General features: G+C 43.6%; 5 protein-coding genes and 1 non-coding gene across 11 annotated transcripts; 3 read left to right on the forward strand and 3 right to left on the reverse strand.

Annotated features, from left to right (window-relative positions):
• The first annotated feature begins 3,828 nt into the window (after window positions 1–3,828).
• LIMD1 (LIM domain containing 1) lies at window positions 3,829–36,718 on the forward strand. 3 transcript variants are annotated; one of them, XR_013182269.1, is made up of 8 exons: window positions 3,829–5,142; window positions 14,875–14,976; window positions 26,048–26,115; window positions 27,095–27,157; window positions 27,908–27,971; window positions 28,510–28,640; window positions 29,779–29,830; window positions 30,520–30,587. XR_013182269.1 is itself a non-coding variant. In XM_054645135.2 (8 exons), the coding sequence occupies exons 1-8, from the start codon at window positions 3,984–3,986 to the stop codon at window positions 31,684–31,686; spliced, it is 1,782 nt and encodes a 593-aa protein (XP_054501110.1). In that variant the 5' UTR covers window positions 3,829–3,983; the 3' UTR covers window positions 31,687–36,718. The 3 variants fall into 3 exon arrangements, 2 of the variants coding, with proteins under 2 accessions (XP_054501110.1, XP_077034348.1); XM_054645135.2 differs by lacking the exon at window positions 27,908–27,971 and adding an exon at window positions 31,549–36,718 and having other exon boundaries at window positions 30,520–30,588; XM_077178233.1 differs by lacking the exons at window positions 29,779–29,830; window positions 30,520–30,587 and having other exon boundaries at window positions 28,510–29,744.
• An 853-nt stretch (window positions 36,719–37,571) lies between these two features.
• TRNAR-ACG (transfer RNA arginine (anticodon ACG)) lies at window positions 37,572–37,644 on the reverse strand. Its single transcript has one exon. It is a non-coding gene; the product is annotated as a tRNA-Arg (tRNA).
• Window positions 37,645–37,750: 106 nt separating this feature from the next.
• On the forward strand, window positions 37,751–67,223 carry SACM1L (SAC1 like phosphatidylinositide phosphatase). The gene is made up of 20 exons (XM_054634761.2): window positions 37,751–37,963; window positions 45,863–45,960; window positions 47,565–47,639; window positions 49,537–49,664; window positions 50,658–50,807; window positions 52,069–52,128; window positions 53,710–53,743; window positions 56,396–56,497; window positions 57,244–57,329; window positions 57,530–57,616; window positions 58,052–58,120; window positions 58,209–58,288; window positions 59,778–59,876; window positions 62,397–62,535; window positions 62,764–62,833; window positions 62,924–62,996; window positions 63,440–63,533; window positions 63,618–63,710; window positions 64,391–64,448; window positions 65,130–67,223. Exons 1-20 carry the CDS (start codon window positions 37,905–37,907, stop codon window positions 65,264–65,266), a joined length of 1,791 nt encoding a protein of 596 aa, XP_054490736.1. The 5' UTR covers window positions 37,751–37,904; the 3' UTR covers window positions 65,267–67,223.
• Window positions 67,224–67,997: 774 nt separating this feature from the next.
• Window positions 67,998–74,284, forward strand: SNRPD1 (small nuclear ribonucleoprotein D1 polypeptide). Its single transcript, XM_054643717.2, has 4 exons — window positions 67,998–68,160; window positions 68,704–68,780; window positions 71,199–71,390; window positions 73,618–74,284. Exons 1-4 carry the CDS (start codon window positions 68,147–68,149, stop codon window positions 73,692–73,694), a joined length of 360 nt encoding a protein of 119 aa, XP_054499692.1. The 5' UTR covers window positions 67,998–68,146; the 3' UTR covers window positions 73,695–74,284.
• A 211-nt stretch (window positions 74,285–74,495) lies between these two features.
• SLC6A20 (solute carrier family 6 member 20) lies at window positions 74,496–93,675 on the reverse strand. 3 transcript variants are annotated; one of them, XM_077178244.1, is made up of 11 exons: window positions 91,470–93,675; window positions 83,227–83,367; window positions 82,413–82,504; window positions 81,497–81,724; window positions 80,420–80,530; window positions 79,808–80,049; window positions 78,773–78,935; window positions 78,277–78,481; window positions 77,351–77,510; window positions 76,168–76,333; window positions 74,496–75,244 (listed from the first exon to the last, which is right to left on the reverse strand). In XM_077178244.1, the coding sequence occupies exons 1-11, from the start codon at window positions 91,471–91,473 to the stop codon at window positions 75,095–75,097; spliced, it is 1,662 nt and encodes a 553-aa protein (XP_077034359.1). In that variant the 5' UTR covers window positions 91,474–93,675; the 3' UTR covers window positions 74,496–75,094. The 3 variants fall into 3 exon arrangements, with proteins under 3 accessions (XP_077034359.1, XP_077034362.1, XP_054499660.1); XM_077178247.1 differs by having other exon boundaries at window positions 91,294–93,675; XM_054643685.2 differs by having other exon boundaries at window positions 87,422–93,675.
• Window positions 93,676–93,812: 137 nt separating this feature from the next.
• On the reverse strand, window positions 93,813–105,302 carry LZTFL1 (leucine zipper transcription factor like 1). 2 transcript variants are annotated; one of them, XM_077178262.1, is made up of 10 exons: window positions 105,198–105,302; window positions 102,525–102,649; window positions 101,876–102,070; window positions 101,308–101,368; window positions 100,391–100,459; window positions 98,943–99,008; window positions 98,729–98,806; window positions 95,923–96,081; window positions 95,333–95,436; window positions 93,813–94,779 (listed from the first exon to the last, which is right to left on the reverse strand). In XM_077178262.1, exons 1-10 carry the CDS (start codon window positions 105,198–105,200, stop codon window positions 94,761–94,763), a joined length of 879 nt encoding a protein of 292 aa, XP_077034377.1. In that variant the 5' UTR covers window positions 105,201–105,302; the 3' UTR covers window positions 93,813–94,760. The 2 variants fall into 2 exon arrangements, with proteins under 2 accessions (XP_077034377.1, XP_054491656.1); XM_054635681.2 differs by having other exon boundaries at window positions 95,923–96,096.
• Window positions 105,303–110,606: the final 5,304 nt, after the last annotated feature.

Consider the following 110,606-nt stretch of genomic DNA (forward strand, 5'->3'; position numbering starts at 1 on the left):
GCGCTGCTGTGCCCAGCACGCCCACCGAGGTGGAGCCAAAAGCTGGGAACACCACTCGGGGCTGCTTCTCCCTAGATCACTGCCCCCCTCCACCCCACGGGCAGCTCAGATTGCCACGTGGAGCGGGGCTGAGTTACAAGCTGTCAGCATTATTTTGCATGAATAAATGCAGTGTGTAAGCCTTGCCCACAGGAACAAAAACAGATTAAATGAGCAATGTTTTGGTTTTTTTGTGTTTTTTTTCTTCAAGGGGTAGGGTTTAGAATAAGTTAATTCAAATTGGCACATAGACTTTGGTCCTGTGCTACAACAGCAATCGTGGACCCCTTAATTTCTTAATAGGCGTGGGCTGTAAAAGTCACAGGAACTATAAACATGTGGGACATCTAATCACAGCAGAAGGGTCTGCAAGTCAGTGTAGTATTACATCTCCAGTCTAGTAGAAAGTTCAAGTTAATCATCTGCTCACTCAAGAATACCCCTAGCCCATATCTCACAGAAAGAAAAAATCCGAGCAGGAAACTTCAAAGGTATTTTGCTGCCTAATGTTCACTGAAAGCGTTGCAAATTCAGCTCCAAAATGCCTTTGAATCGCTTGGCGGTGATCCCCCCTGGAAGGCGCTCGCCATCAAAGTGTCTGCTCATGCATGCGGAGCCTGGAAGGAGGCCAAGCCCAGAGCGAGGGGTTCCCTATCCAAAGGGCTTCAGCAGCCTTTTCCACGTAAGCATTGTTCTGCAGACAGCTGATTTGATCCTCTGGCATAGGAAGGAAATGTACTTTACATAGCTGGTGAAGGTCAGCAGCATCCAGAGCGGCCATTTGGCAAGAAGACTGCTTCCCCCACTCCTTCCCTCTGCAAAGGGGTGAGCTCCTGCAGGTCGGACTGTAAAAGGACTTACAGATGTTAGATAAAAAGTAACAGCAGAAAATGTGTGCATGACCCTAAAAAAGAAAGAAAGAAAGAAATACACGATCTGATGGAAGTTAGATTCTTCCTTGGTTTGTGTGTTGAAAGCTGAAAATAGAGACATCTAATCCCAAATCCTTCTGCTCCACCAAACAGTTTGTTTTTTAGAGGGATGGAAGAGCCTCATCTCAGTGTCTTGGAATAAAAAAAAACTCCAATAGACACAAGTCTGAGTCTCTGATGTGCTGGATAGGAGCATGGCCTCCCCTGATTAACTTCACATCCTTTGGGGAGAAGGAGGCAAGAAGGTGCATGATGTGTAATTTCCTTTCCAAGTGCTCTTTGTCCACGTTGCATTATTCCTCCAGTGAGTAAAGCGGTGCTGGGGCTCACGCTCCCATCCTTATCTACCTGATGCTCTGTTTCCTTTCTGTCATTCTCCATACAAATCTGAACTCAATATGTGCTTCAGTACCAACTTTGTTGTTACTTACAGTTTTAACATTGAAGCTTGCCCTTTTTCATACTGAAAGCTAAGCATCTCAGCTAAGCCCATCTCCAAAAGCATCCTGAAGCCAGCGATGAGGAGGAAGTGTCCCATGCCTCAGTCACTTGCTGTGGTTCTCCTGGTCAGCCCAGGGTGTTGCCAAAAACAGACTTCCAGGAACCATTTCTGTGGATGCTCTTTAGACACTGAAACTGTTTTGGCTTTCATTGCCCCAGCTGAGCTTTGCCTCAAACTTGACAGTTTTGGTCAAGACCCACAAAAGAGGTAGTCACTCTCCCTCTGGGTAACTGGTGGCCTGAGCCTACACCTACCTGGCATGAAGCAGCTCATGGGGGCCACTGTGGCCTCTTCCAGCCACAAAAATAGGAGGCAAACCCCTTCCACTCCAGCCAAAAGAGCCCTGGCACAGGCAAGGGTTTGCTGTCTTTGCACGATAGACATGCAGATGGACATCCTGAACTTGTGGGGCTTGTGCAAAGTGGGGTTTAGCCCCCAGGGACCCAGCTTCTCCCAAAGTGAAAGAGGGCTTGTGGGGATCAGCTTGAGAGAGCTGTGAGACCCCCTCCTTCCCTCATCCCCACAGCAGAGGAGAGCTTGGAAAGGTCTGTCAGATGGGATTGCTTGATAGTTGGGATGTTTCCCTGATATTGTGAAAAGCTCCAGCATTATCAATCTCTTTAAAAAGTGGCAGGCCATGGTTAGTAGCAATATATGCTGTGGTGCCACTTCTCCAGATCCTGAGGACTGGGGGAGCTCTACTGCTTTGCCCTGTGCTGGGATTCCCATCTGCCTGTCTTCCCTAGAAACCATAAACCCCCTTATCTAAAGCTGTGCTATGGCTTGGCTAATTTCTGTGAGTCCAAAGTTCATCATTTATCAGCTCAAGCTCCAGCCTAAGTCTGTTGCTGCAGGGACGAGCCTCCAGCCTCTCAGTCCCTCTCAGAGCCTTTTCAGAGACACAGAAGCAGTTCCAAGGTTGTCCTGAAAGAAGACAAGGCACCTTTTCCAGGGGCTCACAGTGCCATCATTTTTAAGCACATTGGGCTGAATCTCACAGGAAGAGGCAGGATATTTTAGGTCTGGCCTCAGTTGCTCAGGAGGTTTTGTTGTTTTTGGTTTTTTTTTTTTACTTCTGACATGTTTTGATCACAGCCCAATTCATTATTATTAAAGGCAGAGAATTTCCACATTCCTTAACATTTGGCCCTCCCTCCTGGAGCCTGGGGGAGAATTACAATAACAAGTTATGGGAATGCCGGACACGTGCCTGGGCCCGCAGGATCAACAGCACCAGTAAGTTTAGTGAGAGGTACCACAGCTCCCAGCCAACCAGCCTCTCCCATGAGCCCAGCAGAGTTCCCACTGCAGCCCTCCAACCTCTGGGCAGCCCCAGGCTGTGTTTTGCGGTGAAAATTTTGCAACTGGCCCAGGCTGACAGAGGAGGGAAGCTGGGATGTAAAGTGTAGATTCACATGGGTAAGTATTTAGTAATAGGCATGAAGTGTCCCGATCACATTGGGGCACCCCAAATGCAGTTTTATACACAGCTCCTATACCCTTTAAGCATTTGGGAACAGCATGATTTGCCCAGTCCCTATGTATCTCACATATGCTACTGAATTCCCAAGCAACAATAATTTTAACATGTCATGATCCATCTTTCCTGATCTAAATGTCTCTGGAGGTGGTCTTGCTGCAGTTACATGTATGATGCTGGATAATGGGGTGGGGGTTCCCAAAGGTGTCCGGAAGGCTGGGATGCTGATGTTATTTTGGGCATCCAGAGGTATCCTTTATTCTTCAGGCAAGGGGTCATCTTCCTGCGATGATCCGGGGTCCTTTAGTCATGCATACTTAAGCGTGACTATCCAGCACAGAATGTCTATCTACACCGAGAAAATTCTATCTATCTATCCACGTCTATCTACACCAAGAAAATTCATACCATTTCCTACTATACAGACGAATTGCCCCAATAGTTATGGAATGAAATTTTTCTCGCAGTTTTTCATAGGGGAGTAGGGCTGTTGGCTTTTTTTCTTCCTCGACGGGTGTCTGTGATTTTTCGCAAGGCTTCTTCAGGAAGGTTTCCAGGCTGCAGGGTGAAAAAGAGGAATATTACCCAGCGGGGAGACGAGGCAAAACCACCTTCCTTGCATCATCCGGGTGACTTTAACCACCGTGCGCAGCCCCTTTCCCATCTCCGCTGCCTGAGCCGAACCCTTCCCGAGCCCGTTCGGACACCGCGGCTCCGCAACCGCACGCGACCTTTCCGCACGGACCGCGCGCGCGCCCACCACGGCGCGGGAGCGAGCAGCGCGCGCTGGGCGGGTGGGCGTGGCTTGGGGCGCGGTCAGCGGGGACGGTCGGGGCGTGTTCACTGTGGCCACGCCCCCTCCCCGCGCCCGCAGCCACGCCCCCGGAGGGGACGGGCGCGGCGGGAGCGCGGCGGGACGGAGCGGCTGCTGCTGCCCGCGTTGCCTTGATCCCGGCGGGAAGGAGAAGAGGAGGAGGAGGAACAAGAAGAAGAAGAAGAAAGCGGGGATCTTCCCGCTAAGCCGGGCAAGATGGACAAGTACGACGATCTGGGTCTGGAAGCCAGCAAGTTCATCGAGGACCTCAACATGTACGAGGCCTCCAAGGACGGTCTCTTTCGGGTGGACAAAGCTGCCGGCAACAACCCCGAGTTCGAGGAGACCAGGCGGGTGTTCGCCACCAAGATGGCCAAGATCCACCTCCAGCAGCAGCAGCAGCAGCAGCAACAGGAGGAGATGCTGATGGCCGCGATGAACGGAGGGGCTGCCGCCTTCCACCCGCCCCGTCCCAGCCCGCCGGTGGCGCGGGGTTCGAAGCCGCCCCCCGCCGCCGAGGGGCCGCGAGCGAGGCCCTGCGAGGGAGGGGAGCGCGGCTTCGGAGAGAGCGGCGCACGTGCCGAGGCCCCGGGGAGCCAGGCCGGGCGCCGGGGCTGGGAAGCGGAGCCCGACAGGATCCCCCGAGTGGGGGGCTCACAGCCTGGCGGGGGGCGCGGGGAGCAGCAGGCTGGGAGCCCCGGCGACCCCCAGCCCTGCCGCGGCGGGCAGGAGAACGGCGGCGAGGGCAGGCGAGGTGTCGGGGGCCGTGACCCGATGCCAGCCGCACAGAGGTCCTCCTTCTCAAACGCCGGGACCCCCTCGGCACCGTCGGTGGGGCCAGAGGAGCCCCCGCCACAGCAGAGGTCCTCATCCTTCTCGGCACCCTCCGCGCAGCCCACTCGGGGGTTTTCAGGCTCCGCTGAGCCCTGCGGTCCCAAAGGCGGAGGAGATGGCAGCCAGCCGTGGTACCAGGGTGTCTCGCTGTCCTTCCCGCCAGGCTCCGCACCTGCTGCTCCCAGTGTGGAATACCAGCACGCCGCTGCCTACCCCGGCCCAGGCGGTCACTTCGTGGCCCACGGTCAGAACCACAGGCCTGCCAGCGGCAGCGGGAACCCTGAGGCGGGCTCCTCACGCCTGGCCTCCCGAGGGATGGTGGCTCCCAATGCCCAGCAGATGCTTTTCCCGGAGGGCGTGAGCGGGCCACGGTCAGACTCTGGGCACCTGGATGGCTCCAGCACAGCAAAGGTGAAGCTGCCCTGCCAGACCCTCCTTCCGCAGCCTGAGCAAGGGCCATCGGCGGCTGAGCTGAAGCTGGAGGCGCTGACCCAGCGCCTGGAGCAGGAGATGGATGCTCGGCCAAAGGCCGATTACTTCGGTAAGGAGGCAGTCCGCCCGTCGGCACGAGGAGGGCTCCTTGCAAAGTGTCACGGCAGGGTTCAGACCTGCAGGATTGCATTTGCCTGTACATCTGCTTGGTTGTGCTCCGTCAGTTGCCCAGAGCAGGTTTTTTTTTTTTAACTTTTATTTATCACAGGGATTAGACGCTCTTCCTCCTGCGACACCTTTTTCTTTAATCCTACCTCTCTTAATTTTAAAGCAAAGGTAGTTTAGCATCATTGAGGGGGGCAGCTCTGGAAAGAAACTGGAGCAGCGTATTTTGAAGTGCCCTTCATTGCCAGCAGGGAGGCATTTAACTTTTCTTGCCAATGCTCCTGGTTCTGTGTCTTACAAGGATGCGTCCCGATCACGTGTGGGTGGGAAGGCAGCCATCCAGCCTGCGGAGGAGTCGTGCCTGCATAGGCTCCTGTCATGGAGAAGGGCAGAGAGAAGTAGCTTGGAGATGGGGATTGCGGTGGTTTCCCAAAGTTGCCAGGATTTCCCTCTGCCCTCAGGTGCTGGTTCCCATCAGCAGTGAAATGATTGGTGCATCCTGAAGATGGCAGAACAAGCAGTAGGCACGTTCTTCCCTAAATATGGGGTCTGTGACAAGTCCAGACCACCACCAGAGGTTATCACTGCCACTTGGCAGTGGAAAGGAGCCACTTACATGCCAGGACTCCCGATGAGAATATTGAATGTCCTCCTGGATTAAATTGATTTGCTATCCCAGGATGGAGGGAGGTCAGGGTCGAATTGCGTGTTTCCGTTCCCTGCTGTGCCACTTCGCAATTTAACAGCAGATAAGATAGCTCAGCTTTTGGGAGAGGGAAACCCAGAGTGAGTTGCTGGGAAGGCTGGAGACTCCATGGTTAACTTAAGAAACGATGGAAGCAGGCCAGGTGTATGGATATTCCTCATGATTGTAGACTTGCAGTCACAGAAGTAGAACAGGGACAGATTAAACTCTTCAGCCTGGTGCTGAGGAAGTGTTTGCATTTCAGCCTGCACAGGTACTGTTGCACAGGGTCCTGTCTGCTGGAGTCGGTGGGCGGCTCCATGGTGGTCTGAGCCGCACAAGAGCTTCACACCGAGCTTTGGGGGTGTAGCTGGGGGGACCACCGAGCGCTCAGCTGCAGATTGCATAACTAAATGTGTTTCTTGGCAGCAGGCAGGGGGACTTGCCCGCAGAGGGCTGTGCTGGGGTTGTTTATCTTGGTATCCGAGACGGGATTAAGCCCTGTGGCAGGGCAGGAGCATTTTTTATCCTGTCGCAGAAAAGTGATGTGTTCAGCTGCTCTGCTCACAGCGTTTTGGCCTGGAAACAAGTTTTGTCACTTTCCGTCCCCTGCAGGAAGCGCACGGTTTGAATGAGCACATGGAGCCTCCTTGGGGGGGGCTGAATGCCGTGACCAGGAGCTGATAACGGGGATGGGGTCGGGACAGCAGGCTCCTCGGAGGTGGTGCTCGAAAATGGGAGTGTTTTTCTGGAGGTGACATTCAGCTCCACTGGAGAGGTGTCAGGGGTCTCTCCAACAGACCCTGCTGTGTCTGCTCCTCGCGGTGTGTGTAAACTGGCTGGATCATACCTCATCCGAAATGTGCCTGGGGATGGCTCAGGAGGCAGAGGAACCCAGCTAGATTACTTTTACAGTTTTGTCACAAAATAAGGATGCAAGGCAGGAGGAGGCTTTTGTCCCGTGGGAGATTTATAGTGAAGCAGGAGTATTTTTGGCAGCATGGAGAGCCCGGCTGGTCAGGTGGCTGAGTGAGCCCCAGGGAGGGAGGAAACACGGAGGCTGCCTGATCCCCAGTGAGGTGTTCTGACATCCTCCTGCCTCCTGAGATTTTGCACCAGGATGTGATGTCTGAGAAATATGGGAAGGAGGAGAGTGAGATGAAAAAAAGAAATTATGCAGCCTTGGCAGAGGGAAAAGTAAAGTTTTTTGGAGCTTCAGTTCAGCAGGCAAAGGTTCAGCAGATCTGCCCTGCTGAAGACCAAGGAACAGGAAGGAACAAGTATCAAGGTATTTTAATTCTGGGCCTCCTCCTCCCCCTCTCTTTCTCACTTTTATTTTCATTTTTTGCAGTTACCTTACTTCCTTTGAAGGAACAAAGGACACAGCTGGCCTTCTCAACTATTTTTTGCTGTGCCCTACTCTCAAGCTACCAAACTTTAGGATGTAAAAGAAACACTTTTATGCAATAGTGATAAAAAGGATCAATAGTTTGTTTTGTTGCAGACTTCTTCCCCAGTGAAAGGAAGTCTGTTGCAGCAGTTTTGAAGTTCATCAGAGCCAGGAAATGAAACCAGGACTAAAGTACAAATGACCAAAGTATTTTATAAAAAATATTTTCAGTTCTCCTAATTTTGTGTGCTGTTTTTGTAACAAGGGGGTGTTTTTGAAGATGGATCTGTCTGTCAGGTTAACATACTGTCCTTCAGTCTGTCTCAGTCAGGACCAAATGTTTATAAAAAACAATTAATTCTGATCACAGTAAAGGAGCTGCTTTCTCCTTCACTATGTGAAAATGTATGCTTGTATGTGAAAGCCTAGAAAAGGATAAGCCAGGGACTAGGTAAAATACAGGTAGGATGCTGTGCTGAGGAGCAGCAGTCTGGTTATCTGTCAGCACCAACTTGCTGTGCAAAATGCTTTTGTCTGCTCAGAGTAGGTATAATAAGTGAAAGGAAAGAAATACACAAAGCCAAGAATTTGCTCTGGGTTTTTTTTTCCTTTTGTTTTTTTGGAAGTAGTGACCTATGTGTGAGCTGCATGGGCTGTGCATGTCTCTGGAGGAATTTCAGTTCTCCAAGAGGGCTTTTGATGTGCTGATTTGATTTATGTGGGCTGTCAAGGAGGACATAGGAAGTCTCAGGTATCACCCGGTCTTTTGCTTGGGGAAGGAAAAGCTGAAGTTGCTCAGAGAGCAACCGGTTGCTTTCTAGAGAAACTGGTTCCCGTGAGAGAGACTGGTTCCCATAAAGCAGAGAAGGGCCCCCATGTCCCTGGGAGGTGTCACTGGAAGCCAGCTTAGGATGTATTTATGTTTTGGTGTATTATTTCCAGAGAACATTCAGGAGTGAGGAGCCCAAATCCCACTGATTTCCCATGGAGTTGCTTTGGGTGCATCAGCCTTCATCTCCTCTTGGTGACAAGAGATTAAATAGGAATGATCAGGGGAGCTGCAAATCCTTTGGTAGCACCACCCAAATGTTTAGGGGTAGGTGAAGCCACACCATCCCAAAGGCTGAAGGTGCCTGATGAGTTTTCAGGTGAGAGAGATGCACAACCAAGCCAAGCATCTGCCTGCACTGCCTGGCAGTGACTCGGTACAGGAGGGGCCTGGCTGAAGTGTGCTGGGGTCTGCAGGGAGGTTTGACTGCTTGTCTTAGCATGCAGTGCCTTGGTCTGCAGGCATAGATGGATGCTTCTAGAGGTGTAACATGTAGCATCACGTTTTTAACAGTGCTTTTTTCATACAGCTAGATGGAAATCTCCACCTGATGAGGATTATCTACACCCTTACCAAGAGCTTTTTATAAAACCATTTTTATGAATGGTTTTCGTGTTATAAATATTTGTTAGCTGTTGTATTCTGGCTTTCTTGTTATTTACAGCAGAGCTGATAAGCTGTGGGTGATTTAGGAGGGCCCTGGGCATCTTGTTTTGCAGTGAAAAGCTGGGATGCTTCCCAGCAGTCAGGCAGAGAATATCTCCTAGCACAGTCTGCAGATTTTTTTTCCCCTTGGCATAAGCAGAGCAGTAGCTGAGCCGCTGAGCCCTGTGGAGAGCTGGGAGCCCAGCACCTTTGAATGGGTGTGAGCAGCTCAAAGGCCAGCAGTGCTCTTTGGAAGTGTAGTGCACAGTGAAATTAGTGTTTTACCACTACTGGAACCACAATTCATTTAACTTTGGGGCTGTACACACCCGGGGACTTTACTGAACCCTGCTGATGGTGGGGCACCAGGACACTTTGTGTGCAGCAAAGGTAGTCTCAGGGCTGACAAGTGGAGAATTTCTGATTAAAATGAAAGTTCCTCTGAGTCTGTTTTGTCTGTGGGTGATGATGACAATGCCATTTCCACCGGGAATGAGCAGAGGCATCCTTTACCACCTTCTCCCGGGAGAGTACCAAAGCTGAAAGGGGACACCCGCCTGCAGCAGAGAGGAGGGGGAGGCAGGGAGAGACAGGTCCTGGTGGAAGAAGGAAAGCCAGAAGGATCACAGCACTTGGAGTAGTGGGTGTGTACAGATTGCAAAGCTTATCTCAGTGCAAGAAACCAAACAAACAAGTATTGGCCTGGAATATGGCTCTTCAAGATTACAGCAGTATGTGCTTCTCCTCCCTTCCTCTTGGGAGCTCAGCTGGGTTTGCAAGCTAAGGAAAAATCTACCAAAAGGAAAGAAAAAGCAAAGAGTTGAGGCAGAGGAGCAATCAGTGTGTCAGCCAGAATACAGTAAGAGTGGGACTGAAAGAAATAAGGAGCCTCATTCATGTGGAATGGGAGTTATCATAATCTCTGATGCCACTGTAAGGTACTTAAAATGTCACTGACGTGAGTTTGATGGCATTTTCGTCCTTCACTGGCAGTGTGTTCGTGAAGGTCTGCAGCAAAGTTGGGGGTCAAGAATGTGGCATGAAAAAGGGAGCAGAAAACTTGTGTTTACTAACTCTGTGGTTCTCTGGGCAGGGGAGTACCTGTCCATCTTTGTACAGACAACCCAGTCCCTCTGTGATGAATAAAACCAATCTGCCAGGTTTCGAGGCACTCAGTCTCACTCAGGCCTCCAAATCTCCTTGAAACCACCTCTCAGCAAGAGTTACTGCTCAGTAGTGGATAAGCAGCATAGCAAGGCATGCAATGTGTGTAATTTAGAGTTTGATGTAGGAATTACTTGGGTAAAGGTGAGCCATAGGAAGGTGGGTGGGTTCAAGTTCCAGAGAAATTCTAAAGTAAAACCAGGAGAACTGAGCATCACACCGTGTACGACAGGGTGAAGGCTTTTCTCAGCAGACAGTCTTTGAAACACGTGTGTGCAAGTGGAGGGCTTGGTTCTCCTGGGATAAATAGGTGGGTTGGAGACACAGCAGCTGCACCTGCACAGGGTCCTCCCTGTCAGAGTGAGTGTCAAGCAGAATTCTGATGGGGAGGACCCTTGTGAAGATACAACTTCTGCCAAGAGGAATCGGGATCTGCTGTGTGCATGTGTGGACAGATGGGAATGATGTTACCAGAGGGGATAGTTGTTCTTCTAAGTTCAGCTGAGGGTTCTTCAGCATAAATCCAGCCTCCTGTAAATAAGGGGCAAAAACCAGTTGCATCTGATGGAGAAGAGTCAGTCCGATTGCGGAAATGTGGCTTGCACAGAGTATGTGGAAGGAGTAGGACAGACTTGCTGGCTCTGGATTAGCCAGATAAGCAGACCCACACCACCAGAATCATCCTGCCCCTGCATTCCTCTTACCTGGGACCAAATTGACATGGCAAAGAAATGTCACCACTGAAAAAACTGTCATATTTGGCTGCTCAAAATGAAGTGACAGTATTAGTAAGCCCAACCAAGAGCACGTGTAGGAAAGGTTGGCTGTGCTGTGTGTTGCTGAGAAGGGAGGTGAGGGTAGAGGTGAAGGCTGCTGAAAAGAAGAGGGATGCTGTTGGAAGAACTGTGGTCTTGGTCTGTAGGTTGATGTTGTCTGAAATGTGGAAATAAGTCTTGGTCCCAGAAAACACTGCTGTTCAGCATGGCTTGTGTTGAATTTATAGCGAGTGGGATACAGTAAGTAACTAAACTCCTTCTGGTGAGTGTGAAATAGCAACACTTGGAGGAAAAAATGCCTCCAGGGGCTTTGAGTCGGGTGGTAAATGGAAATTCACTTGTTGAATTTTGAGGGTGGGACTGACATTTGAGCACCGGGTTCACTTCCATTTCTCACAGCCCTTGAGGTCTGCGTCCAACCTCTTGTATCATGTGAGCCAAGGCTGTTCCTGGTGAGAGCCCTCCTGGTCTGCAGTGCTGAGATGGAGAGTGGCAAGTGCTGGGAAGTGGCTTCCAGGGCATGTTTTTGGTCCCAGCTCTGTTCCAAAGGTCCCTTTGTTCAGACTCTCAGCTGCAGCGCGGGCGCTTGCTCGCTGCGTGATGCGAAAGGGAACAGAGATTTCTTTGTTGTCCAGGGACGGCTGCCCTGCCGGCAGAAATTGAACTGAAATCAGCAATTTCCATCCCTTTTCCTTCCCAAATCTGGCTGCCATTCTGCCTGTGCGCTCAGGCATGAATTTAGTGGTGCTGTGCATGTGTGGTTTGTCATCCTGGTGGTAAAAGGGAAACCTGTCATTTCTTCTTAATAAATAACCTTGTCTAAGGTTAAAAATCATAATTTCAGAGGGGATGTCTGCTGCAATTGGTACTTGGATAAACACTTGTTAGGAGCTGCAAAGTTACTGAGCGCAGGAATCAGGGATCTTGCTGAACTGTGGCTGCTTAGGATCCCTCTGCTTCACGTTGAGGACAGAAGTTTTTGCTAAAAGCCACTCCATGCCAAGAAAATTACCCAGAACTGCTGACTAGTGTCAGTGGCATGTGGGGCTGGAGTGATGCTGCTGACATTTTAACACCAGCAGCAAGCACAGTCAGCACTGTTTCGGGAAATAGCTGTCGGAGCTGGCATGGAGCAGGGCGTGGAGCCCGTTCTGCAGCAGGATGGGCTTGGAGGTGGCCCCGGTTGCGCTGGCTGCCGTCAGCACACGTGCTGCCGAGCTCAGCGACTGGCTGCCATCAGCAGCAGCTTTTGCCTTGCTTTTGCCTTGCTTTTGCCTTGCTTTTGCCTTGCTTAGCCCAAGCCAAAGGATCAGGATCATTGTGACAGCAGGGAGTGAATGGGGGAAAAAAAAGTGGAAAGGAAAAATCAATACAAAAAAGGAAAAATCAATAAAAATCACTTCCCCCACCCACCCTTTCAGGCCAGGTGTGCTGAGTGTCAGAGATGAAGGCTCAAGTATGTTGGTTCAAATGTTTCGGAGTATTATATCTGGAAAGAACAAAGACTTATTTAGAGAGTAATTTCACTTGCTACTGAGATTTAATAGGTTTTCAAGTAAGATCTAGCAGATACATGTAAGAATATAAACTAGATTCAGATGTGCCATAATGTCATTTTTCAATTGTCAACCTTGGCACAGGATATGTATGAATATTTATAGCATATCTGGTTATGACGTCGTTGAATAATTTAGCACATTACAGTTTTTACAGAACACATTGTCAAAGTATTTTAAAAGCCCTTTCATTCTATGACTTTATTTCCCATTTTTTAGGGGCCTAAATATTGAAAGAAGTGGGGCAAAGGGTTAATCAGGGCATGAAATGGAGCATGGACTGAAAGGAAGGTCGAAGAGTGGTTGGGAAGGTTGAGGGGTGGGAGGTGGAGGAAGATTGTGGTACAGATGTGAGAGCCCTGACAGCTCCTGCAGGATCTGTCCTGTTGGGAAGCCAGAGGGCAGTGCCTGTGCTCTGAAGCATAATGGGATAGACAGGAGATGGCAGAGGCAATTTCTGCCCTCCATAGGGTTTGCCCTAGCCTACTTAATAGTGGCTTATGCCTGCCAACATCTTTACTGGGCATTGTGCCTGCACTCAGCGGCTGTGCCTTCTGCCTCCTGCTTCTTCTTGCTGCTCATCCACAGTCAGTGTCACCCGGCTGCTTTGTGGAAAGGAGGAAATCGGAGCATGCTGGTGAGATTTTCTGGAGCAGCCACTCATTGGCACGGAGAAGGGGAAAATGCAGCACTTGCAGTGCAATAAATACCTTGGGTCTGTGGAAAGCCTGGTGGGTGTCGTGGAAAATTGGCAGGTTTTCTGCTCTCTAAACTTTCTGCTTGACATTGGTGTACTCAAGAGGGAATTTTGAGTCATTAGCTCTTGTGTCAGATCATTGCACAGAAATTCAGGCTGCTGCTGAATGTGTGCATTTCTGGGAGAACACATCCATTTAAGAAGCCAATTTTTTCTTATCTTTGCCTTGACTTTTTTTTTTAATCCTTTTTCTAATGCCTGTACGATTTATCTTTCTTAAAATGTTTCTTTCAATAAATGAGATAAACCTGCTCAATTCGAAAAAAGCCAGAAAGTTTTGCTTGCTTGGTGCCAGCCTGAGTGCTGGGGTGGGCCCACAGCCAAGTGAGCATTTCATTCGTGTAGGATTTGGACAAACAAAGTAACTAATTATTCTTTGCAGCCTTCTCTTCAGGTTTGTGTCAGTGTGGACTCTGGCTCTGAGTGCAGTGGGGCTTGGCACAGCACTAGGACAGTTTTCAGCGTGCTGGTTGGATGCATGCAGGCAGCTGCAGCACTGAGAGCCAGGTCTGCTCTGCAAAAACCTGGGAAAACCAAGTGTCTGCTTTTCAGCAGCCATGTGTGTGCTACTGCAAGGGACTCCTGAGTGGTTTTATCCCTGTAGTGTGGAAACTGACCTCCAGGGCTATTGGCTGCAGGAAGAAATTCTTACTCACCCTGGCAGTGCAAGCCTGGTGCTGCCAGAATTGAGTTACTTTTCAGCGCTGTTGTAAGCACAACGGACTTCTTCCCAACTTTCTCCAGACTTTTTCAATTACTCTGGAGCTTGCAGTGTCCCAAAAGAAGTGAAATTTTGTTTACCATCCTCCACATAACTAAGGATCTCTAGCAAGATGATGTTGTTCCTCCTCCTGGGCCAGTAGGAGTGAGGTGTGACTCACAGTCCCTTGACCAGGGATTTTAAGAGCCAGGATTAATAGGTCTGGGTAATGGTGAAAGTTGAAGCCACATTAGAGTCACTACAGACCAGAGACAGGAACACATAATCTGTTTTTCCTTCACACTGCCCCTTATTCATTTATTTGCTTAAACAGAGATCCAAGTTCCTCAGTTAGCGGTAGTTAAAGGGTGGTGCTGCTTTAAAAACAGCCTGTCACAATTGCAGGGCAATGCCTGAAGTGAGTAAAATGGCTGGATGTTCCATTTCCTTGTTAAGAGAGGTAGGTGTCAGGTAGTCTGGCTCTGTTTTATTGGGGAACCATTAGGGCCTTCAGCAGGCACAACTGGGATCTGAAATGGATGATTTAAAGGAGGTAAGTAAACAGCTGTGTTTTCCTCACATCAGTTGTGACCAACAAGCTTATCTTATACAATAATTGCCAGAAACTATTGTCTATGAAGAGCTCTGAGCACCCCTTACTGATACTCACTGCTTTTGTGAGGGTCCTTAAGGGTCCTTAAGCAGGTTTAGATGTATATAAAGGTTGTCAGGAAGGATGGGGGAAGGAAAGGAAGGAAGGAAGGAAAGGAAGGAAGGAAGGAAGGAAGGAAGGAAGGAAGGAAGGAAGGAAGGAAGGAAGGAAGGAAGGAAGGAAGGAAGGAAGGAAGGAAGGAAGGAAGGAAGGAAGGAAGGAAGGAAGGAAGGAAGGAAGGAAGGAAGGAAGGAAGGAAGGAAGGAAGGAAGGAAGGAACTGTTCTTGTGCAGTTTATTTTTTTGCAAAAGTCTTTCACTGTGGAGGTTTGGTGACTGTCATGTCCTGTTAACAGCACCTCTCAGGGCAGGTCACAGTGATGTCACCTACGTGTTGTGGCTTCAGTGAACTGCATGGTCCTAAGCTGCTCAGCCACCATGACGAGCTAAACATGTTGTCACCCAACCAGTGTCCCCAGGCACCCTGTTGGGTCCCACTTGTGACTTCTCTTCTCTCCCCCAGGTACCTGCGTGAAGTGCAGCAAGGGCGTGTATGGAGCAAACCAAGCTTGCCAAGCCATGGGCAACCTCTACCATGACAGCTGCTTCACCTGTGGAGCCTGCAGTGAGTATCCCTGGCCTGGTCTGATCCCTGAGTATCCCTGGTGCCAGGCCCTGCAGCAAACTCTTCAGGCTTAACATTGTTCTGGTGTAAAGGGGGGAGAAAAGAAAGTAGTTAATAAACTATCTCCCAGCTGGAGTCTGCTGCAGCTCTATGACTTGGTGGTGGTGGTGCTTGCTGTTTGTTTTTGAATGGATTGTTGCAAGGCATGTAGAAATGATATTTTGGATTGTGCCAGGCTTCTGCCTTCTGGTATGGGGGATGGTTGTTTTCATTCCTCTGCCTCTCGGTTATAGCCACATTTTCTTACAAGAGTGTTTTTTCAAAGTGGCAGTGAAAATGCCTTAGCTGGCATGTTTTTTGTCTCAGCAGGCTTTACTTTTCAGATGGAGCTGCTGCAGGATAAATCCAGTGGCAGTGTTTTCGCTGTGTACATTATCTTTTACTTGCTAAAATCATTTTGTACCTCTGAAATTCTTCCAGTTAAAGCATGTAAGTGCATGAATGTCCCAGGTTACACATCTTGCTTGCTTTTTCTCCAGGGAGATGCAGCCATGCCCTGAGATAAGGGGCATGTCTCTGCCAGCTTGGTTTATGGTTTTTCCAGGGAGGGAACTGGTTACTCTGCAAAGGTATCAGCCTGGGAGCAGTGATGATGAGCCCTATGAAATCTACCCAAGAAGCAGAGTTAATAGTTCAGCTGGCCCTGCTGAACTCCCTGTGGGGCACTTTGTCAGACCCACATCTGGAGGTGAGGTGTACAGCAATGTATGGATCCTCCTGAGCAGCTTTTCCAGGAGAAAAAATCCTCCTTGGATTTTCCAGGAGGTCTGTGATGGAGCTGGAATGAAGAACTGGCCAGTTGATTTTAAACTGTGGCTGTGTTTGTAAGACAGTGGTTTTTCTGTTTTGTTGTGTTTAACTCCAGCAGTAGTAGCATATTTTTAGAAGTGTAGCTGTATATGTGGTGTCAGAAAAAATAATAATCTTCTGCTGCTTTTGTATATATGAGTTTGGTTTTCCCAGATGAGACTGAGGGTTTTTCCTCCTGAGTTGTATTTAGAGTTATAAACTCATCAGGACTGCATGTGTTTTATTTGGAACTGTAAAGTTGGAATAAATATAGAAAGATGTGTGTGCTTTTTAATAATAGCTGAGCCTTGAACTATGCCTATTTCCCAGCTGTCCTACACCAGCTGCCCTGCCTCACCTATGTTTTTAGTAGAGTATTTCACCATCATCTGACTGAAAATAGGAAAACTGAAAAGAGAAACTGGTTTTTGCATGTAGTGGCAGTTTCCTAGAGGCTCAGAAGTCAGCTGCTCACTCTTCTGTCCTTTCTTAGACATTAATTTGAAATTAATTTGTCTTCTCCCATGGAGAGGTTTCCTGGCTGCAGCCAAGGCTTTGCTTCAGTTACCTCTCACCCTCTAGGGCGAGGCAGTCTCTGAACTGCCCTTGCACCCAAAGATCCTGTTAAAAATAATCCAGCAGCAGGTTTGAGCTGTCTTAAATTTCTAAAATTACTACCATGCAACTGGTGCTTTAGAAAGAAACACTTTTGATCCTCCTTTTAAAATGAATTTTACAATCTTTATTTGGAGACCAGTGCTGGAAAAGTAGTTGTGGTTGCAGAGGTATCCGTGGTTACGTCTGTTTGTTTGTCTGTGTTTGGTTAAAAATTAACTTAATCCCATTTCTAATGAGATGGGTTGGTGAGGGTTGAAAGAATAGCTATTTGCTGCTTATTTTAAAAGTCAACCCTTTCCAAACGTTTCCAGTGCAAGATGAAAAGGTGTAGATGTCAGGTGAGACTTAGAAAGGTGGAAAGAAGCCAAGTTTAGCAAAATGAAGCCCATTTTCTCTCTTACCCAGGCTGTAACTGAGAAATGTGCTGACTAGATGTGCTGGGGCAAAGGGTTTCAAACTGAAAGTAAAATTAAAAAACAAGACTAGTGAAAATTTATGGGAGGTGGGGAAAGAAAGGGGTGTGGGAGCAATAATGATATTTCCCTCCGTAGAAAAGACTGTATTAAAAACAAGATAGAAAAGGGGAATGCAAGTCATGGGCATATAAGTGAGAGCCTAATTCAGCTTGTTATATTTAGGAGAGTAGTCATGGAAGATAAAATTCTTCCCATTGTGGCAGTGGCCATACTAAAATGGAAACTGGAGGCAGTGGCAGCTGGCAGGATGGCATGGATGGATGGAGGGGAAGGTGTGTGGTGGCATGGGATTCCCAGCACTCCAAAAAGAGTGGTGCCAGAGGGTAGTGGGTGTTTTCCCTCATGTGCACAGACCTCTACAAGCAGCAAGGTTTGCAAGAAACCCTTCAGTGCAGGGGGTGGTTTCCTGCACTGCCCCTGCTCACTTGCTCCAGGGCTTTGTGGCCTTACCTGCTCTGGGCTGACTTTGAGCTTCATCAAACCTCTGCATTGTGGCTGCCTGGGGAGGTACAGGACATCCTGCCCTGCACTCAGGGAGGAAACCCACTCGAGAGGAATCCCACCTTTTGTAACCCAAAGTAATCTCCCAGCCCCACAGACCATCAGTTGCTGTGGGGACAAAGGGCACACACGCTGTCGTTCATTCAAAGAGGACACGTGCCCCTCTGCAGGCTTTCTGTCACCTGTGTCGCTGCAGGAAATGTGATGAGGCCATTTCTGTCTGACAGAAAAATAAATACTTACTTGGTGTTGTCTTTCTAGTTGCAAAGCACATCTTGAGCAGCCTGTGTGGAAATTCTGGTTTCTAGTTGAAAAGTAAGTAGTGCTTTTAAGGTCAAGTGGAGTTCATCTTGGACACCATCCAGCACAAACTTGACTTTGAGAAGTCAAGGTTGCCCCTGATTTCAGTCTTAAAATTTCTTCTCTGGTGGAACACTGAATATCCTCCACTCCAATAAATAAAATAGACAAAATTACCTATTAAGGTAAAGCGTATCGTCCTCCAGATATTTATAACCACTGTCCTGCTGTTTTCATTTGAGCAAGGATTTCTAATTTTGCTCCTCGCTGGATTTGTGTCCAAATCTGCATTGGTTTTCCCAACACAGAAAATCAAGAGTGTCTAAGGAGCAAGGGTTTAGGTGGGGGGGTGATACCCCATATAGTGCCAAATTTCCTTCACCCTCAGCTTCCCAATACATATGTTCAGAGATAAATGATAGAGCAGTTTGTTGAACAGGGCTGTGCATACACTACAGGGTTCAGTTGGCAGGAAAAAAATGTACTGTCTTATCTGAGCCAGTGGCATGTAATGCAGAAAATTTGGCTTAGAGGTCAAAACAACAGATTTAGAATTATTACTTTGGCAGAAATGTCTCGTTTATCTTCTTGTTTGTTACAGGGCAGAGGCACAAACAAGGCAGTCTTTTGCAGAGAGGGAGAGGAAAAAAGCTTCAAGCTCTTTCTGCAGGATTAGTAATATATGATATTTGCTTTACAGGAGGGCTATGAAAGTAGGTTAAAAAAAAAAAAGCCTCCAAATGCCTTGAGCTGTTTCCTGCAATCTCAAGGTGTCTGTTTCCGCCTTGGGGTTTGGGGGTTTTTTTGCAGCCTGTTGGGCAAAAAGTTGTAGCTATCAAATGGTTTGTTACACATTAACCATTTAAATTAAATCACTAATTTATGCCGCCTCAGAGGTATAAAAAGATAGGTGTGTCTCCAGATGTTGATATTTACAATTTAGGTAGTAAAGAGACCTTACAAATTATATACTTTTAGCTAAACTGTATCACTCTAACCTTCTGTGTTAAGTTTTAGTGTTTTCTCTTGGATTCAGCCAGGCTTGTATCCAAATGCCACAGGTTGCCTGGAAAACAGACCTTTTTGCTCAGCTGGAAGTGTAGTTTAGAGCAGAAGAGTCTTGCACTTGAACCACTTGGTCCTCAAGAGGAAGTCTGAAAGCTAAAAAAGTGCAAGGGAAATGTTGGAGATGGCTGGGAAGGAAATCAGTAAACGAGGAAGGAAGTCAGAAAGAAAGAACTGATTGCAAGGTGATTTGAAAGGAGTGTTTGATGGTGAACTACAACACGAGGGCCAAAGTGAGGACCAGATTTTGACTCCTTACTGCAAAGAGTTGGAAGCCTTGCATAGATTACAGAAAATGGTTGCATAGATTACAGAAAAAAAGGTTGGAAACCTTTACTAGATTACAGAATTTAGTCTTTGACATGTCAATATCACTTCATTCCTTTATTTTTCTTTTCTATTTTTGCAAGCTCAGATTAATGTTGATGTCAGTGCAGGGGTTAACAGACTGCTGTTCCAGTGACAGACTTTGAAATCACACAGGCTGGCTGCCTCTTGCCACCCTCTGGCTGTATATATTTTATATTTAATATTTCACAACATAGTTGTGTTTAGAGGTATCAAGGGTCATTTACTACACTAGGTAGCTAAGCTATCAAAGCAGATTTTTCTGCAAGCATAACCCTCTGCTTGGGCTAATTAATCTTGCTGCAGTGATTATGAAGCATGGCTACTTAGAGCAATGCAGCTCTTGGTGTCTTTGGGCTAATTATGTTGAATAAACATGTCCTCTATTGGTATTTAACTCCTAGAAAAAGAAGGCCATGGTTTTTATTGGCACAGTTAAATCACTTTACAAGCAGAAAGTCACCTTTTTCTGCCCATGTGACTTAATCCCAGACAGCAGGATAGTAAGCCTTGCCAAGTGGTTTCTCCAAGGCCACACGTATGTGTATGGTTGTCGTCAGATGCAGAAACTGCCATCTCTTCTGATGGAGGCAGAACTTAGTGCCAATAATTGGATAAAAACCCACCACACCAATCAACTTGAGAAATGGGCAAATCTTCAGAGTGGAGAGTGCAAAGCATTGCCAGTAATCTACCCTCAGCATCCCTTCAGTAAAATTATCACACCAGAGTCTGCATAGTAAACAATAAGATTTTTTAGCAAAAATAATGTCAGAAAAGATTCAGGTGTGCTTGGATTTACAGTTTAGGGGACAGGTAATTCATCAGTATATTTTTCTGCTTCAGTCTAAATGGCTACTATGTTCTTGCTGACTTTTTGTCTTCAGTCTCAGCTCACGGGTGAAAAATCCTATTGTTTGTCACAAGAAGTGCTTCCTATAGATGAGAAAAGCCAGGACAGCTTTTACAGTAAGGTGACAGTACTTGTTCCTCTCCTGACCAGATTTCAGGGCAGTAGTGATATGAGGCCTGAGCTGGAGGGCCTTTGGCATGGATCAGGTGTCCTCAGTAGATATCCTTGAGGGAAAGGTGAAGATGTTCAGCTCCACAAGGGGATGGATGCAATCAGGGATTTACCAGTGTAATAGTGGTTTCAGTCAATTGCAAGTGCTGGCTGAAAGTCTGAAATCATTAGGACAATGTGAGGAGGAAAAAAAGGTTGAAATCTTCTGTGGAATAAATTGCTAGTCTTTCTAGTCTTTCTATTTTATAATGTTGTCTTCAAAGTACTGTTTTCTGTAAAGAACGGGCATAGGATTAATGTAAAGATTTTAGTGGTTTTCTTACAATGTTTTAATGATACTGTGACTAATTTTCTGACTAGTGTCTCAGTAAGTAATGAGGCCCTTTCCATAACCAGAGAAATTTAAAAATTACTTTCTCATGTCGTTTCAACATGCAGTTAATTCATCGAGGTCAAAGAGATTGCCTCCCCCTCCTTCCTCCTTTGAGGCTCTGTGAGTTTCAATGAGTCACTGGGTGACAGGGTGGGAGGCCAGCTCTTGACAGCCACCTGGTTTTGGTGCCTTTTGGGGAGCTGGGCAGCCATCTCCAGAGTGATGCAGAGTGGCTGAGCACTGGGATTAAAACCAGTTCCTGAGCAGGGACTGTCTGGATCAAAAGTGCTGCTTTGTCCCAAGGTGACTGTATTTTACCTCTGAATTTTGATACTTCTAGGGGTTTTCCCTAAAATGAAGAACTCATGAATATCTTGCTGCGGTTTGCCTGATGGCAAAGGAGAGGTGTTGCTCAGTTGTGTGGGGTGCTGTGGTTTTGCAGTGTTTCTGGCTGGGGATCCATTTCCACCCTCACCTGTGGTTGTGTTGCTATTAGAGGCAGCTGACCTTTCTGACATGTGCATGTTTTTGGCTTTCAGGCATCAGATCATTTCCTGAGAGTTTTGAAGAATAAAGCAACACTTTTTAATAGCAAAAAACTGCCACCAAGTCTTTTGCTGGAGCTTGTTTGGTTTTTCCCTACTGCCTCAAATGTATGGTGAAAGCACGGAGCATACAACTGTGTAGTTGAGAGAGACTGAACATCTTTCATGGTAATGGAGTTACTGTGTCACAGCACAGTTTCTCTTGCAGATATCCTATCCTCCTGCCCATGGTTTCAGCAAGACTTTGGTCTGTCCTGGGCTATCTGCCATTTGCCTGATTTGGAGGATGTACAGCCATTGAAGTGACCCTTTCATGCAGGCTCAGTTCTAGGGCTGATTGGAAATATTGACGCTTCTTTGTCAGGCTGAGTACTGCATCCAGCTTTAATGGTGGCCAAGAGAAATGAGACAGATGTCAGAAATGAAGCAGAGCTGTCTGATGCCTGACCTTGTCTGCTGCACATGGTGGGACACCATGCTGCCTGTGAGCAGAGTGTCCACGTAGGGCTTCCAAAACACACGTGCATTGGCTGAATTTAACGTGCCATCAGTAATCACATATCCAAATTTATTTTACAGCTGTGGTACTTGAAAAAGCACTGGTTTTTGTAATGGCAGAGGCCCAGGGCTGTCAGTGTGGAAGGGACCCAGGAGAAGCTGCCAGTCAGCAGTGATTTTTGCCCATCTGCTGTGCAGATACCACGGGGAGTTGTATGGTGCTTAGATAAGTGATAAGTGAAGTCTGCACACTGCCTCTCCAGCAATGCAGCAATCCTGCTTGTGTATCTCCAAAGAGCCCTGGGATCCAGACATGGCCCTGTTCCATTGTATGCATTGACAAGCTATCTCTTGTCTTTGAACATGGGTTTGTGACCCCATTGTTTTTAATAAATAATGGAAAAGCAACTTCAAAAGAGAAAGTTAAGTCCAAATCCCCAGCAAGCAAATCATGCATCTCCCAGGATCCTCCTTGCCAGGGACATTTCAAGTCCCTGGTTAAACTCTCTCTGAGTGGTCTTCAAAAGGAGAGTGCCATCATTTGAGAAAATAGTAGACAAAAGCACTGGCATCCTGGGAGTGCAGCCTGATGGTATGCCTATTATCAGCTGCTAAGCAAAGTGTGTTTATTTTAGCACAAAGGCACTAGTGACTAAGCTTGAAATATTTTGAAATTGGTGCTGAAATGACCTCGAGGTCATCCTGAAGGTCCCACAGCTAAACAGACTAGACAGACATGTGAGGGATGAGCAGTACATAAAAGCTCAGGGCTCAAACTTCCTGTCAAAAGATGAACAAGATACCTTGTAAAAAAAGTGAAGACAGTAAAGTTGAAATGCCAAAAAAATTTAATTGTCTGAATCTTTTCAGGTGTGAGATTAGCTAAATTCAGGGTGAAGCAAAAGTGAAATGCAGTCAGGAGCCAGCAGTATAAGACATGTAGTAAAACAATTGATCTTGAAAGCAGCAAACCACACCTTATATATTCCTGGGTTTGTCAGAGGATATTTCATCATGATACATGTTGAAAGTAGGCAGTTATCAATATGTGATTCGTCACATGCCATTTAACTTCTCAATCCTTATTTTTGGTGAAAGTAAAACTGCATCTCCATGCTCAGATGAAACCTGTGCCAGCCTCTGCAGGCACAGTCAGAAGCATTGCTTGTGAGAGGGCCTGGTTTAGTTCAAGGCACTGTACCATGGCAGGGAGCTCAGTGCAGGGACAGAAGTCACTGCCACCCTGCTCTGCACTGTGGGGCAGTCCCAGTGCTGTTCCTTTTACTGCTGTGGCTGCAGCAAAAACATGCATTTCCCAGCTCCACTGGGACAGTCCCCAGCGCAGCCTTGGAAGCGAGCTTTTCCTGCATCTTGCCTTCCCAATTGTATGATGAGAAAATGCTTCCTCATCTCAAAGAGACACTGGAGAAGTCCGTCCCAGAAGTGCACAGGGAGAAGTTGAGAGCAGCAGGGAAGACATGGGCTGTGTTTGCATGAACCACTCCCACAGTGGCTGCAGGAGCACCTGGTTACTCATGGGTTTTGCTGATTTCCTTTTACAATTCTGCCAGGAGCCTAAAGAAAGTAATGGAGAGCTAAAAATAGTTAAAATGCTTACCTCTTCCCTAACAAAAGTAATTAAATCATCCCTGTCCTGTCACAAAGTGCTCTTGGTGTCAGCAACTCTTCAGGGACTCACATAATGCCAATGGGCAAATTATAAATCCTTTACAAAGGATTTATCCCTCTGCTGAATGAGCTTACAGCAGAAGCCCAGACATAGCATGCTGGCTGTGGCACCTTCACTGAAAGTCTGTTGCCATCAATCTTAACCTGCTAATGTCACCGTGTTAAAAATACACTGGGTGCAGAATGGCTGGTAAATGCTTTTTTTGTCACCATGGAAGAATGGCATTGTGGCAGTGATCCAAACCTCATCCCTTCTGTTGGAATGTCTGCTGCTCATGCACCAGGCCTTCATCCAAAGAAATGTTTCTCTTTGCATGGCCCCATTGTGTATGTTTTTCCTCACCACTGTCAGCTTGTCTTTAAGGAGACACATTGCATGCAGGTGGAAAGTCACTTGGGCACCTGCCCGTTGCACTGAACTGGAGCCCTTGCTACCATGTAATTTAAAACCAAAGTTAAATGGTTTTGTTTGTTTTTCATTTTTGGGAATGCCAAATCCCAGTGTTGGAGTGCCAAATCCCAGTGTTGCATTTCAATCAGTGGAAGATTTTCAGGAGTACTTCTTGCTGCATTAGGCTTGTTGTTAGCTTGCTTAGGACCACCCTTGACAAAGGTGATGGAAATCTCAGGTATTCCCATGCCTCTCCTGTCCCTCCTCAGAAACTGTGACTCTAGAGTAGCTGGTGAGCATGCCAGGCTTACCTGTGGACAGGCAGACACACAGGTGAGGTTATCATGCAAATACACCCCCTGGGTTATAAATCACAAAGATTACATGTACCACATTAGATACTTTCTATTTTGAACTCTGGGTCCTGTTTCGGTTCCAGCAACCTTGGCAACAGAGGGCAGATGAGAACAATCAACAAAGTGGGACACTTTCAGGATGGTCAGAATTTCTTCCATGCCCTATCCAATGTCTGCATTGATGCAAGGATGGGCTGGTGCCCTGGGTCATCTCTGACCTTCAGGTTACATGGTTGTCCCCTAACAGGGATTTGAAGAGAATGGGGGACAGTGACAGTGATGGGGCCATGTGCTTTTGGCTTCTACACTGCTCCAGTAAACACAGAGCTGAGCAATGCCCATAGTTTAACCACAAAGTTCCTGCACATTCAGACACGGGCTTGTTCCTTGAGAAAACACACTGCCTTGTCCTCCACCTGCCCTGCTGCCTGGGACTTGGACTGGGCACTAAGGGCTGCTGATGAAATGCTGGTCTGGCTCAATTCATTGGCAAAACTTTGGAGCTTCCCTGGAGCATCGTGATTTTGGTAGGTGCTCCACTGGGACAGTTCCCAGTGCAGCCTGGGGAAGTGAGCTTTTCCTGCATCTTGCCTTCCCAATTGTATGATGAGAAGGTGCTTTCTTACCTCGAAGAGACACTGGGAGCAGTCCATCCCAAAAGTGGGCAGGGAGAAGCTGAGAGCAGCAGAGGAAGAAATTGGCAGCAGGAGTTGTTTCCCAGCCTGAGGGTGCCCTCTGGCGTATGCAGAAAACTGTAACACTTGTTTCTTGAAAATCCACTTGTTTCTTGGGTTTACTTGGCTTCCTCCTTTCCCTAAAGCCTTGCAGCCAGCGTGGTTCTTCACTGAAGGCTGCCAGGTAGGTGCATACCATAAGGTGACCCCCAGTCCAGTCCCGTGTGATGTTCACATCTATACACCCAGCAGCTGACAATCACTTTTTAAATTATGCTGGCCACATCCAGCATGTCAAGCAGGAGGCTTCTGGGCCCCAGTGTCTCAGACCCCATTTCCTTCCAGCAAGGTAGGTGCCTGGTAGGTGTCCAAAACCAGCCTGCAGCAGCTCCTGCTCCAGCTGTGCCCAGGCTGTGCTGCTCCCCCTGCCCCGGGCTCTGTCTCTTGGCACGCGCTTGGGGCTCCAGTGCAGAACCATTCCAGTGCCAGGCTTGCATTTCAAACCCTGGGCTCAGTAGGGAAACCAGGCTGCAAAGAGGTAGGAGCAGCTTTTTATAAACAAACAAAACCTAGCCCTTTTTTCTTGTGAGAAGTTTAGGAGTGGTGGCAGTGTGAGCAAACATTGCCATGATCACATGGAACTGAAAGCAGACGGTGAAAGGGAGGCATAAACATGAAAGCTGAAGTAAATACAAATCCTCTCCATATGTGGAGTCCTTTCTTGGAAAAACATTGTCATCTTGTCTTGATTATGACATTTGGATTTTTTTTTTTAAAAGTTTCAAAGCATTTTGTTGGCAGCTGCAGTAACAAATGTGCTGGTAGGTAGCAGAGAAGCTTGTTGAGTGCTCTGATGTTGCACTCTGCTGGGGCAGAGCGAGTGTTCAGGTATTGCAGTGCCTTGTCTGGCAGCTGCTGCTCATAACAAAGCAGTAAGGTTGTGACATTTTGAGGAATTAAGTGTAGGTCACTCTCTGTATGCCCTTTCTTCTTTCCTCCTTGCTCCTTTCCTTGGGTGTTTTCCAGCATGAGTCAGTGCATCCTCCCTCGCTCTTCCCAGGGTTACAACACATGGTAATCTGCCAGGAGATGTTCCAGGCTTGCAAAGCTCCTACTTCCTACCCAAAGGTGGGACTTTTGTCCAGATCCACCAACTGGCATTCATCAGCAATCACCAGTGGAAGAGAATTTGGCATGCTGGAATCTGGGAAGACCCATGCTGGGATTAGGTGCTCTCTTCCACCTGTGTGACATCTGTCCTTGGATGTCTTCATTGTTGTTTGCTTCTCAGCAGCCAGGTTTTGAACACATTTTCTCCTTGCTCTCTTCTGATCTTTTTCTTCTCTCTGTGTTTTTTTCCTTAGGTCGAAAGCTGAGAGGAAAAGCCTTTTATTTTGTCAATGGAAAGGTGTTCTGTGAAGAAGATTTCCTGGTAAGCACTCAGTTGACTCTTGTGATGAGACCTAATGGATATCTTAATGGATATCTTTCTGTTGCCCTCAATGGATTTTGTGTGAGTGTACCTAAGAATGAAGCAAACCCCCAGACCTTTTTTTTTATCTGCACCCCTCTCCTTGGCTGGTGCAGATAAAAATCCATATACCCTTCTTCCCCTGAGTCCTGGTAGATGAAGCCATCCTTGAGGCTTGAAAAAGTTGTATTTGCTTACTTATTGATGAATCCTAGTGATTTCTGTCAGAGAGAGGTAGGGTCACCTTTGTTCTCCTCAGTATATTCTACATAGGATGAAAATTAAAGAATTAAATGCACCTAAAATATGTCATTTTCCAAGTGTGCATTTCCTTCATTCAGACAGATGATGTGCTGTGCCCAAGGTGCATGTCATGGACATGACAGACAGTCCCTTATCAATAGATCTCAGGAAAAACAGCAAAAAAGTTGTAGTGGGCCAGACTTGATTGCTATCCTACCAGGGAGCTGGAACAATACCACTGACCTTATAGAACCTTCAACAGAATTATAACCATATAGCCAAAGAAAAATTTGGCTTTCCAGGCCTATATATACAGATACTGCAACATAAGTATGTGATAAACACAAATAGGTTCTTGTCTTGGAGATTCATGTGGTCAAATAAGCATGTAAATAAGTCTTATTAGTAACTGCCTCATTTGCATGTGCATTTATGATATTTATTTTTATACTTTAAATTAAAGTTAAATTTTCAACTTGGAAGTAACAGGAACTTGTACTCTTTCTAAACCTGAGCACTCAGAAACACATCCACACTTTTATATAACGAAAAAAGCATTGGAAAATTTCGTTTTTCTGTCTAAGGAGCACAGAAAAAGGACCAATAACAAATATGCAAATAACTCTCCACAGTACCCTGTTGTTTATGCTTGAGTGGCCTTGTGAAATTTTAAGTGAATTCTTTTCTGTCCTTGCAGTATTCTGGTTTCCAGCAGTCGGCTGACAGGTGTTTCATTTGTGGTCATTTGATAATGGACATGGTAAGTGATAATTGCTTCAGGAGAAAAAGCTCCCACAGCTTTATACAAGAATGCATCAAAAGAAAAATATATTAATATCCAGCACTGTCTGTTATCATCTGGTAGTTTGCCTAGTGGGAGCCTGGTATCAGAAGGAAAATCCACGGAGCCTTTTGTTGATTTTTTCAAGGAAGTGAATCTGGCACCCCAGTGTACATCATGCAGAGACACTGCTCTGCCTGTTTTCAGTGGGTGTTGAAAAGCAGAGCCTCGAGGTCTTTCATCCCTTTTTTGGACTTCTTTGGACAGTGTATTTGTAATCCAGTTGATGCTTCCTGCTCAGCAGTATCGTGGCTCTGCAGTGCTCCCTTGCTGTGAGGCATCAGTGCAACTCTCTCAGCCTCTCTTTCCTGCAGTCAAGCTGTGGCTTCCCATGTATTCTGCATTAAATCACTTTCTCGTTGTTTTTTGTGGGTACTGATACTCTGTGGAGCAGGTTTGACCCAAGGTGTGTGATCCAGACCTCAGTTTAGATGTGTGAAGCAGGATTAGCCTGCAGCAGGTACCATCCATTCCAGATGTGCATGGGGTGGGGAACACTCAGGGGGTCAGCATTCAGTTATAGGAAGTTCAGAGGGAGACTGGTATAGCTGGTGGTGTAAGACTACAGCTGAGGCAAAGGAATTAGAAATTTCTGGTTGACGGCATGCCTCCCAACATTTTCTAATGCTTATCATTAATTATCTTTGTTTGCCTGCTTACACTGGAAAGCATTACAATTGGAACTTCCTACTCAGAAGTCTGATCCTTCTACTGATGGACCATGGTATTCCAGGTAGTGAATTGCAGCTGTTGAGTTCAACACAGTCTGTGCTGTGTTTCCATAGTCTGTGCTAATTAGAAAGCCAGGCAAGCGAGTACAAAGCCCTTCAATATGTAAGGAATTATGAAAACCCAGCAATAATACTAGTTTTGACTTCTTGTGGAGAGTATAAAAGTGTATTTCCTTTGTTAGGCTGACACATCTTGCCTTGTGATCTTGCTAAGTATTCTCTACTTGTTGACTTCAGAAATTATTTTATTTCTTTTAAATTCTGTCACTTCTAGCCTTTGTCATGCTAAACACCTTGACTGAGTCTCTAAATTGTTTTCATACCCATGCTAATAATTAATATCCGTAGAGCCAGGTGCTGTATATTGATTCCAGCTGCCCTTTCCATCCTTGTTAACTGATTTTTCAGATGAAACGGGGGAAAAAAGACACAGCCCGGCTGATGAGTATGCAGCATTATCTGGTGTAAAGCTGTGTGTTTGCTATTTTCACCTTTATTGGCTCTTCATGTGCATTTTTCCTTTCTCTTGCTCTGTTGCAGATCCTGCAGGCTCTAGGGAAATCATATCATCCGGGCTGCTTCCGATGCGTCATCTGCAACGAGTGTCTGGATGGTGTGCCGTTCACTGTAGACTCTGAAAACAAAATCTACTGTGTCAGGGATTACCACAAGTAAGGGCAAAATAAACAGCAGTGATCTTCCAAGCAGCAAGCCTCTAATTTAGCTTTTCAGCTAGTTAGGAGTGCAGATTGGTAAAATAGAGACAGGGTTAGAAGTTTTGAGGATGGGGCTAGATCCTAGAAATTCCTCCTCTCTCCTCTTATCCAGCTGTTGACCCTTGTGTAACTCTGATGAAGCTAAATAACCTCTGGGTTTCTCAGAGGTTCTCTGCCCCTTCTGCAAAGCAGAGAGAGTGAGAAATAATGCTCCTGAAGTGTTCAGTGATGTACAAAATCAGTGCTTTAAGGTAAGCCTGTGAATGCCTGTGGAAATCAATGTGATTTACTTTTTTAGTAGTTGAAGGGCTGAATTTGACTTTTAAAGAACTGCCACTGAATATGCAAAGCAAAACTTTTAGCCACTTCTAAATTAAACAACTGATAAATCCACTTTAAAAATCACTTCTTATTTAGACAGTAAAATAAAATGGGTGTGCTCTTGGCTGGTAGTTATGGTATTAGAGCTGCACACATTTTGTGTGTCCTTCTGGCTTGCTTTGGTCCTTGCTCCATTTTCTGAGCAGGGAGGTATTAAGTGTTGCTCAGGCAGCCCTTGGAACTCTTCTGTGTTGTGCCAAGACTAGAGTTGTTACAATCCTGTTGCCAAGATTAGTGCCCTTGTATGCCGTCACTATTTGGAAATAATTAATATTTCCTTGCAATTTAATTTAATTAATTATTGTGTTATAAGGCCTTAAGAAGCTGTGCAGTCATGTGGTATTTTCTCAGAATTTTTCTGCCCAGAGGCTGCCACTTCTTTTAATGTATTTTTCCGGGGAGAAGTCCTGCTCAGTTCCTCCTCATTTTCTCTTCCAAATCTCTCAGTAGCAGCCAAGAATTTTATAGGGAAATTTTGTATTTTTTCTGGCACTAAGTATAAGATACAAGGTCTCTTTTTGCCTGATTGAGCAACGTGTGCCAAGCATTACTTAAAATAAATGCTAAAATGAATTTATGATCTCAGGATGCAAAGCTTTCCTGTGGATAAGTAATTTACAGCTGCAACTTTTCATGTTATCACTGAGAAAATACAGACCTCTCTTTTTATGTTGATCCATAACTTGCCTTCAATTTTTCATTGCTCTTCCAGAGTTTTAGCTCCAAAGTGTGCAGCGTGTGGACTTCCCATTCTGCCCTCCGAGGTGAGAGCCTTTTATTCCATATCCCTTTGTGGGAGGAGTGTCAGGCCTTGTTCTCTTTCACACTTGACTATGTGTCAAAACAAATGTGCTTGTGGATGGGGAGAGATGGTTGCTTCCTCCAGAATGCAACCCTTTGGTCTAAGCTCATGCACTGTTCTTGAGATGTGACCCTTCTTTTGTTCACTGGTGAAGCTTATTCCTCCTCTGCCAGGCTGCTTTTTTCATCTCCTGCAGGATCATGCTGCTGCTAGTTTTGTGTTCAGGAGAATTTTCCTTTATGTCAATAGATGCTGGTGGTATTCATGAATGTCCTCTGTGTGACCACTCTGGGACTAATACATTTTAATACTTGGAGATGAATCTTAGGCAAAAGTAATTTACAATGCTGAAAAATGTGATCTATTGAAATTACAAAGTCATTTATTTGTGATTTCTGATAGATGTTACTGTTAAACAGAGAACATTTTTATACTTCTGGTATCACATTTTAGAGGATATCTGCAGTCAGGCAATGAGGAAGCTTTACTGTAAAAATAAATGCAAGTGGCAAGATTTATTTGTGGTCTCCAACCAGCTGCCCAAATGCATTTCCTCAACATTCATTTTGTTGCAGGAAGCAATCTACAGAGTGCATGTGTCTGATCCTGCTGTAATCCTTTGTAATTTCTGCTTTGCTCCAATGCTCACAGGGGTCTGATGAGACCATTCGGGTTGTGTCCATGGACAAGGATTACCATGTGGAATGTTATCACTGCGAGGTAGGTCAGCAGCTTTCTCAGGGCGTGGGCACTTCATAGTCATAACTGCTATTGTTTTTAAGATGGAAATAAATCTCCTGCCTTACAGCAGCAGTAGCTGAGCAATTCAAACCTTGCAGTGTGAGACCCTTTCTGTCAGTGACCAAGAAGTTTCCACATTGAGGACAAAAGTTTTTGCAGCAATGGGTTTCAGTTCTAATTTCATTTGTCATCTTTAAAGTTACAAGCAACAAGTTAATTGTTGCTTTTCAAAATTGGCAGTTTGTTTGTTAATGCAGGAAACATGGTGACTTAGTAAGGTCTATTGCTGCCTTCCAGAAGCCTCCAGCTCCAGATCACATCAGTGTATCTGATTTCCAAGTCAGATTGCTGAAAAATGCTAAGGTGGTGACTGATCCTGTGGGGTGTAAGTTACCTTCACTCTCATGGGAAATGAATGTGTCTTTAAGAAAGGATATGGCTGCACAAGAAAAAATTCCTGGAGATGCTAGCTCTTAAAAACCATTTAGTCTGTGCAGGGCTTCTCAGAAAGCTGCCTTACTTCTGCATTGAGAATTAAAATATATAGTTGTTTTTTCTCACTGCTTATAGTGCAGTGAATAGAGGCCCTGACTCCACAATCTGATTTCACATCAGTACAACTGTAATGTGAAGAGGTGAATCTTACCTGACAGTGTAAGGAGACACAAGCATATTTCAAATACAGAGGGTTGCACTGTACCACAAGATAAAGCTTATTCAATAAAACTGCTTTAAGCAAATTTGTACAAGGCTGCCCATCAAAATGCCTGCATCAGATGCTTTTCTTCTTGTGGTACATGCTGGACCTATTGGGAAGGAGCTGTTGGCTGGGTATTGTCTGTCCTTGTCACAAAATTCTGGCTTTCCTAGAAGCCAGACCCCAGCTGACACTGGGAGATGAGCACAAGCTCTAATAATTTGCACGGCCTCTCTTTGCAGGACTGTGGGATGGAGCTGAACGACGAAGACGGGCATCGCTGCTACCCACTGGATGAACATTTGCTTTGTCACTCCTGTCACCTGAAGCACATAGAGAATGGCACAACCCCAGCAGCTGCCTACCAGCACCACTACTAGTCACTGTGGCCAGCGTTGGAAAGCTGGGACAGAAGAGTTGTTACATGATCCCCCTCTCCCCAGCTTCAGCTGATTTCCTGTGCATGTTTTTTGCCAGTCAGCAATGTTCCTGTCAAAGGATATGAGAGATTTTTGCTGGATTCACCAAGTTTGTATGCTTGTGGGTTTCAGCTGCATCAAACCATGTCTACTTGACCAAGAATGTGGCATGTCACCTAAACTGATCAGTTTACTTTTACATGTCTTTTTCTGCTGCCTGGAGATTCCTCTGGGCTCATTCTGGAAGATTCTTCAGTGAAAGCACAATTTTCTCTCGTGCCTATGAACTCAGATCGTGCCATGCACAATTAAAAAGCCAGAGGCTGGCTTGCCTGCCTGCCTGCTGGGGACATCCCATCAGTCTACTGTTTCCTGAAAGCACATTTCACCAGGTTCTCTGAAGGACACCAACCTATTAGTACCAGCTTTTTAGACACTCTCTGTTTTTACTAATTCTTTAGGAAAACAAAAGAAAGGAGTCTATGCAAAATGGCACACTCAGACCTTTCAGTTAATTCCCTGAACTCCAGTATCAAGTTTGGCTGTAAGAGTACTAACTGTCCAAGCACAAACCAGGCAATGCTGTCTGGCAACTGAAGGCAAACATCCCATTTCAAACAGAACAAAAAACTGGAACAAGCTAGGCTAAGCTACTGCAATGACTTGGGGCCCAGGCTTGTGTGTCAGCATGACACACAGGGGCCAGTCTGCTGTGTCAGAGTCTGAATAGTGGATCATATTTGGAAAGGAAAGGTCGGGATGCTGAAAGTGTGGACATGGGGGAAATCCTCCCTCATTCTTGCTTGCAGAGCTCACTTTGGAAAAAAGCTCTCCATACATAGACAGTTGCCTGAGTTTTCCAGTTTGTCCTCACAGCTCAGCCCTCAGCCTGGCTATTCCTTTTCATGGTGTTTACCCAGCACAAAGCCATTTCACAGTGGTGCTTATTCAGAATTTGGGGAATGAACTTGGGATTGTTATGAAGGCTTTGTCACGCAGGGATTTAGAGCCCAGCTCCACAACCTGAACTCAGATGAGTATGTTGGCAAAAACAGATTTGCTCCTATGAATAATAACAGCTTATCTGAGCAAGGGGTTAGAGAGCTTGACCCTTACTTTCCGTTCTGCTGAGAAAGCAGGAAGGCAAATTGTTTCTTTTCTTGACCCTCCCACTCCCCCGCTCCCTTCTTTTTCTGATAGGTGTGCCTGCAGTGCATGTTCTGTCCCTACCAAAGCTGTGCAGCCCCTCATGTACTGGTACTTTTGTTTAACAAAAAGTTCTTAATTTAAAGCCTCAGATGCAGTTGGGGTTAAATCCTCATGTATCTGTGCTGAAGATGTAAATTTGGTTCTGACTGGCAAAGGATGGGATGACATTCTTAAAGAACTTTTCAGTGTGGAAACAACAATAAATTAGCTGAGCTGTGGCAGTGAGACTCCCAAAATGTTCCCATGCTGAAAAGCCATTACAGTTCAACCAAACCTCTTTTCCAATAGCAGGGATGTAGCTTGAACTTCACTTGATGTAGTCAGACAGCAACATGTACCCATCTGGAGCAGCACAGGTGTCAGGTAACAGCAAGTTGTCTGTCTCTGCCTGTGCTAGTAAATCATCTTCCCGTGGCTGAAATGTGAAACTGCCCCAGCCTCAGAGCTTGGTGGGTCTGGCCTGGAGTCTCATGGTGCCATCTGACCATCCAGCCCTCTGCCCCATCCAGCTGCAAGTGCCTCTGCCTGTTTCCACTGCTCTTCAGGATGGGAATGGCAGCTTGGGGCTGGAGGCTGGTCCTGCCTGGGAGCCATCCAGAGCTTTGGTGTAGCTTGGGACATGAATCCCTTCAGTGAGTGACTGAAAACTCAAGGGAGGGCACTTTAGCACTGTGAAATATATCTTCTGAGAGTTTTACCTATGATTTTAGAGGAGGTAAAATTGACCCCAAATATGTGAGCCCTCCTAGAGCCTTAAATTTAGCCTCCAAATGCTGGTTAGGAAAGGGATGGGAGCTGTAAGCAGTGCTGCATCCAAGCAGGATGGATCGAGGGCAGCAACAGCCAGGGCAGATCCCATAGTGCTCTCCCCGCAGTGCATCCCATCAGCTTGTGTGCTGCAGCACAGCTAGGCTGGAGCAGGGAGGGGGTGTTCCAGCTGTGACTGTGATCTCAGGACTGTCTGAAGGGACTGAGGTGGAAAATAACACCAGCTCACAATCCCTAGTAAATAATTCAAATAGTCCTGGGCAGGTGGTTCTGTGCCCTGGGCTGCTTTTGGCAGTGAAAGCAACGAGATACCAAAGTGGTTTTTTGAAGTGAGCTGGAAACACCAGCCTTGGTCATCTGTTGCTGCCTCTGAAAGACCAGCTGCTATGTAGTTCATGCTTTTGCTACCTCTTGATTTTTTAGATCAAGCCCTTGTGCACATTTTTTTGCCTTCATTTTGTAAAGATCTGAAAACACTAGTGGGACTGGTATTTCATTTTTAAACTGCAGTTTAAACTTCTGTCTCAGCCTTGGAGCCTTCCCCAAAACCTTAATATAAGCAGGAGAGAAAGGAGTGGGGACAAGGATAATTTTCCTTCATGGAAAGCCTCAAGGGCAGCAGTTTGTGGCAAGATGTCTTGCAGGAGTCCTCTTTGCATCACCAGAGAGTTTGGCCTCTGCTCCCACACAGTGTCTTCTTACTCCTGTCAGCCATCCTGTATCCCTCAGCACTGGGGAAATGAAGGCTGCCCTACTTCCAGTTTTAAGGTCCCCTATAAATTATTAAATGCTAACACTCTCCGGTATTTACAAAGAGCTGGAAGTGACAGTGTGAAGCTCTTGAAAAAAGGAGCCTGTGAGCTTGTGGTTTTGAAGCTAAAGCATCTACTGCACTGCCCTGCACCCCTGTGTGTGCTAACTTGCACTGCTTCTATCTCTGGGAGTTTGAATTCCTTTAAGCTCAGAATTATTTCTCCCAGGCTGTGAGTGTCTGAGTCCCTGTTGATTTTCCCCAGCTCTGCAGCTGCCTGACAGTGGGTCTGGCACAGGGGGAGGCAGGGGCATCCTGCACAGAGGGGAACCTTCTCCTCCTCCCGACCCTCCACCAGGCATCTGTGGAGCTGCAAGCCCTCCCTGCCTGCCTTCAGGCAGCTCCCCCAAAGGGAGAAATAGCTCTGGAGCTGGAGGTGTGACACTTTGTGTCCTCTTCAGAAGAATTTCAAAGAGCATGTTAAATTCCACCTATCTCCTGGCTGATACACATTGGGTTTTGCTGTTCACATGAATCTTGTTGCCTTTTAATTTATTAAGAAGCTATGAAAACGTGCTATGAGAAGTTAGTCTTGGTTCCTCCCCCAGCAAGTTCTTCTGACTGGCTTTAAAGTAAGGGACCCTTGGAAGTCCCATTGTGCTGTTAATGAGTAACTCTCATGCAAATAGTTATTCAAGTGAATTCCCTGAAGCCTGCTTTCAGGAATCAGAGCTTAAAAGATTTTTTCATTCAGATCATGATGTTAAATTTCTATTGCTTAAAACACAGAAACTCATTTAAATAAGGATTTTTGCATAAGAGCCGAGGGAAAGCCCCAGCTACAGAAGCAGCAGACATTTTTGTGTAATTTAAAGTGTAAGAAGCACCTGTGATCAAAGTGATTTGGGAAACTGCCCTGATGTTAAAACACAGGGAACAGCAGTTTCTAACACTCTGGTAAGGAGCATTTGAAAAGATCTGTGGTTCTTCAGTTTCTGAATTTCATTTGGGGGCTTTTAAAACATTTTCCCAGTCTTTCAAGATTTAAATGCTCTTTTTTTTTTTTTTGGTAGATCTTTTTACTACGAAGTGAATAGCTGCTTAGTCTGTAAATGATGGAGTTTATGGAGTTTCATCAGCAATCAGGTGTGATGTGGCAGCCTTGAAAGGGGGAAACTGAGCTTCCAAGAACTGGCATGGGTCTGGCTGGCCATTCCAAAGAAAGGATTATCTTTTTTTTTGGAAAAAAAGAATCCCAAGTGGGCCTTGACCACTTGCTATGTGCTCACTTTTGGGGTGGTGTGTGCAGCTGTGTCCATGCACATGATGTGTGGCAGGTGCTGCCCATGGCACACCTGCCTTTCACACCTCTGTGCCCACGCCAAGTGCTTGTAGGTGCCTTTTAAGCAATTTTCTGTTCATGAATGTAACGCCAAGTTGACCCAGGCCTCATCACTGGGGAGTACCCCTGGAGTCAGTACCTGCAGGCAGGGAAGGGCCATGACCAGATACACTTCCCTTTCCCCCATCCTGTGAGTGCCACTGGGAGAAGCTGGGAAGGGCTTTGCATCTCTCATCATGGCACAGCATTTGTTCATTTTCCTTTTCCATTTCTGAGTCCTGCTGCTCGCTGGCTGCAGTGGCTCTGGCTGTCCTCACTGAAGCTGACTGGGCAGACATCTTCCTGTCACAAGCCCAGAGAGAGCTTGGAACTGCTCTCCCACCCTTTTCCTAAGAGAAGCAAAGCTTTCCTGAGCAATAAAAATCCTTCCCCTGCTTTCTTCCAGGGCAGCCAGAAGTTGGTATGGCAATGCATCTGCAACCCACTCAGACACGGCAGGAGATGGGAAGAAAATGTCCCCACGTGCAAATCCATGGCAGAGAGTTGAGGCAGGGATGCCCTGTGGCCCTGGTGGAGGGATGACAGGGCTGCAGTTGCCAGCCCAACCCTCCTCCCCACGCAGCAGGTCTGCAGAGCAGGGCCAGCAGGGACCCAGGCACACCCCCAGGCTCTGCCTTTCTGCATCCAGAAAGCAAATCCAGAGCCTGCCTAACGATACTGAATGGTACTAGTTATTTTATGTTTCCTTCAAAGCTCGGCTCCAGGAGAGAGTATTTTAAGATTTGTGCTGGTGTAACTAACCTTAGCCTCCTGTGAACACAGCCCTCTTTTTTTCTGTGCTATTAAGTATTTATAAAGAATGGAGACCGGTAGCCACTGGCCTTTTGTGATTTCAGTGATTAAAGACAGTATCTTAAGCAACACTCAGAGTCATGTCTTTCCTAAACTTACAATGACTGTCATTGCCCAGAGTCCATACTGGGGGCAGTTATGCTGTGGAATGATGGTTTCCCAACCTCTTCCTTACTCCTGTCCTCCCACCTCAGTGGCTGAGGGTGGAGAGAACCACCTCAGTGGGGTTCACTGGGAATTTCCAGTCCTTTGCAGGCTGCTGGTATTTACTGCAGCTCCTTTGGAGGCTGTCCTGCTCTGGCATCCTGGGGAGGCCCAGGTCCCAGGCTGAGGGTGTGGGGAGGGATGTGCTGCATGTGGGAGCAGGCTCTGACCCCAGCATGGGAGTCTCCTTTGCAGCATCGGTGGGCATGGGTTCCTTGAGGGTTTTGGGTAGTGTTCCCATGTTCCCATGGTGCCCCTGCTATCAGCTACCAGATGCCTCAGACCCAAAGACTGGATGTTGGCCAAGCAGCACCACAGCAGCTTGGAGGTGTCAGCTAAAATGAAGCAAATACATAGGAATAGCTAATTATAGTTCCCCATCCTTGGGGCAAGAAGCTGCCCAAACCTGGGGACACCCAGAGAGCTAGATCCAGTGGGCCAGGAGGTGCCCCAGGTTTGGTCTTTGCCAAACCCCATAGTCTGCAGGATCAGGAAGGGTGGCCAGGTGGACAGCAGCTGTCCCTGAGCTGGGGGGGCTGCCAAGGGCAGGAAGCCCTGTAACACCACCCAACCCTGGGAGGTTTGGAGACTCCCACATTGAGGGCAAAGATGTGGCAGCGGTGGGCATATAAGAAGTGGGGGAACCTGTAGGCAGCATCCTCAGCTGAAAGCAGAAAAGAAAAAAAATATTACTACCACAAGGAGTGAAAAAGGAGCAGCCGAGCCAGCCAGGAGTCGAACCTAGAATCTTCTGATCCGTAGTCAGACGCGTTATCCATTGCGCCACTGGCCCTGCTCGAAAGCGGAGGCTGCCCCCGCATACTTCAGCATAATTCTCTGGCGCTGCCTCAGCCAATGGCGGCGCCGGCGAGCCCGCTCGGCCCCGCCCTCCCCTGCCATAGGCGGCGCCCCGCCCTGGGCTCGCCAGCGCGCCCGCGGAGGTTTGTCCCGAGCGGGGCCCCGTCGCTCCGGCCCAGGGACGCGTCAGTCGGGCAGGGAGGGAGCGGCCGGGTCGGAGCGGAGCCCGCGGCCGGGGACAGCCCGAGGGGACGGATGGCGACGGCGGCACCGGTGGGAACCACGGCAGCGGCGGCCTACGCCAGCCTGAAGCTGTGAGTGACCCGCTGGGACGGGGGTGGCGCGGCTCTGGCACCTGCCGAAGAGGAGGGAAAGGGAAGGGAGGAGCCGCCGGTGGAGCGACGGTCACCCGTCCCCTGCTGTCCCCTGCCCTCCCCCGGCCTGTCCTCTGCCCTTGCTGCCCATCTCGGCCCCCTCGCTTCCCCGGGTGATCGCGAAGGGCTTGGCCTGAAGTGGTGGCTGCGTGCGGGCGGAGGACGGCGAGGGAGGACTTTGGCCGCGGACGCGGCTCCCCTGTCGCCGTCCATCCCACGGCGCTGCGGGCGGGCGGCTCCCGTGTCTGTCTGTCTCGCTGCCCTCCCGCGTGTCCCGGAGGTCAATGCCTGCGGGGCTTCCCTTGCCGTGAGCAGCCTGCGCTGTTCGCTGCTTGTGGCGACTCCCTCTCTGGAGCCATCCCAAACCCACCTGGCCGCGTTCCTGTGTCACCTGCTCCGGGTGACCGTGCCTTGGCAGGGGCGTCGGGCCAGGTGATCTCCGGAGATGCCTCCGGCCCTGACAGCTCTGGGATTCTGCCTTCCTGCTGCCGAGGGGCTCGGGCACTGCTGTCAGGCTGTGGGTGTGCCGCGCCGCTTGCCAGCAGAAGGTTCCCTAGGCGTGCTTGTCCATCGCTCTCTCGTCACACAAATCTGCTTTTTTTGTGGTGTGCGATGGTTTGGATGCCAGTCGATGACTAAACTTTGAGGGCTTTGAACTTTCGGGACTCTCCTGTGCAGTGCCGGCTGTGACTTTTCCAGATAAATTCTTCTAACTACCCAGTGTAATTTTATTATTAAAATAAAATTTTTTTTAGGGGAGACTGTAACCCTTTGAACGTGTGTGTATGCCAGATGTTTGTTTGCTGCCTTTAATACAGCAGCAGAAGTTGCATAACCGAAAGCAGTGCAAAATTAACGCTGCAAGAGGCATCTCCATTATAAACCTTCACACTGGTTCAAACTCCCGAGGATATTGCTCTGAGCATGAGACTCTTCATGACTGTCTGAAGCCAAAAGTGAAGTGTCTTTGTGTGTCCTAAAGGCATTCCCAGGCTTTTGACCTCTAAACAGTAGCTGGAAACTCCATGATTGAGTTACCGATGCCATTTTCAGGCAGCAATATCTGAAAGTGACTCTTAAGCCTGATTTAACTGTACTTTATGCTCTGTTAAGTTTCATTTGACAGTCATCTTTTGAATTCAGAGTAAACAGATCTTTTGGAGATCTGTATAAACAGTTTGCCATAATGCTGTTATGTGTTTCACCAGGCTTCTTATTTTGGTTAGGTAGGTATGTGAGGGTACACCGACCCTGGAGATAATTGAGTATTGCTGAAGAGTAACATCATCAGTGATAGCAGAAAGACTTTACTTGGCAGAAAGCTTTCTTTTTTTTTTTCTTTTTTTTTTTCTCTTGTCACCTTAGCAGTATTTGTCTTTCTTTACGCTGATCTTGTGATCTTTTTGGCTGCAGAGGAGCAAAGGTGGGTTGTGTGAGTAGCAGTTGTGTGACTTGTGTGCCCAGTTGTTCTTACTGAGGATTCTTTCAAGTAAAAAGCACTTTTCTGGATACAGGCCAGTAAAGAATTCTCTCATTCAAAGTTTAATCTTAGCTAAAAGTAAGCTTTGATCTTTTTAGAACAAGGCTGTCTCAGATGTAGTTTAACATGAGTTTTTTCATCAATATGAAAACAGAATTGTTTTGTGCTCTGAAAAATGAGCTTATTTTCTTGTCATTACACCAAGTTGTGATAATGGCTGCAGCCTTGCTACCAACCATTTGAAGATAAGGGCCATCACTTGTGTGATGAGTCAAACCTACCAGCTTGTCAAGGTCAAAGGAGAATGTTCTCATGAAAAATCCAGGCTAGACTTCAGTTTGGGGATTTAGTGGTGGCACTGTTTGGGTTTGGATTTTTGACTGATTACTCACTCTCAAGATGATAAGGTCAGATTCTGCAGCTGTACCTTTTCTGGGTAGTCTGCCGGCACTGTATGGAGCTTCCCTGATTGCCATGCTCTTCAGGGTCCTGTTCTGTACATCCAGCCACAGGTTCTAGCTCTCAAAACAAACCTCTTGTATTCTCCACCTTATCAAAAGCAGTGGCTCACACCCTTTGTGCTTTGACCAGTGTCATCAGTCAAGTTCAGGTGGTAACAGTGAAAGTGCTGATGTTTGGCATTTGTGCTGCTTGTGGAACTTCCTGAGTTACAGCAACAGTTATTGGGAAAACTATGAACCTGAAAACTGCTATCCACAGTTGTCACCTCTGACATTGCTATATTTAATTAACTTCTTCTGGTAGCCTCAGGAATAAATTGTAAAATTCAAACAGGTATTGCATCCACAACTGGCAATGGAGTTGCTAGTCTGGTTAATATATAAAACTGATTGTTAAAGGTGTCTGCAGAATAGAGAAAATTCTGACTGTTGTTTTGGCTCAGTTAAAATAACTTTTTTCCTCTTTATGCTTGGAAGAAGGCTTACCTTGCTGATAGCCTTCTCAGTATCCTGTGGGTCCATGACCCTAGCTGTGTGTCAGATTTAACTCCTCCTGCCCATAGTTATGTTGCCTCACATGCTTTGTGAAAGTACTTGTTGGTCTTTGGTAGCCACTGCACTTGAACACAGTGACCTCCACTCGTGTATGTGTTTGGGGGAAGTCTGAAAGGGCATTTGGGTTTGAAGAACACTTATAGAAAGGGATTTTTAGCTATTCTTTCTTCCTTCTCCATCTAAGTAGCTGTCATGGTAAAGCTCAGGGATGTTGGTTGAGCAGGACATTAACTTATACAGTAAATTATTTTCATCTAGAGTGAAACTTCAGTAGAAACAGACACTATGTAGCCTTTAATACGTCTTTTCTTTTTAAATGGTATTTCCATTAGGTTTCTAAACCCTGGGGTTTTTCTCCCTGCAACAACTACTGCTGTATGGGAGATGTTCCAATTCCTTGAGCTGTTTCTGCTCAAGGAGTAATATTTATGGGAGACATATAATTAGCACACCTGCTCACCTAGAAAATCTGGAATCTCTGGAGTGCTGAAACCACCAGTGTGTTCGCTCTGTTACTTAACATACTGTTGGGACTCTGCATAAACTAACATCTTGTATCTCACTGCAGAGCAGTTTGCTGTGCTCAAGATCCTAAATGCATCTCTGTGCAGTACAGGGTGTGCTTCTGGGTTGCTTTATTACGGTATTCAGAGGCTGACATCAAAGAGTTTCCTGCATTAGGGCAATGTTAAGTATTTATGGTGAAATAATCAATTACTGAAGTAAGGATTTGGCTGTTGAGGCCTAGAAGGCTTAAGTGATATTGAGTGAAGTACTATCTTTAGTGGCCATTAGAGCATGCTGGGTCCTCTTTCATGCTGTATCTGAGCACAGGACTATTCCTGTGTGTAAGATCAGCCTAATTAAAATGTGGGATGCAACTGTGCATCATCTGTATGATACACAGTGCTGCTTTATAGTGTAACTAAGGAAGCGAAACTTCACAACAAATACATAAACAAAAGAAATGCTATCTCACAACTGTAAATGAGTCTGACTTTACATTTGATGTAAGCAGGCAGTGGTTTGTTCTTTTTTTGTTCTGTTTTTTTAATGTTTCTGTTATGTTAGGAATCAATACTTTTTCCCTGCAACTTTGAATTGTAGGAATGAATCTACTGAGTTGCATTATCTCTTGCATCAATCTACATAGTTTCAGTTGCAGCAGACTATCAAAATGAAATTCAAGTCACCTTCAGTAATATTTGAAATGGGAATTTGGTTATTGCAGTTCTTCAATACTTCCTCTCTTGAGTAATGTGAGTTATAGTAAAAATGTAAAATATTTGTGCTTATCGCATCCTTTCTTCTTTAGCAGTACTGAGAAATAGTTCATTATAATGGTGGTCAGTTTTCCTTTAATTAAAAAAAAAGGAAATAGAAGGACTCAAATCTTGTGAAGATTTGACATGCTGTTAAGTTCTAAGGGAAGCAAGATGGTGATGAAGCAAGGTGGTGAGAGCTCTTGATGTATTGTATGATTCTAGACAGCAGTGACAGTGTAGCTGAGGAGAAGGCAGGCTCCACTGTCACATATGAAGTTTATACAAGACCAGAATGTGGCTGGGTGTATGAAAACCAGTTCATAACTACAGACACTGTGGGCTTCTATGAAATACTGCTTTCCTGATTGTTATTTTTTTATACAATACTGTCACTTGGACTTTCATCTGTCCTTATTTCATTAAAAAAATAGAATTAATATGCAGTTTCTTTCTTCACCATTTACTATCTCCCTGTCAGATGATCAAAATTAGCATGTGTGCTGTCTAAACTTGTGATAGACGTACAGGCTTGCTGGTGAGCAGAGTTTGGAGATGAACCTATTCTTGCATGCAATGTTCATCAGTTTCCTTTCTGAAAGACAAGTGAGAGGAAATCATCTTGACTCTAACAATTTTACGACAGAAAAATTCATTTAAGTGTGAATGAGACTACTAGCTAGTTCTGGTAATAGGTGAAGTTGGAAATCACCACTCGGGCTGGAACTGCTTGGAGTCTTGGCCTCTTCCTCAACTATATTTTAGGAAATGTTGAACTTCTTGCACAAATGAGGCAAGGATTAAGTGAATCATCTTTCTGTTGAAGATTTTGTAGAGCACTAATTATCCCACTTCTTCTGAAGCACAAATTCAGTATTTTGCAGGGCCTTAGGCTTTCCAGATTGTGTTGCACAGCTTTATTTAAGGCAGTTTTTAAAGGTGACCTCAAGAGTGTAGTATTTGTTCAGGTTCTGTCAACTTTGTAGATTGGTAACTTCATTTCCTCTTACCCCTGATTCCCCTCTCACTCAAGAGTCAACATTTCTGTTTCAGACTGCTGCAAGATGCTGAAGCCTTTTTGGTCCATTGAGCTGAAAGCAGGGGTGACTTGCCTTACATTCTCCATGACACTTTTGTCACCAAATTTGGTCCTGGAGAGAACCATGGGAAGAGGACTTTGAATAAATGTGAAACATAAATTTCTAGTTTTGCTTAAACTATAGACATTGTGTAAAAGGAAATGAAGATGATAAAGTTGTTAAAAGCAATGGTAGTGGTAGGAAATAACTTGGTCTAGGATTTATTTGAGAGAGAGAAATACTGGGATGTGATCTAGCAAAGCAGGACATATGACACACATGGAGAGACCAGCATGATTTGCAGTGGCAGCCCTAACTCTCTCTGTTTTCTTTTCAGTTTGGGGATATTGAGGTAAAAGACTTCTTGTTCTTCAGGGAGAAATTGTTATTCTTGCATGTGATAAAGAAAACATTTGTAATATGACAATTATTTGAAATTTGTAAGCTTCTCAGTTGGTTAAAAACAGGCTTTAACCAATATGCATGTGAATCTCTGTTCTGAGACTGTAGTAGTGTCATGGCTATGTTGCACTTTATAATGTAAGGAGCAGCTTTTAAAAATATTATCATGGATGGAAATGCTTTTTGTGCTCTGTACAGTCAGTGTAGATGTCTTGTCTGTGTTGTGCTCTTCATACAGAGTATTCAAAAACTGAAACTGCAGTTCTCAACACTTTGTTTATGACCTGATAAGTTAATGTGTTTTTTCAACTTATTTTGCTTGAAATGCTCAGATGAGTAAGAGTCCATAAGCATCTGTGTTAATGACACAACAGATCCAATATTAAACTTCATTGAGTCTCTTCCCAATTGTTGTTTTAGCTGGAATCTTGTGTGTCAGCTGACATCCCAGAGAAAGATGAGCATTCAACTAAAGCTGCAGCATTCTCTTGTGGAAATAATGTGTCCTGCTGCCTCCTGCCAGTTAGCAGTAGGTTTCTGACTGCATCTTAAATGGTACATCCTCTTTTCTTTTTAGATTCTTTAACAAAGTGAGGGTTTGTAGATGGCTTTAAGCTTGTCTTGCCCCTGTTCTATCTGTGTAAGCTTCTTTGCTTTTTGCCATGAAGACAGCTCCCATTATTGCTGTGAAACTCCCCTAAAGAGCTGGGGGTGCATGTGCACTTCATCAAAAACAGAAGCAATGGAGGTAAAATAGGTGTTTTAAGGCTTCAGTGTTCAGTGAACTGCATGTTTATATTTCTTACTCTGATGGTTTTATTTTCAAAGATTAAGCATTTAATATGTGTACGTGAAAGATTTAAGGACGCTGATTTACAAAGGAAATACTGTAGATATGTTTCCCATTTTAGGACCCATAGACTATAATGAAATTAAATTATCTAATGAATGAACGCATTGCTTTACAGTTGGTTGTATTATGTTGTTTGGTGGATTTTTTCAGTTCAGTATTTGCTTTCCTCAAACCTCCAACATGGGTATTATTAGCACCCTGTTCTAACTAGCATCACCCTGCTCTGTTGTGGTGCTCCAAGGGCTGCAGATGGATCTCTGCTCTGCCATGGACCTCCCTGGGCTGCAGAGGGACAGCTTTGCCTCACTGGCCTTCACCAGGGGCTGCAGGGGAATCTCTGCTCCAGCTCCTGGAGCACCTTCTGCCCCTTGTTCTGCACTGACCTTGGTGTCTGCAGGGTTGTTCCTGTCACATGTTCTTTCTCTTCTCTCCTGCTGCTTGGTTGTGGTGAGCATTTTCCCCTCCTTAAATATGTTATCCCAGAAGTGCTGCCACTGTCACTGATGGGTTGGTGTTGGCCAGCAGTGGGTCTGTCTTGGAGCTGGCTGAGATTGGCTCTGTCAGACACAGGAGGCTTCCAGCAGCTTCTCACAGGAGCCAGTTCTGTAGTGGCCCCCCTCACCCTGCTACCAAAACCTGGCCATCAGACTCCTCTGATCTAAATTAGGATTCTAATTCAGCTTTCTGAAGGATTAAAAAAATAAAAGATGCGTAGAAATGCAAGATCTATTTAGGGAGAAGGAGCCTAAAAATACCTACCCGGTTACCAGAACAAGAATTTTAAAACTCTGACCCCATGTCTTGTCAAGCCTTACAGTGATTTTTCTTAGTTTAAGAGTCAAGAACAATAGTTTAAGAGTGTTTGGGGTGTTTTGTTTGTTTCCTGAGCATTTCCTGTGTACGGCTACAAGCCACTTCTGCATAACCCTCCTATCAATGCACAGTATAACATGTCTAGCTTCTTGCAAGTACCACAATGGGAGTGTCTTTAAGGAGCACTTCTAAAAACTGTTTATGACTAGCATTAGGTTTTGTGCTGGTTTTGGGGGGAAGGAAGGGAAAGATGGCAATGAGGTGTGAACAGGAAGTCGATGTGTGACTTGTCTGTCTGGTGCAGGGGTACATGTTAATGCCATGTGTGTTATGTAGACCTGGCTAACTCATCTGGGAAATGGTAGTGTTCAGACTCCTGCTTCAATAAATTAGTGTGCCACTTGAACTTTTCCATTTCTTCTGTGTTGTTTCCAGTGGATTCTTGCAATACTTACAACACTAACGTGAAACAGGTGTGTTTGCAATTTTGTACATTGCGTTTCTGTTTATTAGACTTGCATTAGGGATGTGGTCTGATCTGTTAGGAAGGTTTTGGTTTAAAAACTTCTGATATTTGTGTTGGGTTTTGGCTTATCAGATATGGTTCAAGTTTACAGGAATCAGAATGGACCACTACGTACACAAATTTACTTTCATGTCTTTACATAATAGTAATCAAAAAGGATTAAGATTGTTGAGCAGGCTGTGAATTTTGCAATAATTGATGAGCTGGACTTGCTTTTTTTTTTTTTTTTGCTTTTTTGCGCACTGGCAGCATCAGTGGCTGTTGGGGAGCAATCCAGTGAGAATTTTGTTATTTTGCAGCTGAAATAAGGTGTAAAAATGATTGCTCTGTCTTCAGGTGATGAAGAATAAACAAACCCAAAGTAAGTTCTGCTAAACGAATTCTTTTTTCCTCTCTCTTCCCTTTAAGGCATATAACGCCAGAGAAATTCTATGTGGAAGCCTGTGATGATGGAGCAGATGATGTACTTGCCATTGACAGAGTCTCCACAGAAGTCACTCTTACAGGTGACTCTCCTCACCAGTACTTCTCAATACAGTCTTCTCTGTCCTTTTTGTCTGTTTTGCTCTAGGAGTCCAAGAAGATCTTCACGACATTACTGAGATAATACTGACATAATTGTTTTTACTTTGTTACTGTTTAAACCAATGCTTTGCATTCTGTTCTGCAGAGCTTTGTTTCAAATGCCTTTTGGCTGCGGGTTTAATGCTGAGGGTTCCCAGGGTGATAGTGCTTGCCTGTTCTTTGGTAAGACTGTCCATCACAACAGGGGAAGCTGACTCATCCAGGCTGGTTGGGGTTGGTGCTAGAAGTTCAAGATCAAACAGGGAAAGGATTGAACACTGGCATTCTTCAGCTTTTGCAAATTGTCCCAGTGCTGTCTTTTATATAAAACTGAAACCTGACTTTTCATAAAGTCTCCAGAAAGAGCAACAGTAAAAAACTTCTTACTAGAAATTTTCATTCTGCATTGTAAATCCAGATTCAAATGTCAGTGGGAAGAGTCTTAAGCCTGTTGACGCCTTGAAAATTTTAGTTACATTTTTAAAAGAGTATGAAACAAAGAACTTTGATTAAATAACAGTAAAATGAAGGCACTGGGTGACTTTCCTTTTGATACTTCAGGAGTTTGGTAACACAGTATTACTGATCTCCAAACAGACAGAAATGCTACAGTAATAGTAATATAAAAGCAGTCATTGTCTCTCTTTTATAAGGCTTCTTTTATATTTCATGTAAGAGCAGTGTGCCCATCCCACTGATACTTTTGGTATCATAGTAAATTATTTCAATTTCTCCTTCAAAACTGTCCCTTTGAAACTGTCAAGATAGTTATCCCAAGTCTTTTGTCAGTCTACATCTCTCTTACTGCTGCTCTTTTATCAGATGAACCTGCAAGGTGTTTAAAGCAAAAGAAGATTCCAGAATTACCTTTCTCAGTTTTCTGAGTTCTGGGAAAATGCTTCATTCTCTGGGATGGTTTGAGTTTCTTTCAATTTCTCTAAAATCCCTTCTGTTGTTTTAGAAATGTAGATAGATTAAACTTACACATGGTAAGACTTTTAATTGAGATTTGGATACTTTTTGGCTCTCTTGGTGTATTGTTTGGAATACTGTGTCCCTTGCCACATGTATGCTGCTGTTTGTAGTTTTGCAGAGACAGCTTAGGTCTTCTGAGACAGAAATTGACTAGGGCTCAGAAGATGCAAACAGACCTGGGAGGCACAAGCACTTGTGGTTTGGTTATCCTTCATGTCTTGATGGCTTCAAAACAAAGCTTCTGGAAGCTGGCAGGACAATACATTATTGAGGAATCTACTTGCTATGCTATCATGAAAATAAGCTTGAATTTATTTAATGGAATGACTACTTTGATTAAACATGAGAAATTGGTTAGAAGGTGGGTTAGAATCCCAGATCCTCCTCCATCAGGCTTTGAAATTCTGATGCTTTGTTTCTTATACTTAAATATATTTATATACTTATAAATATACTGTAGCAAAACTTGATTTGACAAGGAGGGCTGGAGAAACCTTGTTCTAATTGTGTTCCAATACAGTCATGAAAGAAGCAGTCTGAAATTCTGATGTTATTTTCTTCTGCTTTTCAGTTAAAAAAGATGTTCCCCCTTCAGCTGTTACAAGGCCTATATTTGGTATTTTGGGAACAATCCGATTGGTGGCAGGTAAGGAGAGCAGAACTCTGCTCTTTAAAAATACTTAGACAAAATAGATTACTGAAGAAGCTTTAAAGGCAAAAATAGTATTTGCAAATATCTGAGGATGCACTTTCATCAGTATGATAGGCTTTCCATGTGGCCTCTAGAGGATGGAGGCATCCACATCTTCTTTATCATGAATGTGTGTGTAACTCTTAAAACAGGAGGTGCTCTAAAGGTAGGGTTAACTGGTAGTTGTTTGAGTTATAAGGAATGCATTTCAAATGAGTGCAAAGAAGCTCATCTGCTTATTCTTTGTAACTATTTTAATCTGAGCTGCAGGATTTGATGCAACAGTCAAGTGTTGTGTTGTGAAGCTTGATCAATAATCATGGTACACAAATAGCTGAGAGTGACTGGAGGATAGACAAGTAGATGCAGCTGTTCAAGTAATGATTGTGTTGCAGCTGCCCTACAAATACAAAGAAAATCCAGCATGAAAAGGGCAAGGGCAGACTGGAACAATTCTAAGTTCAGAGAGTTCCAGGATAATATAAGAATAAGTTGTCCAGTTTTTCTAAGTGTCTCGGTGGTCAGGTCTAAGCAGCCAGTGTCATGAATACACCTGATTCATAAAGTGTAAGCTTTTGGGAGAGTAAGCATTGCTGCTCCAACAGTCCTTTTTGTAGAATTTGGTAGAGTTTGAGACTGAAATACTCTGAAAAATGATGTAATAAGCAGTATACATACTGAATAAAATCCCCATATGTAGAAGGGATTAAAGATCACTCACTGCAGTATTCCCAACTGAGGCAAAGGGTCATTGTGTTGAATACAGTGACTTCTACAGGATCTTAAAACTGCTGAATTTTCTATGCTCATCTTCTAAAGAATTGTGGTCTTGCAGACTAAGAGCAATGTAATGGATACATGTGTCCTAGGGACTCCACGAGTGCTGACTGTTTAAAAACTGAACTGCCCCAAAGGGGAATTGTCATCACTTACAGGCTTGGTAGCGATTACTTTTCATCTGCCTGAATATTAAATAAAATATAGAATATGTTAAGTCTCTTAAAAGCTTGGGGTTTTTTCATTCTGTCCCCCAGAGCTTTGCACTGAGCGTTAGCATACAGCTGTCAAAGTAAAGATGTTTTTAGTTAAATTAAATGTTCAGCTAAGTGTTATTAGGCAGTTCACTGCTGTGAGCTGTAAAACTGACCCTGTGTCTACCAATGCAGCATCTTTAACAAATATAAATATTCTTTGCCTATTGCAGTATTAAGAGTAAAATTTTTCTTCAAAAACAAGGTGATACTAAAATATGCTGTGCTTAGAAATATGGTTGTGTTGTGTTCACCAGCAAGTGTAAATTAATTGCTCTGAGTGAACTGTCCATGATTATGGGTGGGTTTTTTGCTTCATGCAGTCAGGGAAACAGCACACTTCCTGGCTTAAATGATAAAAGAACCCCAAATCTTTGTACAGTTTTGAATCTGTTAGGAGTAATATTTTTTCATGATAAGTTGAATAGTCTTTTTTGCTTTTGAAGCATACTTCCTTTCATACATTTTGGGCTTACTCTGTGCTTTTCAAACCACATTTAAGAGCATTGGCCTCTTTCTGAGTTGGCAAACCTGAAGATTTTCAGACTGTCACTGATCAGAAGTAAGAGTAGGTGACACTTTATGTTGTCTGCTTTTTTTAAAGTTCCTTAAACTTAGTGAGCAGCTCAAGATCTCTGAGCATAGAGAAGTGGGTAGCTTAGAAAGTACATTTTGCTTTTGCTCCAGCCCTGTGTGTTTTGCTACACTTAAGAACACAAAGTCCTGTTGGTTTCAGTTTTCTGTTATGGGTATAGGCTGCTTTTCTTAATACATGCAGTTTTTTGGGGTTTTTTTTTAACTTTGTTCTTTCTGATTTACAGGCACATATCTTATTGTAATAACAAAAAAGAAAAAAGTAGGTGAGATTTTTGGTCATGCAATCTGGAAAGCAACAGACTTTGACATCCTCTCCTACAAAAAGACCATGCTGCACTTAACTGATATTCAGGTAGGTACGTTGATTAGGGGAGTGTGGAGCCTGCCTTTTGCAGCTTTCTCAAAATTATCTGATTTTGTGGATTCCCACATGAGGAAGCTATGAATTCTTTTTTTTTAAGAAGCTCTTTGAACAATACCTCTTTTCTGATTTGTTCACGTTACTAGAATGGCTTTAATATTTGGGTTTGGATGTATATAAAATCAAGGTGATAAAAAGTATATAAAATTCAAGGTGATAAACTCACATGGTGCAATTTAGAATATCATTGCAGTTTATGGATGTGCATTTTTGCTTCTATTAAATGGTACACCCTTCCTAATGCTTCTGTTAAGTCTTTCTCAGAGGTTTACTCTTCTGACAGCCCTTACAATAAACTGCATAGCTGTCACCTTATCTGTCTTGCTTTCTTTATGGAATTGTTTATTACATAGTTACTCAGTAGGGAAAATTTGACTTTTACCTTTTTGAGGGAGAGATAGGTGGAAGATTTTTTTAAAACAGGTGTGTAGTGGATTGATAAAGAGCAGGTCAGGGTATCTAACCAATGGAGCTGGAAGGGAATTTGATGCTTTTTCAGGAAAGGAATGAGGTTGAACCAGAACATAGATTATAACTTTTCTTTTGTCTTACCATCTTGTTTTTTGGGGTTTTTTTTTGACTGAATAGTTTTCAGGGAAACTAACAGCTTCCCTTTTGCTTGGAAATTGTTAGGGTTCGTTTCATATCAGTAGCTATTTGCCTCACAGGAATACTGTTCTCTGCTCTCTACTGTTGTTGCAGAATTTGGTTGCAGTGTGCTAGCTGCAAGTTACCAGTGAGCTGGTATCAGAATTGCACTGTCATGCTTTCCTTCTTGTGTGGTAATCTCTGGATGATGTCATGTATTGCTAGAGCACTAGCAAAATTCATCTCATCACTTCAAAAAGTAGTGGTAGCTTACAAGAGTAAAATATTTTGATAGCAGTATTTGACAGCTCTTTTGTTCTTTCCTCATCTCAACAGTTGCAGGACAATAAAGTATTTTTATCAATGCTTAACCATGTCTTGAGCGTGGACGGGTTTTACTTCTCAACAACCTACGACCTAACACACACCCTGCAGCGGCTGGCCAACACAAGTCCAGAGTTCCAGGAAATGAGCCTTCTAGAGAGGGTAAGCATTTGAGTCTGCTTCGTGTCTGTGTCTTGCAAATTGTCAGTCAGTTTGATGCAGATGATGTTTAAATGATGCTGGTGTTTTATCCAAGCTGTTAGGGGTTGTGTCTGAACACACTGGTCCACACAAGTCTCGTAGCTTGTGAGCAGCACAGCGTTCTAGGGATCTGTTCTGATCTCCTGTCACACTTCCAGATCAGCAGTTGGAAGTACTTCCTAAAGTGTACTTTAAACTGATTTTGAAAAATCCAAAAGAAATTAAATTTTGCCTCTCATATTGAACACTTCTAATTACAAGAAGGAGCTAAGTATTTTGGGCAATTGAGAGAAAGCAAATAATTCCTTTGAGCGGGGGGAAGGAATCCAAAGTGGAATAAGTTGTACTTGTGTTCATATTCTTTTCCAGAGTAACTTGGGATAGACCTGCAGGTTTTATGGCTGTCAGTCTTGGGATGTTGTATTCTTTCTAAAGTATTCCAATTCTTTGTGTGAAGCGTGAATTTAGTATGCTGTTTTTGTCTTAAAGAAAGCAGCCAAATGCAATTTGAACTTGAAATTTTCTTGTGTATGTATTGATGGGGTTTTGGTTTGGTTTGGTTTTTTAATATTGGAAAAACTACTTACATTTGGGGATTGTTTTGCATCATCAAAGGCTGCTTGGGCAGTGCTCTTGCCAGGGAGAGCAAGGAAACAAAAGGATTGGTTTGCCTTAAAATTGTGTCACTTCAGAAGGTTGTTTAAAAGGCAAAGTACAGTAATAAACATCAGTTACAAGTAAATTCAGATATCATATGGTTAATAATTTCATATGCCCATGACTGCAGTATAATGGCTTATCAAAAGGACAATGGCAATTTTGAACATGTCCAGTTTTCCTCTGCAAGAGAAGTCTGGTTTGTGTTTGGAGTGTGGGTGTTTTTGTTTGATATTTGTGTTTGTTTTTTATAACAGTACTGGTAGAAGGAAACAACCACGGTGTAGGGCACCACTGCATTATGTTCTGCAGCTCAGTTTTCAGTGGTTTAGAAGTGTCATGCAACACCCTTAAGATAGCTAAAAGAATAGGTCTCTCCAATCTTTATTTAGATTTCTAGTTGAGGATATGAAGGCTACTGATGAAAGAAGGGAACGTCATCTCCATTTGTACCCGTTCACGTAAATTTACATGATGCTGTGGATGCTATGATACTGCCTTTATGTTGAATTAAACAGAACTTACAGTCTCTAAAAGCATCTTGGCTTTTTTTTTTTTGCTGCAGGCAGATCCACGGTTTGTATGGAATGGACACCTTCTGAGAGAATTTATTGCTCAACCAGAGGTAAACACTTAGTAATGATTCTGTTAATAGGGAACAAATATACTTTTGCTATAGGTATGCAACATCTTTTTGTGATTCTGTCTCTTTCAGACAGCCAGAATCTAGTATAACATGGCTAATCATCGTCTAGTTTAGCACAGTGAGTCTTCTGCTTTCAAACTTCCAACTTTATTAATGCCCTCAGTAGTACTTCTAGAAAGCTACTTTTTTGGAAGTGTCAGTATTTGAAAATACTGTGCTGTGAAGATAGCTGCTCATATAAACCAAAGGGGAAGTTACACTGCACAGTGTATGCTTTTCAAGTTTTTGAAGTTTAGCTACTTATTTATCTTTGGGTATAACCAAGGTCCAGTTCATCACTTTTTTCCTAAGACTGTCTCACATCATTCTCTATAAATGCAGTTTAAATTCCATTTTGCTAGTGAACAGATCATAAAGCTGGTAATTGAGAGTAAGACTGACAATTTAGATTCTTCCAGTTTATTTCAAATGAAGTGTAACCCTTGAATTCACTTAGTCCAGCAAATACAAGTGCATGACCATGAGCCACAGCTGTGGCACCTTAATGGCCAGACTGTCTAAGCTCCTTCCTGCCAGAGACCTCCTCTGTCTGTTAAACTCCTTGGATTGCCTGCACTCCAGCAGCCTCCTCTCTCCACCAGTGCTTTGCATTTATCAAAGCAAGTGACGCACGGCTTCTATTTCTGCCTCGGTAACCTGTGGAGATGTGCTGGTACATTAGACAGCACTGTTCCAAAAGGCTGGATTGTGCCCTGCTTCTGGAATGTGGAGATACCAATTAGAGAAGGGCTGTTGTACATATTCCAGGGGCATATTACTGGGTCTAAAGTTTGCATAGTGCTATGCAAATAAAGCTTGGGAAATGAGAGAGAAGCTGTGGTGGGAACAGCAAAGGAAAATCAAGTGTGGCTGGCTAGTGAAAACAGACCTAGGGGGCAAAGCACAGAAGCTGAAAAGAGAGATAACTGGTATTTTTAGGCCACGCTTCCCCTCACATTGATTACAGGTGAAGGTGACTTGATGCAGGAACAGTTTTAGGTAATGTTAAGTGTGGAATTTCTGACTTCTAGTATTGAACTTCGAAGTTTTCTTGGAAGATGGAATGGCAAGATAGGAAAAACCCTGGAACAAGCATTTTGAGCATTTATCACATAAAAATAAGTCTTACTGAAGGCTTCTGTAACTACTGTCTCTGCATATGTCCTTCTGTGGAGATAAAGCAAACACACCATGTCAAAGGATTTTCAGCAAGTATTGCTTTATATCTGGTATGTTTGTAGGAGAATAAATGCCGTGTATAGGGAGGACAAAGCAGCTTGCTTTTTGTCCAGGCTGCTTAATTAGGATTAGACTTTTACTTTTTTCTTCCTGCTGATAAGTATTGCATATGTTTCTGCTTTCCCTGAACTTCTTTTCTCAGAAAGGAATGTTTCACCCTAAACAAAAAGTAAATGATATAAAGTATATGAAATTACCACAAAATCCTTGAGCAAAGCAAAATCCCTCACCTTTTTTGGCTACTAGTGTTTAATATTTTTCACATGTATTTGTGTTTTTCAGATCCATAGGTTTGCTACACCAGTGATGCATGGATGTATCCTTTTGTTCTGTAAAACTGTGTACTGGAAATGGGTGGTCCAGTAACAAAATGGCTGCTGTGAGGCTGTTCTGTTGTTACACTGGCAATTATAACATAGAGCACATTGTCACAAATAAGTTATAGTTTGCTCATATATGGGTGTTACATATTGTTTGATAGTCTACTCCTGTGTTAACTCCCTGGAATATTCTGCTGTATGGGTTTAATGTATTTGATTTTACAGTCTTGGTTTGCATAACAGTCAATAGGAAGGTTAAGATTAATATGGCAGATGCTCTCCCACCAGCTTTAGTACTTTTTTATCGTGCTATAAGGATGCATTTAATTTAGATACAAAATAAGGGAGGACAGTTTTGACTTGAAGGAGTGCTTATGGATGTTGATGACTAAAAGGAAAAATTCTGCTGAAGGCTCCTGGGATGCTTTTCCTGGGCAGCTGCTTTTTCTGCACCAACACTTTGGGAAACAGCCTTTTTAGTAAAGCAGTCATGAGTTTATTTTTGAGAAGGGATCAATGCTGCAAGGAAGCTGAATGCTTTCTGGAGGCAGTGTGTGATAAGCAGTAAGTCCCAGGTAGTTGTTCCTGGACTGACAGTATGAAAAAGACTGGCAAGACTGGACGGAGCAACTCATGCCAGGTTCTGCTCTGTTCATCCATTGCAAAGGCCCCTCAGGTGTGTGCAGGGAATAGTTTCCAGATGGAATCAGTTGATCTGATAGGACTGTCAGCAGCTGGAAGATCTCCAGTACTTTCCTGTGACTTCATTTAATGGAAAATGTTGTGGGAGTAGGCAGAGAGACAAAGGAAAGATAGCAAAAGGGAGACATTGAAACACCCTAATCCTTATCCTGCTGGTTCTGGGTAAATTGCAATTAACAACTGACAGACTGCAATTAACACCTTCCTCGAGCCTGTTTTTCACTGTATAAAAATTAGCATAAGTAATATTTGTTTAAAATAGAATTACAGCAAAACCTTAGACAACTCAGGAATTGGAAGAAATGGGATTTCTAGCAGTAAAAATGCTAGGAAGACTCCACAGCAGAATTGTTACAGTGCCACTAGCAGATAGTTCAATAATATCAAAGTTGCTTTTTTTATTTCCCCATATGAACCCAAATATATTTTTTCAACTATGTGTGCTGGGCTTCTAGTCTTGCAGTGATGAGAAATAATGGACTTGGATAGTTGAGATTTTAATCACCTGAAGCCCTGAACTACATTTAGTATTTACCTTGCTGCTCCAAACCAAAGAACAGTACTAAAGTTCTTTAGCCCTACTAAAGAACAGTAAATTCTGTCTTGTCCTTATCTGTATACTAGGAAGTTGCTAATAGCAAGTTGTCATTTTAAATGAGCACAGATTGCCAACAGAAAATAGGCTGACAATTGCTAAGCAGCTAATGTTAGAGGTAATCTTTCTTGCAGAATACTGTTGGCTGTGCAAATGTTGAATTAAAAGGTAGAGGACCTGGCAGTAATTTTCCAGGGAAAGGGAAACAGAGGAATGGGTATTTTTCAGCCTTAATTTATGAATTGAGAGAACATTCTGGATGGGGACAATTTGTATTATATTTTGGGGGGTTGTTTACAAACAGTATTGGCATAAATACAAACAGAAATCAAGATGACTCATGTATGAAATCAGTGTATTCTTTAACAGAGCTGAGGCGCTCATGTGTGACACAGCTGCTTTATATCCCATTTGAATAATAGATACAGAACCTAAATTTCACTTGAGACAAAGTATCTAGACTCCTCAAAGAGAAGACTGCAGTAGACTAATTTAAAATTTGACTATTTTGATCTTTTACTTGCTTTAAAGTGATAGGTTTCAGTTTTTAGGGGCAAAACATGCAAACTGGTGAATCTACCTGGAGAAATTTTTCATGGGTGCTGGTCTCTATTAGACTTGATAGCTTACTGCAGTCCCAAATAAGTGCCACTATAAGTAGCATGAAACAAGAGTAAAGCTGAAACTAATTGTCGTTGCCCCTGTTTGTTGGTTAGTCCCAGGTGCATTTGGCACTTTGGGTATGTAGCCTGGGCTACAGGAAACCATTCTTGTGTGAGAAGTTCAGACTGGAGTCTTGATGTGTTTTCATTCTCTTTTTCTTCACACAGATTAGAAAGCCAGTCTATTTTACTGCTAGTTCTGGCATTTGTAGATGTGATGTATGTTGCACTTACAGGTGCAAAATGTATACCCCAAGATATTTACTCTTCTAAAAGCCTAGAAAAAAATTAGAAGAGGTATTTTTGAAGTAGTTGTTAATTTTTAAAACAATAGGGGCAAGAAACTATTAAGGTAGTCTAATGAAATTATGGATTAGATGGATTCCTGATTTTTAATTAAGACCATAAGACCCTGAATAAACTTCTTTAGAATCACATTTTCTCAAAATTACAGCAGTTTTAATGATTGTTCATCAGTGACATCACCATAGAGTGTTGTTTTGCAATGTGCATATTGATCCTAATATTGTTACTGTCTCTCCAGTTAAGTGTTCAACTGTTGTTGGGGTGACAAATGTTTACAGATTTATTTGAATGTAGTTCTCTTGATTCCTTAAAGTTTCCTACCTGTTGATGTGTAAAAATATCCTAATGAAACATTGGGGTTTTTCCTGAGTGTTGTTCATCAGTTATCACTATGCACTCTTGTTCAATTAATGGCAAGTGTTTTGACTGGCTCCTTATTTCCAGAAGAAGCTGTTTCAGGGCTGGTGTACGCTACTATGTAAGAGGTAAAAGAAAAAACTGATTTATGTGTTCCATCTGCGCATGTGAGTTACCTTTAAGAGTAATTGCTGGATAATGGCATGCAAAAAACCCATTGTTTAGTTTGTCTTGGTTCTTCCTCCAAAGAAAATATTAAGAACTGAAGCATTTTTTGGTATTTATTAAAACTTACTCTTCTTTGTATCTTTAAGACATAACTGCAAAAGTTTTGTAGTGATTTTTAGCAGATGGCTGTTTTCATTGATGCTAAATGCGAGTGTGTAATAGCCCTTTTGGTCTAGAGGTAAATCCTGATAAGAGCATCACTGCTGCTGGCAGGGGAGCCCTGAGTGGTGTTCTCTAATTGTTTCAAGTTAAAAAGCAAACAGGGCAATGAATTTAAATTACTTTTTCTGTTCTTAGTCCAAACATACATGCTTTTGAAGAAATTTGTCCCGTTTCTGCAGTACCATTGTAACAGAATTGTGAATATTTTGGTCTAAGAGCACTGGTATTTTTTTTCATATTAAATGATAATCTGTAGTGCTAGAAATACCAAAATGTGTTAATGTGTTAACTTAAAGAAGCACAGTTCTGCTTAAATTTGGTACAGATCATATGAAACTTTTACCACGGTTGTGTTTAATTTTATGTTGTCAGGCAGCTCTGTGCTTCCTGTGAGGGCTTGGAAGGGCAGGAAGCTTTTTGCTGATGTGCTGTCACTGTTTTGCAGGCAGGCTGAGCCAGCTAACATGGTCTTTTTCCTTCGCAGGTATTGATTCAGAAGGGCACGCTGCTAACTTTGTTGAGACAGAACAAATTGTGCATTACAAGGGGAGCAAAGCATCGTTTGTTCAGGTAAGGTCACTGTAAGAAACAGATACGTAGATAGATAGCTCTGTCTGTGCTTTTAAATATAGATTGCATATAAGATGTGCAAATAAAACTAAACAAACAGACTGAATTAGTTTAACAAAATAAACCTGTCTGCTTTATTTTTAAATGTCAAGCGGGTTTTGTAAATTCTGCTGTTTAAAACCATTACCATTCTTTTGCAGACTCGTGGATCTATTCCTTTTTTCTGGTCTCAAAGACCAAACCTCAAGTATAAACCAAAGCCACAGATCAGCAAGTCAGTAAACCATGTATGTGAGTGTTTTTGTCTTGGGGTTTTAACATGTTACTGGGCTCATGTTTGTGTGATAGGGTTGCAAACTGTAATCAGAAGAATAAAAATCAGCAATACTGGATTGAGCATTATTTTTTAAAAGTAATATCAAGAAACCTTGTACTTCTTATAATGAATTAAAAGGCTGAAAAAAATGCAGGCATCAATGGGAGTAGTTTGTCTTTGGATCCAGTTTGCAGCAGTTTTAGTATCTGTACAATACTCTTCATCTGTAGCATGTTTAATGAGGAGAACTGAATGGACTGGGAGGAGCAAAGTGGGAATGTCTTGGCACAATAGAGAACATCAAACAGTTATAAGAATCATCAAAAATATTATAATGGTGGTTCCTTGTAAAGCACAGATCTTAATAGTAGTGTACATCTGTCAACCCATTTCCTTTCTCTTCTAGATGGATGGCTTCCAAAGACATTTTGACTCACAAATAATTAGCTATGGAAAGCAAATGATTGTCAACTTGGTATGCTTTCACTTGTTCTTCCTGAAAAAGTTGTTGTTCTTTTAAGCAGGCTTCTGAGTAATTCTGTCTTTGTTTTCCCTTTTCCCAGGTTAACCAAAAAGGCTCAGAGAAGCCTCTTGAGCAAACCTTTTCAAAAATGGTGAACAGCATGGCAAATGGAATGGTCAGGTACATGTGACATGAAGTGACACATTTTGTGTTACAAGTTAAGCATTCCCTCTGAGACTCACAGAGGGGTCAGCTCTTCAGGGGCCTTTACCAGTTCTGTGATTTGTTTGCATTTTATGTTTATGAAGTAACTTGCTAAGAGAGGACACAGGCAGAATAAGGAAGGAAATTAAGAGGCAATGGTAATTCCAGTATTGGAGCCATAGTATGCAATGGAGATCGTCTGCATTTTGGGAAAAAGAAAATCATGCCCTGTAGAACTAGCTTCTGGCAAAAGGGCTTGGTTACATTGCTAACTTAGTGAGGGAGTGCTGAGTGTTAGCAAAACTGGATGGAACAGAAGGAGAACAAGCAATTTAAATGCCTGGAGCTCAGTGTAACAATGGGCCAAGAGTGGAGAATCCAGTTGGATTATGAGAAATTCCATCTCTTTGTGGGATACAGAGTGCAGTACACAATTTTACAACCTGTCTGTGCTTGCTTTTGTTAATTTCTGGAGGGAGAGCTTGTGTCCAACTCACACAGCTATTTGCCCCTCTACCTTATCCTTGAAATTACTGTGCCACGACTTTTTTATTCTGTGCATATTTGCTATAAAGTCATCTGGTTTAAACCAAGATGTGAAATTATGTGAAGGTGCATTTTGGTGATGTACTGTATATGTTCAAAAGTGGTGTTTGACAGCCCTATTTTACTACTGCTATCAAAATCCACTTTCTTGGTTAATTGTTTTTGATGGTGTTGACCTGCCAGAGTCAAACTCGAGACTTCAGTTATTTGTTTCAGTGTTCATCTTTCTTCATGCATAGTCCTGAAATCTTGTCAAATAACTTTTGGGTTATGAATGCTTGAAGGGAGGAGTGTAATGCCCTGTTATTCATAGCAAACATATACACATAAATGTTTAATTAATCAAGTACCATTCATTTAGAGTACTTTTTGCCAGAAATCAGCTGTTACAATTTTGTTCTAAGTCAGTAGCTGCTTAATTTTCTTATGACAGTTAGGTTAGCTGCTTAAACAGAACCTGTCTCAGGTTTCTAGAGTTACAGAGGGAATTATGTCAGCAAAAAATGTTGGATTTCAACACCTGTGTCTAGTTCAAAGTGAACAGAGAACAAAAGAATCCTGGTGGGGGAAAAAAAAAAAGACATTAAGATTCGTATCCCTTCTGTACTTTCTGGAGGACAAATATTAGCCAGAACATTGAATGGAACATACACAGAACTTGGAACACAATGGGTGCTTCCCCAGACTAATGGCATTTTGCAAAGAATTTTTAATGGTGTCAACATTCACACTAAGGGTGCAGCATCAGGAAGATGACTTTCAGCACAACTGCAGATTTTGCCAGTGCTCTGTCATCTCTGAAGAAAAACAAGTCCTCTGTCACTACCTGTTTTATAGATCAGCCTCTTACTGTAGAATTTTTTGTAACTTTCACTGCAGTACATACATAATCTGAAAAAGTGCTTTTCTCTCTGAACAGATACGTGGCGTTTGACTTCCATAAAGAGTGCAGTCGGATGAGGTGGGATCGGCTTCAGATTTTGATGGATCAGCTGGCAGACCAGCAAGATGAGTTCAGGTAAGGCTCTGCAGTTCTTTCACCTCTGTGCTGTTAAAATGAGACAACTTCTCAGAGTTTCTATTGTCTTGCATTAAGGCACAGTAATACAGACCTTCTGTAGTCATCTGTGAAGAAGGTGCATCTGTGTGCATTAGTGTGTCCATGTCTCTGGTGTCTTGCTGACACCATGTGCAAGGTTAGACACAAGGTTGGGGATTGGATGAAGAGCCCATGTTGCCTCTCCATAAAGTGGGTCTGAGAATTGCAGCAACCCTGAGTTGTGACAAGAGCTGCCTTTGTAAGGTTGGGTGGAGAGTTGGACAAAGAAATGAATGTGCATACAACAGGAGCTATTTAAAAGCAAGTCTCTTTAGGTTATATTTGTTTTCATCCATAGTAATTCTGGGTCGTATTGACAGCAAACTGTTCTGCCTTGTAGTGTAAAACACTGGGTGTTCCTTCCACAGGCATTTGTAAAAGTGTTTTCTCTAACACAAGTTGTTGTGGCTCCAAACCTTGCATTGGCATTGGTTGTTACCCCTTGCTAATATAACTAACCCACAGGCAAACACATTCTTATTTTCTATATCAAAATACACAAAATGTCCAAATCAATTTAAATCTTTAGTCCCACAAGTAGATTTTTGGTCATAGCTACTTGTAGACCTGTAGATTGCTAGGGAAATAGTTTAGTTTGTTCTGCTTTTCTGATTGCTTCCTTCCTGTTCTTGAAGCCTTATGACTAAAGCACAAAGTAGATTAGCTAAAACATTAGAAAACTAGCAGTGGTATAGTCTGTCCTGACAAAATAAAATGAGGTAAGGTGTGGACTAGAACAAGAGTCTTGTTAACAAAGTCTCTTGCCTAGAGTGATGGCTAGGAATGATATAAATTAATCAGCTTATAGTTAATATTCTCTTGTCTACCACAAAAAAAAGGCCTTAAAAACTCATAAAGACCTAATGAATAAACTGACTTTGAGCACCTCAAATAAAGAGAAATAAGATTGCAGTTTTTTCTTATATAGCAAAGATCCTTTATTCTTAGAATTAATACTGAATCCTTTAACTTGTTTACTGTCAGCTGCCACTGGAGGCATAGAAAATAACCAGATTTCCTTGAAATGAAAACTTAAAAAAAGCCATTTCTAAAACAAGATATAAAATTGAAGAGTCATTCTCAAGGCTGGCTCTAACTTGTTTTATTTCATTTGTAACGACTGTTGCTTAAATAGGAACAGAAAAGTCTGAGTTTTAATCTTCACAGAAAATAGTTTTGCAACCCCTAGGGAGGTAAACAACTCTTATTTTCTGCAGGCTAAATCCAGTTGTGGAAGATATGTCAGAAAGGAGAGCTGGGTTTGTGGAGGTGTTCTTTGTTAGTTTTTTAATTTTTTAGAGCAGCTATAGGAGATGCAGCATTTAAGAACAGACATTTCTAGTTAAATAGGATAATAAAAAACTATCTTATCCTAATATCTGTTGTAGCCAGAACCTGAGGAGAAAAGGAAGACTTCACAAGTATTATTGTCACTGTAGTCTTCAACAATGTAAAACATGGTGTAACAAAACTAGCTCAAGAGCGATGAAAATTACGCTTAAGAAGAAAAAACAAGGTTAATCAAAGTAAATTCATGTGTTTCTAAGGCTCCTGATAAAAATGCTGAGGCTCTTGATAAAAATGCTCTACAGTAAGAGTGGATTATATGCTAATCCAGAGTTCATAATTACATATTGGAGTAACTTAATCTATGGATTGTAATCTGTAAAACTGTAGAAAACTGGAAGTTTTGTGCTGTGGCAGGACAGGCATATTTCTGTCCCATTCACACATCCAACTGATAAGTAGATTGGAATATTTGTTTTGTTGTAATGCATATCTGCAATTCAGTATTTAAAATGACCTGTTTGCCATCAACTGCTGGAAAAACCTGGTTTAGTGGATTTAAAAGATGGAGGTAATAATTAGCATATGCAAGGTGGAATATCTGGTTCCCCCCCCATGTTCATATAATGGAGAGAATAGCATGTGACAGTAGCAGATTCTTCCATATTTTGCAAGCACCCTTAAAAAATCTGAGTACCTTCCTGGAAGAAATGTGCCTGACAGCTTTTTATGCATTGGTGACTGGGTTGAACTGGTGACCACTTACCAACAAATCTGGTTACTTCTGCTGCTAAGCTCTGCTAATGATTTTCATATCTGTGGAGCTGGGACACTAAAATAACTGGAAAAAAATCCCACAAGTCCCTCATTTTTGCACCAGAAGTTGCTCTTCCCAGTAGCATATAACTCAATATTGCTGATTGACTTTCTGAATGGTAGGAGTGAATACTGCCCTGAGATTGTTAAATGTTCATGCATTGGTGCTGTTTTTCAGCATGGCAGGAATTCAGGGCGACATCAAAGTTTGAAAACATGGCTGAGCACTCATCAAATGCTCAGGACAGTTGTGGTTGGGTTGTTAGGATATTTACATGTGAAACCATGTGGTTTATATGGACTGTTATCTCTAAATATGTATGTTGTGTGTGTTAGTTACTTTCTAGTTGACTCGGAGGGTAAAACTGTGACTCAGCAGGAAGGAACGTTCCGCAGTAACTGCATGGACTGCCTGGATCGGACTAACGTCATCCAGAGCTTGTTGGCACGCAGGTCTCTGCAGGCCCAGCTGCAGGTAAATGCTTTACTCTTCTTTGACAAGCTGGAAGAGGAGAGAGGCTTTTCATTTGGAATGGAAATGTCATTTGAATGCTCCAGTAAGAGCTTGCATAGTGGAGTTATTGTACTACTTACCTGAGCTGCATTGACTAGACTCAAGTTTGATAAATACAGCCTTTTTTGAAAGCAAATCCTAATTTTTCTATCAAACTCCTAGCAAGCCTCAATGTGCTTTTTATTCCAGAGACTTGGTGTTCTGCATGTGGGACAGAGAATTGAAGAGCAGGCAGACTTTGAGAAAATCTACAAAAATGGTAGGCTGTTTATAGAGTTCAAACAATGACTTTTTCTCTGCAAAGAGTATATAACTTCCTTAATATTTCTTATCATTTTCCTATTCACAGCATGGGCTGATAATGCTAATGCTTGTGCCAAACAATATGCTGGAACTGGTGCCTTAAAGACCGATTACACAAGGCAAGTCAGCATTTCTTGTAAGGGCCTTCTGGGTTTTTAAGCATGTTTGGGATTTCCTTCAAGCCTTCATATCTGAGAAGGTTATTAATCTGGGGCTGTAAATGAGTTTTTTGCAATGGTTCAGTTGGTAAAAAGTCAGACTAAAATCTCCAGATTCCATGCTGTGTTTATATGAAAGTAAAGGCTATTTGGAAATGAAAACCAAGGCAGTGTGCCATGAAGATGCACATTTATGTTGTCTGATGGAAAGAAGTGTAATTTTATTTTACAATTTTGTTACAAGTATGTGTGGTAGTAATGCAGAGGCAGCACTAGATAAATGTATTCCTGTGCAGGTGTTCATTTAATGTAATACACATCTGGATAGTGACAGAATGTAAATCTGAAATTATAGTCCTCAATGCATACATATATTACATATTGTTCACAATTTCTCTTTGCAGAACTGGGAAGAGAACTCAGTGGGGCTTAATAATGGATGGCTGGAACTCATTAATACGTTACTACAAAAACAACTTTTCTGATGGATTTAGACAAGTAAGTAAAGCTTTTAACCATGGGGAAGTGTATTTGATAAACATTGTTGTGCATTCTAACTCTTGCCCTCCCTTTCTCTTCCAGGATGCGATTGATCTTTTTCTTGGAAATTATTCAGTGGATGAAGTAGAACCTGCTAGTCCTTTACATGTCAAGAAGGATTGGAAGTTCTTAGCTGTGAGTATGGAGACTTTATTTGTAGTAAGAGAAACACAACAATTCAGTCACTGGCTTCATTATGCCTGAGCAGGACTTGTCTGTTAGTCATGAAGCATCCCTGTAATCTGGTAATGTTTCTGTGACACCTGCTTATAGGATTAAACCCAGACTGTTCCCTTGACAGAAAATGGAGTGTCCTTGAGGTATTGGAAAATCTGCTGCTTGCTTTTTTTCAAATACCCTTCACCAGGTGGAAGGGGGAAAATTCTACTAGTCACTATCAATGACTGTTGTCTTCTGCAGAAGAATCTTGTGGACTTCTTTTCTCACACTTCATGCGGGAGCATAGATTGTAACACAAATCCCCCATTCTTTTCACTTTTTTCACCTTTCCCTTCCTGTTTTGAAATGGGATTTGGGAACATAATGGGTTTAACTGGTGTATTTATTTGTTTTTTAAACAAAGCATACGCCTCAACCTCTCTTTTAATGCACAGAAAGTGTATTTCAATGCTAAACATAATTATTAAATAGAGTCTTCCAGATTCTGGAACTATCCAAACATTTATTTGTACCTGAATGCAGGTGAATTGAGAAGCAAAGCAAGTAAATAGCTTATTAGTACCATCCATCTTAAAAGAAATGAAGGAATATATGTACTGCTATATCAAGTGATTATTCTGTTTCTCTTTCCTCAGTTGCCTATTATTATGGTGGTTGCTTTCTCCATGTGCATTATTTGTTTGCTAATGGCTGGTAAGTCACTATTGAGTTTAGTTGTATAAAACTGGCTTATTTCTCTGTGAATTTTGTGTAAATTGTTACCAGTAACTGTTCAGTGTAGAATTGCTTCTCAGTCATTCTAAAAGGTGCTTGAACATGGCTCTGGAGATTGAAGTTTAGCACTGTATCATTAGTGTGGAAAAAATGGAGATGCTATAGAAAACAATATTAAAACTCATGCAGAAATCAATTAAGGGACAGTTAATTATCTCCAAATTTAGATGCGCCTGTAGCTTTATTGTAGGCTGGATGAAGCCCCAGAGGAATACCTATCTAATTTTGGGCAGAAAGACAATTCAGAGCTGTCAGATACAGGCATAAGCCTGGTTCTGATGGATTTCCCTTTAATCTAAATCTGTGTTGGGAGTGGTGAAGGTTTTTGCCTTCTGCTTTTGCCTTGAATTTTCTAACATTGTTGCCAGTAGAGTTCTTGGCTGACTTCCATAGATCTCTGTTCAATGTATTCCAAGAACTGTGTGGCAAGTACAAATATTCCAAAGTAAGGAAACAGAAGAAGATTTGTGTAAGACTTCTGGTTTCATTTGACAACAAATCTCTGAGGGAGAGTTTGAAATATTTGCATTTGTCCTAAAGTAAAACTGTCTGCTAATTGGAGATAATGAGCTAAAAGGTTTATCTGACTCTTCTTCTCAGGTGATACATGGACTGAGACACTGGCCTATGTGCTTTTCTGGGGAAGTGCCAGCTTTGGAACTTTTGCTATCATCCTTTACAACGGCAAGGATTTTGTAGATGCACCCAAGCTGGTCCAGAAGGAGAAGATGGACTGAATTTGTGTGTGTGGAAAGCGGCTTGGTACTGAGGATTCTTCAAGCCACACTTGGAGTCTCTACTGACCTGCTTTCCACACCGAAAATGCCCTTATGAACATTCTTCCTTGGCAGTGGGGGGGTCAGGGGTAAGGAAACGGTGTCCTGTGGTGGTGGTAGCTTTCAACTGAGACCTGACTTGACAGTCTTAGTTGCAATGGTCTTTGGAATATTGCATTAGTGAACAGGGCTCTACTCTTTCTGGGGTAATGCAAAGACAAAAGCCAGCTTTTTGGTGTCTGGAATGTTTTTGGAGCTTAAGTGGACTGCTTAAGTTCATGCTCCACCTGGGTTGTTCCAGCTGGTTTTTTGGCCTTGACAGGAGAGAGCTTTGATGCTGTTCGTGTCTCAAAATACCCAAATGTTGAAGCATTATTAATGGAATATCTGTTAGGGATCTCTGAACAAATATGGCTTCTTACCAATAAAAAGTCCTGGTCCAGACTTACAGCTGGATTACGTTTGTTGTGATAAAGTCTGTGTTAAGGAGTCCTTCGTGCATATTCGTGTGTGGATTCTTTTCACTAAATATGAAAGATTTTTGAATCCTAATGCTATTCTAAAATGAGGTTTATGTCCTGTCTTGTTTATCTACAACTGATGCAATATTCTGCTAATCATTGTTTGGGTGAAAGGGCAGTGTAATTGGATGTTCCTGAAGTTGCAAATGTCTTGCACTGTTTCAATGCTACAGTCTCCATATGAAAATCCAGTAGTTAGCGAGTTAAAATGTAGAATTTTCTTTCTGAAGATGTAAACAAAAATCAAAGAATGTAAAAGTCCTTTGCAGTGTTTATTCAACCTTCCTTATGCTAAAGTTCCAAAGTACTTCATTACTTTAAGAATGGGTCACAACATAAAAGATGAACTTCATATTGTTTTGCTAGTCAGCTGCTTCTATCCTTGGTTATATTGAAATAATTTATGAAAGAAGGAGTAACAGCCTGAGAAGAAAGCAGTAAGTCTAAACTCTGAATTTCTCCTTGGGAGCAGCAGCTTGCTTTTCATGCATGATACTGTAACACAATCTTTTAAGAAAAAAAAATCTGCTGACTAATTTGTGCTGGTTAATGTGTGTCTTTAAATTTAGTGCTTCCAAGCTGTATAAAAATAAGGACCAATTTTAAACTATTTTGTCACTTATTTTATATGGTTTGTTCAAAACCAGACATGGAACTTGCTTAAGGCGCTGTGCATTGTTTAATATTTCCTGTAAGTACAGCTGTATATTCAGATTGCGAGTATAAAATTTAAATGGGGGGAAGGGACAAACATGTAGAATACTACTAGGGCTAGCACAGGTGTCACTATTGAAGCTAGAACACAAAACACTGATACTCCAGTGTTCCCTTGTGTTATGACTGAAAATATGTACAGATCCTTTTCTTTTTTTTTTTTTTTTTTTTTCTTTTGCAACTGTTCATTTTAACCTTGAATGTTTCTGGAGGCCTCTCTGGGTTTTGTGTAAACATAACCTGTTCATGAGCACTAGTACTTGCAAGGTATCCGTTTGCATCTAGATGCTATAATGGAAAAATACCAGTTGGTGGCTAACTGGAAAATCCTCCTAACTTAAAATTTTCAAAGGTGAACTCCCTCATGGGCACAAAGTACAAGAACATCATAGACTCAATATTTGAAAGCAGTGGTTCTGGTGGCTCAATGGCAGGTGGAGTTTGAAACTTGGCTCAGTTGTCTTGCAGTCTGGAACTAAGTTGTTGCATCTTTGGTGAAGAACTTGTTGCAGCAAAGACCAAACTTGAATTGCTAATATAAAAGGTTTGTAAGACTTAGAATAATGTAGGTTTTAGAAGTTGGAAGGCACCTGTGTTTCAGTGCTTTGCAAAGAGTCTGTATTTCTAAAATCACAAATGGTGTACTACTCTTAAATGACAATAAAATGTTCAGCTTTTCTAGATGTGCTGTCTGCAGTGCCTTTTGTGCTTTGGAGCAGACTGTTCTCAAATCATTCCTTAGGAGCTGTTTCACACCTGAAGGCTGCTTCAGTTTTGTGTGTGCTCGTTGCAGGGATCATCACTCAAACCGTGCTGATCTCGGGCAGAGCCTGGTCTCAGTCTGCACTGTGAGAGGTTCTGCTCCTCTCAGCCATGGCTGGGTTTCTGTCTGGAGCACCTGTGCCTGGAGTGCTCCAGTGCTCCATTTCCAGTGTCACCTTTGCTCAGGGCCAATGGCTCTTTGCCTCTTTCCTCACAAGGGCGCCCTTATTGACCATACCAATAGGTGAAAATTCAAGGTGTCTTCCTCCTCTCCCTTTTACCTTCGCTAGGTGAAGAGACTGACAAGCACAGAGAAAATTCTTGGTATTACAAGAATTCTTGCTATTACATTCTTTCTATTCTGGATCGTGAAGCTGTAACTTTTTTTACAATAAATTAGTGTTTTACAGGTTCTAGGCCTTGGATTTTTTTCCTATTTGTACAGCTCAAAGCAGGTTTAAAACAAAGTACTTTTCTAACATTTATTTTTAATTAAGGAAGGCGAGCTGGTAGATGTAAAACCTTACGAACAGCCAGGCTTTTATAGACTAAGTCCCCTCACTTCTATTCACATTTTTCCCCCATCCCTCTTTTCCACCCTCTCACCTTTTCCCCGCCCTCTCCCCCACGGGCGGCAGCGGGCGCTGCCGGCGCTCGCTAAGGGTCCGCCCGCCCGCTAGGGGGCGCTGTGCTGGCAGCGTCCTGGCGCGCGCGGCCCGGCGCGGCCTGACCGAGAGGCGCCTCCGCCCCACCGTGCCAGGGGCTCCGCTCGCCCGGGGCTCTCCGCTCGCCCGGGGCTCCCCGCCCGCCGCCGCTCCGCACCCAGGGCCGCCCGCCCGCCGCCATGAAGCTCGTCAGGTGAGCGGGTGGGCGCGGATGGGGATGGATGGAGGCGGATTGCCCACGCCCGGCCGCGGCGGCAGCGCCGGGCGAGCCCGCGCCCTCAGGGCCGCCCCGCGCTCTCCCCTCACCGCGGGCGGGAGCGGGAGCGGCCCGGGATGGGCTGGACAGGGCCGGGCGGGGACCCCGCTGTGAGCCGGGGCCTGCGCGGGTCGCTCAGCAAAGCCCCCGTCCCACTTTTTGGAGGGAAACCCCCCGGAGTGGGCTGGCGTTGCCTTCCCGCGATTGTTACGACTTTTAAAATGGTTCCTTCTCCGTACAATAATGGCCGTTTGGCCTGGAAGTAGATGCTGGATCTGGCAGTAGGGTCACTGAGGCGTCCCAGCTCCCGGTGGCTGGGCAGGACGTGGAGTGTGTCACTGAACATTCCCGGCAGAATCCGTGAGTGCCGTCCGAGGGAGCTCAGGATGCCGAACTGCTGGGTGTTGCTTGTCCAACACTTACGGCTTTGTGTGGAAGTGAATGGGCTGGGGTTTTTTTAAATGCGTTTTTAATTTCCAGGTTTCTAATGAAGCTGAGCCATGAGACTGTGACCATTGAGCTGAAGAATGGGACGCAGGTGCATGGAACGATCACAGGTACGGAAGGATGGGAGGATGCAGCAAAATACTCCCGGTTGCCTTTCGACAGACAATTGGCAGTCCTGGCTTGAATGAGTTTTTTGTCCTGTGCTCCCTCTTGCGGGGACCGGCACAGGGAAATGCCGGAGATGGGCTTTGTAATTCAATTCATAGCTTTATGTGCAAGCGTGAGGTGTGTTTGTGTTGCAAAAGTGTCCGGAAATTGTCGGGGGTTGCTGGGAACAGTCGGGAGCTGTGACCAGCCAGCTCTCCATAGGGAACCACGGAAGTACTTGGGAATTTCAGTGGGTCACGGATTGTCTTTGATGTGCAGTAGTGGGTGAGTCCATCCATGCTCAGAGATTTGTTTTAGAGGTTCTGCTGGGAGCTGTAAATCCGCTGTAGCACTGGGAGCCTCTGAGCCCAGCTGCAGCTTTGCCTGCAGACAGGCCCGGGGGGAGGAAGGAAGCAAACTCTTTCAAACCTTGCTCGGTAGTCTCGTGTCATTTTAGTAGCACGGTCACAAAGTCACAGAACGGTTTGGGTTGGAAGGGACATTAAAGATTATCCAGTTCTAACCCTCTGCCATGTGCAGGGATACCCTCCAGTAGACCAGGTTGCTCAAAGGCCCATCCAGCCTGACCTGTAACACTGCCAGGGATGGGGTATCCACAGCTTCTCTGGACAACCTTTTCCAGCTGTTGTGGGCTAAAATTGGTTAAATTTTGCATGTAGACTAAAAAATAATTATTCCTGTTGAGCGCGTTTTTGTTAAAGCAAGTCTAGATGGAAATGCATATTTGCATATGTTTGATTGTGTGAGAGGCGGGTTTGAGAACGGCAGAGCTGGGTGTGGGATACAGGGCAAAAAAGAATCCTGGCCAAGAGAATCTGCTCCCCCTCTGCTGCCAGAGGTCTGTCCTGTGCTTTCCTGGGGGTTCCTGATTACCAGGTGCTTCTTTATATCACTGAGCTGAAAGTTGCAGGGAATTCTGCAGGGTTCGTTAAGTGGTTCTCACATATTAAAACATGTGCAAGCCATTTTGTTTTCTCTAATAACCTCGGTGAGGGATGGATGTTGCTCTGAGAGTGTTCCCTTGAGCTGTACTTGGAGCAGGTAGATGTGGGTGGGGCGTGTTGTGTTTAATGAGGCAAAGCCTCAGGGCTGAGCCGAGGAAGCTGCTGCATCTCCCTTACTAAACTCACCCCCAGGTGGCTTTCAGAAGCTCTTCTGCCCCCGCACTCTTGGAAAAAAAAAAAAAAAGATACAACTCTTGTTGAGTTTGAGTTTTATTCTAGAGGATTGTTGAGGTGCTGTTTTGGCCAGCAGCAATCCGTGGGGATTTGGCAGAGTTCAAAACTGGCATTATTTTGCAGCCAGGTCCATCAGCTTTGATTAAGAGCTGAGGGAGCCAGCTTGGTGCCCGATTGCAGCACGCTCTGCTGAACCCAGCCAGATGGGAAGCAAACACTCTGCTGGGCTCCTGACCTCGCTGCTCTTTCAGGCTTAATTGTTGAGCAAAGCTTCTCTCATTTTCTGGTAACAATCTGCAAAAACATTGCACAATGTCCTCTTCCTCCCAGCTCCAGGGCAGGAGCAGGGATGAAGGGGCAGGTTTTGTGTAATGCCCCTCACAGCAGCCAAGGGACTGGGTCAGGTGGAGCTGTGTAAAATCCAGAGGGAGGGGGACAGACAGAAAAATAAAATCACTGTGACTTTGATCTTCATAGCTGGAGATCAGATCCCACATAAAGCTCTATGCAAAATAAAAACTTCTGGGTTTTTTTTAAATTGCTCCTCACAGCTGTTACACAGTACATGCATCCAGCTGAGGTGTTTTTTCCAGTTTGGAATTGTGCATAACACAGCATAGTGTACACAGTACTGATTCCATACAATTCTTGTGTACTGGCTGTTCTCAGAGTTTGTAACCACAGTGGTTGTTCCTTGCAGTGGGGTATTTTCTGAACTTTCACAGAGAATTCACTCTGGTGTTGAATGTATTTTATCAGGAGGTAAATGTTGCTTTTGTGGTTGGATTTTCCTAAGATTTACAGAAAAAGGAATTTACCCATGTTATTTTTTTCTTCTCTGAGGGTTGTTTTTCTTCTTTTTAAAGGACTAAAGATTAGTATTAGCCTTCTGTAATAAGCAGTAGTTTATTTGTTGTTCAGAGGAGTTATTTTAGCCATTTACAAAGCAGCTATTGCTGGGACCTGGATAAAGATCTCTAACCATGAGGAGCTAAAGGCCTCTCATGGTAACTGGATAATTCGAGAGAGAAAAGAGATGTAGTTCCATTCAGTGACAGACTGAAGTAATTCATGAGTGGTAGAAGTAGGTGTTGATGAACAGGATAAATCTCATTTCATGTGTGCACTGAAAAGCAGGCAACAAGAGACCTTGTCCCTGAAATGAGGCTTGTGTTGTTTCAGGAGTGGATGTGAGTATGAACACACACCTGAAAGCAGTGAAAATGACTCTGAAGAACAGAGAGCCCGTACAGCTGGAGACCCTGAGTATTCGAGGGAACAACATCCGCTACTTCATTCTGCCTGACAGTTTGCCTCTGGATACTTTGCTAGTGGATGTTGAACCAAAAGTCAAATCCAAGAAAAGAGAAGCAGGTGAGTTTGTGCTTTCCTAGTCTGTGTTTGTTCTGCCTTTGTGTGCATTTTAGTACTGTGTGTCTGAAGGTGTCTGATTTGAGTCTGTTGGTGTCTGCATTTGGCACTGAATTCCTTCATCCCCGGGGGTTTGACATGGCACTGGCTCAGACTGCCTTGCCCACCTCCTTGGCATCTGCAGAGCTTCATTCACATGAAGTTGTGTTATGGCTTTTCTGTTTTTCAAAATGTAAATGTTTATCAGCTTGAGTAAGTCTTAACCTAACTGAGTCTTACCGTTGGCACCCAAAGAGATTTACTTCCTCTTTTCCAGGTGTCTGTGTTTCCTCAGTTTGTATGGGGAGCTTCACACAGATAATAAGTGCAGGACCATATCTCAGATGGTGTTGAATGGTTCACTGAAATTTGGTGGGGGATAAAAATGGTATCAGTGAATTTGATAGACTTGAGAACTTGAGGGAATCAAGGCTGTATTCCAGTGAGTGCATCTCCAGCTTTGGCTCCCAGCAGTGTTCCAGTCACAGCTCTTCTGCTCTTCCTGGAACTTTTTTTTTCAAAGTGATGCTGAATAAAAATCTTTCTCTTTGGAAGCCTAACAGTATAGACTATAACTCAAGTTTAATCCACACTACTGAAGATGAGTCTCCAGTAAACCCCAGGAAATCAGCAGCAGTATATATTTTGCCCACCAGTTAATCTGTGTGTTTTAAAAACAGTGAGCTGTAAGTGAAAGCTAATTGTGCTCTAGAATCATGTTGTACCATTTCTCCTGTAATTAGTGTTGAAGTATGTGGGCGTGCAGGGTGTTCTGCATTGGTGGAGAACCTCAGCTGTGCAGCACCGAGTGTGAGCGCTGCAGCTGCTGCCTTGGTGGGCAATAAGGATAAAGCTCCCAGAGGGGCTTTGCTCCTCTCAAGTTCATTAAAACAATCTGACCACACGGAGAAATGAGGTTGGATTGCTTTTTCCTGAACCTCATGTCATGATGTGAATGAGAACATCCCTACTTGGTGTCAGCTTTGGGGAAGCAGCCCTGATAGCTCCAGTTACCTCCATTTGATGCTCCCTGCATCCCCAGTGCATGGAAGTGCTCTCAGACCAAAGCTGTGCTGTGCTTTGCCTTAATCCATGAATGCCCTTGGGCTTCAGCAGTGTAAACCCCTTGATTCTGTCCTTAGCAAGTGGTCAGGAAAGGGCAGGACACTGGCTGGGCTGTGTGTGCCACGTGTGCCTTGTGTCCAAGCGTGCTGGCACTTGGTGAGCACAGCTGCCTGCTGATGCTGTCATCCAGCTGGGGCTGATGTTTCCATGGATTTTACAGGGTCAGTGTATTACCAGCAATATAATGACACCTTGGTTAAGTCAAATTTGTCCTGTGTCTCTCCTCCTTCTGTCTCTTCTGAATTTCTAACCTGCATCCCAGAATAATCAGCCTGCTTCTTGAATGTGGGTGCCTCTTAGAGAGCCACCCACTGCTGCAGAGTTTTCAGCATCTTTGTGAGCCCTGCACTCACAAACACCTTTGAAGTGAACCAATAATCTAAAGTTTGCAGAGTGTCCTTGCAACCTGGTGGGTCACATTTCTTTGGGAGACAGAGATGCAAAGGCACGTTATCACCTTATGGATCATATGATATTCAGGAGTTGCTTGTGGCCTGCACTGTCCAATGATTCTGTCTTCCCTTTACAATTAAATAGCAGTAATTAAAACTGGGAGCACACAGTCAAGACCTTTGCCTTAGAATCACACCTGCAATTGGCAGAGGCATCACTGAGACCAGTAGGAGCTGGTGGATGCTGGGATCCTTTCCAAACACTGACCTTCCACATGGTGCCTGAGACAAGATGGGTTTGGGAATCTCACAGTTTGTCAAAATTTGCATTTCTCTCTGAAAAAACTAGACTGTATATATATAGAAAAAGAATAAATCCTGGTTTCCTGTCAGATTACCCAGTCATTTGGGAGCAGCCAACTATTTTATGTCCTTGTTTTCTGCAGTGAATCCAAGGACAGACAGTAGTCTCTGGAAGTTGTATACTGGAAGAACTAACACAAAAGATGAAAATATTACATGAAACTTACTGAGCATTAACAGACTTAATACCTAATGTAATGTCTTATCACAGGGAAGCAGTGTGGTGATTATGCTCGATACAGAATGTTTTAATCAAAAAGAAAGGATTCCTCGGTCTCACTTTATTTTCTCTTTTTCTTTTGCCTGCCAAGTTGCTGGAAGAGGCCGTGGAAGAGGCCGTGGCAGAGGCCGAGGTCGTGGAAGAGGAAGAGGAGGCCCAAGACGATAACTTCTCATCATATTCTGGGCAATTTCTGGGCAATTTTGGGCAATTACCATATTCTAGGCAATTTCAGGTTTATTTTGTACAGGTGTTGTTTATGGTATCCATTTTTAATAAACAGAAATGTGAAAAGGTGTCTTTCCTTTGTTAGCAAAGCCTGGGGAGGGAGGCAGGTGTGTTCTTTTTCTAGGGCTGTTGCAGACTACACAGATCTTGGTTGTCACTGTCGAGATTTTGCCCATCCCTGGGGGCTGTACAATTCCTCTTGCTTTTTGCCCCAGAATGAGAGACTTGTGTTGTGTTTCCACAGTGTTTGAAATGAATCCCTCTTTTCTAAGGCACTTGCCATCTTCTAATGGTTCCATAGTTAAGATGCTGTATTAAGAACCCCTGTCCCGTGACTGTGTCTCTAATACTGTTCTTCAGAGCAACCTTTTCTAAAGTTCATAGATATAATTTTAATGTTTTCTATTACATGAAGCTTGCAATTTAAACAATGTTGCTTTCTTTATAAAACATTTGCACAGGGAAATTAACCAGGTCCATGGAACTGCTGGATTGTTACATCTGATGATTAAAGAATACCTGGATATGAACTTTGTCAAAGCTAATTATATATGGCATACTGTTGTTTAGGTGGGGCTCGTAAAGCAGCTTTATCACAGCTATTTTCCAGTGTACTTAGAGTACATCCCTAGAAAATACAAAGTACAGCACAGCGCACAGTTGCACGCTGGAATTGGAAGCTTACTTCTGGAGGTGGGAGAACTTGTGCAGCTCACACATATGTGTGCATATATATAGATATATGCAAATATAAATATATATATTCACTGCTTTGCTGGACACAAGTATAAAAGAAGCCACATTGGCCACATTTATCTCCCAGTGCCATCCTGCTGATTATTCCCATGTAGCAAAGCAATTGTCACATTCTCATTGCCAGACTTCACCAGTTTCACCTGTTTATGAAATACAGATGTCATTTCAAACAATGAGTATGCTTAAGTGTCTTGAATGGTTTGGGGGCATTTGCTGGTAAATTGGTGCAGGAACATGCTTGGTTGTTCATGTTTCCACACCGGCAGTGCTACAACAGTGGAAAAGAATCACCTAACGTGTAATGGGCTGATGTGCTGGTTAATTTGTGCTAGCTGGCATTTTGTGAGCTGCTCTTCTCCTTCTCACCTCTTACAGAGGCCGCTTTAAAGCTTCATCTTGTTACAGAAGAGCTTTTTTTTCCCCAAACCATTGTGGAACTTCTCAAGAGCACTTTTTGGTCAATATAGCACCCACCATTCTCAACTCTATAAGTAGCTGCTACAAATAATGGTTGCTGCTGTCTTCCAGAAGTGCCCGGTCACTGGTGATGGGGGTAAGGTCCTCCCAAATCCAGCTGTCAGCTTTCATGCAACAGTTGAGACTCGTTCCCTCTTCAGTCTCTTCCTTACAAAAGTCATTAGTGCTCCCAGGGGGATGCACATGGTGGATGATGCCACCAGCAGCCCGATCACCGCCAGGGCATAGCCTGGGTAATCCTTGGTCACCAGCTGGCCCTGCAAGGGAGAAAACAGAGTTGGATCTGTGGGATCTGTCCCAGAGTCGGGCTAGGAGCAGAGCTGTGTGTATGGACCTAAGCAGGACCTCTGAGAAGCATTTGCAGTCTGTGGCAGCTCACAGCTGCCCTCGGTGTTCTCTGTCCAACCACACACACTGAAAACTGACAAGAACAGAGCTGCTGACAACAGGATTGGGGGAAACTTCTGCAAGCTTTGGTAAAGAGCAGATTTTGGCTTGATTTGTGTTTCTTAATGAGGTGGCTGGGCCCTGACCTCTGTCAGGGCTCTGTTGCTCTCCTGGAGCCTGTGGGCTCATGCTGACACCCAGTCAACAGGCCAGGCCTGCCATGAGTCCTAAATTGGCCATGACATGAGAACAGTTATGTGCTTTGTTCCTGCATGATGGAAACATTTCCACAAAATGTTACAAAACCAGTGATTGCTTATCCATTAGTAATTGCTCTGTGACAAATGCACAGGCCAGTATTCTTAAGAAAGTGTCCTGGCCATGAAGAAAAATGTGTATGGAAATTAGGAAAACTATTCTAGCAGCAGCTCAGCTCTCCTAAAGTACCACTAATTTTGTTCAAAGTAAATACGCTTTAAAAGTAGGGGGTTTTAAAGTGTATTTTTAAAGATGATATTTGGGTCTTCAACATGAATGAAATTTAATTCTATGAAGGGTTGATTAAGAATCACAGAGGGAAATTAGTTGATTCTACAGAATCACTGCATCATCACTAAGTCAAGTTTTCCCTGGTTTTCCTTTCCACGAAATTAAGGGATGGCTCTGACTCCAGCTACTCGCTTTCAGAACGCCATTTTGTGGGAGAGTGTAGTTAGAAGCTTAGAAGCTTGTATCCTTGCAGGAAATAAGGAAGGTCTAAAACAGAAAAAAAGCCCAGCCCCAAAACTCTTACCTGTGTGGCATCCCATGCTTGGTATTGCAATGTTCCTGTGAGGATGTAGTCGGTGAGGTAAAAAATAAATAGGCTTATAATAAGCAGTGGACTAACAAAAGCCCACATAATTTTCCAATACCAGTTTGGCTTGTGTCCAATCATGGTGTAAAGATCTTTCTCAAATCTGTTCAAAAGAAAACCAAACATTTTTGTGAAGAAAACCGAACACATATTTTTGAGACTGGCTACAGATACTTGATGAATACCTTGTTCTGAGTTACTTCAAAAGCTGCCTACAGAATTGAGGATGCCAGATGAGAGAGGGGTGTACAGTTGACCACAAATGAGCAGAGAATTATCTGAAAAGCTGGCTCACTATAATCACAGTGAGGGGGAAGTCAACAAAGACAGTGAGGCTTCCAAGAGAATCCCAAGCTGCAGAGAGTAGCTAGAAATAGTTACAACAAGAAAGTTCTGCCTGAAGCATAAGCTTGGGCTGTTACTAGTGTCAGCTGACAGAGAGAAAGAATGATGCTGTAGTACTGTGGAGAAAACAGCTGGGTTTGTGTAGCTGAGTGTTCTCAGTGCTGTTACCTGACTGTCTTAGGGGAAGTACTGACACTGGGAATGGTACCTAAAATCTCACAGGACACCTGGATCTTACTCAAATGCTTTGAATTCATCAGGGAGGAAATACCCACATATGTGCCTGGACACCCTCTGTGCTGGCAGACTAACAAAGCAAATGCTGAAGCCTTTCCTTTCAGCTATTTTCAAATGCCTCTGCTGTTCAAAACTTCTCCTGGTTCCAGAGCTTCCTTTTACCCACAAGGATTGACTTGGGAGACAAACAATGTGCGAGGTGACCACCTTTGAAACCAGACTTACTGGCACTCTTGTGCTCGTGCTGAACTCCTGTCATGGGAGGAGCAGAGTTTTGGCAGAAGTTGCTCCTGAGACCAAAGACAAGAGCAGGGAGCTGTGTGTACAACTCCTTAGTACTGCCCTGTCAGCCCAGCCTGGCCCCTCACAGCCCTGAGCCAGGGCCCCAGAAGAGGTCTGCAGGGCAGGGGAGACCCTCATCCCCTTGCTGGTCCTATAGCACAGGAAAAAATATTCATCCCAAGGCAATATTTCTATTCCTGGCCCGTGGCTGCTCCCCAGCTGTGACACTATGAAGGAAGCAGGGCTCCAGCTTTACCTCCTTATGCCATAGATGTAACACACAGCGATGGTTTCCACCAGCACGATGAGCAGCAGCGAGAGGGTGGCTGCGTAGTCGTTGAAGATGTCAAACCAGTAATTTCCAGCCTCCATGGTGAAGATCAGGCCAATTATACAATTCACGAAACACACAACACCTGTGTGGATAAAAACAGGGATCCTGCCATTACACCTGGAAGTTTGTGTAGGGAAAATGTCACACTTGTTGTGACTAACAAGCTGGTGGGATTTCTGCTGAGCAGCTCTCTGAGGAGAAGAATTTTCTTTTCCCTGTGGAAAAGACCTGCCCCTTAGCATGTGTGACTGTTATTAAACTGCTGCTCTTTAGACCTGCACAGTCACAGCACATCATCCTAGACATGGCCAAGACAGCCAAATATTAGCTACAGCCATGTCACACGTGCATGCAGCATCTGCTGTTGCTGCTGGGCGTCCAGCTGAAACAAGTTTTTTAAAACTGATTTCCATGCCCAGAAAGGACACTTATCTCTTTTGACCAATGGCTGAGGTGGTTCATAGTTGGGATACTGGCAATGTGACTGAACAGCTGCTTGCTGCAACTATGCTGCCATTTGTATCCTCCCTTTGAGCTTCACCAGTCAGGAGACGCGAGTCTGAAGGAGCTGAGGTGTGTCGGGAAGCCTGGAAATACACACCCATGACTGCCCTGTTGCTTTGGGAGCTCCCAAGGGAAAGGCCTGCACAGGATGGGCAGGATTTCACAAGGGCAGGCAAACCCTTCCAGCAGCGTATTTGCTATTCCCTGCTCCACCCGAGGTCAGAGAGTGGAGTGGCACTTCACTCAATGGCAGTGGACACCACAGCTTGTGCAAACACACACACACACACACACTCACAGAGGTGCTCCCTGTGTGGCCTGTGAGCAGCCTGGCAGGTGCTTACCCGAGATCACCTCCTTGGGGAAGCGGGAGGCGATGACCCTGCTGTCGGTCAGCGGTGTGAGGATGGCAGCCGTGTTCCCCAGCATGCTGCCAATGCCCAGCATCAGCAGCATGAAGAAGTAGAGCACGGAGTACAGCTGGGGCACCTCCATGTTTTTGATCGCTTCTGAATAGACTATAAATGCCAGTCCCGTCCCCTGGACAGCCTGACGGAGACAAGGGGAGAAAACTGAGTTGCAGGCAGCTCCTCAGCTCAATAAAGGACATAGGACAAAAGAGAGTGACTCTGTGCCGTGACCATGTACACCTGAGCTGTTGTGTACAGCAAAGGCAGGTAAGGTCTTCACTGGTTTGTCCCAACTGCACGGACACTGGATGCTAATGACCCAAGCGAGCCCCTGCCCCATCCTGAGGTGTAGAAATGATCCCCAGTCCTGGCCAGGCAGCTCCTGGGCTCAATGGGAGCAAAGGAGACACCACAAAGTGGTGCAACTCACCGTGTCTAGCTCTGCTTCCAAGCTGCAGTTTTTGATCTGTGGTGCTAATTGGGCATATTCCTCTGGGTGGGTGGCCATGAGGTAATCTTTCATCTCATTGAGGTTGTCTGCTGTTAAAGAGCCTTCCTCCAGGTCAAAAGCATTCAGCAGCAGCAGGATCACCCTGGGAAGGATTACAGGAATTTAATGGCTTTCAGGCCCAGAGCCCCATCCCTTTTCTCCATCAGCCCCAGGGGAATGTTTTGCTGGTGCCAGGGCTTCAGTGTCCCTGGGTGAGAGCAGCACTTCCAGCACAGTGCTGGGACACTGGCAACCTTGTTCTCATTTGTGCCTTGCAGGGAGCAGCTCCTGTGCCCACACTGCTGCTCCCAGGCAGGTATCTTGGGAGCTGGCCAGTGCTGCCTGGTGTCTCTTCCCCTTTGCCCTGCGGTCTCACGTCCACACCCCACCAACTTTAAAGTCTTTTGTCAACAAGCAAGGACTAGCAGCTTGGTTTCCTCTCTGATCAACAGATGGATTGAAAGCTCTAAAAATATGAGTAAATGTGTAACTGACGTGGGCCCTGTGCCAGGGACTGCACGCAAGCTTGCAGCTACAGGACACAATCCTGCAGGCTGCTGGGCACTTGCAGAGCATCACAGCCAAGGAGGATGAACTTGTGGAACTTAAGGGCTGAGCCTTTAAAAAGGGGATCTGATCATCGCTGCATTTATTTATCAGCTTCCCCCACACTCCCTGGAGCACAGGCCAGGACAAGAACACAGGGGAAAGTTCCTCTATGACTTGCCCAGGCAAACTCACCCTCTTGACCAGGCCTGTGCCTGGAAGCAGCACCCAGGTGTCAAAAGGCAAAGCTTTCTGACCTTTCATCTCAGGCTTCATCGCTTTGAATAGCTCCTTTAGCTTTATTAGAGCAGTATCAGCTCTGGTCTTGGGGCAGTGCTGGCAGAGCTGCGTGCTGTTATTTATTTACCTCCCCCTTCAGCTGCCCCAGAACAGCATGCAGTGAAAACCAGTGAAACAGAGGGCTCTTACTTGTTGATACAGCTCTCGTAGTTAAAGGTGGCCTTGAAGCCGTAGATGGAGAAGGTGACGATGCTGGCGAATATGGAGGTGGTGCTGTTGATGAGGGACACGATGATGGCGTGTCTCTGGCAGTTGTTGGAGGGCTCGTTGTAGCTGGCGAAGGCGATGAGGCTGCCAAAGCCAAGGCCCAGTGAGAAGAAGATCTGCGTGGCAGCGCTGATCCAGGTCTTGGGGTTCGACAGCTGCTCCAGCTGCAAAGGCAGATGAGAGAGCAAAACCACGAAGTTCCACCAAGTGCCCAGCACTGCCCCTTCCAGCCTGCAGGGATGGGGCCCTTTGTGCACTCATTACAGGTCAGGGGTGGTTTTGGGCAGGGTTACTGCCCTGACTGGAAGCAACAGGTTATGCTAACAGGAAGGTCTTTTTCTGCAGGAAAAAGCAAGCTGCTTGTGGGCACCATGGCAGCCTCCAGCCATTCCCAGCTGAGGTTCCCAGCTGCCAGACCTATGTTACTGCAGCAAAAATTCAGTATAAAAAAAAGAAGGACCAAGACCTTTTAAAAACTTCTGTGCCCAGTAACCAATAACATTTCCTGAAGAATTCAATACAGTTTTTCTGTACCTTTGGTGTGAACATGTAGACAAGCCCATTCACAGCTCCATGAAGTGTTAATCCTCTGATGAGGTATATGATGAGAACACAGTATGGCAAAGAGGCTGTCACATAGACGACCTGGGGAAAGAGGGTAAAGACCTTGGTCTAAAGAATATGTAAGACAAAGCTAATCTGCTATGTCAGTCTCACTTTACCTAAATAATTTCCATTAATGTGTTTGTTATCCTGATATTAATCTTTAACGAAACATTATCAGACAAATCTAACTTTAGATTTACATTTTAGGGAAACAAGTTTTTAATAATCCTGAAGACCTGTGCTACTATTCCAAGTGTCTTCTCTTAGACTGGAAATCAAACAAAAATCTAAAATATTTGCAGCAAACTCAGTTCTACATCATTTGGTGGCATAACACCAGTTCACAACCATCTATCAAAAACTCATTAGGCAAAGGTGATCATCACATCATCATTATCATCGTCATCATCATGTTTGCTCTATAAGGAAGGCAAGCAGAGCTCATAAAAGGTCAAAATAAAACTTGAATTTAATCAAATTGAATCAAAATTTAATTGAATCAGTTGCAGCAAGTTTAAGAGGTTATTCCTAGTTTACAGTCTCTTGGCTTTCTGTATTTGGCTAAGACGATTTGGGGATTACAGCCCTCAGCTTGCTGCTTAGTGCAGGCTCAGCCAGGACATTGGGGTTTTTCTCCCCACTTCCTCATAACTTCTGCTGTGAATAAAAAGCAAGCAAAAAATGCCCAGTAGATGTCTTGTTTTTCTTGCAAAGATCAAGGAATAGACGTCTCCTGACACGCCTCTGCTGGGGCAGGCAGCTTTCCTCATGGCCAGCAGCCTGACAACTGCCCATGAGAGAGAGCTGCTGTGCTTAAAGGACTTCTCCGGGTTACTTTTTCAGTATCAGCGCTGTGATTGATCCTGCTTCAGCTGCACCTTGACAGGGCAGCAGAGCTCGGTGCTCGGGGGGATACCTGATCCCGAGGAGCAGCAGCCATTCCCCGCTGCCCGTCAGCGCCCCGCACGTCCCGCCCGGGCTCGGCAGGGCTGTGCCCGCTCTCACCTTGCCGGTGGAGGCGGTGCCGCGGAGGATGCAGAGGTAAACCACGAGCCAGGCCAGCGTCAGGCACAGCGCCTGCTCCCACTGGATGCTGCCGCTGGCCTCCAGCGACGGGGAGATGTTCAGGGTCTGCCGGTACCAGAAGTACTGCGTGGATGAAGTCTTCTCACACTCCTCCTCGTAGCCCGTGCGGTTGCTGTTGAGGGGGCAGGTGGCCCATGGCAGTGGGTCCTGGCAGGAAGGGCCATGAGTGAGGGCATGGCAGGGAGAGCCGAGGTGCCAGTGGGGAACAGGGAGGAGGATGATGGCAAGGACAGCTTTCTGCCCGGGCTTGCTTCTCTCTGTGTGGTTGGGGATGACCCTCTCCCCTGGGGATGATCTCTTTTGACAATCTCCCTTGGCAATGACCCTCACCCTAAGGACTGATGCTTTCTGATCCTCTCCCCTGGGGATGACCCTTTCTGAACTCCCCTACCCAAGGACAGATCAACTCTGTGCCTCTTCCTTGGGGATGACCAGACTGATTCTCTCCCCAGGGACTGAGCCTCTTTAACCCTCTCCCCTGGAGGTGACACTCTCCAAGCATCTACCATGGGACCAACCTCTCCCCCGACATCAGACAGGCCCATCCCAGGATGCAGGGCACGCTGCACCAAGGCACATGTGACCAAAGTCAAGCCTGGCCTTGACCTGAATTCCATGGTGAGGAGAAGACAACAGCCAATGTCTCTGGGAGGACCACATCACTGCCTAACTTTTCCCTGCAGCAAAGCCCTGGGTTTCTGAAGCTTTTGACACCCTTTCACCTCCCCATTCCCAGTTGACAATGGTGCCATGCAACATCCAGCACCTAGGAAAAGCCACTGTGACCCTCCACAGCCATAGCAGGGCCAAGCTGGGCTGTTGGGAGCCCACACACCTGGAAGGAGTGGAAGAGGTACCAGAAGGCCCAGGCATTTATCACATTGTAGTACATGGAGAGGAAGAAGGAGACGACAACACTGGCAACTCCTGTGGGTATGGAGGGAGACACTTGGTCAGCAGAAAACCCCAAAATTCCCAGGGCTCCACAACATCTGTGGGATGTGGGAGCAGCACCACCATGGCTGACACAGGAGAGGCTTTGTCCCTGCACAGCCATGTGCACAGGGCATGTCCCTGACACTGCAGTCAGTGCCTCCTCCTCCCACCAGGACTATCCTGACCTGGATTTGATACTCTGGGCCATGAGGAATGAATTATTCCATGTATCATTAAAAAAACAAGTGTGCTTATGCAAATTAATGATAGCTTGGGTTTTCAGGGTAATTTAATAATATAAAAATGTAGCCAAGAGTGGACATTGGTAAATGGTAGACTGGAACAGCAGGAAATTAGGGCACCATTTTATCACTCATGTTGAGCTTATTGGGAAGGTGCTCTTTGGGTCAAAACTCAGTGTAGGCAGCCCCAAGGGCTGGGTTTAGCACTGGCCTTCACAACATGATTTTGGCAGTCTGCCTGAGGGCAGGGGAACTCACACCTCTGAATCCAGACCCAACACAGCAAGCCCCAGTGCCCAACAAGGGACAGGATAAATGCATGCCATGAGGTGTCTGTCTTTGCTCAGCCTGGTGAAACCCAGTAAAACCTGAGCTCTCACCTGGGTTTTTTCTGAAAGACAAAGCTCTCCAATCTAAAATCACCCAGGTTCCCTGCATGCTGGAAAACAAAGATGGAAACTGAGAACATACCAACACCACAGAGGTAGGGACTTATTATTTTCCAGGCGCCGATGCTGCCCTGCCTCATGCGCTGCCCTACAGCCAGCTCCAAGTACAGCAGGGGCATCCCCTCGGCAATCAGCATGATGAGGTATGGGATCAAAAAGCCACCTGGGAGAACAAACCCAACAGTCAGCCTTCAGCAGATCAGCAGCAAGATAAACACCACTTTGCCCTATTTGTGTTCAAGTCATGCTGTCAGTGCCCCAGAGGCTGGCTGGCCTGGTCCTGGTCCTGTCCCGGTACCTGGAGTACTGAGGGTATGGCCCAGTCCTGAAGGACATCTCACAGAGGTTTCAGGCAGAGTCCCAGAGGCTGGTGGGCGCTGACTGCTTGGGCACAGGGAATTTTCTGCAGGGACTTGGCAGGGCTGGGGTTTCTGCTGTTAAACTGTGTTAGGCGGCCCTGCTGTGCGGCAGCACTGCCCAGATGCATCCGGGCGGCTTGAGCAATGCTGGGGGCTGGGGCTGTTAAAGGGTAACCAGCCACCTGCGAAACCTTGTAACCCATAATGAGACAAAGAGGATGAGGGAAAGATTTACTTCAGTGTGGGGTGTTCTGCTGCACAGCCAAAGTGCTCAAAGAAAAGGTAACAGCAATGTCTGTGTCAAACAGAGAGTTTTGAGTTACATATTAAAGTCTGGCCTTGCTTAAAAATAAAAAAACAATCAAAAAACCAAACAAAAAAGTTCCCAAATGCCCATCCTGAGCCCACAAGCACCAGCAAATGAATGAAGGCTTTTCCCCCAGAGCCTTTCCTCCCAGCCTGGGAGCAGACCCTGGGACACAGGCATTGAGTCTCCTGGATGGGGCTGCTCATCCCTGCTTCCCTGCACATGGAGAGCCACAGAGATGCTCCTGTGGAAGAGGAACAGCAGGAGTGAGAAGGTTGACAGCGAGGAAAGGAAAAGTACCTTCTTGTCTGGCAATCAGGATGTGCTCTGGCTTAAATTTCTGCCAGAAAAAAATAAAATCCTTGTATTCAACCTGGGGCTCACTTCAGAAAGAGCTGCTGACTGAGTCAAAAGCTGGATTTTTGTGAAGGCTTCCCTGCTTCCCTTTTTACAGCAAGCCAAAATATTTACGTAAATATCTCTTATTTAGGATTTAATCTGTGGCATTAACATTCCTTGCAATGGGCTCTGTGCAGCGCTGTGGAGGAATGAACTCCATGCAGCGACTGAGGCAAAGACCTGGAAATAAACACAGAGCAATAATCCGGTTTATTCTGGGAATTAATTTCCCACCTCCCAGCTCTCTTGTTATTAACAACCCCTTTGTTACTCTGTTAGATAACTTCCTCTGCCACAAGGGAGCCGTCGAGGGTTTAAGAGCTCCCGCAGCCGCTCTGTGCCGGTGGGGTGCGAGCTGCCCCAGCAGCCACTGAGGCAGCTCTGCCATCTACCACAGGGGAATCAGCATTAGGCCTTGCAAAGGTTTTCCACCCTCCCAGCAGCGCTGCCACATGTTTGGCATTGACTGTGCCAACTGGCAAGGAGGAGAAATGCCTTCAGGCTTGTTCTTCACCCCAGTGTCCCCCCACAGCTGGGGGTGCCAGGGCTAAGCCCCTGCCCCTTGCTCTGCATCCTGTTTGCACACAGATCTTGCTCCTAGTGCTACTCTTCCCAAAGAGGAGAACCAAAACGGCTCACACAAGTGACTCTGGGCAGCCAATAAACCAGCTCCTTGTCAGCTGGGAATCAGCTCTACTCAAGTTCCCGCTCACTGACACCAGGCATTGCTCCCTCCGGTGCCAGCTGTCTGCACAAACCAGCCCCAGGACAGATCCCTGTAGCTGGCAAAAGGTGCAGAGTGTGCCGTGGCTCTGCTCAAGGCCCTGGGCTTGGCCAGTGGCACCCTCGGCCCTGCTCAGGCTCTTGCCTGGTGCTCGGGGGCTTCCTCGCCCAGGGCTGAGCGCTGCTGAGCACCAGCCCCGCTGCAGACCCGGCCCAGCCTCGTTGGAGCCTGGCCCAGCCTGCTTAGGGACAGAGGAGCTGCACCTACAAGGGGTGCATGCACCCTGCTCTGCTCAGGTCATGCTCCCAGCAGGAAAGCAAGGAGAAGGAGAAGAAGGGAAACTGCTGATGAACAGAATGACAGGTTACAAAGTGCAAATACTCAGGTTACAAATACTCAGCATCATCCGCGATAAGGGCCCGATTGCCCTGCTGGGCAGGACAGGGATTGGCTCCGTGCTTTACTGCAAGGAAGATGCCAAACAAGCTGGCGCCCCCCTAGTTAATCCCAGAGCCTGACATAGCCACCTTTTAAGTTCCTGAAACGATGTTCTGTATGCGTGGGTTTTGTGAACCCCAGGAAAGCCACAGAATCCTCTTTAAGAGGGCAGTGGATAAAACAATTAAGAAAAGCAAAACCTCCTGTCAGGAGTTTTAATTTCACAATAGAAAGAGCTGCCTTTCCCCACATAAATATAAGTGGTAAAGAGAAAAACAATGGAAAATATAATGAAAAATAATAGAAAAACATTCTCATAAAACATGCTTTTAGAAAATTCTTGGGTGTATCATAGAATGGTTTGAGTTGGAAGGCACCTTTTAAAGATCATCTAGTCCAAAGCCCTTGCAATGAGCAGGGAAGCTTATTTAAGCTTCTATTCAGGTTAACCAAACGTTCCAGTTTTGGTTACATTTCAGAGAATTTTCACCACCTTTCAGAGAATTTTCATCACAATACAGATGGCTGATTAAAAGAATGACCCAAAGCTGCCCAAAAGTCAGAGTTTTGCTGCCCTTCAGGATGTCTGCCATGATGGGAACTAGCGAACTGATCACGTGCAGTTTGACTGTGTACAGAAACACATTTTAAGCTTTGTGCTAGAGTTCAGTGTCAGATATGAAGTCTTTACCCTTAAAGCATATGGAGGGGAATATACACAAGATTACAGCACATCTATAATTTCTGCTATCTGAACTGTCTAAGAAAGTTTCAGCCACTGCAGCATCTATCTTCTACTGACACTTCACCACCATATTATCTGCATTTTTCTGACCTGATCCCATAGGATAGCTCTGATGCAGTCTCAGCCCTGAGATGGCTTTCCAAATAGCAGCATGAACCAACTGTTACCACCACAAGTGCATTCAGAAGTAAGCTACAAGCCAGCAAAATAAGCATAAAAGCAAAAAGCTGTTTAACATCTCAGTGTTTCTTCCTGAAAGGAAGAAAAGGCAGAAGGAGGCCAGAAGTAGATAAGGCAGATGCTCATCATGTCCCTTAATTCAAGATTGAGATGGGTCCCCAGCCATGTCAACAGATGAAGTATGAAGAAGTAAAAAAACTTGTCTTACAGAGAGCCTGTTTCTAAAGATTCTTCAAAACTGTGGTAGCTGTATACTAGACGAATTATTAATAATGGTCTTTAATTAATCTAATTATCTGACTTTTCATTTCTAAAGAAGAACAGCTGTGGCTCATATATGCCACAAATATCATCTTTCTTCAGTTTGGACCCAGGAGGAGGATAACTTTTAAAGAGGGTTTTGAGGTCTTTTTGGTTGGTTTATTTATTTTTGGAGGACAAATCAATTTATTCCTTATTTCCAAAGGTTCCCGGGAGGCTTTAGCTATGAAACCCCTGTTGATTAAGGCATTTCAGCCAAGGCTTCAACTTCAAGGCAGATTTGCAGTCAAGTTATCATCTCCTAAAGCAAAGCTTTGTATAAAAGATATTAATGACGGGTACTTGAAATAATACAGCTGATCTTTAAGTTAAATCAGTATAATCATCTCCCCTTCTCAATATTTTCCAAGTCCCCATAGGTGAATGTACAAGAACATGAACCACTTTCTGACACCTTCAAAGTGATTCAGTGGGACAAAAATATAATAAATGAATACTATGTGGATCTGTATCTCTCACTCTACCTCAGTATTTTTAGAAAACATGGACTTTCTCACTGTTTCATTGCACTTACAGGAAACAATGCCACTATACTGGGGCAGCTGTCAGGTAAAAACCTAATGCTAAAGAATACATAAAATAAAGCCACAATAAAACAGATTGCACAACAACAGAAAGCCAGACCTTCTCTCTGCCCTGGACCTTGCTGGGTGGACAGAGCACGAACATGGACAACATACTTTTGCACTTAAATCTTGCCCCACTCCTCCTGGAGGGAAGCAAGAAAATGTAAACCCCACTTACCTCCTCCATACATCTGGCATAAGTATGGAAACCTCCACACATTTCCCAGCCCCACAGCATAGGAAATGCAGGCGAAAACAAACTGCAGGGGATTGTCCCATAAGGGTCTGGATTTCTCCATTGCTTTCTTGCCGGCAGAGGTTGCAGCAGAGCCTCCTGCCTTCACTCCCTCAGGTACTCTGCCAACCGTGCCTCACACTCCACGCCAGTCCGGCTCGGAGGGGAGGGAAAGGCGGAGGAGCTGTGCTTGCCAATTCCTATCAAGCTTTTTAATTACTAATCTTATTAACAGGCACATACTGAAATAGGAATGCTGGTAAATAGATTATAGACACACACAGAACTATAAAATTGGTACTTTGGGTGAATAGCTGCTTGGGTCTTGACTGGGAAGGATGTGAGCTGAGGGATTTTTAGTAACTCACATGCCAACTTGAAGCTGTGAGGAAATAACATTGGGGCTGAAGTTTGGTTTTGGAAATGGGACACTCCTTCCCCACAGGGCTCCCTTCCTACCGAGTGCCATTCATGTGCATGAGGCACCAGCTTGAATTTGATTGCACAGAAGAGGGGTTCCCACACAATTAGGACTGGGTTTAGAGACTGTCAGTGCTTTTAGGGTAATAATAAACAGAATCCTCAGACATCCTATCACTGTGCCCTGGTGCTCACCTCAACCAACCCAGCACACTCCCCAGTTCCAAAAGTGGCCTTGAAACAAGTCCTATCAGCCCTGCAGGTCCCCACCCTAGTACACACCTGACAACACTCAAGTTTGACCCTCCTGGAATAATGCTTCCCCTCTACATACTCTGCATGTGTGTGACAGAGTGAAACAGCCAGTCTCTTTTCATTCACCCTCATGCTCAAACCCCACTGCTGCAGGTGAACTTTTCTGAGGGGTTGCTGTTCTAAAATACTTTCAAGCAGCAGGGACCAAACACAAAGGCCAGGGGGAAAAGGTGCCTGTGACCATTGTGGAGGCAGAAGGATCCAGGGGGCCTTTGGGTCATCTGAAGGCACACTGAGGTGCCATGTCTGAACATGAACCCTGTGTGTTTGGGCCCCTGCCAAGGTACACTTTGAGCTCAACCACTTTGGACAGGTCTCCCAGCGAAGGAGGCTGCCAGCAGCGTCTGCAGCAATAAAAAGTAGCTGAGCAACTCCAGGGACTCACCTTCCTTCCTCTGTTTAAATGGGGTTTTTCCAGGGCACCTTTCAGGATCAATTTACAAGTATGACTCACTCAGATGCTGTCAGTCTCATTCCTCCAGCACCAGGAATTTGGTCCCAGCCAGTTCTGGGTGTGCTGATCCAGCATCCCATTGGGCACTGGCTCAGCCAAAGCCTGCAGCTGTGGGTATGGGTGAGAACTCCAACCCTGGGGGCTCTGGACAGGAGCCTGAACTGCAGAGTGTGTCCTGCAGTGCTGCTGAGCCCAGCAGCAGCACTCAGGTGGACCTGCTGACCAGCCACCTGTATTACCAAAGTCACAAAGTGGGACACCACTTTTGTGTCTGCTAAAGCAGGTGATGGTACACATCTCCTGTAAGTGCATCCATTCTTTGGGGTGTGCTTTAGTGGTGCTAGAGATCTAAGTTCTCACTGGAAAACATCAGGGTTTGCCAAAGCTGCCTGTAGTTTTGAGGGAGTTTGTGATTTTTTTTGCAGTATCCACGCAGTTCTTGTCTTGCTTGCAGAACTGCAGCATGCCAGATAGCCCTGGCAATTTGTCCCATGGGTATAACCCAGAATTCTGCTGGAAGGAATAATCCAAGGTAATTTTAAATGCATAAGCTGTTAAACTGAAAGACACACACAGAGAATGTGAGTTGTCCCACATCAGGAAAACTTTCACAAATTAGTAAAAAGTCAAATGCCTGTCCCTAGCAGTGGGATTTATTATAAATTATGTGTATAAATAGCTTACAGTATTAAATAATTTGCTGACGGGACAGCCTTAAAAAATAGCACATTGCTACCACTTGGGTTGCTTCTGTGTGAATAGATTACTCCTACTGATGAGCATCATCAAGTTAAAGATTTCCTTGGCTCTGTACCTCCTTCCCATTACATTTCAAACTAGTTTACTAATGGACTGGAAGAGATTGTGCAGGCAGAGACGTGTGATGTCCTCATCTCGGGTCAGGCCAGATCAGGAAGTTCAGGTGGAATGAGATGAATCCTTGCCTCTGTCACAAATGTCAGTCTCATCAGTAGCTCAGATCACAGACTACTGTGAGTTTTTTTAAAGGTGGTCAAGCACATAGGCACCCAGCAAAGTGCCTGTCATCTACTGGCTCCTTGGGACACACACTTTAAATATATTTAAATGTATTTAAACAGACAACATGCAAGAATTCTTGCTGTGGGACTTTCTATGTACATTTCAGATCATCAATATGCTATTTCTGATGTTGTTCATGATTTTATCTCCTCTGAACTGCTTTCATTTGGGTTAGGGAAGGGCTTGGCTTTATCTTTAGGGACAAAGATAAGCCTCTAATAGACATATGCAAGAAATTTTGATCATGGCACTGCTCATATTAAAGAAGGATTAGAAAGAATTTTTTCTCCCAGTACCTAACAAATTTGAGATGTGGGGTTTGGCAGTGGTTGAGAAGGGAAGGGGTTCATCTGCACAGCAGACCAGGGACTGATGGGACTGCCCAGAAGAATTGCCCTATGTAAACCAAGTCAGAAGCTGATAAACAAAGCAAAGAATCCCATTTCTCACTGAAGCAAAACCTCAAGAACTTAAGTGAAGATATCAACGAAAAACCCTGGTCTTGTGTCTCTTGATGCCAGTACAGTGAAAAGCCAAATGCCTCTCCCAGCTACCTAAAATGCAGACAAAAAGGGAATCTGGGGTCCTAACAACAGGTTGGGGACAATGATTTCAGGGTGGGAGAGAAGCTCAATAGTTTGATTGGCAAAAGTCATAGAAACAAGGGAAGAAATTCTACGAGGTAGCCTGGACCTTTATTATGCTACTTCCAGTATGTATCACTATACCACTTAAATTTAAAAATAAACCCTCTGGGCTTTCCTTGATGAGCCAGACATGGGAGGGGGACAAAGTGTCAGCAGCTCTGGTGTTCAGTATCTTCAGTTCCTGGAGGAACTCACTTCCAGATGCAAACACTGCTAGTGTGTATCTGCTAGTGTGTCAGATGACAATCAAAGCAAAGGCATGGAGTGTCTGCAGCCTCTGCATGTATTTACTGATGCTGTCATGGGAAGCAGATATGCAGACAAGGGAGTAGCAGCTTCTACATATGGGTTTTCTGTTGGGATTCACTGTTGACAGTAGCTACCCTAAGATGCCTGTTTCCTTACCTTAGGAGAAAGAAATAATCCATCTGGAATTTTGACAACTCATAGGCCATGACAAGTGTTGGGCAATTGCTCTATGAGTAATTGGAGGTTACAGTTACTCCTCTAAGCAGTTACTAGGATTACAATTATTCCTTCCAGTTTATCACTACTACTTGCTGCTTAGCTCCAAACTGTAGATGATGCCTTTAAGGCCTCTACCCTGAAGTTATTTCCAGCCTCTCAAACACCCCTAAAACTGTTTAACTTTATCTCAACCTCCCAAGAAAAGCATGCCTGAAAACAGTCTCTCTTTTTATTTTCCTTGCTTTTCCTTAGCATCACAGCTCTATCCATCTTCTGACTGTCTGATTTTTTAGGGTACTCACTCCATAAAGTTTGGATTCTTAGAATTGTACCTAATTCACCCAGACTTCAAAACTGATCTGTGTCAAATGAGAGTCAGAAACTGGCATGTCACTAAAAGATAGCTGGATTACTCAGTCAGTTCTTCTGCTTGTCACCTGCCAGTTGCCCCTTCCTCTATCAAAGCTTGCCTGCACTCTGGGGAGGTCTCTGGGCAGCTCTCTTATTCACCAGCAGCTGTCACTCGTGAGCTGCCCTGCCACAGTCCTGCACACTCCAAGGCACTACATCAACAAGTTCCTAAAAAGAATTTAAAAAATAATTAACAAACAAAACTTTCTGTTGAAACAGAATGACATGTACCTACCCATCTTTATTTGGAGAAGAGCTGACTCCAAAGAAGCTGCCTAATGTGTCAGGATATGTCCAAGAGGAGACCCTGTTAAGGAGGGCACATCTAGACATCTTCAGGGAGAGTCTGTGGGCAGCCAGAGCAGGGCAGGAATCCTGGGACAACACCTTCCCTGGGATGTTGTCAAAATTAACAATCACAGGGTAACTCTGTAGGCACATTCTCTGCTCAAAGTCAGTTACAAAAATAACCACAGTAACAATTACAATAACAATTCTTACCTGCTCATATACAAACTTACCTTCAAATGACTTCACAATGTTTTAGAAGGCACATCCTTCTAGACCAGATCAAACCTTTTAAGCTTGATCTATTCAGCCACCTGATATCCCAACATGATTCACATTTTCTTCCTGAGGCAGTAAAGATTTCACTGTGGTTTCACAGCACTTCATGTCACACAAAAGTCAAGCCCTGTCTTTAATAATGCCAGAAGAGGGAAATCAAACCAAGGAATCTTACAAACGTTTTGGCTGGATTGAAATCTAAGCTCCTGGCAGATGACTGGGATTCCCAAAAGCAAGGTATGTGGGAAATGTCCAAATTTCAGCTGTTCAAGATATCAGTCTCAATATCAAACAAAAAAGTGCACTTGCAAGTTAAGTGTCAATGTAGGTATTAGTACTCACCTTAGGACATTTTTTTAAATGGCTATTAGGCACAAGAGAAAAACAGGTTAATGAGTACTTTATGAACAGTTAAAGATCATTGGTTAATACATGGTCTCATTAGGATGTCTCATTTATTAACAACCACTGAAGTCACTGTTGGAGCATAGGGTTGTTTGTTGGCTGTCAGAGTCAGTACTAGCAAAGCTGAGATGCCTAGATTTCATTCCCATATTCTTCAGCCTGCAAGAAAAAAACCAAAACAAAACCAAAAACCAAACCCCAACCAGCCTGAAAGAGATCTGATTTCTGCAGACCAGCTAGTCATCCAGGAATTTTCTTTCTAAACATTCCCTTCAGGCATACCTAGGGAATTAACAACTGAAGTGGAAGAAATGGATGACGTCTATTTGAGCAGCACAAGGAACAAAGGCTGCTAAATGGAGTATTAGAATTTACACCTCAAGGAAAGAAGTGAAGTTTTAGAAACATCAGGCACTGTCAGGAGAGGTTCAGATGTCATTTCCATCTTCAAAATATTGTACCTATCTCAAGAAAAAAATCACAACTGTATAATGCTCCAGGTTTTCTTTGACAGGTACATCACCTGTCAAATTTGATGTATTTTCCACCAAGAGCTCCACACAAGACTTTTAATTAGCCATGCTGCAGCACAAAAAGCAAGCATCTCAGTGATCCCACAGTCGCTAAACTGGCAATCTGCAAGGCAAGAAATCAAAGTCTGAGTTTCAATTTTGCCCTGCACAGTTCTTTACAAGATTTGCCTTACTCATTTGAGGAGATAACAAGGTGTGTAACCATGCTTGTCTAAGCCAACTTATTTCACTGAGACCTAGCCATATACAGTGTACTTTCTTGCTGAGATGGTTTCTACACAGATAATGAAGGATGATCACAGAGTCAGTATTCTAGAGCCAAAGACTGATGAGAAGACCAGCAAGAGTCATGACAGTCTCTGGCTTTTCTCACCCTTCACCTGCTATTTTAGAAATACTAATTGATCTCATAAAGTGAGTGTTATTATGAAGAAAAAACCACAACATTCATCCAGACAAGTACTCGTGTTGTTCTGAGCAAACACAGGCCAAAAGGCTCTTTGGTACATGCCTATTAGGAACTTAACATTTTAGTGACTGTATAAGGAGCAAAAGAATACCTTTCATTACCTTAATTGTCACTGCATGAGGAGGATGTCACCCCATAACTCTCTACTATTGTGCTACAGCAATAGCATCCTGCCACAGGCATAGGACTTTATCTCAAACCAACCTCACTTAACCAGTGAGAGGCAAAAGACAGGAGAACTTGCAGAAAACATGAAAACATAAACTTAGGGAAAAAAGAAGAACTCAGATTGCAAGTGTATGGCAGATTTGAGTTAAGCAATTTTAACAGCTTTGCTTGTTAAAGAAATAATGAGGAAAAAAGATCCGTTTCAGTTCAAGCAGCTCCTGAGAAAAACATTGTTAAATGCCAGTTTCTGTAACACAAACACCCTCAGCCCTGTCACTGCTACTCTCTTTTGCAGATGTTTGATGCGACGTGGCTTTGAACACTAATCTGTAATTTACATATTCTCATTTCTAGCAAGATCCTTTCTTACAGATATTAAAAAAAACAGCTATACAAAACATTCCTATTAAAAAACTCCATCTCCTTAAAGATCAAATGTTTGAAAACATAGTATTTTATTTGAAGTAAAATACAAGATACATATGAACAGGGACAGATGAACAAGTAGAATGCACTATTAGGCAACTGACAAACAAATGCAAGGCAGAGCATTACAAGTAGAAGACAAAAGAGAAGTAAGCTGTTTTCTGGTGAGGTTACATTAAGAAAGGAGATGAAAACATCTAAAATAAGTTTTCTCCCAAAAATGTTGTTCCACTAACTTTCCTATGCATATTTAGATTATCATCTCAATATTTAGAATACTGGCAAAATCAGAATCTGTCTTCTGATGTTCAAATTTGCTTTAAATCAATTAAAGTGAAAAAGCACAACTTTATTTGAAAGGGTCCAGCACTCTGGCCATAAAGCATATTTATCTCATTATCTAATGAACACCCACTAGAAAAATGCTACTGACCACACTTTGCTGAACTATGACATGTCCAGTGTGAAGTAACATTACAGAATCAGCGTTTCTTTTTTGATCCTCCTACTCTCTCACTGATGGAATTCTTACATATAATGCTACTTCATAACTACATTAACTACACAAAAGTAACAACTGGAGTTTCCACCTTGAAGACATCAAAAACTCTAATGCATATATTTTTGGTCTTTTTCCCCCCCTTTTTTTAACAAAAATAAACTCCTTTTTTTTTGGTAGGGAATGTTCTCAGTTCTTCAACAAGGTCCTGTTTGCTATTTCTCAAGGAATGTCAATGGTTAACCATTAAAACATGACTGCAGAAACTAATACCTATAAACTGTAGGTTTACAAGGAAGTAAGGTAAGAGTTTCAGTGTGAAATTAATATTAATAAAGAGTTATTTTAAACACTAGAAGGAAAGAATATACCATTCAAAACAAAAATTATTGAAAAATAATACCAGCCTACATTTTCTTTCCATGACAACTTCTGATAGATCAGATGCTTTTTGGTATTTCAGTCCTCTGACTCATATCTAGGATTAAAAAGGAATAAATAGAAAAATTATTAAAACAGACTAGAAAATACTCCAAAGACATTTTGTCTCTAAAGAAACCAAAGCAATAAATTACACCCAAGAGTGACACATTTCTGTCAAGATTTGCTGTATGACTTAAGCCACAGACAAATTAATTTACATTTTAGACTATTTTCTCCTTTTAAAACTGGCCAGTTTACCAAATAGTAAAATGAAGGAATGACCTACCCACAAACCTAACCAATTGCCAAAGCACCTGGAACATCTCCCATCTGTATTTTTCTGTGTGTAGCACCTGAGGACTTACCTACCATAGCCATGAATACCCTGTGTGCTCTCCACACTAATTTCTCTCATTACTTGCTACATGGCAGCTGCCCTAACCACACCAAACATCCATTCAAAGGACTGGTTTGTTAAAAATCAAAGTATAGCCTGTTAGAAGTTCTTTTTAAGGGAAAATGTATTGACTGTTTTAGAGACAAAAAGGGAGCAGAACATGGATCCAGAACAAGGATCTTGTTGAGACAGACAGGGCAGCATCACTTACTTGGAAAGTCTTCTACGCAGATCCTTTATCTGCTCATTCTTCTTGGTGAGAATCTCTTTCATGTTGCGATAGGCAGCTGTTTGCTGAAATTTCTTCTCCAGTTCCTACATAATAACATCAACATATTATTTACATATTATGAAGACTAGGGAAAAAAGTATTTTTTAAAAAACACAACTTGCTTTTCCTCCTCAAGTTTGACAATACTAGTTTTCTGTAACTTAACTCAAATTTAGATAAAGTCAGCTGGTAGATTCAAAGGAGATTACTGGGGCAGCCATAGATACCCCAACTTCATTTTCTAACAAAATCAAGATAAAAGTCTTCAGAAGACTGGGAATACACTTTTCATTTAAAAATTTCTCTTGAGACAAATAGTCAATTTTTTAATATTCATCTAGTTATAACCATGCAGTCAGTTGTGGGTTTGCTATTTTAGGTTTCACGTGTTTTGCCACTGAAATAACAAAAATACAAGGGTAAAAGTGTGGCCTGGTAAACTCTGCATCCTGTAGCTTATGCTTGTTCAATCACTAATCAGTTAAAACGTGAGCAAGGAATGCACCTTCACATTACAATAAAATGCTAACCTTTTCAGCTGTGGATAGCTGATCCTGAACCTTCAGTAAGTCATGTTTTGTTGTCACCAAGTCCTCTTCCAAGAATTTTTGGTTTGCAGTAGTGTCATTCAAAGTCTTCTCAAACTGGGATTTCAGAGCTGCCACTTTATTCTCCAGTTCAGTGATATCCTGGTTTGCATTATTCTTCAAGAAGAAATATTTAAAATACGTCAAATTCAAGAGAAGAAATAGTTAAAAATTTTAGTGCCAAATTCCACACAAAGTAGGTACACCTTCACTTTTAAAAATTATGTACAAGTTACTCCTGTAAAGTCTAAATGAGAAGTGCTTCAACTACAAAAGAACTTAGAGCAGGATTTATAACTTAAAAACTTGTTAATAAAGGCTTTTTAAAGATGGCTGGAATGTCTTCTCAGCCAAGATGAGATTTTAAGTTCCTGTACTTTGCTGCTTTATGAATTTGCTCGAGCCAGAGGATGAATCATATTACAAGAAGTTGTTTACCACACAGAAACAGTAAATTACCATTTAAGATCTGAATGTCTACGCTGCAATGTTTTTTTGAAACATTTCCAAAGCTGTTAGTGCGGGACAGGTAGGAAAGGCTGAAAGTGTAAAGGCTCACACTCTCAGCCAGGTACCAACACTGCACCGTTCTCAGGTGTCTTACACAAAGAGGCTCCAAGTTGCAAAGCAACTTTCTTGTTCCTTATGAGAAGAATCAATTGAAACTTTTCTGAATATCAGTTCTGAGTCATAAAATGTTATGATCATGTAACTGTCCTATGGATTTTCATTTAAATAAAACCAAACACAAAACATTTTAGGTTTTAAACTCAAAAGTGTCGTGACTCAGGATGAGGCTGAACTAGAAGCACCTTAAAACAACAAAATCTAAAACCTAAGAAAGCCTTGCTCCTTTTTCTGTCTGGAACATAAGACTTGAGAACAGGATAGTAGTACCTGTACAGATGAAAAGCTTATTTTGAATTCTGAGACAGAGTCCAAGGCTGCAGTGTTGATAAGCACTACATCCATGTTTTACATTTTAATTGTTATTTACTAACCATGACATAAGTCATTTATGCAAAAATTCTAAATCTTCAAATTAAACTGAACTGACAAAGCAGTTACTCCCAGTTACTGTAACTCACACTTTCTATATGAAGCTATCTGTTAACTATTAATTAAAAAAAAAAACAATCTGATGAGTGATCCCTAAGAACTAGTTGTGGTTTGGCAGTCATTTATTTGCTCAAAGAGTTTGAAATCTACTGCTTTATGAACAACTGAGATAAAGTCACAGATTACAGAGGGCAAAATAGGGCATGAAAGCTGAAGATACACAGCAGCCCTGACACTGAGGCCAATTCATATTTAACCAGAAAAGCAGGATGAGATTTGGTTCCAATCTTTTAACACTACAAACAATATTATCCAGGATTTAATACACCCCTTTATATTTTAAACCTTTAATAATTTAAAGTTTAACAAAACAGAGAAAGAAAATATTTGCCATGACTGATTAATCAAGTTCCCTATTAAAAAATATTATTGAATACAATTTTGAAAGCTACTAAGTAAACTTTTAACATATAAAGAAAACCAAGTACATACCATAAACCAGGTAGAAAGCAAAATAAAAAGAAATCAGGATTAAAATGTGAAAATTAAAATAGAAATGTTTTATTATCTTGAACCTCGCTTCCTAATCTGTAAATATTGCAGGAATTTTAAAGTCAATTACTCAAAATAATGGGATTAAAGTCTTCTAATTTTGTTGAAAGCCTGAACTGAAACGTTTTAAATTTAAGACACAATTACATATGAACAAACTTTGGAGAATTTTAATTATTGACAAATAAATGTAGAAACTTAGAAGAATACTCAGGTGACCTGAAGAAAGTTACTTGTGTCAACATGACTTGAGGCTTCTTACATTTTTTTGCCAGCAGCACCTCACCATGCTGAAGTCCTCATTTACAAAACAGATTAAGAACCTCAAGTAATAAAAATAAACAATGAAACAGTTTTAACAGTATGCTGATATAGGGAAAACTACAAAAAAATCAAACAAGCAGCAAGTCTGGCTTGTTCCTGTCAACATCAAGTGACAAATGTGCGAAAGAATTAGTGTTTTATTGTTACTCTAAAAACCAGGTTAGGTATCTGTGGAAGGGGTTAACAGCAGGCTTGTTGCTAAAGGAGTGAGAAGAAGCTGAGAAGCAAGAAGAAGCTAATAAGGAGTTTTCTCCAAGGCTGTAACTAAGGAGACTAAGAGAAGTGAGGAGCTGAAAAAAGATAAGAAGAGAACTTTGTAGCTGGACGAAGTATTTTTAGAAAGTTAGCTGAAGTCACTGTAACTTTTTACTAATAGTGTTATGTTGATTTATTGTAGCTAATAGTTAGGACAGAAGAAGTATAAACAATTAGAAAGTATATAAAAGGTCAGCCATGTTCAATAATAAAGAGTTCCATCTGAGACTGCTTGTGGTCTCTGCTTTGTGTCGTGACCACCTTGACAACGACAGGTATCACTCTAAACATGAAGAGACAGACAGAGATTTGTGTCTGTTAATACAAGTATCAGCCCTGGGAATATGACTTCTGGAATACTACTTCCTGATAGTTCCTGAATACATGTCATAACATCAACTAATGTTATGGATTACCTGCTGACTGACAGACCAGCAGGAACAACACTAACTTAAACTCTTGTATTTGCCAGAACAGGAACACACCATACAGACCAACATTTTGGATGTGCTGGCAACAGTTGTGTTAAATGGGAGCAGAGGGATATAATTATATTTACCTTCTGATCTCCTTGGATCATCTGTAAATCCCTCAGTGACTTCTCCAGCTTGGACTTCTCATCTAGGGCAGCAGTAGCCTGCAATACATTGAAAATTTAAAACCTCGGAAATGTATTTTAACTGAAAACATAATAATAATAACCATGGGATTATTATTTAGATAATTTTAAGTATGTGACCAACATTAAGCATTCAAGATTACAGGCAACTTACCTGTGTTTCTATGGTCCTGAGTCTGGTCTTCAATTTTTCATTTTCTTCTTGGAGATGAGCAACTGTCTTTGGGTTAAAGAACAAGAAAATGTTTGTGAACACACCCTGGTGCCATTTTGGATTTTGCAAATATTTCAGGGAAGAAAATACACTTCATAACTTCAGAAAACAAAAGAGATCCTAAATGCTTATAAAAATGGCCTCCACAAGAAATCAATAATTCATTAATTTATTGTGGTTTTTTTGCCTCAGTGAGAAAGCAATTTAAGTCTCCAATTCTACTGTAACATATAGGGCTGTTCACTTAAACACATGCTTTACTGCATTGAGATTACTGAGATCAGTATCTTGTTAGTAACAAGATTCATGATTAAAAATTGCATGTTTAGGGATGCAAATCACATTGTTGCTTATAATTCATATTTTCAATCAACAGGTAAGGAAGAATTTATCTGCAGTTCCTTTTCAAAAGAGACAAATACCAGGTTACTGCATCTCCTGTTCTGTGTCACAGGAAATACCCATGTTTCATCAAAGTAAATTCACCACATGAACTTTGAATGATTTTGGGGGAAAAAAAGACAACAGATGTACATATTCAAGAAAAACTGTTATGAAATTATTTTTGGAAGAGAACTACATTAACCTATAAGCAAAACACGAGCCTGAGTTCTTTGAATGCTTTAATTATTGCAGTGAATAACAACAATTTGAGACAGACATTGTACTCAACACATCATTTGGGAATACAAGAGAGAAGACAGAAAATAAAACTCCTTGATAATTATCTTGATAATCAAAAACTTAAAAGGGTACTGTAAAAAGTGTGACATTTCAGAAAAGTGCAGATGAATGAAATTAGTACAATACCTAATAAAAACTATTGATAGTATTAAGTACAAGAAAGTGTTTCCTAATTCTGAAAATGTTTAGCAAGTTAGAAATCAAATGTTTTCAAAACCAGTAAAGTCCAAATTCTTTAAGTGCCAGTTTCTTCAGGAGGAATTTAACCAACTTACAAAACAAAAAAGAATGGATGTAATAAGATTGACTTGAGGTGATACAGAAAACATTCAATAACCTGGTCATTTCAGCCAGCTGCATATTTTAATTTACTTCTTTGTTGAAGCTCCAGCTAGCTGTATGGAACTAATTTACTATTTTACTCCATTAAAAGGAAAAATAAATTACTACAAAGAGCAAAATGTTTTTGCAAAAGAGGGGTTGATACTGCGATACATGTTAGAGATCATAAGTGCACAATAAATTTCTGATGCTTTACAATGTTTATTAATTTACTAGTATTTTACTTTACATTCTGGGATATATTACTGTGATGTCTGTATAGTGACAGACACATTATATAAATATTACTGTACAGTTATTCAGTTCATTTCAATAAGCAGAATGATCATTGACCACAACTGCCTGAACAGTCAAGCTCTTACCTTGTTTAGCAGCTCTGATCCACCTTCATTTAATGGAGCAAGTTTTGGTTTAATGGGATCTGCAGTGGACTAAAGAAATAACAAAGGTGAAAATATTAAATTATACATATTTTTAGGGGTAAGAAAAGTACTCTTTAGCCTGTAAAATAACTACTGATAGTCAATTCAGCCTTCTTTTGCAAAGCAAATGAACAACCTTTTATTTCAAATTCATTTTTTACTGCTTCCTTGGCTCCTAAATTATGGACTTCACTCTGAGCTTAAGTTAAACAAAGAGTGCACAGAGACATAAAAGTATTGCAAATATGGTTCTACAGAAGACTGACAATCCTGCAGCAACTAAAAGAAAAAAGGAGTAAGGGGAACATAATATTTGAGTGATTGTAAGAGTTAAAAGTATCTACAAAGCTCCAAATAATTTTCTCATTTAAGGTATTAAAAATAACATGTATTTTATATATATAAATACAATATAATATACATAAATACACCTTTAATAAGGTTTGGAGCCATATTCATGCAAGACAAACTAGAGTGATATCTCTACTGTGCAATCTTCTCAGCTCTTGGGTCCGTTTTGGCACAAGTGAATGTCCCAGTCTCAGCCCAGGTGCCAGGGGAAGGGAACCCAGGAGCAGAGGCTTCAACACATCCTGATCTGGCTGACCTTGGGATGAGGTGTGTGAGGCACACCCCAGAAGGGCAGAACAGGCACTCTGGAAACAGTCAAGGCACTTCAGACAGAGCCTTGGTGCCAAAATGCAAAATGTGACTTTTTGGAGAGTTTCAAAGACTGTTTTGAAAAAGAAAGGGTGGGGTTTTGGTTCTGGTTTTCTCCTAAGCACAGACAGTCAATACTAGGCATTTTAAACATCTGTCATGAGTCCACATGACATTTGATTAAAATAAAATTCTACCTTTTTGTTTGAAGAGGTATATTCTGATTTTTCAAACTCAGCAACCTGGTCCAATAATTCTCTTGAAAAAAAAATAAAGAGGCATTTATTTACCAAAGAAAAATATAAGGAGACATTTCTTTACTAAGAGCTACACTAAGAAACACATTTTAGCAGGCTGCTGCTATGCTTTTTCTTGCATGTAAAATTCTTGTCAGAAGTACAGGATGAAGCCTGACTCAAATACCATAAATGCAACAGATCATGTCATACAATGGTATGATACATGCATTACAATAGATTTAGCATCCTTAATTAAAATATAATCTAACCAGACAACAAAAGTTTTAATTGAGTCCAGTCACCAGCTCCTACATGATTAATTCAAGTAAGAATATTACTAATCAAACATCTTGCTCACAATTTTGAAATTATTTTGTATCTTGCTATTTTATAGATGGAAACATTGAAGCTAACCCATCACTGATTCAATAGTAAAAGAATAGGTTTCTATGGTTAGGAAAAGAATGCAAATAGTCAACACTTTGATGTTTTCTTATTGTTGCAAGTATAGTCCAACAGCTGTTACCGATTCTCCAAGTCAGAGACGTCTGTCTGTAACTTCAGGTACCATTTCTCAGCCTGTGAGAAGAGCTGTCTCAGAAGTAAAACGTTGGTGTAAGTTGTGTTTATGAGCTCTGACTCCACTTCGCTGTGTACAACACTCTGCAGCCCATCCAGCATGTCTATCACCTCGTCAACTGTGAAGGTCTCTTCAACAAGTCTAAACAGAGAGGTCAAGATGAGTCAGGTGTGATAAAGGTAACAATTCTGCCTTGTTATGAGATCTCACTACACAGGCACCACTCATATAATGCAATGTTTCCTAAAAACATCCACTGTCGGTCATTATTAGATGACCACAGCATTACTAATTGGTTATTTTATTTGAATTTTCTCTTTAAATCATTAAAATCACAAATATTAATTCAGCTACAGCCTTGTGTTGAATTTACATATCAGAAGCAAGATATGAAGCAATGTCATGCTGTCAATATCTCTGTTAATTCCTAAGAATTTGACAAGCTTGGGTTTAAAAACATTTGACTTGTAACTTCTGGAAAATACAAGAACATACAAACCTAAATGGAGAAAACTCGCCACATAAAGTATTCAAACCTGCCACTGCTGCTAGCATATTTTGCTTTATTCTTGCTCAGCACCACCCCACACAGCACCTGCTGTCCTTGAGGTCCTGGAAACAAGAATCCACTGTTTTGAGACACATGCCACGCTTGAAACGAGCGAAGCGCATGTAGCTGACCACTTCATTCTGGTGGTGCTCATTAACGCCCAGCTCTGCCTGTGGAGGAGGATACAAGCACAAATATAAGGAAAAATGAGCATAACTACTGTGAACACTTGCCTTCTGACTAGTTTCTGTGGCTGCTTTCACAGGGTTAGCATGCTAACTAGCATGGTGAAAAACAACCATATTTTAGTATATGGAGTCCCTATGCACCTCTCATAGGTGGGTGAGAAAGCTCCAGTACTTGGAAGGAAGGGCTCAAGTAACCTCCAAAAAGTCATACAAAATCAGAGAGACAGAGGCAATCAGAGAATCAGAACCAGAAGGACTGTACAGGAGACTAAGCTCTTGGATAAATATATCCTGGTATTGCATTACATATGCATAATGTAACTGAATGATGTATCTTTCATAGATGTACTAAAAGAAGCCCAGAGGAAAGTACGTTATGTTTGTTACTTTTTATGTAAACTCTTGAGACTTCTCACAGAACCACAGAATGTTTGTGTTGGAAGGGACCTTAAAGACTATCTAGTTCCAACTCCCTGCCACAGGCAGGGACACCTCCACTAGACCAGGTTACTCAGAGCTCCATCCAACCTGGCTTTGAACACTGCCAGGGATGGGGCATCCACAATTTCTCTGGGCAACCTGTTGCAGTGCCTCACCACCCTCACAATGAAATTTTTTTCCATATATCTAATCTAAACCTACTCTCTTTCAATTAGTGCCCATTATTCCCGGTCCTATTGCTGCAGTTTCTGATGAAGAGTCCCTCTCTGGCTTCCCTATAGCCCCCCTCCAGTTACTGGAAGGTTGCTATGAGGTCTCTCCACAACCTTCTCTTCTCCAGGCTGAACACCCCCAACTTGTCTATTTTCATAGGGGAAGTGCTCCAGTGCTCTTGCCAGCTTCATGTTCTTCCTCTGGACTTGCTCCAACACCTCCATGTCCTTCCTAAGCTGGAAACACCAGAACTGTATGCAGCACTCCAGATGGGGTCTCATGAGAGCAGAGGGGGGAATCACTTCCCTGCTGCCCGTGCTGGTTTTGATGAAGAACGAGATCTTAAGTGATAACCTGAATTTGTTTCTCAACAGCCCTAAACCAGGACACCCAGAAACAAATATTGCCAGGGCAAATTAAGAAGGAAGTAATTTTAGAGCTGGCAAGTGGCCTTTTTATGTGTGCCTCTATTTCAAAGGATTATTGGCATTGGCAACCACACCAGAACTACACAGCTCATGCAGGTAGCATGAGTGACAATGAGGCACAACAGGGCACGACTGGGAGTTTGTCACCACAGTCCCTGGAGAGCTGATGCAAAGGCAGGTCCATTTCATTTACTCCAATGTAGTTTGTTAGCTTGGCTGATGCTGGGGAGAGACAGCAATGTACTAACTCAGACAAAACAGTTCATCTGATCACCTTGTCCTTAGGGAAGCTCCAGTGACAATGCTATCCTGGGATACCTGGATGATCAATCAATACTTGTTGGGGTCTCTCGCTGGTCAGAGTGACCTTGAGAGAAGTTCAAAAGTCTCTTTTCTCAGCCCAGCACTTGAAGAAGGAGTCAGAGCTCTTCAGTTCTCGGTCTCAAGGTTGTTTATTGCATCTTATCTATAAAGTTTTTTCTCCTGGCCTGCTGAGGTCCACTCAGCAAGACAGTCCGAGGCATTCTGTCTGCCCCTAGGGCGGTGTTATGTCTTTATACTAAAAACTACATATACAATGTTTACAATAACTTTCCACCTATATTAGACAGTGAGCTTCTACTCTAAACCAATCTGTAAGTGCCAACATCACAGCAGAAGACAGAGGTCAAAAAGAAAGGCTGGACATGCCCAGACCTCTTCATCTTGCCCCTCTGAATCTCCATTCTAAAACTTCAAAATCTACTTTTTCACCCCATGATAAATTCACTATCATTCTATTTAACTGTTGCAGCTTGCAGATCTTCATCTAAGGTTGGTAACTTGCTCCACAGGTCATAATCAAAACCACAGGCATCTTGGGCTCTGTGCCAAGGTCTCTGAGCCCCCTGGCAGGGGTCTTGGCTGCTCAGGACAGCCAGAGGGATGTCCTGGGTTCTGACAAATACTCTGGAAACTCAATGCAGCCGAGGAAGCAGCACTAAACCAGCTCTTACAATGTGGCTGCAAGACCGATGTTGCCCACCAAATCCCACATATTGCAGATGAAGGGTCATATGGAAAACTAAATTAATGTCGTCTTTGCTGTTGCTGGAGGGTTTTTTTAGTTGAAAGCTTCTATACATTACAGACAGAAAGGAAATTATACTAGTAAATAAACACATAAGCACAGGCCACTCGTGATCAGCCACTCTGATACGCAGATAAGCCACCTGGCCACCGGATCCCGCAAAAACCCCAAGCCCTGGGAGACTCCACATGGATGGCAGGGATGCCCGGGAGGGCAGGTGGCGGCCGCAGCTGCCCCGAGCGGCTCCCGCATGATGACAGGCCGCACCCCTGCCCCTGCTGCGGGCCAGCCTCCCGGGGCGGAGAGCCTCGGTGCCAGGATACCGGGATGAAGCGGGAATGAAGCGGGAATGCCAGGCGGGCCCCCTCCCGCTACTCACCATGGTGGCCGCTCCGCCGGCGCTCGGACGGCTGCGGGCCCAGCGTTGCCATGGAGACTGAAGCCTCGCGAGCGCCCGTGGCGCGCTCCGATTGGCGGTGGCGCGCCCACGTGACCCGCGCGCCGCCGAGCCAGCTAAAGCAGCTGTTTTTTTATTTTATTTTATTTTTCAACTTTACCTTTGTGTTTCCTACGTGCTCAGGTGCAGTTTGGAAAACTGTACTGTGTAGCAGTGAGCTGCTGAAGCGGTAGGGGCACTTAGGCGCGATGGGAAATATCCCACGTTTATTTACACCACCTAAGATTTTTTTTTTCCCAAAGGCTTTTTCACTAAACACGGATTTTTGCAAAGCATTAGCATGTCAGCAGGACAGCTCAGAACCATAGAATGGTTTGGGTTGACAGGGACCTTAAAGATCATCTAGTTCCACCCCCGTGGCATGGGCAGGGACACATTTCACTAGACCGGGTTACTCAAAGCCCCATCCAGCTTTGAACACTTCCAGAACTGGGACATAACAAGTCTCTCTTCCACAATTTCTCTAGGCAGCCCGTTCCAGTGCCTCATCACCTTCACAGAGAAGAATATTTTCCTAAAAACTAATCTAAACCTACTCTCTTCCAGTTTGAACTTGTTCTCCCTTGTCCTGTCGCTACAAGAACTTGTAGGCTCCCTTCAGGAGCTCCCTCCCTTTCCAGTGGAAAGCCATAACTAGGGCACCCCAAAGCCTTCTCCAGGCTGAGTAACCCAAATTCTCTCAGCCTTTCCTCAAAGGAGAGGTGCCCCATCCCTCCGATCATCTTAGTGGTCCTCCTCTGAACTCACTCCAACAGGTCCATGTCCTTCCTGTGCTGGAGTACCCCAGGTGGGGTAACTGTCACCAGAGTCTTTCACCTGGATCACCCAAAAAGTTTATAAAATGCAGAAAAACAACCTGGCATCCATCAGCTGAGTGTATGGAAAAAGTCTAACCCGTTGAGGTGGCCAGCTGTATTGAACCCTGATTGCACCTAAGGAGAGGACAAAAGTAATGTTTTGACAGAGCTTGGAATTTTCCAGTGCAAATAAAAGGTGCAACTAAACACTGAAATTATGGATTTTGTCCATTAATTGTCCTCAAGGCCTGCAGAAGGAGACCAGATCTGTCACAGCAGAGATGCAGTATTAATGAGCCACAGACAGAGGAAATGTTGATCATTGAATCAGTCCCATTACAAACAGGAAGAAGGGATGTAATGGCCTCCTCCCATAACACCAGAGGACACTTCAAAAGCTGGTATCACCTTCCATATCTGGACAAGTGGTGAAAGCAGAGCACTGGAATGACACAGCTAAATGATGAACAGACCAGGAAGCAGCAAGCTGGGAAAAGGCTGTTTGGAAAACACACAGGCAGAGGGCTGCTGCACTTGGGCAGCTGCTCCATCCAGGCACTTTCTGAAACAGAGTAGCCCCAAGGGAAAACTGCCCTTCTTCCAAAGTTTGAAAGGGAAAAATGGGATCCATTGCAATTTCCAGTCCTCAACGTTGTATTTGTCTTACTGACTACAGCCTGCAGTGCATTTTCATTAACTAATGGCCCTAAAAGCAGCAGTGAGCAATTTAGGATTAATGGGCCATTTTGAGTAGGCAGCTCTATTGGTGGAAAATCTAACTTAATTTTTATTTACTTCAGATACAATCAGGAACAAGTGACAAAATTCCATCAAAATCGTTTGGATCAACTCTTGAGACAGATAAAGTCTGACTCCTTCCAAATCTCTTTCAGTAAACACAAGGCACAGGTGGTGTCTACATTCAAGACAGGAGACTCAGGACATATTTAGAGGAGGCCCTGGAGCATGCCCTCAGGGAAGGGCATCCTGGTCTGTCCTCATAACTGAGAACAACATCCATGTGGCAACCAAGGGAGTGCACAAAGACAGACCATATGCACAAAGGCTGTTCCTGAGCATAAGCAGCTCTACAGTACTTGAAACAGGCCTAAAATACCTGTCAGGAGCTGTGCTATGCCGTGTGAGCTTGCACCTCTCTGTCCTCTGCTCCACCACATGGTACACACTGGCAGCATCACTTCTTCAGCTTCCTCAGCAAGCTGTGCAGAAAAAGGTGTTACCAACACACATTGCCACCAGTGATGTTGACTGGCAACTTTTATGGGGATTTTATATAGCCCATCTAAGAGACAGTGTTGGCATCTTGTTGGGCCAAAGCACGTTCAGCCGTGGGTTTCTCTCATTCCTCTTCTTCAGCTGTTCCTTGCTACAGAGCTTAGAATGACTGGGCATGAATGGAATGACTGGATGTTCAAGAAGGCTTGAGCTGTAGTAACAGCCTCAGCTTCTGCTGATCTGGGTTCATCTGCCTTGATGATACCATTGCTCTGTTCTGCAAAGATCCCTTCACCTGGAAGTGCTTACCTTGGCTGCTTCTGCACACTCATTAGCAAAGAGACCCCAGTGAAATGAAGCACAAAAGAACAGAAGTGCATGTTTTCAGGTACCAGCCACAAAGAGAGCAACCCCTGAATGGCCAAGGTGTAACAAGAGAACAGCACAAAACAGTGAACAGAGGAACCTCCCTTTCACTGATACCTTTGCCCCTACACTTCTGCCAATGCAGGGACCAAGGGCAAATTAGATGCTGGGAAAAGATAAAACTAATAACAGGTGCCAAAAAGTTGTCACACAGGATCAGACCAAAAAGCATTTTGTTTCCTTTTCTGGCTGTGGCAATAACCAGGAGTAAGAAAAGGAACAGAACGAGATACATGTGTATCCTGGGCAGTTTGAGCCTTCACTACCATTTACCCTCCCCACTGAGTGGACCAGCAACTTTCTGAGCTGCCAGCCAAGCCCAAACTGTAGTGGCTGATCATCATTCTGGAATCTGTCTGCTTTCAATTTCTCTAGCCCACCTTCAAAGATATTTGTTGTCTGTCTTGACAACCACTGTGGGAATGTACCATATGCTCATTATTTCTTTTTGTTTAAGCCTTCAATCCGTTCCTGTCAGTGTTATCTGGCTTTAGCTGTCTCCTGCACTCTGCTATGTCAGTCTTCAAAAGGAGATAACAGACCATCCATGTCACACCTGCAGTGTGCATTAGGTTGTGATAAGGGTTTTTGTGCTTGCTGTTGCCAACCTCCAGAGCTTCCACAAAGGACACCAGGGCAGAAATGGGGTTCTGAGGAAAACAGCACAGAATTACAAACAAAATTATCACCTTTCATGGCTTGTATTTGGAGGGGGAGCATTTGGATCAGGAGCCCCAAAGAGCAGTGTCTACTTCACAAATAATTAACAGCTGCACCTGGGTCTCAAGCTTGTCTGCTCCCCTCACAACCCACCGGGACAGATCTCGGCTTTACTACTCACAACCAATATTTTCTAAGGAAACAATTCTGACCAGTTATCTTCTTCAAACATGGCTCATCCGACCTGAAGAAGCAGGAGTTAGAGGTCTGCAAGCCCTACCAGCCAAAGTGAGCGGGGACCCCGGGGCAGTGAAAATGTCAACAGTGGCCAGGACAAGAGATTGTCTTGTCCTGTGTGGGGAGAACAGTCAGGATTTGAGAGCAATGTTTCTGCCATCCAAATCTAAGCCTCTTTAAAGTTGCAGGAGAAGACACATTGCCTTTTTTTCTGCAAACTTCCCTAACAATCCAAGCTCCCCTCTTTTGCTTGCATGCTTGAGAGTCCTATCAATCTCATGAGAATGAGACCATCATTCCCACAGGATCAAATACAGTATTTTCCACGGAGAAGCCTGTTTGGAACACTACCTCCTACATCATGGTGCCCTAATGCAACTAAATGTACAATTCAAATTACATTTGGTCTTGTTGATGGCAAAAAAAAAAGATTATTTTAACTTTCTAGGGGAATTACTGCATTCATTTTGGATAAGAGCTTCAAAGAAAACATACTGCCAACGTGAAGTGAGCTTGCCATTCAGAAGAAATTAGATACAAACCTCAGATCCATGCCAGGATTTCATCTATGCTTTTCTTCAACAGAAAGCAAAGGACATTTATTTTTTATTCACATGCTTGTCTCCACAAATTCAGAGCTTTGTTCTTTGGGAAGCTGGGCTATACTAAACAAATAGAGGGGAGCCATAAGTTGCCATGGGCACTGCTTAGCTCTGGTGTTACTTGCAGACACAAACTATTGTATTGCCCAGGGAAAGGTTATCCATCTCTAGAAGTCTCACCGCACATCAACTGAGAACTCTGCCTTATTGCTGTGACTGGAATGAGTAACAAATTACTATTACTATGGAAATGATATTATAGCTGGTGGTTTTTTAGCAAATGATCTGAGTAACAGAAGAACTGTAGGGCTGAGTTTTCATTGCTACCTGTTAGCTGTGCATGGAGAAAGAAAATTCCCTTAGGAAAATTCTGAGACTTTTCTGAGAGCTGTTTCATAGTAGCTCTCACTTGCCTTTCTTTCTCATAAATGCACACAGTGTGAACTGTGAAAACAACATAGATTATGTCAACTAGTTTGTTTTCCTAGACTAGGCTGACGCTGTAAGTTCAACATTTTTATTGCTTTAGCAGGAAAGAGAATTTCAAGCAGTAAAAAAAAATCTAATAATCTATTCAGAGAAGCCATAAGCCACCATTATCCAGTAGTATCACTGAGACGCCTCTATAATGCATAATCCATAACAGTAAGAGTGATGCCAGACTGCACTTTCCTGAATGAAATGAGAATGAACCATAAACACTCACATGAATCTTTGGGGGGGGATATCTCATTACTGCAGGAGATAATGGCCAATATTGCATGCAATTTTCTAGTTTTAAATGATAGTAAACTGTCAGTTAGAGCCTAATACTAATAAGAAACCATTCCTTTGCCAGAAGGATTGCTCCTTGTAGTTTATCCTGTGTTCCCTACAGTATATGTTTCCTATAACACTTCTGTTGAAGCTGAAAAACATGTGTGATTACATGCTGTATTGTTATAATTTGAGCCCCTGGGTACTGTGTTAGTGATGAGATTTTCTTTAAGCACTACTCTTTTATTATCTTCCTCCATTTCCCCAGAGAATTTTAATTATTAAGAGTACAGCCTCTACCAAATGCTGTTGATTCAAGCAGTCAATTGAATCACAAAAAAGGTGTTAAAGAGGTGGCATGGTGTGAGTTCACTAAGATACAGTTTTAAATTATTTTTTTTTCTCTCACACTGAATTTGCCCATAGTCTTGTACAAGTCTTTGAACTGCCTTCTTTCTCAGGTATGCTAAGACATGTTTACAGAATCTCAGAATGATCATCAAGGTTGAAAGAGACATTCAGGATCATCCAGTCCATGTGTCCATCCAGCACTGCCACTGTAACACCTAACCCACATCACCCAGAGCCAGAGGCCTCATAAACACCCCAGGGATGGT

Source organism: Agelaius phoeniceus, chromosome 1, assembly GCF_051311805.1.
Source record: "Agelaius phoeniceus isolate bAgePho1 chromosome 1, bAgePho1.hap1, whole genome shotgun sequence".
Classification (NCBI taxonomy): domain Eukaryota; kingdom Metazoa; phylum Chordata; class Aves; order Passeriformes; family Icteridae; genus Agelaius; species Agelaius phoeniceus.

Coding starts and splice junctions, on each gene's coding strand:
- LIMD1 (XM_054645135.2), top strand. CDS start 3,984: ATGGACAAGTACGACGATCTGGGTCTGGAAGCCAGCAAGTTCATCGAG. Junction 26,116..27,094: donor TCTGTGAAGAAGATTTCCTG/GTAAGCACTCAG, acceptor CTGTCCTTGCAG/TATTCTGGTTTCCAGCAGTC. Junction 29,831..30,519: donor TTCCCATTCTGCCCTCCGAG/GTGAGAGCCTTT, acceptor CAATGCTCACAG/GGGTCTGATGAGACCATTCG.
- SACM1L (XM_054634761.2), top strand. CDS start 37,905: ATGGCGACGGCGGCACCGGTGGGAACCACGGCAGCGGCGGCCTACGCC. Junction 37,964..45,862: donor GCCTACGCCAGCCTGAAGCT/GTGAGTGACCCG, acceptor CTTCCCTTTAAG/GCATATAACGCCAGAGAAAT. Junction 64,449..65,129: donor TATTTGTTTGCTAATGGCTG/GTAAGTCACTAT, acceptor TCTTCTTCTCAG/GTGATACATGGACTGAGACA.
- SNRPD1 (XM_054643717.2), top strand. Junction 68,781..71,198: donor GGTGCATGGAACGATCACAG/GTACGGAAGGAT, acceptor GTGTTGTTTCAG/GAGTGGATGTGAGTATGAAC. Junction 71,391..73,617: donor ATCCAAGAAAAGAGAAGCAG/GTGAGTTTGTGC, acceptor TTGCCTGCCAAG/TTGCTGGAAGAGGCCGTGGA.
- SLC6A20 (XM_054643685.2), bottom strand. CDS start 87,542: ATGGAGAAATCCAGACCCTTATGGGACAATCCCCTGCAGTTTGTTTTC. Junction 82,505..83,226: donor TCCCTACCTCTGTGGTGTTG/GTATGTTCTCAG, acceptor CCATACCCACAG/GAGTTGCCAGTGTTGTCGTC. Junction 78,482..78,772: donor TGGAAGCAGAGCTAGACACG/GTGAGTTGCACC, acceptor TGTCTCCGTCAG/GCTGTCCAGGGGACGGGACT.
- LZTFL1 (XM_054635681.2), bottom strand. Junction 102,071..102,524: donor CAGGACCTCAAGGACAGCAG/GTGCTGTGTGGG, acceptor CTCTCTGTTTAG/ACTTGTTGAAGAGACCTTCA. Junction 101,369..101,875: donor GTCTCTGACTTGGAGAATCG/GTAACAGCTGTT, acceptor TTTTTTTTCAAG/AGAATTATTGGACCAGGTTG.